The following is a 144,179-nucleotide window of genomic DNA, read 5'->3' on the forward strand; positions in this document are numbered from 1 at the left end:
AACGCAATGCGGTTTCCTCAATGGACTTTCTGCTTCAATTATACCTATAGGGAAACCGCCTGTGTTTCCGTAGGTATAATTGACATGCTGTGATTTCCAAAATCGTAATAGTTGGAAATCGCAGCATGTCTGCTGAGCATTTTTTATGGTTAAGAGGGGATGGGATTTGTTAGAATCCCATATCCACTTTGCTGTGACTGTAAAACGCCACGTGGGGCCCCACCTACGGAGGTGATAACGGCAGTGCTTCTGATACATGTGGTGTTCTAAAAATCACTGATCGCTGATTCATTTCTTAATGGTCAGCTCTGTGTATTTTCTGATACACAGAACTAAGGCTATGCCCACACAGGACTGATAAGCTGCAAATTTATCACAGTGGCAAAAACTGAATTTTGCCACAGGTTTCACCCTATACATTGGTAAGATTGAAAATTGTGTTAAAAACCTATATAATAAACTGACATGCTGTAGATCTAAAATCCAGAATTTTTTTTTCTGCATTATGCAACGTAAATCTGGAAAACTTTATCTACTTTGCTGATATTATAATATGATACAGATTCTCAGCAAGCAGTTATGTGGTGGAAACATGTGTGAACATAGCCTTAAATGATAAATTCTAGCTGCCGGCAGCCAATATTACAGATAGCTTAATGACCACTGGAATATTTCAATGGCGCTGCAGAGAACCAGAATTATATCACTTACACTATGGGGTAGATTTACTGATCCTGTATAAACTTAGACCAGTCAGATGTAACAAATATATCAAAGTGTCTCAAGCTGGATGATAAATTTGATGCACCCTTAGATACCACTGTCTACCTTTACACCACCTATTGGCTGACTTTGCACTAAAGGTTTGCAGACAACTGTGTCTTGTCACAGTATATTATCACATAATGAATGTAGTACAAAGCTTGTTTGTCAGTTTTTTGGCGCAAATGGTGACAGAATTCCGGTGCATGTAGCTTAGTAGATCTCCCTGAATCTATAAGAAATTAATCAGCACAGAATTGTGAACCTATTTAGATAAAGGTGGTGTTTATGGGGTGGACACCACCTTTAAGCCAGAAAAGAAACTGTATTATTACTCTTCTTGTATGTACCAGAAAACGAGGGGAGTTTGACAGAAGTCTTCTACTTAAAGAGGACCTTTCATGGGTTTGGGCACAAGCAGTTCTATATACTGCTGGAAAGCCGACGCACTATCAGCTTTCCCGATCTGTGCCCCGGGTAAAGCGCTATCGGTCCTGGTACCGTAGCTCTTTACAGTCAGAAGGGTGTTCTTGACAGTCAGTCAGGTACGTCCTTCTTCAAAGCAGCGCCTATCGCGCTGTACAGTGTGAGCGGGGAGGAACGCCCCCTCCCTCTGCTCACAGTGCTCGTCCGAAAACAAGTATGATCGGGAGGGGGCGTTCCTCCCCGCTCACACTGTACATCGCGATATGCACTGCTGTGGAGAAGGACGTTCCTGACAGACTGTCAGGAACGCCCTTCTGACTATAAAGAGCTACGGTACCGGGACCGATAGAGCTTTACCCGGGGCACAGATCGGGAAAGCTGACAGTGCGCTGAATTCAGCGCACTGTCAGCTTTCCAGCAGTATATAGAACTGCCTGTGCCCAAACGCATGAAAGGTCCTCTTTAAACTATAAAATACAGCAAATCTGAACCTTTATAAGTTGGGCCGAGTGTCAACTTTGCTTCCCATCCCTCCCACCTATATGATGCCCTCCACACTTTAAGGGTAAGTCTATGTAATGTTCTTGACATCTTAGAACAGTTCGTTGTACTGTGAAGTATGCAATCCTCATGCAGTACTCAAAAATATATATATAAAAATTCCAACATAATGTATAAACAAAGCGGCACTAGAGCACTTGGCGTCACATAAACATTTTGTATCTCTTTATCAACAATCATAATTCTTCACAGCTATGGCCGATCCGGTTACCCTCATCAGTAATGAAATGCTCGGAGCGTTCTTGATTTGAAGCTGGGTAACAGGTTCTTCATCTTCCAGGTCAGCTGACAGGCGCTAAGCATGATTGGCGCGGCACCAAGCGATCCCTATATACACAAAACCAACCCAGCCTGAATTCATTCCACAAGGCTGGAAGGAGCGATCTCTCGCACTGCCCATAGTTTATTGCCAGGCTGTCCACTAACGTATGAGACACTGCTGATCAGTGACCCATAACCATGACATCCATTGTGCTGCCAGTTTCACCGATCCAGGGCTGAGAGGGGAGAGGTCACCACAGTTCCTACCAGAAAGGACACCTGCAAATAAAAGGGACAGTGACAATGAGATGTCAAACACACTGCTAATATTGCAAAATCTTGGGTAATGCAGTATGTAACATGACATCATCGGACTGGACAGAAATCTGCAGCGGACATGTTGTCAGCGGAAACTCCCCAGTGCTGCAGTCTCTGGCTTGCAGCCTGTTTTTACATTTGTAATAAATTCTACAGGGTCCAAAATATTGTAGCAATTAATTCCACAGTATTTCTTGCTTGGTTTCCTTCACACCATCAAAAAGAGTTAAACGATAAAATTCTGGCTGCTTGTATCTGCCTGTAGGGAGAGTTCACAGTGTTCAAATCAAATGCAGCGTGCTCCCCCTAGTGGTGACTGCACCCAGAGCTGGGGATTCGGTGTTACAAAAAAAAGAGCTCTAACCCTTAAAATTTGGGACCTAAAAACTAATTACCATTGAAAGTTAAAAATGTCATTTTTTATGGTATACACACACGACTGAGACTTACCATCCAATATAACACTGACAAAGGTTCTCGTGCGATGTGGCTTGCTTTATTAATAGTTCTACTTGTGTGGCCACATCTAGAGTTTCTTCATGGGAAAAGTCTCGACCTAGCAAAGGAAAACATATGAATTGGATCCAGTATAAAAATACAGGGACATCGTCTCCACCAACATTTATTAAGAATAACATGTCCTGTAATAGTTGGGCATCAGCAAATAAATGATTCATGTGTATATTTCCCCATGGTGGGACTATTCAAGGATTATCTTATCTTATATACTCCCCCCTAGCAATGGGCTGTGCAGTGACATCAGAAATACCAAGGTTTGAGCTATAGAAACCTTAGGTCAAAGTGGGCAAAAGTGGTGCGAACGGCAAAACTTGAACTCATGATCTACAAATTGTGTGTGTGTGTGTGTGTGTGTGTGTCTTAGGGTGTGTTCACATAGATTTTTTTTTTTTTTTGCAGGCGGAATTTGATGTGAAGTCCACCTGCAAAAATGCCTCCCATTCATTTCATTGGGAGTCACTCGCAGTTTTTCCCCCCGATACCGATTTTTTTCAGCTAGCGGAAAAAAAATGTGACATGACCGATCTTCATGCGGATTCCACAGCTGAGTCAGCTGCGGCTTGAGACGCCTTCCAAATCAGGAGCGGGATGCCAATGCATCGGCATCCCGTCACAGCTAGCCGCGCGAAAAAGCCATGTGGTGGAAAAGGTTTCTGCCGTGTGAACATACCCATAAGCACTATAATGCAGCAGCTACTATGTCTAAGGGTAACATCAGACACCCTCAGCCCCACTCAATTCACCTGTTAGCTTATCTCGCACTCGGTTTATAATCTGAATGGCTTTCTTGTTCAGTGCTTCAGGCTGCACCAAACCATCACCAACTGCAAGGAAATGAGAACAAATTAACAACAAAATATACCTATTTAACCCCTTTTAGAACAACGACTGTGTTTCAGACCTGATGCTGCTCAGTAACCTTGCACATTTGGACTTTAATGGACACTTCTTTTTTTTTTTTTTTCTACTTGGACTATCAAAATACGTGTTGTGAAGTTTTGGTGATACTTAGAGAAGAGTCCTAACACTATAACACAATCGATAGTTCCTACATATTGCATTTATATCCATGCACACACAGATGTAGCAGAGTAAACTCAAACTTCTGCAATCGGTTAAAAATGCTGCAGTATGATGTCTTCTGTAATAAGGTAACCTAATACAATGGAAAAGAAAGTCATTGGAAAAACATTGACTTTTCCATTTTTTTTGTTGTGTTTTGTGATAAGATATGCAATTGCTTAAACTGCTGCAGAGTGATCTCTTATCAGAGAAGACATCAAAGACCAATGAAAAGTCAATGTTTTTCCAATGACTTTTTTTCCATTGTTTTAGGTTATCTTATTATGGAAGATATCACACTGTGGCTGTTTAACCAGTTACAGAAGTCTGAATAACAAAAATCGGCTACATCTGTATATTCTATCTATCTATCTATCTATCTATCTATCTATCTATCTATCTATCTATCATCTATCTACAGTATCTATCTATCTACAGTATCTATCTACAGTATCTATCTATCTACAGTATCTATCTATCTATCTCCTATCTATCTATCTAATCTATCTACAGTATCTATCTATCTATCTATCTATCTATCTATCTATCTATCTATCTATCTATCTATCTATCTATCTATCTACAGTATCTATCTATCTATCTATCTATCTATCTATCTATCTACAGTATCTATCTATCTAATCTATCTACAGTATCTATCTATCTTTATATCAAACAAGTCCGACATATAGTCCTAAACAGCTTAAACTACAGACATTATTACAAAGGTGCTTAGACTTTTCCATCTTTTCCTTATTGCTTTATTTCATCTAAAATGAAAGATGAAGCAATTTTCTATTGTTCTGGGTCTACAGCTCTTATGCAGACCTATGTATCTCCATAGTAACAGAACTCAAACACATAGTATGTGCACTGGTCCCGTCATGTATTACTTCCTTCCATCTGCTCCCTCTGTAGGTTATCAGGAAGGAAAGGAAGTGTGGGACTCTTGAACCAATACAAAGTGTCATTGAAATGCTTGAAATGTAATATGGAAATAATATAGTTTGGATGGAAATATTCTATATGTCCTCTTGCATCTGAGATAACCCCCCCTTCATTTGCATTGTGTGAACCAGCAGCATATCTGACAAGTGGCAGCACTGAACCTACTGTATGTGTGTATGGACTCCGGCACGGTACTCCCAGGCTTCTTATGAGTGGTCTCCCCAAGGTCTACAGTTTCCAGCATTTCTGGTAAAAAGACAAACATATCAGAATATTAAGGAGGAGACATCACCTCTACAACATACAATGTTACATGTGACAGACCAGAAAGGTTCAGCAACATGAAGGAAATAATTTACTTTCTCAATTTTGTCATTAGAGTGTATCCAGCAAGACGGACTGAGGGTTTGGACAATCGGAGCAGCTGAGGGAAAGCTGCAGATGGACATTGCACGCTTACATGTGCAGATATTCATGTAATATATGGTTGGGTTGAGTCTTCCAGGGCAAGAGATATCCATAGCAACGGCTCCCCAATCTGACTATAAGAGGGAAGACTTGAGTAGGGGACATACGACAAGACAATATAGATAGGGATTATCCTGATGGGACAGCCCCTTGAAGGAGATAGATTTACTGTTCTGTGGTGTTCTGCTTTAAAACTTTTGGGTTGCCAGGTTGCCACCCCCACCCAACTACTATCCCGTTTCACTATGCCAGACTTTATTCTGATAGCCAGGTTCACCATCTCAACCAATGCATTTAAAAATAAATGATTTCTGATTTAAAATCTACCATTTTGTATCTACAGCTCCTATGCAGACGTATATAAATAACCACGGTAACAGAATATAAATTCCTGTGTAGTCTCAATCAGCATTCAAATGACCATTAGAGAAGGAGAAAGATGGCGGATGGACTTCAGCATGAGATTAAAGAGTTTACATGTGTAAGAGCTGTAGGAACAAGAAGGTAGGATATTAAGGCTGTGGCTCCACGGAACGTAAACGCTGCGATTTGCCCGCGGTAAAAACGCCACTGGAAAAATTGTGGCGTTATACAGTCAGGGCAAAGTGGATGGGATTCTAGGGAATGTCTTGCCCACTTCGCGGTAAAAAAAAACCTGTGATTTCCAAAAGCGGCACAGTTTTGGAAATCGCAGCATGTCAATTATACCTACGGAAATGCTGGCGGTTTCTCCATAGGTATAACTGAAACAGAAAGTCCGAATTTTATGCATTTTTTCCAACAGCGCTTTTTTGCTGCGGGATGTCCCGTGGGGCCTTAGCCTAAAGAGATCTTTCAGGCTGAAAATATTGATGATCTTTCCTTAAGATAGGTCACTAATACCCTAATTGATGGGGTTTCTGTGTGCCAGACCCCCACTAAATGGATTACCTTTATCATAAGTCGTCAATATTTTAAGCTTGAAAACCTCTTTAAGTAACAAACTATTGACTTAAGTTGCTTTGTCTTTATTTTTGATGCATTGAAACAATAACAATTGGTTGTGAAGGTGGACGTACGTCCTAAGAAATGTAAAGAGCTGGTATGTTATGGAAAACTAATATCTGCTCCTAAAACTTGGTTCTGTGATATAATGCAGACATTATGCTGGATGACATTTACGGGCTTCTCTGACTTCTGCAATATGGAAACACAATCATTATATTTTTTTTTTATAGGTGCTGGATTAACATCATGTTCTGTTTCATGCCCTGTAAAGCCCGAGAGATGTGAAGCGTTGGCATCATGTTACGCTTATTGTTTTACAAGGATCGGATGATATACACATCATGGTACATGTGCTGCCATCTGCACTGAGGGGGTTTATGTTTTCCTGATTGTGAGTTCAGGGTACGACCTGTGAGCTCGCTCATATTGTATGGTGCCCACATTGTTGTTGAGAGAAAAATCTGGAGCCGGAACACAGAACATTGTAATTTAGCAGTGATTTCCCACAAGTATACTGGCGAGCTGTCAAACACCATTACATTGCTGACATCATCCGGTATGAACCCATGAGGTGAGGACACCGTATTAACGTGGACCACCTTATACATGCATATATATTACACCTTTACAAACTATTTTGGTAAGAATATGCAAATCTGTCTCCCAAGATGTAAACAGGGAGACAGTGCCTCTGTTATGCTGCCCTCTATAGCAAGCACCCTGAACGTAGCTGAGAAATTGATTTGGTTATAACCTCGCGTCATGCAGCAAAGGCTTCTGGGAAGTCAGGCATGTTGTTCAGGGTGCTTGCTATAGAGGGCAGCATATCAGAGGCACTGTCTCCCTGTTTACATCTTGGGAGACAGATTTGCATATTCTTCCCATGTTCCTTTGCAGTGGAGCAACTATGGCTGTATAAGTCTCCACACACCTGAGAAGGTGGTCCCTCCCTAAGGAAAGACGTTATCCCCACAATCTAAACTATTTTAGTATTTAGGACCGCAGAAATCTTTTAGTTTTCTCATTATATCTTGCTTCTGTAGCATAAATGAAATGGACCCATAGACCCCTATTCATCCGATGGCAGCTCAGAACAGCCTTTGGTTTGTCATCTGCTATATTTGGGGTTTCCACTTTTTTTTTTTTGCCAGTATGGATTGGTATAGAAGACTGCACCATACAGTGGCATCAAGTTAAAAAAAATGTATGGCATGCATTATACAGTTTTTGTTCTTTTTCATATAGTGGGGCTCTGTCTCCATCAGTTCCATAGTGAAGGAACGGAACAGCAGAATACCATTTACATTTGGGGAACTGGACTCCCCCAATTCTCATCATCAGTTGGATGCCCGTTCCAACCCCTCACTCATCAGATAGTTATTCCCTATCCTGTGAATAGGGGATAACTGTTAAAGTTGTTAAAACCCCTTCAATAGAGGAACAGTCTTCCATTTAAGATTCCCATCTCTTGGTCAGAGTGGACAACTGTTGCAAAAGCATCTCTTGCTCTGAATGACCTGTCCTATCTAACCTAAGGCTTTATAAGAATGCTTAAATTGCTGATAGTTTAGGTCACTGGACCAGCATCCAATCTGAATAAGACCTCATACAGATAACCCATTCACTTTACTGTAATACTAAAGTTTTCCTATGGTGGCGCTGCACGAACACTTACTACCAGGTTGTCACACACATATCAGCAGATTGTCTAGAATAGAGAACCCCTTTAGGGCTAGTTCACACGGGGCAAGTTGGCAGCGGATTTTGACACGGAATCCGCCTCAAAATCCGCTGCCCCCATTGACTTCAATGGGAGCGGCTCGCTTCTTTTTTCCGCTAGCTAGTAGCGGAAGAAAGAAGCGAGCTGCCCTATCTTGCCGCAGATTCCTTCCTTCCAACTGCAACCAGGTTGTATAATTTACATCAGTCCAAGCGAAGATCACTCTGCACAGAAAACTAATGATTAAGAAGTCTTCCTTCTTTCTTCTTCTGTTCCTTAGCTGCTATGGACTCCTAGTATATCTTCTCTTCTCAGCATATGTGTGTCTACTTCTGTAATATATTACTGTGTATTATCCTGTATCTGTATTACTTTGCTGCTGTAACATGCTGAAATTTCCCCACTGTGGGAGAATTAAAGGATTATCTTATCTTATCTCACGGCTGAATCTGCCACAATGTCCATGGCACTAGGCTCCGGCCCATTCATTTGGGCCTAATCCATCGCGGCTTTCCACGATGGGAAGCCAGTGCACTGTACCGGCATCCTGTCGCGGCAGTCACGATGGAATGTGTACACGCGGAACCCCGTGTGACCTAGCCCTTACAGTTCTCCCCAGTTTTCAGTCTGATGCTTGCTTTCATGAAATCACCCAGGTCCACCAGCACATTTCTTCTTGTGCCATGAAAACTGTGTGTTGCTGATCTTAATATATTTGTTGTTTCAAGAGAAAACAAGGCCCTGATAGAATGTAAAAGCAGAGCTGCACGCTCTTGATCTCCATCCTCTAGCATCCCACAGCATGCAGTCTCACTGATATACACAGAAATTCTGCAGCTGCATATCCCTCCTCATGTTTTACTATTTACTGCATTGCTGTACAATGAATTTGTCTGAAAGTTTACAAAGCGCCTGCAGGCGAGAAAAGGGAACCTCCAGGCTGCTGGAAGATAAGTTTACTTGTATCAACATGTACTAGGTATGCTTTAATGGTTGGTCATGCGTAAAGAGACTCCAAGGACTTTGTTGGTTTGTTTCAGATTAAACTCACCCACAGACTGTCCGGCCGAGTATGAGTCTGTCCGTGTACGCGAGCGTTTGGTGCCTTTTATATTGGCTGTGAAAAGATTATTATATAGACATGGTGAGAGGTTGGGTGATGATTTGCTTGTGGTTATCATGCAGATCAGCATGGATACATCTAAAGGAACTCATCGAGAAGAGTAATTATTTGGAATCCAAAAGGTGCAACAGGTTGTAGTGATCATTGTCAAAAGGTGAAGTAATAAAAGTGAAGGAAAAGTGTGGCTGGTGACGCAAATGTCTTCAAAAACTGTGGTGGCTTCCCCTTAAAGAAGGGTTTTCAGTTATGACAACTGTATTCGCTGTCATTCAATAGGAACCTCATTGTTTTTATTTCAGTGGAAAAAGCTGTCTAAATTATGACATAAAATTACTTATAGACAGGTATAGGACACACAGATATGAGACTAGATGGGTAGCTAGAGCTCTGTATACCCATCATATAACTAGCAAAGGTTTTATGTATGAGAAGCAGACAATGATGGTTCCTATAGGATGACTAAATCACAAGATATACTGACATTTCTTTATACACTAAATAGGATTTGCTGATACGGAAATATATCTTTCATTTTCTATTAATTTATTTGTAGTTAAAGGGGTTGTCCGGGATAAAAACTAATCTAAACATCCTCCCCCTGCCTACTTTCTAAATGACATAATTTATCAAAAATGCATATTTACCCATATCCCTTGGGTGGTCATGTGACCGCTCCAGGGACATTTGCTGGTTATCCGGTGACAATCCATTTCTGGAAAGTCAATACTACTTTCCCTCCATCCACTCCATCATACTTACCTCTCTTCCTTCGAGGCTTCTTCTTGTGGGATGTCTCCTCCCTGTTTTCTGACTGCCAATGCACGCTATAGACTCAGCACTGCTCTGTAGCCAATAATCCACACTCCCACGCCTGTGTCGTAGAGGTGGATCATTGGCTGCAGAGAACAGAGCAACACTGGGACAATAGCGGGTGTCAGCAGTCGGATAAGAAGGAGGGGCCGTCATGCAGTAGAAAGACTGGAAGGAAGAGAGGTAAGTATATAATGAGGTTGAGAGTTAGGCTGAGTAGGTGGGGAAGGGCCAGTAGTAGGTGGGATAGCTAGAGAGACAGAGAGGGGGTGTATGAGAGGAAGATACGAAGTGTGAGTGTGTGTGGGGGGGGAGTGGAAGTTACATAGTAGGAAGCTGAACCCTCTAAACAAATGCAGAAGTTACAAGGAGCTCCCAGAAATCACTCAAAACACTACTATAGGTATATGGGTTTACTTATTAAACCAATAATAGTACCAACAGACCTTTAAAAAAAAAATCCCCTGGAAAACCCCTTTAATACAAAAATGGATGATGGCTAGCCTATGCTGCAATATCTAGGTAAACAACACATAAGCCATTCCTACAGTGCCGCAATCGGAAGGAGCTATGGGATTCTTCTGTACCCCTCTCTGTGAGCTTCTTATTATAAACCATGTACCATCTATGGAAGTCCAGATGACTGATCCTAAGATATTCACGGGGTGTTGACCCTCATAAGAACAGAGAATTCTAGCATCTTCAATAAACTGCAATGAGTAATAAGACTAGTGCAATTACTCAGTTGCATAACAAAGTTATTGCTGTAAAGCTGTGGCTACAGGCAACAACATAGTTATAACTGAGAAGGTCAAGTGCCTGTGGTATAACAATGATCTGACTAAGCCTAATATTATGCGGTTACCCTTATGCTGTTCTAGACAACAGACACGCTAGCTACAGGCACTGGATGTCTCTGCAGCAGGTAAAAACTGGCCCTTTGGCCTTGTACAAAGCAGGGAGGTCATGAGTAGTATCAATGCTCTTATGATACCATAACAGGACTGTGGCCAAGCTATCACACAAAATCCCAGCCATACAGTGTGAATAGATTTTTTCTAGTCTATAACAGCACATCTAGGAAGAAAGAGCAATCAAAGAGACCAGATTTCCAGGGCATAAAATGACCTCATCAAGTGTATAGAAATGGTGAAGTGACTGCCCATGTGCTACTTACTATCCATTAATCTCCAATTGAGAAGAGGGTCATACACAAAAGCTTCCAGCACAGCCATGACGCTGTCCTTGTGTTCCCGTAACACCTCCATTACTGTGTGGCATGTAATTCGGTAATTCCCATCAAGGCCGGTTACCTGTGGACAGGAAACAGGGATGTAAAAATGCCACGAAGCTTGTATGTTATTATCTACACATACAGATATAACGAACGAACGAACGAACGAACGAACGATAGATATCCACATCATATTCTCTGTATAGTCACCTCCATAGCATTGGTCAACATTCTTGTTAACCGGAATGGGATCTTCTCTGGAAACTTTTCCCTGGTCATGGCCACCTTAACAAAAAAAAAAGCAAAAAAACAAAAAAAACATAATATGGTGACTAGATATGTATACACTCTTTTTCTTTCTAATATCTTTTGCGGAGAGCAGCTGCACGTGCAATAGGCAATACAACAAATCCATGTGCAATCGTCTTCATGGCTGACTAACACTGTGCGATTTAATGTGGTTGATCTGGCCAGGTCTCTTCCAGCATCTGCTTTACATCAGTCCTTCTGCTTTTTTTTTTTTTCTTGCCTATTTGACATTATTATCTGCCATTAGGAGACTTAATCAGATTTAAGCCAAGGACAGACAATCAAGGATCCCACTTCTTAGTGTCTGCAAAAACTATGATAATCTTATTATATAACCGTTTAGGGATTTGGGGGGTAACTATGTCCAAAAACATTTGAGAAATGATCTCACTTTCATAGATGTCTGTAGACAGAATATAAATATCTACAGCCTAGAAGATATGTTATGGTTTATGTCATGGTCACTGTTCGTGGTAGAACCACTTTAAGAAAGGGTTGTCCTGGTGACCCTTGAAATATCACTGAGCGCCCAGAGAAGTCAACAGGTTCCTTACAATATATTGATGCATTGGTCTCCCCCATATACTCGAATGTAAAGTGATTGACATTAACCATTACAATAAAATAAATCACAATAAAAATAATTACCTCAAAACAGTCTCCAAAATCAATATGAAGGATTTTCCCGCTGAGTCGATCCAGCATCAAGTTAGAGGGATGTCTGTGGGAAATTCACAGGCATCAAAAACATTCCCTCTTCTGTAACTTACTCTATATTATCATCTACATAACGTATACACACAACATGTACCTGTCACCCAGACCTAGGATGTATCCAACCATGGACATCACTGCCAGAGATCGAGTGTAATTGGTTCTTCTATCAAACCAGACCTCAAATAGAAAGGAACACAAAAATGTATATATCACATCACCTGCGAAAACCATATCTGATGTAAATGACCTCGGTATCTGGGAACATTTGTACATATGGTCACCCTACCTGCAGGGTGCTGGTCCTGCTAATACCAGTGACCAATGAAGCATCTTTATAATCCCTGTAGGCACTTGTAAATATGCACAGTCTTATTTGTGCTTGGTGCAGGCACAGTGGTAAATATGACAGTGCTTTTACAATGGTGCTGTCATTTGCACACAGCGTTGAGGAAAGACTCTGATTTGCACTCTCACTCTATTGGAAGCAGTTCTAGCTGACATGTATATCTAATAATTCATTGTAGTGGTTGGTCAATTCAGGATTCAGGTGCATGTACATTGCTCCAGTGAAGCTGATGACAGTACACCCCACTGTATGTGTGACAGTTTTAATATAGGCAGCTCTGGAACACTGGACCCCAGTTGCACAAGGACATTTTGGTGGTTTAGAGGTCCCAAGTAGCAGGTTTCCTTCAACACAAACATGTAGTTATCAGTGATGATAATAGGGCTAAAATGTTACTGTGGGTTCCCTACCTCTGAGCTTGGACTTTTCAGCCAGAGCAGTTTGGCCAGGTCATCTCCCGCAGTGTTATTCACAGCATGCTCAAACACTTCCACCTTCTGCATGAGGGTGAGGTGATCATAATCAGGAGCCATCTGCAACAAAGGAAGGGATCAGGTTAAAACGTTATAGTTCTTACATTTGATGATTTTTATTTTAAGCAAACACTTGTCTTGCTTACCCTCAGCATGATGCGATGCTCAATATTCAGGAGGATCTTCTTCTTTTCTCGATAGTCCCGTATTAGGGCATGTAGTGTGTCACAGTGAGGAACCCAGCCGATCAGCCCCGAGTTAGTGGACAGGGGGATAACTGCATATCTCTGGATACTACCGGGACAACAACAACAGAGTGACTTTCTTTTCTATACACTGTACACATCCTCAATAATAGAGCGGTTCATACCTGAGGTTTTTCCGCAGAGATGCTGGGTCATTGGCTAAAAGTGTGTTTACCAGTCCAAAAAGTTGCATTACCCTCTCATCCTGACGTAGATCTTCATGTCCTTTCAGTAAAAACATGAACTCATGCCCATTGCTCCCTGTAAGGACAAATCCAGATTTAATGTAAACCATAGTAGGAGACCAGGCTGGTTTCTGATAAAGGCGTGGCGATCTGGCAGTCTAACACCACATGGCTTAAAGAAGTCTGTCCGCTATAGTGCAACTTTCAGCACTGTCTAGTAAATGGAAAGTAACCATTTCTGCAGTCTGCTCTCCAGTGGTGGCTGGATATAAAACTGGGAAGTTCTTACAGATAGCAGTAGGGATCAAAACTGTGTTTCTTTGTCACATGTCTTAAAGAATTAAAATCTACATAAACCTTAAACTGATCTTAAAGTAAATTAGATCTTTTACACCATTCTGTTGAGAGCTGCATTCATAATCATCCTGGATGCTGTTTGGGATCCGTCAGCAGTGCTGACAGACACAGCCCGTGCAGCGAGGATGAGCGGTAGATTTACAGTGTACTGTGATGCATTGTGGTTACAGTAGTTTTATCAACATTAGAATAAGACCAGGATTATATAAACTGTATACAAAACTGTGTGAGATGTGCCTGTGACTTGCAGTTCCATTGATATTGCATGGCTATTTTATGATGCATCTGGTTGCCATCACATGCAGTTTATGTACTGTAGCACCCAGTAGACAGTGAAAAAAATTGCAGATGTAAATGAACTGCAGCCATATTTGAGTTAGACTGAACTCCATATTGGAAAAGTCCCCTGGGCTTTACAACCAAAAAGGCAGATTAGTATTTTGGTGCCTGCTGCATCACAGTCGGATCAAACTGCATATAGTTATGTGACCAGACTCACAATCACAACTTTGTACAACAAAAGTTGCTGTTTATTTTTGTCTTCCCCAATCCAACACAGATCATACACTGCAGAGCCAATGAAGCAGCAGAGGGCATCAGGGAGATGTAAAATCCTGCAAACCTGAACAAGCTTTGGACATGGATCCTAGTGATAACTTTAAATGGGTTGTCCAAGACTAAATATTGAAAGTTGGTCAACATTACAAAAAGTGAATTCATAAAATGATATACAAAACGTTAAAAGCCAAACAGGCAAAAATGACGCACCCATTAGTGTTAGCTTTCGAGGTCTCTGTTTGGAGGTGATGACCTGAAGAGATGGCGCAATTGACTGGATGCGTATTATTGGTTGATTGGGATCATATGTTCCTGGCACAGCCAATTCTAAGTCTCGACACATTAGTAGTTTGGGGGACACATACTGTAGCTCCAGGGAGGTGAGCTGAAACACAAGTCAAGAAGATGATATAAGTACTTTCAACAATAAGGAACTGGTGAAGAGAGGCTTTCCCTCCACTTACTTGAGGCAGCTGTTTGGAGATGCGCCTGAAGACATGGTAGTAGAGATCCCATGCTTGTGTTAGATCCTTCACATTTCCAGATTTCATGTACTTTCGACACCAGTCCTGGGCCTCCATTAGATCTCTACCATAAGCCTTTAGGGCAGAGAGGAATGATGACAAACACAAAGAACAAATAAAACAAAATATCAGACAAGTTAGAACACAATTAATCCGAAAGAAAGATTTTCCACTTGTCACGTATCAATCTTCCTCCTTGACATTAATCTCAGGTGAGGAGTTCAACGTGCCAGTAGTGAAGACGACGATTAGGGACACACCTGATTAAAAGAGGTCTCCTTTAATGTCTGGGGTCCCCGCTCCATCATGGCATGAAGGGGATCTAGCACAGCAAACATGCCTTTCACATTCCTTTCTCCAAAGTACAGACGTGATGCCTCCTCCAGACCTTCATGCCACATCTCATGCCACAGAATGGCAACTCTGATCAGTTCCTCGCTTACCTGTGCCAGAAAAGAAACCAGATGAGCTTAAATAAAAAAGTAATGTAGGTGGGCTCAGGGGTTTCCAGAACTGACAAACCTAGATGTAAATGCAGCACACCTTTACATAAGTTATGTGGTAAATTAGAGTTGAGCTGCATTCGCTTAAGTGGAAGTGAACTGCAATGCCAGACATTGCACAGGCAACTATGGTACGGTTTCTGAGAAACAGCAGCCATGGTTTTTTATAATACTTGACAGCCCAATTAAGGACTTCAAAGTGTAAATGTAACTTACCAAGCTTTTAATGTGAATGTACAGCAAATGCTCCTGGCCTTTAAACCCACAGCACTGTGAATGTACAGAGCACATTGCAGGAGATTCTCCACTAGTGACACTTATGGATAGGGCATACGTGTCTGGATCCCTGAGGTCTGACACTACTCAATCTCCCACAGACAAGGAGAACAAGGATTACCAATTACCCAGAATGAGTAGAATGGTGGTGCACAAGCTTGGTTACTGCTTCATTCCCATCTAAGAAACTGACAAATTGCTATTTCAGAAGTCCTATAGACGTCTATGAAGTGGTGGCTGAACATGAGCACCAACCTCTTCATTTATGTGGGTTAGTGCTGGATCAGGCACTTATTCCCGATCTTCTGGATAAGTATACTTAGTTGGAAAATCCCTTTAAAAGCTTTTGATCATTAGATCACCATGTGCTTCCAGGCATAACAAAACTGCTGGATCTTGGCAGAACCAATTATGGAAATTCTGGATTTTAAGAGATATGACATCTTCAACCCTACAGGATGTCACTGAACTTATTTAAGACAATACTATACAAACTCAAGAACAGTTACCCTTTAAATGAGCCCCAACTCCACAACCTTAGTAGAATGATCACTTCTAGGGGTTAACCTACCATCATGGCTTGTTGTACTAGCGTGTTGCTATGTTCACACATGTTCTTCAGGATCTTGTTTGCAGCATTGTGACGTGCAGTGGTTGTAGATTTAGAGGCAACAGTCAGGGGGTAAATGAGAGCCTGTGGGGTTGAAGCAACACACAATGTAAAAAGGAAAGAACAGTCATGGTACCCACACGTGCATCCCTTTAGGTCACATGTGCAACCCCTGTACTAAACAGCCATAGTTACAGGAAGGAATGATAATCTGCCCTTCTAATGAACATCTCTGGGGACAATTATCCCGCTGCACATGGATGAGAAGACCACCATTTCTGAGCTGTACAATCAAGAGAACAATTATGGAGAAAAACAAGTGCAAATGAGGTGAAACTAAGAAGGATGCCATACCTTAGATCTGACGCAGCTCTAATTACAAAAAGGTAATGGCGGAGAATAAGTTCTGGGTATGCAGGGGGTGGTGACATGTAATACAATACATGTGCATGCAATTACCACCTGTTTGTATATACAACATCTACGGTATGAACATTGTACATGCAAACTCTCCCTCTTCTGACCCCCTGCCCCACCTCCCTTAAAATCACATTACGTCACACCATACGTTTTATACTAAAGTTGACTGAATTCTTGTGGGGCCGGTCAACCATCTAATGTTTGTTAGTCCTTTGTCTGAAATTCGTTTGACCAGATGTTGGGAAAAGAAAGGATTGGACATGTTAAATTTTACCATGTCCAATTATTTGTTCTCAAGAGAGATAAGCTGCTGCTTAGTGTCTGGCAGTGGGTTACTTTAGCAAACTTGTGCATCTGTATAAGGGTAAATTCACACGGAGGAAAATGGCACTGAATTTGGTGTGGAATCCGCTTCAGATTCTGTACTGAATTCCACACCAAATTCAGTGCCATTTTCCTCCATGTGAATGCATCCTAAGGAGGTAGGGCGGAGTAAATCTGGAGGAACAGCTAAACCAGCGTTCGGCCAAACTTAGGCTTTGGCATCAAACAATATAAATGTTGTTGAAGCTAGGTGGATGGACCCTGCGCTAGACCCTACCTGAACTGTTAATATATGGCAGTTATATGGAGACTTTTCCTAAAAAGCCGGATCACTTAGTAAATGCATAATACCCTTTACCCTGCAATGCTCCAGAGTTACAATCTATATTTTATGAGCTGCACTCACCATTTTTTAGGCTGCTATTAAAAAAAAAGGGAAAACCCATTCATAATAGTAAATTTTGTAGTATAGTGAATGCAGCTCTAAGGTATAGTAGAGGATGTAACTCAGGATCAGTACAGGATAAGTAATGTAATGTATGTACAGTGACTACACCATCGGCATAGTGAAGGCTGTATAGTAGAGGATGTAACTCAGGATCAGTACAGGATACGTAATGTAACGTATGTACACAGCAACTCCACCATAGGCATTGTGAATGCAGCTCTAAGGTATAGTACAGAATGTAACTCAGGATCAGTACAGGATACGTAATGTAATGTATGTACACAGCGACTACACCATAGGCATAGTGAAGGCAGCTCTAAGGTATAGTACAGGATGTAACTCAGTATCAGTACAGGATAAGTAATACATGTATCCAGTGACTTCAGCAGAGTAGTGAGTGTAGCTGCGCTGGAGTATAATACAGGATGTAACACAGGACTCAACTTTTTAAATAGAATAAATTCTGTATGCAAACTATAAAATTGCAGGAGGTATAAAGTGAGACTTTATGTACTGAAAATAGCAAAATGTTTGGTGTATGAGCCTTATTCTAGAGCCTCATCATGCCTTTTAGCTGTACCTCAATGGTGCTTGTAACTTCTCCAAATCATAATTCAGATGACCGAAAATATTACAAGACCCTCGACTATATGCCAATATCAATATATGCTGAAATACTCATAGTCCATTTTATCAGCAGCGATCTCGAGAGGCTTCCAGAGAAGTCATAGTTCCATTGTCCATTGTTCCAGTAATGAGAGGCAGTGATACAAATTCCAGAGAAGCCTTATAAAATAACACAGCAGTTTCCTATCTGTCTCATTGTTCCTGAGCACTATGACGATTCTTATAACTACAAACATTTCATTCCAAAGCCATGTGCCGCTGCTGGAGGAAAATCTCCAATTTCATTGTTAAATTCCAAGGCTGATTTGTTGTCACCGGTCCCAGGCAAAGTAAACTCCTGTCTGATTCCCCCTGAAAATCCAGGTTAACCTGCCAGCAACCAGCAATTCATCCTGGAGAATAGTAAGTCAATGGGACCAGCATCTTACGCAAAAATAATCCCCTATTTAATTGGTATACACAGCATTAAGGCTATGTTTACACCTATGCACTAACATATTCCACATCACATCCACTAACTGAATTGGTGAATAGGAAATTTAGACAATGAGCGCTATCAGTATGACTGCTATAGGCTCTATGTACAGATGCAGCACTTGCACACCGCCTGTAAAGGCCACCTTATTACCTGTGGATGGTATCGTCCAATGTCGGTGAGCAGCTGGTGGATGAGACGTCCTACCAGAGGTCTTGGGGTATCTATTCTTGCAATAAGTTGTGGAATGACCTTTGAAGAGCAAACAAACAGAACACGTGTGAGAATTTTTGGGAATTTTTATATATCTGTAATGAACATCTGCTTTTATTGCCTTGTAGGAACCACACTGGTAGAAGTATAAGACTAAGATTCTTATACTTGCACGTTTTTCCAGCTTCCAACACATCAACTTCAAGAATTGATTGTTGGCTTGCTGCCTAATATACTCCATCCTATGAGACATGCCACTGTCATGATATAATCCACGTTCACATTCTCAGTTTTAACGGGTGTTTTTTCCCAGGTTTTAATATTATGGCTTATTGGTGCATGTCTAAATGCAAATGTATATATAGATATGTATAAAAGTAGTAACCACATTTACCAGCACCCATTAACCACTTCATACAGGAACCCACTTATTGCATAAGATCCAGCATGTAATGTATACAGTAGTTATGTACAGTCATGTGGCTAGGAATCATTAAAGTGTAATGTATTGCAGAGGAAGAAAACATGAAGTTATGAGTTGGGTCTCAGATTTCTTTATGGAAAACACATTCGGGTGCTGGAATGACATGGCTATGTGGTAATCGGTGAAATATTTCATTATCCACATAGCTTCTTAAAGGGAATTCAGGGAAAGAAGGAACAAGGCAGCTGGAGCAATGCTACGCTGGGAATACTGCCCGCTATATACAGCTCTTACCTGCAGCCACGTGTCTATCTGAATGGTTTTAATACCCTCGACGAGAGCTTCATTCACATCAGGCCAGTGACCATAATCAAACCAGAGAGTGAGGACCCTGCAGGTACAAAACAAGTATCTATGTGAGTCATGATATCACCTGTGTACTGTCACAACCCTGTCACTAAGCCCTGGCTACTGTCATTGAACCAATGAGGGGACGTGGACGGATTGGATTTCCAGTGGACTCTTAGTCTGGTCGTCTTCCCGGCGATTATGAACAACCATCCTGGATATTTGGATACAGAATCCCTAAATGTTTATCTCTCATCTCACACATTTCTATCTGATTCGTTTATAACATTGCACAAGTCAGATTTTATTTACTTTCCCGGCATGGAGCCTGCGTTTTGGCTAAGTCACCCACTTCCATTCTAGATCTGACTATAGGATTGTTCAGTTGGCCTCCAGTGCCTCTCATATCCTCTGTTTAATCCAGGAAATACTTGTGTCCTTATCATTCGCTCTCTCATCTCACAGGGAAAACAAGACATTGCCCAAGAGGAAATTGTTCAAGGAAAGAAGGCAACACTGGAGCCAAAGCTTAACTGGTTCAGCCGCTGAGCGTCTTACCTCAAGGTGTCCTGCAGGTTGTTTCCACGAGACAGAGAGATGGAGCGGAAAAATCCCTGCACGGCTGGCACAGTGTATTGTAATAAGTTGTGAGAGGTGTCCTGTGGGTTATCATAAAATAACGTAGCATATTATAAAAGGAATCGGTCACTTTCCTTTAATTCGGGGTATCTTAGATTCTGCTTCATATAGACATTTTTCACAGTAGCAAGATTATTATTTCAAAGTGTACCCATAGATTTCTATAATATACATCTATATTTCAAAACAAGGCTTTCTAAATAAATTAAATGGTCACTATTTTCTGGAGAGAGATCACACATATGGTGTAGTGCAGGGGTCAGCAACTTTCGACACTCTAGCTGCTGTGAAACTACAACTCCCAACATGCTCCATTCACTTCCATGGGAGTTCCAAGAACAGTAGATCAAGTATGCATGCTGGGAGTTGTAGTTTTTTCCACAGCTGTGCCGAAGGTTACCTACCCCTGGTGTAGTGTGTTGTGGCTCCCCAAACACCAGCACTGCAGTGTTTCTATCTAGCTGGACTTTTCACAGGCAGACTATCACTTCAGCAGGTTGCATCATACATAGAAGTATTTTGTACCTCCACTGGCTTCTTCTGCACAGGAGATAGCACAGGACTGTTATCACCACTCTCTCCGTCACTCTCACTTTCACTGTTCTCTGTGTTGACGCTGGCATTGCTTGGATGACGAACCTTCTTTTCTTCCCTTGGTTGATTTTGGTGCTTAAAATGTAGCACCGCCTCAAAATTCATGACAGCCCAAGCATGCCAGGCCTGAAAAGTAAATATCAATGTTAACATTCTGGTATAGGCATCAGTATTACTGGTGGTATAACCTGCACTGGCAGAATGCAGTTTTCTCACCTTGTACCAGTTGTGGTCATGCTCGGTGGCAGCATTGTAATACTCCAGCACGTTGGGGATTGTGCACTCATTAACGCCTTGCAGGTTCAGCTGCCACTCTCCAAGCTTCAGAAAACACCTGGAAAAATATGGTAGTAAATAAAACCGTAATAGATGGCTTACTGACCAGTCGGTGGGGGGGGGGGGGAACTGTCCTCTAAGCCCCCCAACAGTTGGAGTGAACAAAGGAGCCATGACCCCTTTGGCACTCTCTTTTGCTAGAGTAGCAGAGTTTTTCAGAGTCAAAATCTGAAAGGGTCAGTGTTTCGTTAGTACAGCAACCTCTGTTTTTAGTGAGCAGTAAGCTAAGGCTGATCATAGTGATTTACTACCCTCTATAAGCCACACTACATGTGGTCCACAAAGGTACGGTGCCACACATGGCCGCTGCAGGCTAATATTGTAGCATGGCTATGCCTTGCCGATTCTTTTTTTCAGAACTGACACTTTTAACCTAACAGATGAATAAAAACTAAGCATAATATACCTAACCTAGACTAGTAGCAATATTGTAGCTCAACATCATTACCAGAGTAACTCCATTTCAATCTAATGCACCTACAACAAAATTCCCCAGGAGTCAACACGCTCATTTATCAATAGTCAAAGCTAAAATAGTGTAGAAAAATCTGAATCTGGCAATTCTTCAATCTAGATGTTACTGCCAGACAATGAGGTAATCCAATCCATATTAGCCAATATTCCTATACAATTACATCATTCATATGCCAAAACAAATTACCCTACTTCCCCTCGATGTCAGAGTAACTTGTCGGTACTCCACGCGAATCATGGCTTAACACATAGGGTCACAAACCTTCTGTGTCTGTGTGTATGTATAAAATAAGACAATAGATATGTTTAATTCACTGGATGGCGTCTGGTGCGGCCTCAACCTGCGTAACTTGTATGTGCATCTTCAGAAGTAGCATATATGAACTGTGTACAAACTAGATTAACTTATTACGGTAACTGGTGGTGTTACCTCTACGTTGAAGGATTAGTTGGATTTTACCAGACTATTTTAGCTTTGATATTATTTTGCCACAAAGTCTCATGAATATTAGCTGGAAAAGTACGCTGCTGGTGCTATGATATATGCAAGCACATCATATTTTTATTGGTTTAACCTGCATTACTAATATACATTTACTATACTTGGGAAATCCAGGTTCTTAATAGGTATAACTGGGGCTTGTCAGTCCATATTACATATGAACTAGAAGCTTTCCTGATACTCATGTCAAACCTAAGGGTGAAACACAGTATGGTGAGAGTCCTAATGTCCTGCAGGGTGAGGCTGAATCTTTGTGTTGGTTGGCTTACACTTCACAGCCATGGAAGTTAAAGTTGTTTCACTTTGTTAGGAAATGCTAAATAACTTTATTTTCTAGTTGTTCCACACAACATACAGATGTACTGCCCTTCCACCTGTATACTGGGAAAATAGAACAATTCACAGCAGAAAGTACTGGGGCTATGTGACGTTTACCTGGCCATAAGTTTCTGCAGCTCCTGCTTGTGTGATGGGTCATCTGCAACATGCTGGGCCTGGAGCTGCACATTGCTCACGAACTTCTGCATATGTTGGAAAGCCTCAATCTGCGTTGCACGAGGGGCATGTTGGAAGAAGACAGAGGAAGAGAAATTCAAATGGACAAAGAAGAAAATAAAGGACAGAGAAGTAGCTAAGGACGGAAAAGGATACAATGAAGTTCTTGTATTTCATACAGCAGACGCTCACTTACCTTTGTATTTCAGTTCACAATTTTCAATATCACTGCTTGCTGTCAGTTTATGGAAACATTTTTGTATGGGAAGATTTACCCAAAAGAGGCCCGGAATATTCTGTAATAACTCTCGCTACCCAAAGCAATCGGACAAGTCTAGCGCTCCTGAACAACATCAAGAACACATGTGACATCACTTAAACTGTCGACTCAATAGGTTTGCACCAAGAAGTTGCTCTGCTCAATACTGTACACTACCATCTTGATGAGAACTTGAGTGATCTAGTGAAGGAACGGGGTCACTTGTTCAAGGCTCTATATACTGAGAGCACATTCTTGTTTCAGATTGCTTTGTCCTAGAGAGTTATTACAGAATATTCGGGATCTCTTTCAAGTGAATTTCCTGTACAAACTTAGCAGCTACTTCTTACTGCTAGGTTTCTCACTAATGTCACCTCTCCATTGTCTGGTCTGGTAACACACAGAGTTCGACGGACTCCATGTAGGACTTTTTCCTCCGCTGATTTTGAGGCGGACATTGCAAATGAGTTTCCAATGGAGATGTGAACCCAGCTTTATAGATGAGGCTTTCTTCATTTGTTTCCAGTGTGGACAATATTCTGTTAACTAAACAAATCCAAAGAACAAAACTCTGTCCTGTCCTGTTATAATGTATCAGAGATGCTACATATCAATCTGAAGTCAGAAGTGAATAGCACAGAGAAGTGTTCACTTACTGACAGCAAGCAGAGATGATGACATAAAGGATACATAAAGTCTATTTAGTCTATAAGCTGCATTCATATAAATCCCCTTTAAGATGAGCAGTTCATGATGGAGGCAACACGGTTCTGGCCGGTGAAATGTTGCCTCAATGACCGGGATGATTTCATTGGGCAGAGGAAAGGGCCATTTCTACACGGGTGGACTCCCTGCCTGTAATGGGGACTGATAGTTATATGGGGCAGTCATCGTACTGTATAACTGTTCTTCTCCATACAGTTTTCACATTGTCAGTAGTACATTCCCTGTGTAGAGGATAAGCTGCCCACATAAAAAAGAAGATGAATAACAATCAAGCAATGGCTCATTTGATAACTTATTGCTGGGTAGGTTAACGTGTGGCAATGATCAAGAACGAAGGTTCAGCTGACCATGGGCCCTAAAGTGCTAACAACAGAGGGACAAAGACCGTTTGGAACAATGTAGATGAAAGTACTTAAAACAGACATGATCCCTGAATAGGAACCCACTCAAAGCAAGACTAATAAGGCATGAAGAGGCTACAGTCACACCCGGGCCCTGGTGTCTAAAGGGCCCCAAGATAAATAGCAACGTTACAAAACTGAAGGACCTAGCATTGGGGAGGACCTAGCACAAAAGCTTAAAGCTATATTTGAGGAGATATTGACCTCTACAGACAAGTCAGGACCTCTACAGACAAGTCAGGACCTCGCAAAGTCCATAGGCAAGATCCCCCAGTATCTACACAATAAAAATATCATTCCAATTTTCTTGCTGCTTCCATCTCCTGTATCTGCTTTTCTCATTGCACGCGATGTCCTGGCTGCCTGATGGCCCAGCTCCCAGGCAGCTAAAGAAAACAGTCTTTTTTCGTGAACTTTTGAGTCACTTTCAGCCTGTGTGATCCGAGCTCTCCACCACATTACACAACACGGATATACGGTCAGTACCTTTCGCGTACTCTTCCACATGTACTTCATATAGGCGTAGGTGACTTGTGGGTGAGCAGTCGGTAAGGGCTGGTCACTTTCGAGTGCTGGGTCCACTCCAAGTAGCATTACCAATGTTTTGTGAGAGAGAGCCTGCAGATTAAAAAGAGACAGGAAACAGTAATGGACAGCACAAGGGTAGCCATTAGCCAGTAATCTTATTTTATTGAATGGGGGTTCTAGTGACCAGTTGTTTCAGAGACAGTGAGGTAGATGGGATCTTAGTAGCAGACTAAGTAATCAAAAGTGCTATAGGGAAGAAAAGTGACATACTACATGGTGATAAAGGGATCTAAAGGGAATTAGGGGACACACTCCTTTAAAGACATTATCCGAAGGATAATTGATATTGATGACGTATCCACAAGATAACACATCCAGTCTGCACACCGATCAGCTTATGCAGCCACCAGAAGTGTATATGGTATATGGCCAGAAGCAGCTCAAGTGAATGGGAGAGGGGCTTCATTTCCACAAGCTCTGTACCCTGTATACAGCTGCTGTTTCATGGAGTGTAGTAGTTGCACCTGGAAATGCAACACCGCTGCTATTCCCTTGAATAGGTGCAGAGTGGCTTCCAGCCGTTTACCTAGTATACAGCTTCTAGAATCCGAAAAAGCTGATTGGTACGGAGCCCTATGGGTAGGTCGTCAGTATCAATTACCTTTAGGTTCTGGACAAGCCCTTTAAGGGAAAACTCTCTTTATAGAATGGCAAGATGGGCAAAAGAACCAAATTACCAATGAAATAACGATTATGCAGCAGCTTTCCAGGATTGTACAGCTCTTATTCCTCCACAAAATGTATATATTCATTTGTACCATTAACCTTATTGGCGCATGTCCCAACAGTCTGGTGCTCTGAGCACAGATTAGTCAGAAAACACCCCATTGACAAAAACAATGGTAAAGGCCAGCGGTCAATTTATTCATAACCTTCCAGGAGGAATAACAGAAGGATTTGACCATGCATTCTTTTTAGAAACTATGCTCCAGAATTTTTATTCTATTGGGACTTGTGAGAGGTAACTTTGAATGGTAATTTATGATTATTGCCCCCTGCAGATCAATGCATGTAATGTTTAATTGGTCAGATGCAAGAGCTGTCTACCATTAATGACAAACCCAATGTTGATACTTTTGTGTTGGGGAGGGGGGTGGGGGTGGATGGTTTCCCATTGAAAACAATGTGATCAAATTAATAAAATGCTAAGAAAATATCCGATATCCAAATATTCCAGTCTTTATCTGAAGTATGTTTAATAATTCCCATTCCTCAGGATGCCGATTCAGTTTAATGCTCTTAGGAGGAACGTGAAAATGACACTTGATTATTTTGCAGACTACTAAGGTTATGTGGACTCAGTTCCTTGCTCTGCTGAATGACAGATGTAAAAGAGACAAATAAACTGAAAGAGAAGCATTGGGGACAAGCTCTCACCAGACGGCCGCTCTTGCTGCAGAGACTTGCATATTTCAGCCAAGTTCTCATGTCTTCATGAGGACTGACCACAAGGGACTGAACCATCAAAATCTTCTGCCAGTCCTCAACGATGCGTTGACAGCCCTGTGAGAGGAGAAGACACACACTATGATCACGTGTCTCAGCCGGCTCCGGTATTGATCTTCTACTTCTCATACTTTATAATCAATGCGACAATACAGTTAAGAAGAAATGCCATCATCTGATGTAACGGAAACTCTGCTGTGTCCCCAAGTTGTGCAGCCAAGTCAGAATAAATGAGAATATCCTTTTATATAAAAGGTGAGAATGACGTTAGTACTGTACTGCTGAGAGGACAAGCCTGCCAGGTTATTAGTAATCGATCACTGGAATAACGCATGTTCCAGAAGCCGGGACTTATTGGCATTGGTTATACCTCTGGCTGTACGCTACATTGCATTTACCAGATGTCAATATTTGCAGGACCCTTGGCCAGGGATGCGGGCTCTGGCCAGTAACCCCCGCCCTTAGCACAAGTCGTCTGCACATAGAGTATGTCTGCATGTGTCATGGGTGTGCCTGCATGCCAGTGTGTGCCTCTATCTGGCTGCAGAAGGTGAGAAATACCTGCTCCCCCCTCCACACCTAATAAAGATCTGTCCCGACGCTACGGGGTACATTAGAAATGCAAACGGGAAGAATGTCCCAAGAATGTTCTTGAGGGCGAGAGACTTGTAAACAGCGGTATAAATAGAAGTCTCTTTTCCTTTTCACACCCTGTACTTTCCGTGTCAAGTACAAAAAGTAAAGTAGAAAAAAAAAAAAAGAAAAATGCAGACCCTCCATTGTGACTCTACAAGACTCACCTGCAGCCGATCCCACCAAGTCTGACGAATAATCTCCCGTCGCTCAGGTACCAGTTTATACTGGATGACCTCTTCCAGCTCAGATAGCATCTGACAGGTGACCATGGCCTGAAAAGAACAAGTGATAAGTGATACGTATGAATAACGTACAACTATATATATATATATATATATATATATATATATACATATATCCCACAGAACTCAGGTGCTGCAAACAACAGCTATTGTAGGATACCATGTAATATCATATCTCCTTGGTAGTGGTCACTACAGATAGAATATGCAGCCAACCCCTTCCAACAAGCAAACATAATTGCTGAGGATTTCAGCAGACTGACTAGCGCTGGGCTGCAGACCTCCAGCGAAAAAAAGGCCTTGTAAAAATGGGATCACCACATTAATGGATAAAGCTGGAAAGTCGCTGCTACTTGGAGACCTTCAGAAGTAGCAGCAACTTTCCATATGAATGTAATGAATTGCATAATAAAGGAATAAATCTATGCATATACATCGCAGGAGCTGCCAAAACGTTTTAAAGGAACATTCATTGTAACACAAATGCAGCAGACAACTCACCCCATAGGCACGGCTATAACTCTCTCCAGCCATTGCAGTCAGTTCTGCATCAAGCATATCTCTGGCTTTATCAATACACTGTAAAACAAAGAAAAGCTCAATACAGTTCTTAGAAAAGGCAAAAACATTATTGCTTAGTTATTACTGGATAACTTCTGAACTACCTGCTGGGCAAGAGAGAAGAGATCCTGGTGAAGAGCCAACACGGCCCGATAAAAGGCTCCGTCATGGGTATCTCTGGGGATCAGGCAGGTGTACTCTTCCATACTGTCCCACTGCTCTGAAAGGAGAATACAGAGATGTAACAAGTCCACCCATTAGCAATGCAGCTGCCCTAGCTCAATAACTATATGAGGTTCTAAGGACATTTCTTCACTGGGATCACCACCAGTCCTGAGAATGAGGGGGCTTGATCAATGCGTGTGTCATTCTCAATCACAATACGGGATGATTATATATGGTTATACTAGTAGGTAAATGAGGTGTGGCACTGTACAGGGTCTGCCGACCATTCACCATGTATCATAAGTCTCAGCTGCAGACTTTATAAATGAGGAATCTGCATCATTTACGTGAAGAATCCTACTAATCTACCATAAACAGGCATCTGCGGCACCTTATGAGAGCAGTTCCTATACCGGCAACACCCCAGGGCCAACGTGAGAAGTACTAATGGATTTAGGAAATTACTGGCTTGCATGTAACATTATAAGCCTTCCCTGAGTGATGCATCTTCTTAGGAACGAAAGGCATTTCCATTTGTTTCCCATATGGTGCCCAATTACAATGTCACCAAATCAAAGAAGGTGGTGGATGATGGATGAGAATGGTGCAACACATGGCAGCTGATTGGTGCTGACGGATGGATATGAGGCAGATACAGTGATAAATATAACATTCTAGAATCACTATTTAGTGTAAGCCATTTAATCCTGTGGATGTAGAATAAATAAACTGCAATTCAGAAAGCGATGATATCACGGGAGGCAATGGGCACAGTGGTGGAGTCCGGCCATTAGGAGGCACTTGGAAAGCCGCAGCTGATGTTCGCACTGTATTCAGATGTCTGATTTGTGACACTGCATTGAATCAATAGCTCAGCTGCTTACATGTGATGAGTGGAGACATGACAGCATGCCTGCTTTACATTCACCAGACCTCTTACCTAATCCCCAAGCTGCCGCTGCTGCCATTCTGGCCATTTTGGCCTGGGCGTCCTCAGAGACATTGGTCCAATTCTCACAGCACTGTGTATGAAGTTGTCCCCTGGAAAACAAAGAAATAACAGGATTTAAAGAACTGAGTCCAGACTCCTCAACCAAATCTTGCCCCTAGTATTCTGGGCCATCCTTATTGTAAACTTCTGAATGACATAATAAAACCTTTGCCTTGAACTGGGTACTTGTTATTTCTTGAGGAGCATATGTGAAATATCAACTTCTCTCCATACCCGGCTGACCTAAGGTTATAGTAGACTACAACATTGCCGTGTATAGTGTAACTCAATGTAAGCAAAACTGTCACCAGCACACGCTCAGGATGAGGTAAGAAGTTTCTGTAAAATGCCCTCTGATAACCATAACGTCTGATGAACTTCTGACAACTATTACTATAGACAGGGATAGAGTGTATATACTTCATGAAATCCAGGCTCAAACACATTCAAGCACCTAAGGAAACACGACTTAAGTAAATATGTTTCTTCCTTCTGTATATTTATCGAGACAAATCCCTTCATACAAGGTGGAACGTGTCGGAATACAGACTTCAGCTGAGTATACTTGGACTTCTGTAGAAAATTCCCTTGAAAGTTAATGGTGCTTTATCACAAGCACTATGTGCACACTTGCCAGTTGTAGCAGTATCCAACTGGAGCCAAAAGCTGGCCATAGACATTAGATTTTAGCCTGCCATCTCTCATCTAAAAAGAACTGTGGATGGTCGGTCGTACGGCCAACTATTCCCAGCACACGAACAACCACAAACCGTCCAACAAGCGTCCGACTATTCCAGGCACTTGGAAACTGAACAGATGAAAGTCGTTCAATGCTAATGAAGTGCTGAGAAGAGGAAATGATGGCCATTTTGTGGGTATGTCAATAGTAAAAAAAAAACAAAAAAAACACATGCCCACAATTGCAAAAATAACTCATAGGTCTGTCAGCCTAAACCATACGCAAGAGATCATAGCTGAAAAACAGATTTTGGATCTGAAGACGATGGTTGGTTGTATGGGATGAACTGTTGTAAGTTTATATATAACCAACCATCAGCAGACAGTCCAAAATCTGCCACTTCAGTAGTCTAAAATCTCGTGTGAATGGCCAGCTAAGGGGGCGTTCACACTTGTGCCCGCTGTCCGCCCAGTGCCTTTCTGCCGAATTTCCATCCTCAGCCCCGAGAAACTGGAGAGGGGACAGCTGGCCGGCAGTCAGTTTTAAAACACATTCCTTTGAATGGGTTTTTAAAGGTGAATGCCAGTATCCGTCTGCGGCCTCTCTGCGGGTAAACTGGTTTTTATGGCCGGACACAAAGTTGGACATGCAGGACTGTGTCCGGCTGAAAAAAAACAGTTTCCCCGCGGAAAGGCTGCAGGCGGACACCGGCGGTCACCTTTAAAAACCCATTCAAATGAATTGGTTTTAAAACTGACCGTCGGCTAGCCGTCCCCTCTTCAGTTTCTTGGGATTGAGGAGAGAAAACCGGTGGAATGGCACAGGGCGCAAGTGTGAAGGTGTTCACTTTTAAAACTAGTGGTTGTCTGAACTCACAGGCCCTCTATAATAGTCAGTGACATTAGCAAGATTTACTGTCCCTTGATAGACACCCCCTATATAATGTTATTTCTTAGTCTGATTGCAGGAGAATATATATATAATTTTATTTTTTTTACCATATGCTCTACAAATACCAAATACTGACTAGACACAAGGCATAAAAAGCCATTTTCTATGGTATAGTCCTTCGGGACTAAGGCAGCGATACTCAAGAGGGCTGACTTGGAATCCAGCCAGGGGGCCACAACATTCTGGTTTGGAAGATGACCGAATGCCTTCATGCAACATTATCTTTGCCCTTAGGCCCCTTTTGTTCTTTTGGAAAAATGATTTGTCAGGGGCGTCCAGAGTATGAAAAGGGAAACAGTGCTCTAAGGAATGATTGAAATAAGACACTCCACACAGTTTTCCCTTTACACATATGGAACCTCAGAATCCAAAAACCCAACAAACCCCGGATGCCATAGAAACAGGTATAATAATAAATAAGCTGACCATATACGGTACGTTTAGGTTTGGAGATTTTGTGGATAGATAAAACAATTCCATGGACACCTGACCTATAGAATAGATGGTAACTGGCTTTCTTGTAGCCCTTTATACATCTAAGGCTCGGTTCACATCTGCATTCGGGTTTCCGTTTGGAGAGTCCACTTGGGGACCCCCCTAAAAAAAACCATTACATAAGGAAACTCAAGGACCCCATAGACTATAATGGGGTCTGTGTGGTTTCCGCACGAAAAATGCAGAGAGAAAAGTACTGCTTACAGGACTTTTCTCTCCACATATTTCATGCAGATAGGGGAGCAGAATGGCCCAAATGCAGATGTGAACCGGTCCTAAGACTAGAGATGTACAGGACTTTAAAAAAATGTACTCGGTCCACTTACAAATTTTCTAACATGAAATTATGTATTAATATAGAATATTTGGCGCATATAAGACAATGGAGGCAGAAATACAAAACACTTCATCCTGCATCGACTTACATAGTATGCAAGAAATACAGAAAAACTTCAAAAATAATCGATCTCCAAAAGGGGAGAGCATCAGAAGTATCGCCGTATATCTATTAGGAGTCTAAACTGCAACACCTGCCATGGATTTACAGCAGGAATATCATCATCTCTCACAGTAATTTTCCCGTCACAGGATCCTTTGTACCATAAGAGCTGCCATGTTAATCCTCCACATCCAGAAAGGGGAATAAAGAAGAAAAAAAAAGTAGCAAACTTTTCTCCGAGCATTCCTCATTCCCCCCGGGTCATGATGTTTTTCTTGGCTATGCTTAGATGTACTCTCCCGTTTAATTGACTTTCCCGTGCGTCGCCATGGCGATCCCATTAACAACGAATTTGCGTTAGATCCTGTGTCAACATTCGGACTGACTCTATCAGACAAGTATTTTCCTATACCCCATCACACTTACATTTCCTCTCCCTAGTCACGGTGAGAATGCCCTGGACTTGTTTAGGCTGGAGGAGAGGTAAAGTGATCTGTCTTTATGAAGGCAGGCTGGATCCTGTTATGTATGTGCCTCTATGTTATACCAATATTATATAAGATTACTACATGGCGGGACGGAGCTCTGTACAAGCCACATTCTGCTTGCACTCATTCATCGTATTCTTGCAAGGACGGCAGAGGATTGTTCTCTAAGAATTTCTGAAATGGGGTAAAGCAACGAGGCCTTAGCCATTCAGCAGACCTAAGAGAGGGTCACGTAACACTTCCCTGCAAAACCCCCTGACTCGAAAAACCCAAAGTAATGACCCTTTTTTCATTCTTTCAACGGCGCCCCCTAGATTAGCTTTCACATATACAGATGCATCTAATATACAAGGAGCCCTCTTTGGTGTCAAATTCCCCTGACTTTCCACTTTCCTTACATTACAATAAAAACCCCTCCAAAGTCTGCAAAATCCCACAAACTCTATCTGAAGCGTCTGCCGCTCTATACGAATATTGTTCATCTGCGACGGAGCGTTACATACCGTACTTTTCCACGTGTGTTACATATGGTAGGTATTCGTGGAAACTTTAAATTGAATTGAAAATGGGTTCTGACATTGAGGAGATGAGCTCGCGCCCTTATGTTGATGGGAAATACAGGACAAAAAAAATTGTTGTTGAATTTTCATACTTCTACATGAGCGGTTTCCTGATGAGAGAACTGACCGGGCGCCAGTGTCTGGGACTGTGGTATAGAAGCCTATAGAGGGAGTTATGTAAACTGTCTGCACTTTATACTCCACATTGCCCTGATTTATGCACGTGTCTTCCTCCTCTCCTGTGGTCCTCAGATGACTTATAAACACTTAGTGCAGAACATGTGGTTAACATTTCCTGCCCAGTATCAGACCAGCACCAGGGGCAGGCAGACGGGATTCTATACCAGGTAGAGATCGAAAAAATAATAGGCAGCTCTGATGGGGTGAAGTGACCCTTTGACATTGAATCCTAAGAAAGTTTGGTTTGGGGGGGACAAGTTCCTAAGATGTATAAGAGTACTCCATGGGGAACCCAAAACTACTCATATAACAGAGATCAAATGCCTGGTCCGGCAATGGGCCCTTTCAGAAAGTGAAGAATAAATTAAAAAATCTAAAAACATTTACTTCTCTAACCCCCTGCCAGTCTCTACTTCCTCTTCCTTCTCGACACTCAGCCAGTGATGCAGCACTGACCCACCTTAGTCGGTGACTGTCTGAGCAGCACTTTCTGTATTCAGTTATTTTTCATTCTCAACCTTTTGTCAAAATGGTTTCCACTTTTAACACATGTTGATCACCTTCTTCCACCTTATCTTTGTCAGTAGAAGTGGCAAGATTATAATAACTAAATAAAAGTATATAATATCCTGAATCTTTATGTAGGAGACATGGCATAGAGAAGAGTATATGTGTTGCAGAAATGGAGGAGACTTTGCATACAAGAGTTTGAGACGGTGTCAGGATTAAAGCGCACCTAAACTCTTTAATCTTGGACAACCCCTACTCAAACAAGGGGTTGTCCAGGAATAAAGTTCTTATGTCCTATCCCCGTGATGGCAAACCTATGGCGCGGGTGCCAGAGGTGGCACTCAGAGCCCTCTCTTTAGGCACCCATCTGTGGAACAGATTATACTGTATGGGGGCCACCATGGAGCAAATTGTACTGTATGGGAATCATTGTGCAGCAGATTATACTCTGTGGAGGCCACTGTGGATCAGATTGTACTGTGTGGGGGCCACTATGGACAGATTGTACTGTGTAGGGGCCACTGTGAAGCAGATTGGACTGTGTGGGGACCACTGTGAAGCAGATTGGACTGTGTGAGGGTCACATTGGTGCAGAAAGCTCTATAAAGCCCCATCCGTATGACCATATTTTGCAGGTCCGTAATTGTGTGCAATTATGGATCCACATATAATTAAGGTTAAATTTCCACGTTGGCACTTTGTGATAAATTAGTGGGTTTTAGGCTGCAGTTTGGGCACTCGGTCTCTAAATGGTTTAACATCACTGTCCTATCCTATTTATGGCAGCGTGAAATTCTGTGCTGAAATCCTCTTTCTGCCCTCATCTCTTTATTATCAATAGGATTCGGAACTGCTTCTAATGGAGTATGGGGGAATACAGATTTAATACGTAGAATCTTAAGCTGGAGAGGGGAAGGGTCACTTCAAACACTTACATCACAGGTATTATAAAATATTAAAACGTGCGTCCAGTGTCATAAGCAAGACGAGATCGAACACGAAATTCTAAGAACTCTTACATGTACTTTGCAAGACTTGCAATTGGCAAGAAATGGATGAGTAGAGCAAAACTATCCATGGTGCAATGGAAAAGGTTGGTAAACCAGGAATATTGATGCGGAGTCTGTTCTCGTCAGCAAATGAAATAAATTAAGCCTTTTTGGCAGCTTTGGGGTCCCTGGATGCCAGCTATGCCAGCTGAGGTTTAGACAATAGTTTTATTGAATTTCACACTTTGCAGAGAGATGGAATACAAAGATAATCAAAGCTGGGGGCACTTAGAATACCAAGAACAGTAAAGAGTCCTGAAAAACCCTTTGGGATAAGGCCCCACACATTGTGAAAACACAGCAGAAAGAACACTGTGTTTTACGGTATCAGCAAAGTGAAAATGAAGTTTTGTTTAAACTCATCCACACAATGCGGGGTATAAAAAGAAAAAAAAAAGCTGAGTTTTCAAAAAGTGACGGGAAGAAAAAAAACAAAACAAAACAAAAAAAAAGAAAAAGAGAAAAATGCAGCAAAAACTCTGTGGAAACCCCCCCAAGCAGGTTTCACAGGTGAGGACTTAGCCTTAAAAATAGTCTTCAGCACAAACATCTAATTTATCATGGCTTGTACACCTCAAGCCCAGTCTGAAATTCCACACATGCCCACCGCTTTAGCCAGGGAGGATATCATTAAAAATGAAAGGGGTGTTTACAAGGGGCAAAGAGGGATTTGAGGCTGAAAGACTGTATGAAGTGTTACTTTTTATAGAGATAATAATAAATAGAAAAATATATTTTGAAAAAATCCCAAAAACAAGACCACTTTTGGCATCATTAAGTATAAGTCCTCAGGTTGTAGTTATCTTGCCAAGTTCCTAAAGGGGTTGCTCAGTTTCAGCAAATATTAGCGCATAATCAAAATGTATACAATTTTCCAATATACCTTCTGTATGAATTTCTCATTGTTTTCTATATCTCTGCTTGTCGTGATTCATAGTTTACTTCCAGTGCCTAAAAATCAGTCCATGTGATGGACAACAAACTAATGTAAAATCGTGTCAGCTCACTTACGTGTCTCCAGTCAATAGTCCATATAGAATCCGCCTTGATTCAGCCGTGTTATAATCCTCCTCAGTGAAATACGCCTGCACGGAAACTAGCCTCCCAGCTTGAGGTGAAATACAAATGGACGAGTATGGCTATGAGTAAGGAGCCCATTTAGCGCTCCGAAACGCGTCAGCCAGACGCTGTCTTTTCCACTCGCCATCATGGATCATCCTTGAAATATCAGATATCAATTCATTCACTTTTTATCTTGGATATTTTTTCAAATAAAGGCTACGTTTTATCAGTGATTGCATGCTGGATTCATCGTTCGTCCATGTGATGGACAGTCCATGGTCATGTGATGGCTCTACAGGTCATGACATATGATAACAGTCAGAGTAACCTGATTTGTAATGCACCATTGTGTACATCACTCGACTGTGGACTGTCCATCACATGACCATGGACTGGTTTTTCTGTCCACTAGAAGTAAACAAAGAATGACAACAAGCAGAGATTTAGAAGACAGTAAGGAATTGATACAGAATGTACATTGGAAAATTGTATAGCTTTTCATTATACAGTGCCTACAAGTAGTATTCAACCCCCTGCAGATTTAGCAGGTTTACACATTCTGAATTAACTTGGAATTGTGACATTTGGACGGTAGATCAGCCTGGAAGTGTGAAATGCATCTGTTTGGATTAATTATCTCTTTTTCCAGCCTTTTCTGACTATTTAAGACCCTCCCCAAACTTGTGAACAGCACTCATACATGGTCAACATGGGAAAGACAAAGGAGCATTCCAAGGCCATCAGAGACAAGATCGTGGAGGGTCACAAGGCTGGCAAGGGGTACAAAACCCTTTCCAAGGAGTTGGGCCTACCTGTCTCCACTGTTGGGAGCATCATCCGGAAGTGGAAGGCTTATGGAACTACTGTTAGCCTTCCACGACCTGGACAGCCTTTGAAAGTTTCCTCCTGTGCCGAGGCCAGGCTTGTCCAAAGAGTCAAGGCTAACCCAAGGACAACAAGGAAGGAGCTCCGGGAAGATCTCATGGCAGTGGGGACATTGGTTTCAGTCAATACCATAAGTAAAGTACTCCACCGCAATGGTCTCCGTTCCAGACGAGCCCGTAAGGTACCTTTACTTTCAAAGCGTCATGTCAAGGCTCGTCTACAGTTTGCTCATGATTACTTGGAGGACTCTGAGACAGACTGGTTCAAGGTTCTCTGGTCTGATGAGACCAAGATCGAGATCTTTGGTGCCAACCACACACGTGACGTTTGGAGACTGGATGGCACTGCATATGACCCCAAGAATACCATCCCTACAGTCAAGCATGGTGGTGGCAGCATCATGCTGTGGGACTGTTTCTCAGCCAAGGGGCCTGGCCATCTGGTCCGCATCCATGGGAAGATGGATAGCATGGCCTACCTGGAGATTTTGGCCAAGAACCTCCGCTCCTCCATCAAGGATCTTAAGATGGGTCGTCATTCATCTTCCAACAAGACAACGACCCAAAGCACACAGCCAAGAAAACCAAGGCCTGGTTCAAGAGGGAAAAAATCAAGGTGTTGCAGTGGCCTAGTCAGTCTCCTGACCTTAACCCAATTGAAAACTTGTGGAAGGAGCTCAAGATTAAAGTCCACATGAGACACCCAAAGAACCTAGATAACATGGAGAAGATCTGCATGGAGGAGTGGGCCAAGATAACCTGTGCCGGCCTGATCAGGTCTTATAAAAGACGATTATTAGCTGTAATTGTAAACAAGGGTTACTCCACAAAATATTAAACCTAGGGGTTGAATAATAATTGACCCACACTTTTATGTTTAAAATTTATTAAAATTTAACTGAGCAACATAACTTTTTGGTTTGTAAGATTTATGCATCTGCTAATAAATCCTGCTCTTGTTTGAAGTTTGAAGGCTCTAACTTATTTGCATCTTATCAAACCTGCTAAATCTGCAGGGGGTTGAATACTACTTGTAGGCACTGTACATGCTATAACATTTACTTTCTGAAACTGGACAACCCCTTTAACAGTTCCCAAGTTATCATTCAGCTTTAGACTCTTATTACGCTAGGTTCACACTAGTGCCCAGAGTCCGTTCTCAGCTTTCCGTCTTCTGCATGCAGAAGACGGAAAGCTGTCAGACCGGGTCCGGCTGTGAGGACCGGTGAGCGTTTTATGCTCTCCGCCGCGAAACCGTTTTAAAAAAAAAAAAAAAAAAAAAAATCGGACAGAGAGCACTGCATGTCCAACTCTGTGTCCGATTTAAAAAAAAACAAACTGTTTCACGGCGGAGAGCATAAAATGCTCACCGGCGCTCACGGCTGGACATCTTTCAAACCCATTCAAATGAATGGGTTTGAAAGAGTCCTGCAGGTTTCCGTCTCCTGCTCAGTTTTGTGCAGGAAACGGAAACCTGCAGAACGGAGACCGGGCGCAGATGTGAATGAGTCCTTAGTTATGTTATAAAATGAAGGACTACGGCTCACTGGGCCCACCAGAAGGAATAATTATAGGGTCCAGAGTCAACCTACACTATAGCACTGTACAGGTTGCCATCAGCCATTGGTTTAGAATCTAATCTCCAAATCTCTTACGTTAGGCTCACACCTGTGTTCAGGTTTCTGGTTTTGGGGTCTCCAAGGGGACCCATAGAACAGAAAAAAAGTGGTTACCTATGGTCCCATAGACTATAATGAGTTCCCCCGGGTTTCTGCCCGAATAATTCAGAGAGAAGAGTCCTGTCCACATTTTTCAAGTAGATATGGGGAAAGAATCCCTGAATGGAATTCAGGCACAAGGTGTGAACCTAGCCTTACACACATTTGGGTCTTTTAATCTATCAGTATGTGCTCGAGTTAGAGCAGGTTCCCATGGGGCCTATAGTGACAGTCATATTAGCTGGTCACATTGCTTATAATGGTTACAGAACTATTCTGTGTGTTTTTTCATTGCTCAATAACCACTGGTTTGATTTAGAATTTAGTTTATAACATCTGTAGAATCAGAATAGTCTTTATTCATGCCATAGATCATCCGAGCTATAGATCTGGTTCAGTCTATGGTCAAGTGAAATCCAAATCACAACGTTCAACGTTCTCAATGAACATCACTAGACGCATAAATTCTAGTGGACACAAAAACGTGGCACTGTCTTCAATGTTACGATGGACCGGCTAAAAATATACTCCCCAAACACATCCCAGTGCCAGCACCTCCTTTTATTTTAATTGAGGGCACATTTAAAAATTCCACTAATATACATTGGTGAGATTTTCCTACTTTACAGCCTGGCTCTGCGTTCTTCCAGTCTGGGCTTGGACGCTTCTCTTTGGTCCATAAGTTGGCAGTCCAACACGAGTCCTGGCACATCGGAAGCACGCTCTGCTCTAAGGCAGCCAAGGCGGTACTGACCATCAAAATGGATTCCAGGAAAGTAACCGATTATAGTCTTACATAAACAGAATAAATTCAGAGTTGTCCCCAAACACTATACACTGAGAAATAGTCAAGTTTCATTCACAAAATAGTGTAAGTAATACGAGCACAATTCAAGAACTTATCTGATGGAACTATTTTGTGTTTTTTTGTGGATTTCTGCAAAGTTTAACTGAATGTTTTGTTAGTTTCTTTATATAAATCAGATGTTTCTTTCTAATGGTAGTCTAATGAAGACAATAACTGTCTGTATTAGGGTACATGGAAATTATAGATAGTCCCTTGCTTGAGAATGAAGAGCCAGTCCGTAGGAGTGGCTCCATCCAGCCTTGCATAACATGAACGTCCCTACTAGAGATGAGCGAACACTGTTCGGATGAGCCGATCCGAACAGCACGCTCCCATAGAAATGAATGGAAGCACCTGGCACGCAGACTTTGCCGGCGGCCGGCCGGCGTCACAGGTGCTTCCATTCATTTCTATGGGAGCGTGCTGTTCGGATCGGCTCATCCGAACAGTGTTCGCTCATCTCTAGTCCCTATATTTCCCCTGCACCAATTATGACAAGGCAAACACCTGGATTCCCCAACAAAATCATTATCAGGGGGTACCAAAAGTGGAACCCAGGGCAAGTCACCCATGTGGCCATAAATTCAACCAAGCTTTCTTCTTTAATCTATGCCTACAGCAAGTTTCTATTTATCCAGATTGAGGAGGACATGACATGGAGAATAAGGCAGACAACTATGCAGACACTCAGAATTACCAAAGGTAAAAAGAAAATCGGCCTTTTGTTGAGGGATGCAACTCAATTTTTCACACATCCATGTGGACATGACCCCAAGGGTAAGGGGAGTAGGATGGCTTCTTTAAATGGACTATCCATAGTACAAGCATCCACTATCAGACTGATGGGAGTGCTGAAAGGCAGACTAACACCAATCTGATACTGATACCCTATACAAGGATGAACCATCAATATCCTGAAAAATCCCTTCAAAGGATATTCCTAATGTAGACAGTTATCCACCATCCCAGCAGTCAGATCCCCAACAATAAAAACAACTGGTGCCTAAATGTTCCTGGTGCCCGTATGTTATAGCGTATAGTCACACTTGTTGGTTAGCACAATCTTTTAACGTTATATTTTGTACCATTGAAAGTGACGTTTCAGATGTGATTTTGTTGGTTTGGACCCTATTACATGTACAGTATATAAACAATGCATTACACCAATACATCATATTTTTTCAGAGCCGTTGGTGATTTGCTGGTAAGTGAGTTGTGGTCAATTACTGAAGCTCAGACTGGTTCTCTGTAATAAGTGATGCAACCCAGGATTCAGTGCTAGGTCCACTGCTATAAGTGGTGTACCCCAGGGCTCAGTACTGGGTCCTCTGTTATAGGCGGTGTACCCCAGGATTCAGTGCTAGGTCCACTGTTATAAGTGGTAAACCCCAGGGCTCAGTGCTGAGTCCTCTGATATAAGTAGTGTACCCCAGGATTCAGTGCTAGGTCCACTGTTATAAGTGGTGTACCCCAGGGCTCAGTGCTGAGTCCTCTGATATAAGTAGTGTACCCCAGGATTCAGTGCTAGGTCCACTGTTATAAGTGGTGTACCCCAGGGCTCAGTGCTGGTTCCTCTGATATAAGTGGTGTACCCCCGGATTCAGTGCTAGGTCCGCTTTTATATAACTTATTTATTAATGATATAGAAGATGAGATTAATAGCGCTGTCTCTATTTTTATACCAATCTATGTAGTACCGTGCAGTCTATGGAGGATGTACACAGGCTATAAGCAGACTTGGACAGAGAGTGTTTGGGCATCCACATGGCAAATGAGGCTCAGTATGGATAATGTAAAGTTCTGCACCTGGGTAAAAATTATCTGCATACAACATATATCCTAGGGGAGATATCTTTTTAGAGAAAAATAGCATTGATTCTTATGTAAATGTAGAGAATACTTATTTCCTTCAGTCATGTCCATTCCAAGCCATTGGTTGAACTTGAGAACTGTTTGGCAGCGTCATTTACAGTGTAATGAATAGGAAGTGATAATACCTTATATAATAGTCCACTAACACAGTGAAAGCTATTTTAGCCTGAGTGTGAACTGATCCTTATCGCAATTTTCTCGCCTGTAGTTATTTTTCCGCTGTGTAAAGGCAAAGGTTAGATGTTAAACACTGAATAAATCCAGATGTGAGCACCAGCAGAATGGCTCCTCTGTCACAATTTAAAGCAAATGTTTGCTCCTCGTGTTCATCTTTTGCACTTCATATAATGACCCATGGGAATAGAAGTCGAACCCTGCAACAGGCATGAGAATGGGTACCTAGAGTATCATATGTCCACGTTTGCAGTTTCTGTTCACAGTTGGGTATGTAGGTTACCTGTAGAGGCCACACACAAGCACTAAGCTCGTCCTGCCTGAAATGTCACCCATATTTACACTACTGTCAGAACTTCACCCCTTGTTACTATTGTCTGGGGGTGGGGGCTAGTGGTCACAACGTGGTCGTTCTATGCCCTGTACAGGTCACACTGCATTCCATTGGAATAGATGTTCAGATACCCAAATATTCTGTACAAAATTATATAGAAGTTCTCTCTCCTCCAGGATATTTATAAGGTTTTTTTTTAAATCATTTTCTATTGAATACTAAGAGTCATGAAAACTAAATTCTACAATAGACTCAAGATTTTCACCATTTCATTACAGAAGAGACTTCACACACACTGTAACTAACTCTGCACCTGTATTACGACAGAGTTTAAGCTTAAGCTGTACAATGAGTATTTTCTGCATTGATGCTACCACAGCAATGGATCAGCATTCTTGGTATTTCTGCTTATCTGACCTATGAGGAATAAGGGGCTGCAACTCATCCAACCTGGCAATGATGCTTTTGGTTGATTGGAGATGGAGCCCCTGCCGAATCTGGCATGCGCCTGTTGCACTTGCAATTTGTTATAAAGATGGTATTTTTAGTGGAAATTGTGCATTTGTTTGAGTCTATAAAAAAGGAAAGGATAGTTTGCCCCACAATGCGCTATGGCTAGTTTAATATTGATTCTCCTGACAGATGGAGGAGCTTACGGCTATTATAAGAATAATGTAAAGGCTCTTGTGTATGTTTTAGAAATATCAGTCTTATTTTATGTGTCAATTATGGTTGGCCTGCCATCTTCTATTCTAACATGGTTCCCTAACACAGCCTACTTTTGCCAGCTGACCTGCTAGAGAAAGAGGGGCGAAACCTCCTCACAATTCACTTGCTCTGCTCTGAATCCTATTGAAGAAAGCGATAGATCAGAGCAAGCCGTATCCTCAGGACCTCATAAGCTGCAGCGCCATTCTCTGTACTTTTAATAGTGCGAATACTGCGCAAGTGTCACATTCAAGTCTATGGATACCCCTGTAGTACTCATAACTACTGCATGGTCACAGGAAACGGCTGATTTGCAGGGGTCCCAACATTGGGACCTCTGGTGATCTAAAAAGGATGCCCTACCTTAGGGGAGGTTCACACTACCGTCACAGGATAAGAGCAACGGACATTAACAGACAGATGCAGGACTTTTTCATCCTATGACAGATGACCGCCACGGACTAGAATGACGGTAGTGCACACAGATCCTTATGGATGGGTCATCAATTGTTAAAGAACAGAATAATCTCAGGCTGAATAAAACCCATGGTATCTAAAAATCTCCTAGAAATCCCCTTTATTTTGGGTTGTTTATTTAATAATGAGTATAGAAGTCCTCAATCACACCAAAGAAAAGGAAAAAAAAAATCAGATTGTTTTTTTGAGAGGACAGACTTATTTGCCCATTCTTCACGTATACTCAGGGGAAGACATTGTGCATTAAATTACATTTAAGATCCCCAATCCTTTACAAGCTGGAAGAGAATGACTCATCTTCAGTAGAAGTTTCCATACATCAATGGATTAGTGACTCTGATGGACGGGTGAGTTCATCTGTCTTGTGTCTAGATGATCATACAATGCTATGGGTGTGTTTAACACCCCCACTAATGTCCACAAACTGTACATACGTGCCACTGTATAAAACAAATCAGTGAATGTGCAAATATTAACCTGCTGTTCAGTCATCACATGGAAAAATACACTTTGTAAATTTCTATTCTGTGCTGTTTTCAGTTCCCTGAGTCGACCAGCAGTGTAAAGAATGGAGGGTTTTTATTCTGGTTGTTATAGCTACTGTATATCCAGCCTCATACACAAATGTGGAAAATAGTTTCAAGTCCTGGACTCATCTAAGAAAAATCTCGCAAAGAGGCTGATTTTGACAGAGGATTTCGCTTCAAAATCAGCCCCTTTACAATAGTGGTCTATGTAGACTGCTAGCTTTTTTTTTCTGCTAGCAGAAAAAAAGAAGCGACATGACCTTTTTTTCAGGCATTTTCCGCCTGAAGAAAGCAATAGAAGTGAATGGGAGGTGAAAAACGCCTAGCTTTTTTGCAAAAGATAGCGACCGAAACAGCAAGGCTTTTTTTTCTCGGCCCATTCACTTTACGGGAGGGGAAAACAGCCTGGCTTCTTTTGAAGCTGTTTTTACAAAAAAATAGCTCCAAAAAAACCTCCTAAAAGCGTGGCAAGGTCCAAAAAAGCTTCCTAAATTAGGAAGCTTTTTTTTTTCAGGACCAAAATAAGCCAATACCAAGCTGGTGGTTTAGTGACAGGTTACCTTTAACTATGGACGTCAATGTATAGTAAGCATGCAGTAAGCGCTCCCCCTATCGCTGGCTACAGAATTTAGAAGTATTTGGAACTTTAAAAAAAAAAAAGTTGCATTTATGATCAAACATTCACTCTGCATATCTATCAGATAGTTATGACTTGTTCTTCGCTTCTTCCAAGTACATGCGAACAATTGCATTTTAAGACATTTCACTGAAATCTGTTTCAAAAGGCCCCCAGAAAAACTTCATCATGTTTATGAGCAGAGATTTACGGTCTCCAAAGAAGAGAGGTCTTTTAGAGCAAGTGTTTTTATGCCCCCCTCCCCACATACTTAGAATGTCTCAGACTACATCCGTCATTTGCTGTTTATTTATGACAATTAAAAATCAGCGGGTGAGGATAGAGCAAATATCAGCCGCCTCTGGGCCAGGCATTTAATGATCTTTCCATGAAAGAGTTGGGAGCCGGAGAAGAAAATTCCCTCAGTCATTAGGTGTAACGTCTGAGCCATCATGTGAGCGGCATGACAGGTGACATGTGTATTACACGCACGTGAAGGACAGAAATGCACACCTGGATTGCTATAGGTGATATGCTATAAAGATTTTCCACATATTTTACATGTATAATACCTCTGTGACAGCAAAAAAAATATGAGAAAGAATTACTCTGACTGCTGCTGGGTTCTGTTACAACTACAGTACATGGAGTTGGTATTTTGCAGCACTCTTAGAAACTGCAATGTATCACAAACTACTACAATCCAGCTCTATTCTTCTGTGACCCCCTTGTCAGCGTGTCCTTTATTGAGGACACCAAATGTCAGTGTGTCCATACTCAGGGGCTCCCAAAATCACTATGTTCTTCCTCAGGGATCCCAAGTGTAATTCTTGAGGTACTCCGAAAGGGTCTTGTCAGGGATGCCTGAGAAATTTATTAAAGAAAATGTGCCAGAATACGGGCAAAATACGCACCAAAAACCTGGCAAACATGCCGTACACAACATTTATCAACGGATAAGGCAGATTTTGCACCTCGTCTGACAAGAGGTGTGGCTTAGCCAAGAAATGGGGCATGGCTTGGTGGGAAATGGTTAAGGGCTTCTTGTAATACATGTGGCATAATTAATTTATATTTATACTTTCATCAGGAGACCAAGATTTCAGCGTGTCCCTTATCAAGCAGTTTCCTTCACCGGGGAGTCAGTGTCATTGTCAGGCATTTCTGTGACCCAGAGTATCAGTATGCCCCTTCATTAGGGTACCCAAAGCGTCCTTTATATGAAACCCCAAATATCAGTGTGCCCTTGTTCAAAACCCCAAGTCTATTTGTTTGGTCACTATACACATACCAGTGTAGTCTGATCTTGAGTTTAGTTAATTTTTAAGAAATCAAAATGATCTATGATGCAGAAGTCTGAAAATTGTCTAAAAAACTGACTTTGTTGCCCATAGTGCAGTTTTTCATCCAAGAGTAGAAAAAAATAAATGCAATTTGTGCTGTGATATTTTTTTCATTGCATAAATCCCCCATATAAACTCCAGGCTTGAGATGTTGCCACTTACACAGGTGATGCACGGCATGCTGACTATTATTCTTGCCTCTCATTCACCTCAGTAACATGACGGAACAGCACACACACATTGCATACCTGTTACATAAGATATAATGCGAGCCCTGTGGTATTCATCCTGCCGAGAGAGAATGCTTTTCGGTGCCACCTAGTGGTCACAATGTGCACCAAACCACGCTATAAGACACCGTCCTGAAAAGATTCTCAAGTTCTAAGAGCCGATGTATGGCAAACAAAACAGGAAATAAGATAATAGCCCTGCACTCTGGTTAATAGTGATGGATCCAAGTCTATGAGACTCGCTTGGCTGAAATGAAAAGTATCAAAATATACAAAGCAAAGACATCTTAACTTACCATTCCCCAAGAGCTTCCAAACACCGCATGCGCCCCAAAACCAGCTCTGAGTCCTCCTTGTTCACTTCAATCTTTTTGTCGTAGGCAGCCAGAGCATCCTCCCATTCATGGAGCTTCTCATACCAGGTGGCCTGAATCTCCTACAAGGGATAGGAAGGATGGAAGGACTGCTGAGTAATAAATCTTACCATATATTGGAAAGCCTTCACCTCTTTCGAGCTCCCTGATTAAACCTAGGATAGGTCATCATCAGATTGGTGGGGTCAAACACTTGGCCATTGGAACTAGCACAGTGCACAAAGCCATTAGCAATGTATAGTGTCTGTACCTGGTTACTATCGCTCAGTTCCCAGTCCAATGAATACAGTAAACTGTCCGCTTCCACATTCTGTGCACTCTCTGGCTTGCAATAGTAGCTGACCACTTGGTGTCCTCGGTGTTGGACCCCACTGACCTGATTTTTATAGGTCATCACAATCTACACTCCAAAACCGCTTTAGGTTGAGGCCCCACGTTGCAGAAACACAGCTTTTTTTGTTGCGGATTTTGCCAAAGTCAGGTGTAGATTGAGCAGTAGATAGAAGTATAAGGGCTCGTTCACACGGGGCAAGAGGGGGTGGATTTGGACGCTGAATCCGCCCCCTCCCAATATAGGGCTATGTAGATCACTAGCGTTCTTTTTTCCACTAGGGTTTTTTTCTGCTAGCGGAAAAAGAAGCGACATGGCCTTTCTTCAGTTGGATTCCGCCTCAGGAAATCAATACAAGTCTATGGGAGGCAGAAAAACTGCTAGTATTTTTGTCGCTTTTTTTTTTTTTTTTGGGGGGGGGGGGGGGCAAAAACGCCTCAAAAACCCCCAGCGATATTTTTCAAGGTCCATTCACTGTGCTGGAGGAAAAAACATGAAACAAAAAAAAAAATGCTCCAAAAACCAGCTCATGTAAAAAAAAAAAAAAAAAGCTCCAAAAAAAGCTCCAAAAAAAAGCTTCCCAATTCCTGAAGTGGATTTATTTCCTGACTAAATTCCTCGACCACCCTAACACGTGTGAACTAGCCCTTGGCACTTCCTATATATTTCCTATTGCTTTTATAGCCATTGTTTGCTTTGGAGATAAAACAAACGCAGAAAAATCTGCAACAAAAAAAGCTGCATTTCCACAACGTCCAAAAAGGGAGCGAATAACCAATTTATTTTATTTAGCAAAATCAGACAGTGAAATACAAACACTTTTAAAATCTAATTTTATCTTCTGACTGTAGATTTATTCTCTTTTCTATACACAACTATAGAGGCTGTCATCTTGCTCATGATTTTCCTCTTCTTCATTAACAGCGTTTAGCGATATGCTTTACAGCAGTGTCATGGAGGCAAACAGCAATAAATGAACTGGAGTTGACTCAATGAAGTCTATGGGACAGCAGGGAGACACATCATTCATTGTCGGTATTGGATGCAGTGGGTGTTATGTATTATCTATAGATGTGATCTTCTATTGTAATCCTGTCTGTGATATAAATGAGGAGACTGTTACAAAGAAAACCCTACAGAATTGGTGTCAGTCTTTTATTAGGATTAGGGGCTAGGGTGAAAATTGCAAGAGGTTTCTTTTTTTTGAATATAGTCAAATGGAAAAAATAAAATAAAATTTAAATAAATAGTATTTTTTTCTCGCCTATTTTGTCCCATTGGCTTTTCTATATATGTAGCTGATCATTTCTATGATTTTAAATGCTTTAAAAAAAAAAAAAAAAAAAAAAAAAAAATCAACAATCAAATTGGGAAAAAAAGTCTCTGCCAAGTGTAGACTCATTGTAAACTTCACAGACACAGGAGAACATGGCAGTGACCACATACTGTATGCAAGATGCTTGCAATGAAAACAAAAGCCTTACTCCATGTGGTTTAGGTTTGTGGGATTCTTGACTTCAGGACCTTCCTAGAAAGCTGTGGTTAAACCACTAAGTGTCCAACCGCGGCTTTTATCCAGCCCCTTTCTTCCAGGACTCTAGATGGGCTGAGGTCACTGCTCCCTACCCCAGGGTCTAATAGAATGACCCGGCACCTCGGGGAATAAGCTGAGAAAGCCAGCCTTCATTTTGGCTTTGAGAATGATTTGTGGAGATCCAGGGCAGTGCTGTACGAGATGCCCAGCACAATGACGTTATTCTCCCAGAGCGGAGAGAGCGAGTGATGTAACCAAGAGAGATGTAACTTACAGTAACTACAGGAAGCAATTACGGCTGCTAGGAGAACAGTCGGCCTTTGTGTAGAGGCCATAGACAGGGGCTCGCCTCCAGAATAGACACTTCTCTCATCGACATCCCATAATGTTGGCATAACGGGGCAATGGGCTGATCACATACACAAGGAACTTCTATAGGATCCACTGCAACCTCCCCATTTATTAAGCCTAGAAATATTCTATTCACTTCTTTGAGTCATGTGTCTAACAGATGGTACATTTCCAAAAAGTGGCAGAGGCCACTACTGACCCCGTGAGATTTCACACTGACTGTTCAGCAGGGTTATGACTCCCCACACTCATCTCCTCTGCACTTCTTTACTAGATTTCCTTCTGCTCATGAACAAGGATGCTCTGGATGAACAAAACTGCAGTTCCCTGCCTAGAATGGGGTAGTGTTCAAGTGTAAAGAATAGTGAGATGAGCAATGAAAACATATTAACCTGCAGCGTGAAACCGTTTACATGTCCCCTAGCTTTGCTTATTGTGCCAGTCTTCACTGCAACTCTAGCATTTCGTAAAGTAAGAGAAAAAGCACCACTGTCTTATATGTGCAAGCACTCTGGTACCTGGAAATATGGTGGAAACTGAAATATGGCAATAACCACTATTGGAGGTTATTACCATGCTCATAGGGGTTGTCACAATGACCTGATGGCTGTGGAGTTGGAGTCCAGACTGATTTTGGGTGGAGTTAGAAAGAATGAATCTAAAATAAATGTCTATTTTTAATTGTATTAATTAATTGGATGTATAGTTTGTTATATAATATCTCTCAGGCTTTTTAGTGCCTTAGAGGAGCTTTACTGCTTCAGACCATGGCTGAAAGACTTGGAGTCTGAGTCTGGGCCAATTTTGGGTGGAATTGTAAAAAAATGAATCCAAATAAAATTATCTTTTAATTGCAGTATACAATTATTAATATTGTATAATTAATTAGATAAATAGTTTGTAACATATTACGTTCATTCTTTTTATTGCATTAAAGGGATCCTATCACTCAAACAAAATTTTTTCTAGGTACTATGTCGGAATAGCCTTAAGAAAGGCTATTCTTCTCCTACCTTTAGATGTCTTCTCTGCGCCGCCGTTCTGTAGAAATACCGGTTTTCGCCGGGATCCAAATGAGTTCTCTTGCAGCTTTGGGGGTGTCACCAATGCTGCGGGAGAACTCTCTCCAGCGCCGCCTCCATCTTCTTCAGCAGCATCCTCTTCAGCCTCTTCTTCAGGCAGTGGCTTCCAACTTCTAGGCCTCGGGCCTTGGGCAGAGCAGACTGCGCATGCCCACAGGCCACAAGAAAATGGCCGCTTACAATACTGTGCAAGTGGCCATTTTCTTGTGGCCTGTGGGCATGCGCAGTCTGCTCTGCCCAAGGCCCGAAGCCTAGAGGTTACAAGCCACCCCCGGAAGAAGAGGCTGAAGAGGATGCTGCTGAAGAAGATGGAGGTGGCGCTGGAGAGAGTTCTCTCACAGAATTGGGGCCGCCCCCAGTGCTGTTTGAGTACTGGGGCCCGCCCCCAGTGCTGCAAGAGAGCTAATTTGCATACTGACAAGAACCGAGATTGTAGGCGAACAGCTGCACGGAGAAAACAACAAAAGATAGGAGACAAATAGCCTTTCTTAAGGCTATTCTGACGTAGTACCTAAAACAAATTGTGTCTGAGTGATAGGATCCCTTTAAAGGATCTTTACTGCATCTATCTGACCATGACAGTCAGTCATTTATGAAGGAGTCGGAGTCAAGGCAGAAGATGAAGTCTAGTTTACAAATGGAGGTGTCGGAGTCAGGGGTTTGACCTATTAGCTCCATCTGGTCCAATTCATCTATACTGATATGCAGTCACATTTTTACCCATATTTTCTCTTTCATAGTCATTCAGCTGAATTGGTATCAGTCTTCGTGGTAGTTACTGTTACTAGCTCACATATAGGATGTATGTTATTCCTGTGGAAAGAATCTCAAGTCCAATTATACAACTACCTTGAACTTAGGATGCACTTACCAATTCCCCATAATGCTTCATGGCAAACTCCAAGACCCCAGAGGCTGCCTCCGGCTGCTGGAGCTTATTGTTAATGCTATGGGAGACAGAAAAGAAGAAGAATATGAGATTCTGACCTGGATGCTGCAGATAATACAGATAGTAAAGTAACCGGTCCTCAAAGTGGAGGTCAGCCAGGCACTTATGTAATTGCTAATAACGGAGAACAATCCGAACAATGTCAAAGATATTATTTGATGAAGGAACCGAAAACAGGGATCATGAAGGGATTACAGCCTCAAGTCCGAGTGAATATTAAAGTGGCAACAAATACAATGGAAATAAGAGGAGTGAAAACTAGTTTGGTCACTGCAAATACTGGGTATGTGCAATGCTGTTCATGTACTGTTTATCCATGGTGGGGGTCTCACCTCCAGGGGAGGGGGCTCTGTAATCAGTTTTTGTCAAGAAACCCTTATAACAAGTAGAAATTATCCAAATCTGAGAACCCATTTTACTAGTGCAGAAAGAGTAACTTAGGGTATACTTGGACCCCACATATCACAAACAAATGGCACAACAAGATCTAAAAATGTATTTTCGTATTCATGCACAGTATTTTATTTTATTTTCAACATATCGGATAGCTCTATAACCCACCCTGGCCATACTAGCGTGACAAAGGTACAAGTACAAGACAAAGCTTAGCAATACTTTAACTAGCCCAGAACTGGATAGACTCTGAATGTCAATGTTTCCATTCACTGACACCAAGCAAAGATCTTGAAAACCACAAGAACTTTTCATTACACAATCATTTACAGATACGCACAGCACCTGCACATACTACACCAATTTTTCCAAGATTTCTGGAATTAATAAAAAAAAAAATCATCATTATTGATATAATACAAATTCCTGATGGTTGTATTGTTGTATGTGTTGCGCTCCATCAAGGAAAGCCGTCAAATTGCTCAGGTTTTCACTCAGCTTTCCTAGAGTCTTAAACAGCAAAGTTGCCACGATTTGTGGGGATGTGTTTCTTTTTCTCACATACTAGGATAACTAGCAGAACTGCCACCTAGAGAAAGTTAGGCGACAACACAACAGAAGGCTGCAATGTCCGCTTATATCAGTGAGCACCAAGCTTTCCCAGGAGCCATTATAGCTATGAAGAACATTTTAATAACCTGAAAGAGGAGAATAACTTATTTTAAAAAAAAAAAAAGTCAAATTAAGAATGTTTTAGCTTAAATGTCCCTAGAAGGAGCCAGTGTTCACTTGGCCCACGACTCCCATCAGGAGCTGCACGGATCTCCAGGCCATACGGAGCCTCCTCCAGCTCTTATTCTTGAGTACTCTGCAGTTCAGGAGCTCGACACTTGAGTGAAGGAGCCCAGGGTTATATTTATTTTCAGTGTAAAAGGAGAGATTTCCTGCTCTGGAGAGGCGGCCTGACAGCTAGTCTCACATCTGCCAGCCAGACGTGTGCCCTGCACGGTGTGCGGTGGCCAGGGAGCAGCGTCTGGCCTGCTTCTTGTCATCTCCGCCATATTCTAGGACCACAATAGGAGGCTTGTGTGATAACAGCTGACCCAGGCTTATGAGGCAGGGGGCCAAGACCTCAACATGAAAGTGAGAAATCTGCACGGAAAGTGTGGTGGCGGCAACTTTTAATCTCGCCCACATGGAGACAATAACCGCCGCAGTGAGAGTCCATGACAGTTTTATAAGAGGCTTCGAGGGCTCCCGGTGAGAACGGAGCAGCATGCTGGGATTATGGAGGCGCGAGAAGAATGAAAGACAACTTAGGGTTCATTCATACTTGCGTATAAAAATATGGATACAATATAGAGAGCACAATGCCGTTTTTTCAGTGTTTATCATCCAAATTTTTTAATTTTTTGCTAAAAGATTAACTTTTTTTTCTGCAATATAGAAATGTGGATGGTAAAGTGGGGGGTAAATAAGCAAAAGTGAATGAAGAAAAGTTTTTTAATGAAAGCAAATGACTTTGCATTAAAAATAGTAACATCGCAGATTTTTTGTGGTAATACTGTGTAGTCAGAAAATGGCCCTTATGGCCTCTTAAATATGTCAAACAAGACAGATATTTATTTTATGGTTAAATAATTGACTTTTACGACATGTCAATCACATGTCAGGTAACTTGCTGGTGAGAATGTGGTGGTAGAGGAGACACAACCCCCACTGATTTTGAATGGATCCTGGTCCTTGTTTTCAATGGCAGAAACGACTGTTGTAATTCTTCACCGTTGTCAGTCCTACAACGACCCACACACGTTTAGGACATCATATTTGGTCTTCCCTAAAATTTCCTAATTTTTTCTCATATAATGAATACACTGCACTGTACATAGACAACCATCACTTCTGACAGTCTCTACATTCAGCACGTCTATAATCTCTCATTTATTACAGCAGGATATTGGAAAACTTTAGGGAATCCCATGCAAACGCAGGAAGAAAATGACATGCAGAAGTTGACCCCGTACCCCAGTGCTGTCCATTCTCATGAATTCTGTCATGTTTATGGTTCTCTGGGTTGGGGCAGCATAGGAAGGGATAAATTTAGAGCTTACTCCACCTGTACAACGAGCAACGGGGTTCTGTTGTCATGATATTCTTCTGCCAAGACTGTTCTATATTAATGTGCTCCAGTATCACACACCAAAGCAGATGTTGAACTCCTTCGTACAGAGATTAAAGGACCATGTCTTATTAGTCCATTACCCGCAGATAATAAACATGTCACAGACCTTCTGCAGGACATGTGCTGCTCCCACCGCAGATAGGATTCCACTCCTGCCATGAACTCATCTCCCATGTTACTTGGTATGAGTTTCAGTGTCCATGTAAATAACATTTAAAGGGTCTATCATAGACCCTTTTTAGACCCAATTAGGAACCCCTCCTCTTAGCAAAATATAAGCGAATATCTATAACAGGTAGTGTCAATGTAGAATAAATAGGACAAGTCTAATAAATAACTGCATAGAAGACATGGTCTATTGTATAGACTCTATACAAACCTGAGTCCTGATCTTAGAACTAGTGGTCTCATCCATATACATAGGTCACTGTAGACATAACTCACATCTATAGGCGAGTATATCAACACACACGTGCCTGAGGAGCCGAGCATGACATTAAATTCTCTTTCAAGTATGCCTGTCACTTCAGAAACCTCTCATAGCGACAGGTCAGAAGGAGCAGAACTACCCAGCCGAGTGCTGTGCCCCGTGCCCCATCCGCTTTAATTGGCTCTGCAGGGTTAGCGCTGCCAGAAGTTCTGACATGTCACAAGTTTTCTGAAACCCCAGATACACTTCACTGGAACCCAATACATTCTACATTGTATGGTGACTGACAATCCACAAACCTAAGAAATGTTTTAAAGTAACGAAACCCTCCAGGACGAAGGATATGTTATAACTGGTCCCCTCTACCTGTCCTGCTTCATCCCACACATGGCTGTACTGCTAGCGCATGCGTTGCACTGTATCCTGGTGGCCACAGACTACTATGGGACTGCACAGCACCTGTGAGTGAGTATCTGTGGGTATCAAGGTTATTTTTTCCATTTCATACAGAATCTGTAACAGCAAGAAATGCCCCCTCTGCCCAAGTTCCAGAGAGTCATAGAACGAAGAGCAGGGAGAAGCTCTGCCCCCCTCCGCCTCTACCAGTGATAAAGGAAAGTTATACCTGACACTGCAGAGCCACCAAAAGAGGATTAATTGGGTGTAGGTGAGAAAAGCTGCAATGAGGCGTCACTACTATTGGACGAGGACCCCTCCCCTATATGGGGTGGGAGCGAAGACACCAAACCATGGAGCAGGGGTAGAGAACCTTGGCTCTCCAGCTGCTGTGAAACTACAACTCCCATCATGCTCCATTCACTTCCATGGGAGTTCCAAGAACAGCAGAGCAAGTATGCATGCTGGGAGTTGTAGTTCTGCACCAGCTGGAGAGCCAAGGTTCCCTACCCCTGCCATAGAGCATGCAGGGGAAAGCAGGAACTGATGCAGCCAAGGAGATAAGTGAAACATCTTGGTAGTGGCAGAAGAGAAAAAATACATCTGGTTCTTGATTCAGGGAGACTTTATAAGCAAGGTCATCTCTTCATTGGTTGTCTTTAATTGCTAATTAACTCTGTATATTCGTCTAGTAAGTGGGGGCCGAAACATGACCAATGATGAGGAGGAAAGTGGGAAATATGGAGCCTGACACAAGGACCATACAGAAGAATATTACACTATAACACAGACACTTGTGGGGTAGGGAAAAGGGAGGAAATATTCAGCCACCAGCAGCAATAACAAAAATTAGATCAAACAATGACCATTCCACTTAACTTTCCTTGTAATGCTGGGTATCGCACGGAACTGACTCCTTCGGCTTGGAGCTGTAAATATGCAGATCGTTCGGAAAATAGAACCAGCGTAACCCCGTTAGGAAAGATAAAACTCTTCTTTATTTATTCAATCCATGAAAAAATCTGAAACATGCATGAAAAAGATAGAAACTGCGCGTGTATCAGATTTTTTCATGGATTGAATAAATAAAGAAGAGTTTTATCTTTCCTAACGGGGTTACGCTGGTTCTATTTTCCGAACGATCTGCCTATAACACAGACCGCTAGGTACTCCATGTACCATGGTATGGGTGACTTTTTTCCCTTTAGGTCCCCCACCCCAGATCACACCGTCTTCTGCCTATTTATGTATCACAAGACACCAAGTGCTAGAACGGAGGCAATATACAAAGAATTTGTACCATTCCCAACAATACAAAGCACTTCAAGCCTTTGTTGTTGCCTTTAATGAAGTGATGATCCCTTGACATTCGGAAGTGGCAGGAGAATCAGGCGCAGGCCTTGAAATGCCAAGACGTTAAAAACCAAAGTCCCTTACTATAAAACAGAGCAGCACAAATAAGAGCATAATGTGACCGTCAAATAAGGAGCTAGATATAGAAAATGTGAGAACTGCTTAAAGGGAGAGATCGCAAATATCTGTCAAAATGCAAATAAGCTCTTTGGAACAATGAGAGGGTTGTCACTGTTCTTGAGCAACAGCAACGCACTCATTGTTCCAAATAACGAATATGCATATTGACAAAAACGTTAATATCTCAGCAGATGCACCGGCTCACAGGGGGGAGATGGGGTCACCACAATCAAAATGTATCAGCTAGGCCTCGCCTACATCCACACAAATGTTGGATGAAATTTTTCGTAGCTGTTGTACACCTGAGGGCCACCTGTTTCCACAGGCTGTACCTCGTCCTGAAGATCCAATGACACTGTATGATGAGAAGTAGACCATATACTGCTTACCTGAGAGCCGAGGTCTCTTCAAATAACTGGTCAGTGGAAGTACCAAGAGATGGAACCCCACAATCTGATCTAGGCCAATAATATTAAACCTGTAAGGTGGTTTATCCACCTAAACTGGCTGCCATCATGTGCAGAATGAAGTCATTTCCTTTCCATTGGTGCCCGTCTGTAATCTTTCTGCTGTAACAAAGTGAAGTTATAAATGTCCGAAAGCATAAAAAGTCATCCGTAAACTATCCTAAGTAGTTCCGAGGCGTAGATTCGGTTCAGTCACGATGTCCCCTTACTAGTCACTAGAGATGAGCGAGTACTATTCGAAACTCCCGTTTCGAATAGCACTCACCCATAGGAATGAATGGACACAGCTGACACGCAGGGGGTTAAGCGGCCGGCCGCCAGCAAAGTCTGCGTGCCAGCCTCTTCCATTCATTCCTATGGGTGCGTGCTATTCGAAACGGCCGTTTCGAATAGTACTCGCTCATCTCTACTAGTCACTCCTCCTGGGTCACATCTCCTATATAGCCCCCTCGCCCCCTAACATCACATGGAACATGTTGATCACACCCAGCAGGCGTGACTAGCAAGAAGGCAGAGTGAGTAGGCTGAAGCTGATCCCCGGCCCTTTGACTCCTTAAAGGGGCTCTATCACTAGGAAAAGTCATTTTTAACTAATCACACCTTTGCATTGCCTTTAGAAAATCTATTTCACACCTACCTATAGTATGTAGATTGCCTCAGTGGTTTCTGAATAAGTCCGTTTTTATTCATATGCTAATTAGACTGGTGCACGATAGATCGTGCACACCTCTCCTATTGTTTCCTATCTGAGGCTGCTGCTGATGATGATGACTCAGCTTCCTGTTTGCTTCACACACCTGGCGCCCTTAGTGGCTGCCTCGATAGAGGGCTCCAAGCTGGGAGCAACCTTATCTTTCCTTTCTCACTCTTTTTCTCTGTATCTTCAAAAATCCTGTAACCAAGAAAACTAGCACTATGAATTAGCAACTATAAATCGAATGGAAGACCCTGTGGAGTTTTTTGTTCCTTTTGTTTCTATTGTAAAGCATGGACTCAAGACCTGGTTTCAGCTGGTTTCCTGTGTCTACACATGTGCCTATTACCATCCCCCCCAGGACACCATGCGGCATGGAGGAAAACCTACATGGAAGTGTGGACTTCTTCGTTCAAGGAGATGAGTTTTGGCGTCTATTGCTGATGTGTGAGGATGCCTACAGCTGACTGGTATTTCTTTCTATTACTGTGGACACGTGGGACTCTGTTACAGCCTGGGAACCATCACCCACCTAACCCAGGAGTTATGGAAGCTTGGCAAGAGAACAGCACCATGTATACCTGGATGGCTTCAGACTTCTTTGGGGAAGTAGAACACAGTGGTAAGGAGGAAGGAGGAGGAGGGCTTGTGATGAAGGACATTTGGGGCATTTTTTTGTGGTTAATGGACAATAGTGCTGATGCAAGATACCGAACTATCAGCTGTGAGCATGAGATCTCACCACCTACCAAAGGAACTACCACATGTTATCATGATAGCTGCCTATGTCCCCACCTCTGCAAAAATGTTTTTTTTTGCCTGTTATATCTACATGCTGTGACCCCCCCCTCCTCGTGTCCTCCAACCACATTCGGCTGTATTATTAACATCACTCCACACAGAGAACTAAATGATCCTGCAGTGTGTCTGTGTTTCTTTCGTTTTAGTTGCTATGATTCCTAGGATTTCTCTATCTGCCATGAGCTTCTATGTGTTTCTCTCTTGTTATATACTACTGTACCGTCTATGAAACTGTATCAATGAAATTTCCCCATTGTGGGACTATTAAAGGAATATCTTATCTTATCTTATAGAAGATAATAGAAGAGACGAGGCTGCTGGGAACTTCCTGAGCTGGCTGAAAGCTCATTAGCATATCAATAAAAACAGACTTATTCAGACACCACTGAGGGCTCGTTCACATCTGCGCCGGCACTCCGTACTGCAGGTTTCCGTTTCCTGCATAAAACAGAGCAGGATACGGAAACCTGCAGGATTCATTCTCACCCATTCATTTGAATGGGTGAGAAAGCTGTCCGGCCGTGAGCGTTTTATGCTCTCCGCCGCGAAACCGGGTTTTATAATCCGGACACAGAGTCGGACATGCAGTATTCTGTGTCCAGATTTAAAAAAAAAACGGTTTTGCGGCGGAGAGCATAAAACGCTCAACGCCGCTCACGGCCGGACCCGGTCTGTGGTTTCCGTCTTCTGGCATGCAGAAGACGGAAACCACAGAACCGAGACCCTGAACGCAGGTGTGAATCTAGTGTCAGGCAATCTACATACTAAAGGTAAGTGTGAAATAGCATTTCTAAAGCCTATACAAAGATGTGATTAGTTAAAAATGACTTTTCCCAGTGATAGAGCCCCTTTAAAGTAATTTATACATTTTAGGCTTTCAAAAACATATAAACTTTACTGATAGAGAAAGGGTCAGTTCACACAGAGCTTTTTGCAGGCTGATTTTGAAGTGGAATCCGCCTCAAAATCTGTCTGCAAAAAAGGCTCCCATTCATTTCAATGGGAGCCGCTCTCTTTTTTTTCAACCACCGATTTTTTCAACTAGTGGGAAAAAGAAGCGACATGCCCTAGGTTGCGCGAGACTCACTCCCGATTAGGCCCATTCATTCAGGCCTAATCAGGAGCGGGATGCTGGTGCACTGCATCAGCATCCCGTTGTGGCTAGCTGAGCGGAAAAGGTTTCCGCCGTGTGAACATACCCAAAGATTACTGAGGAACAGCAACGTTAAAATAAGAGCTTCATCCTGCACATGATGGGATCAGTTAATAGTGGAAAAATCACCTGCCAGGTTCCCTTATAATTTACCTGGAATCTATTATTGACAGATATTATTGGATCATGGACTTTCTGATATTCTTGACTATCGGAGAAAAATATATAAAATTTGCACAATAGTCTCTGAAGAAATCAGCCCAAAATAAAAGGAATTTTAATATCTAAAGCTAAATCATGTTAATTTTTTTGGATTTTCAGATGCGAGATTGACGGACTACAGAGGAGGTGTATAATATTGCATGCCTGGGCAGAAAACGCCAGACATTCTCCGCAGAACTGGAAGCATTTACTCATAATTACGTCCCCCTATTATTTCCGGCATGGACTTATTATTTTAACATGTTTTCTCTTAACATGGTGGCTTTATCACAACACTAATATAAGGTTCCCAAGATTTCTCTAGCGGCAAGACAGATTTACTATTAGAGATGAGCGAGTACTATTTGAAACTCCTGTTTCGAATGGCACGCTCCCATAGGAATGAATGGACGCAGCCGGCACGCAGGGGGTTAAGCGGCCGGCCGCCGGCAAAGTCTGCGTGCTGGCCGCTTCCATTCATTCCTATGGGTGCGTGCTATCCGAAACGGCCGTTTTGAATAGTATTCGCTCATCTCTATTTACTATACATTACTGCAGAAATTTGTATTAATTATAGCGCATGTATCTTTTTATTACAAATTTGGAACGTCTTGATACTGTGCATTTCAGATTAGGTGTAGATAAAAACTTGTAGATAAAAACTTGGCCCTTTGTATTTTTCAAGATCTCCGCTTGTCTACGAATGTATAGTGCTGATATGTCTCATAGCTGAGGATTTGTTTCACTTGTATCTAACCTAGACAGTGCTGGGCTCCAAGCTGTTAGGACAAGTGAGAGATTTGTGCTGATGATGTATCTGGTTTATAGAGCATTGTTTAGACCTGATACAATTGACAACCCCTCAGCTATGAGACACATTAGTATCATTACTATGAAACATGTTAGTATCATTTCTAGCTTGACTGCAAGCAGAGATCTTGAAAAATACAAAAGGGAGAACTTAGGCCAAATTTTTATCTACGGTACGTCTTAATCGGAAGTGCACAGGATCAAGATGTACCAAATTTATTTTAAAAATTTACAGGTTTTTTTAGTCTTTTTTTGTAAACCGCGACATTCTAATTCACCAACAAGCAAAATACGTAAAAATTAGGAATTGAAGTCTGCAGTACAATAAAGGGTGCAGAACTTTTATGACTCTGACTATTTGGGGAATGTAATCCCTCTTCCTCTTGGGACACGTGCTATAATTTACCGGCACTATTTTTGCATTTGGCGGACAAAAGAAAAAGGAAGCGTCTGCCACCTTCACTTCCAGAGCCACCGACCGGAGCTCCAATGTATTTATTATTGCTCCCTGTCTCCGTTCGCCTCTCCAGCGTTTTCTTCGTGCTTGCATTCTTAGGAGATGAGGGGACTGTTTTTCGGCGGGCTCTGGGGACCAGTGTTCTGCTGGGCGGGGTGTCCGTCCAGTTCTAGGATGATGCCAAATGGTGTGAACTTTACAATGAAAAACCTCCCTAGAAATGTCATTCTGCAAAGCCTATGCTTTAGTAGCTAAAGGTTTGCAGATGTTGAGACGTGCTGAGTAAAGTTTGCTCGCCACCTTATGTGAAGTGGTAGAATTTTTTTTACACAATGGTGCTAAAAAAAAAAAAAAAAAAGCAGGTCTACTCCTAGACCCCAAGGTCTCTGCAAACATCAAAGTTTTCCATACCAGCACAAGGCTGACAGCGGCATGAGGACACCCAATATAGCTGGCTGATTCTTTCAAAGTTCTACACAATTCTTTTTTTTTGTGCTCTCCGCCCAGAAAGGGTTAATGTTGACTATATCAGGGGGGAAAACTACACTACTGGGAAAACAGACACATGGCTCAGCCAAGCCCCACCCCCTTGCTTTTTGGGATGACTGGAGGAATGGAACGTGCAGACTGGCACCTGGTGCGGAGGAGGAGATGAACTGGGGTGGGAGGGCAAGTGGGGAAGGCTCAACAAGATAGGATTATTTAAGATGCTGCAAAAGGTTCCTACAGCAGATCAGTGAAAGCAAGAAAGAAAAGAAGCCACTTTCTACAACACACTAAAGACTCAAGTACAGAGGCTCCTCTACCTTAGAAGACGTCTTGATCCTGCACAAGTACCTGCACTCATCCCTCATCATGAACTTCCCATACTTTGCCTGTGTCGGCATCTTCCTGCTTTCTCTAGCAGTCCTTCCTTCCTGGTCTCAAAAACCTCCCAAGAAAAAGCCAGCTGGTGGGAATGTTCTCCTGAAGATGCCTAACTGCTGCGAAGAGGTCAAAGACTTAAAGGTCCAAATTGCCAACCTAAGCAGCCTTTTGGAGGAGCTGACTAAGAAGCAAGAGACGGACTGGGTGAATGTGGTCATGCAGGTGATGAAACTAGAGAGCAGTCAAAAGCAAGTGGAAAATCGGGTGACTGATGCAGAGGAGAAGTACTCGGAGATGAACAACCGGGTAGAAATCCTACAATCTCGAGAGCAAGCAGCCCAAACGCAGACCCAGACCACAGCAGGTAAGAGGTGCCAGCTAGTCCCCCATTATATCTAAAGATCCCTTAAAGAGGTAGTTGCTTAGCAATGTGCGGTAACAGACACACAAACAGAAGACCCGTAGACGCATTCCCACTAAATGATGTTCCAGCAGAGACTTGCTCTAAGATTTTTTCCAGGCCTCGCCAGTAATACTGCAGGCACAGAAGAGGCACTGAAACCCCCTCCGCCCACCAACACCATAGCTCAGATTAGTGTCAGAAATCTGTAAAACAAATCTCAGACTCATTCCCTTGGGGAAGGGGGGATCAAAGACAATTTGACTTCTATTCACTGCAGATGGTGGGTGGACCTGGAGCATGGAACATGGAAGACTTAAGACATTTCATTTCTGTACATGCTGGAGGAGGAGGCTTACAATTACCCTCAGTATCAGACATGTCGCAGGTGTCTAGGGGCAGATTTTGACAGGCAGGAGTAACATAAATCTCCTAGGTAAGACTGGATAGCTGGAGGCGGGCTACAGGTGGTCCTCGCAGCACATGCCTTTGACTTTAAGTACTATATATATACTTTACTACCGCTTCTAAGGAAATGCCTGGAAAGCATGAATGATTTACAACTTGCCCAAATTCTAGACAGGGTGGGACAAGAAATTTGAAAATTCTTGTGACCGTGGCTTTGTCTTCTACTTCATAGATGCCATTTATGACTGCTCAACCCTCTACGAGAAAAACTACAAGATTTCAGGGGTCTACAAGATGCCTGCCAATAGTTTCTTGGGGAGTCCAGAGATGGAGGTAAGAAATCTTCCGCTATTTATGTGGCAGTTCTGTACAAGCCTTTCTTCTTGCTAACAAAGCCTTTTTATTGCCACTAGGTATACTGTGACATGGAGACCCAGGGAGGTGGATGGACTCTGATCCAAAGGCGTAAAGTGGGACTGGTCTCATTTAACAGAGACTGGAAGCAATACCGGGAAGGCTTTGGCAACATCCGTGGAGACTTCTGGTTAGGAAATGAGAATATCTACAGACTGACTCGTAGGCCAACCGTCCTAAGAGTGGAGTTAGAGGTGAGTATTAACGCCATAAACACCTTTCTATATTGGATATAACTGAAGCAAACCCTCAGCTGTGAGCAAGAATAGGTCTTTAAGTTTGTATGCAATTGTAACTGCACCAAATTTAGTTTTCTTGTGGTTCTGTACACAAGTTAAATTAGGTAATTGATAAGAAATTGACAAGTTACTGAGCCTTTTATGTAGATTATACTAATATAAGAAGTGTAAAATAATGTATATAGGTGGGCGTATACTTTACATCCCAACTTTATCTCAAATCCTGTATGAGAATATTTTGTCTTGTGTGCCAGTGATGCACTACGATCATGATCTGCCTCATTACTTACCAAAAGCATAAAGTTACTTTTTTTTTTTATTATTAATTTTTATTGTATCCTTAACACTAGGATTGGGACGGTCATGTCAGATATGCCGAGTACGCCCAGTTCTCCGTCGACAATGAGCAGAACAGTTACCGCCTCTTTCTGGGAAACTACAGTGGAAACGCCGGAAGAGACTCTTTGCGCTACCACAACAACACTGCCTTCAGCACTAAGGACAAGGATAATGACAAGTGCCTGGACGACTGTGCCGGGCTTCGCAAAGGTAAATTTGACCTAATACCACTAATATTCACATGTGCATTTCATATTAATGTTAAGGACTTTACCATTTACACTATGCTATATATATTCACAGGTGGCTACTGGTACAACTGCTGCACAGACTCCAACCTCAATGGCATTTTCTATCGCAATGGTGACCACAGGCAGCACTCAGATGGTATCAGCTGGTATGGCTGGCATGGGTCCACCTACTCTCTGAAGAGGGTGGAAATGAAGATACGTTCACAGGACTTCCAGCCATGAAGCAGGCAATTCAACTTGCTGGGAAGCCATAGAAAACACCTCAAGTAGCGCCATCACCTGGTGCATTTACTTCATACCTTTTCTTGTACAGTCTGTCTGCTCTGTGTATAAAAGCAACTAGTTCCATATGGGAAGGCAGTGACATGCTGAATAATGGGAGCAGCAGCTAGGAAGCCTACGACTGGCGGCTCACTGAGCTGATAATGTAATGATCATAATAATATTGTATTTCCACCACATTCAGAGACGCAGGGTACACTGGGGTCTAGTGGTGACAAGACATGACACTATCCTCTTACAAGAGGAACCCGAGAAAGAGCCAAACACAGCTCAGAGATGTATTTATATAGGGAACCGAACACCAGGACAACCACTAGGGGACCAGACAATTTATCCGATCCCCAGTACCGCAGACACTACAAAATAAATCATGGAAAGTTTTTGTGTATAGCTCATTCCCCGCGATGTGATTGTTGTAAGTTACTGTAATGTCTATTTTTATTTGCTTCATAAACTGGAAAAAATAATTATACAATTGGCCAAATGGTCAAAAATAAAGGATTTTTTGTAAAAAAAAAAAAAAAAAATTCCTCTGCTTCCCATTATTTAGTTTTGTGCAATGCGTGGATCCCAGTGTGTGAAGACATTTGCTGTGACTTATTCATAGAAACAATCAGTTACAGGATACATGGCCCACCACTCACTAGTGCCCTGCACCCATCCATGCTCCTATCAGACATATGAACATATGTAGAGCTGAGAAGAAACTCATCGATGAATAAGGTGAACTATGTCATCACCTTGCACAGGTCCTTAAAATCTCTTCCAGCAGCAATATCATATTCATCTTTAACCTTTAGAACAAATACACTATGACAACTGCTAAAAAGTGTATATGGAGGTCATAGAGGGGTCTTCCCACTCAGGGGTCTCACTTTTTGTGTCAGAGTAAAGAGGCGGATCTATCAGTCCCCGCCTCATCTATATTTATTACATAGACAGTCATTTATTACAAGTTCTTCTATATCACCCTACACTGCAACAACTGCAGGGGAAACTTATGGCTGGCCACAACTTAATACTAATTATATATAATAAATAGAATACCAATATATTACATAATAAATAAGACATATCTGAAAGCCGATAATAAATGATCCTTCACTTCTCGTACACCAAAATATCACAAATGTGTCACAGCTACATCAGCATAAATCAGTCTGTAAGCTGCGGAGTGTGACAGCTGTGATCTGGACTTAGGAAAGTGTGGAATTTGTGAAGACACTATTATTGTGCTTCAAAAACAGAAGTGACAGGGGTGAGAGGTCAAATGTCAAAGAGAAGACCACACATAAGGAGAAACATAGGCATTACGATTTCCCTACCTGATGAGGGACTCCAGGATTGCTGGTGTCGGTCCTTTCTGGAATTCAAGCTCTTTGTAATGTAGAGCTTTGGCGTAAGCTCGGCATTTGGATGCCCTTTCTCCGAGAAGGACCACTCCATTGTCGTCTCGTAAAGGCAGAGGGCCCTAGGGGAACAAGGCAAGAGTAGAGACCGTATTAATAACATTATAGAGGCTAGGACCTTGTAGCAACATCATGAGGGTTCTATGCAAGAAACACATGCTTCCCTTACAGAAGACCTTGGCTATATGTGACAGACAGTATTACATCAATGCCATATTTCAGACACCTAGCACAGTGATGGCGAACCATTTAGAGACCGAGTGCCCAAACCGCAACCCAAAACCCACTAATTTATCACAAAGAGAAAACACACCAAATTAACCTTAATAATGTGCGGATCCACAATTGCAGACAATTACGGACCTGCAAAATACGGTCACGTGAATGGGGCTTTATAGAGCTTTCTGCTCCACTGTGACCCCCACACTGTAAAAACTGTTTCAGGGAGCCTTCACACGGAGTATACACGCCGCTCATTCTGAACATAAAACACGTTCAGAATGAGCACATAAAAACCAGCTCCCATTGACTTGAATGGGTGCCGGCATACGAGCGCTCCCCATTGAAATCAATGGGAGGCTTTTTTCCCTATTGCTTTCAATGTGATACGCGCGGATCACATTGAAACCAATAGGGGAAAAAAGCCTCCCATTGATTTCAATGGGGAGGGCTCATATGCCGGCACCCATTCAATTCAATGGGAGCTGGTTTTTATACGCTCATTCTGAACGTCTTTTACGTTCAAAATGAGCGGAGTGTATACTTCGTGTGAAGGCTCCCTCACCGTGACCCCCACACTGCTCCACAGTAACCCCCACACAGTACAATCAGCTCCACAGTGGCCTCCACACAGTATACACTGCTGCACAGTGGCCCCCCCACATCATAATCTGTTCCACAGATGGGTGCCCAAAGAGAGGGCTCTGAGTGCCACCACTCGCACCTGTGCCATAGGTTCGCCATCACAGTCCTGTATGGATTCTTATTGCTTATGTACACTCCAGTTATTGCATACCTTATCGCTGTGCTCCATAAACTCTGCCAAATTCAGGAGGGTCTGTGTGACCTCAGCAATGTCCTGTGATGTTAGGGCCATTTCAATACTGCGGATCAGTTCATCCTGTTGATCTTCATTCAGCTCTGACCAGCAGGAAAGGAAGGCTGCATTAAATAGATCTCTGCATGCAAAAAGAAGAAACAGTCACATATAACTTGTATAACTATGTAATTCCATCAAATGAATGCAATGGTAGAGGACGCACCTGGCCAGTGGGTTATATGCTTGCGCCAAAGACCAACATGAACGTAGAGCCGGGGAAGAGGAGTCTTTAAGTAGCTCCACACTTAGACGTCTCAACCATTCCAACCAATCGTCTTTGGACACTCTACGAGCAGCTCCCCAGGCCTGACCAAGAGAGAAAACCAAGTTTAAAAGAACACATCCCGTTGGATATGAAATGTTCAAGACACACCAGTTTCCTTCATTACCTTCTGTAGATTGGTGGTGCTGACATGTAGCTTCTTCATAGGCCCAGTATCCAACGGACCACTGGAAAAGCCTTCTCCTAAGTTTCCTTTTATTGTCCGATGCTGATAAATCAGTGGATCCTCTTCCTCATCAGCAAGAGTATACCCCTAATGTAAAAAAATAAAAGAATAAAAAATTATGGCCACTGACACTATGTTCACATTTGCGCCTGGTATCCGTTGCTGTCTATATATAGATTAATAATTTAAAAAAAAAAAAAAAAAAAACCTAAATGGCTACACAGCATATAACATAATTTGTCTTTCTTGACGGATCATTTAATGGGTGTCTGTCAAAAAACTGTCCGTTTGTAGCAGACCTAGTTATTTTGGGGGGGTTTTCCTACAACTAAATCTGAGCATGTGCTAAGAAGAATGAATAGGGAAAAATGGACTGCAAAACGAACACAAATAGATTACTATCCGTCAGTAGTCTGTCTGTGTCCGCCTTTCATAGACCTCAATATGAAAAAACAAAAACACACAGATCTGTTGCTGTCTGTCACATATAATTTTTTGGATGCAGCAAAAAGCATTGTAAGTTCAATTTTTGTCTCAGTCCAAAAGAGCAGATACATGGCGGAAATGCTCCAAAATCACACCAGATGTTTTTTACGTTCTAATCAGTTTTTATGATGTTTTGATGGATCAGAAAAACTGAGTAGGTGCGGAGACACCAACGCTGATGTAAACCCAGTCTGACAACCAACAATCAACAGAAACTCTCCTTCTATAAACCCTCTCCTGCTCTACTTCACATATACATGGTGCTGGAGTCTGGGACTGAATGCAAAGTGTTGCACGTATCCAGTGCTGTGATATAGGTGCAAATTGAAATAGAAAAAAAAAAAAAAACCAAAACCCCCCAGCTTTATTCTTAAAATGTTATCCAGGGTGTGAACAAACTAATATTGCGTCAGTGATGGTCCAACTGTCCCCCTGTTGATCAGCTGTGTGAAAGGGTCTAGAGATGAGCGAACAGTGTTCTATCGAACACATGTTCGATCGGATATCAGGGTGTTCGCCATGTTCGAATCGAATCGAACACCACGTGGTAAAGTGCGCCAAAATTCGATTCCCCTCCCACCTTCCCTGGCGCCTTTTTTGCACCAATAACAGCGCAGGGGAGGTGGGACAGGAACTACGACACCGGGGGCATTGAAAAAAATTGGAAAAAGTCATTGGCTGCCGAAATCAGGTGACCTCCATTTTAGACGAATAGTGGATTTCAAATCCGGGTCATATGAGAATGTGAACTTTGTGACTATGAGACAGGGATAGCTGTACAGGCAGGGATAGCTAGGGATAACCTTTATTTAGGGGGGAATGTTATTAAAAATAACTTTTTGGGGCTCTATCGGGTGTGTAATTGTGATTTTTGTGAGATAAACTTTTTCCCATAGGGATGCATTGGCCAGCGCTGATTGGCCGAATTCCGTACTCTGGCCAATCAGTGCTGGCCAATGCATTCTATTAGCTTGATGAAGCAGAGTGTGCACAAGGGTTCAAGCGCACCCTCGGCTCTGATGTAGCAGAGCCGAGGCTGCACAAGGGTTCAAGCGCACCCTCGGCTCTGATGTAGGAGAGCCGAGGGTGCACTTGAACCCTTGTGCACCCTCAGCTCTGCTACATCAGAGCCGAGGGTGCGCTTGAACCCTTGTGCACACTCTGCTTCATCAAGCTAATAGAATGCATTGGCCAGCGCTGATTGGCCAATGTATTCTATTAGCCTGATGAAGTAGAGCTGAATGTGTGTGCTAAGCACACACATTCAGCTCTACTTCATCGGGCTAATAGAATGCATTGGCCAGCGCTGATTGGCCAGAGTACGGAACTCGACCAATCAGCGCTGGCTCTGCTGGAGGAGGCGGAGTCTAAGATCGCTCCACACCAGTCTCCATTCAGGTCCAACCTTAGACTCCGCCTCCTCCGGCAGAGCCAGCGCTGATTGGCCGAAGGCTGGCCAATGCATTCCTATGCGAATGCAGACTTAGCAGTGCTGAGTCAGTTTTGCTCAACTACACATCTGATGCACACTCGGCACTGCTACATCAGATGTAGCAATCTGATGTAGCAGAGCCGAGGGTGCACTAGAACCCCTGTGCAAACTCAGTTCACGCTAATAGAATGCATTGGCCAGCGCTGATTGGCCAATGCATTCTATTAGCCCGATGAAGTAGAGCTGAATGTGTGTGCTAAGCACACACATTCAGCACTGCTTCATCACGCCAATACAATGCATTAGCCAGTGCTGATTGGCCAGAGTACGGAATTCGGCCAATCAGCGCTGGCTCTGCTGGAGGAGGCGGAGTCTAATGTCGGACCTGAATGGAGACTGGTGTGGAGCGATCTTAGACTCCGCCTCCTCCAGCAGAGCCAGCGCTGATTGGTCGAGTTCCGTACTCTGGCCAATCAGCGCTGGCCAATGCATTCTATTAGCCCGATGAAGTAGAGCTGAATGTGTGTGCTTAGCACACACATTCAGCTCTACTTCATCAGGCTAATAGAATACATTGGCCAATCAGCGCTGGCCAATGCATTCTATTAGCTTGATGAAGCAGAGTGTGCACAAGGGTTCAAGCGCACCCTCGGCTCTGATGTAGCAGAGCTGAGGGTGCACAAGGGTTCAAGTGCACCCTCGGCTCTCCTACATCAGAGCCGAGGGTGCACTTGAACCCTTGTGCAGCCTCAGCTCTGCTACATCAGAGCCGAGGGTGCGCTTGAACCCTTGTGCACACTCTGCTTCATCAAGCTAATAGAATGCATTGGCCAGCGCTGATTGGCCAGAGTACGGAATTCGGCCAATCAGCGCTGGCTCTGCTGGAGGAGGCGGAGTCTAAGATCGCTCCACACCAGTCTCCATTCAGGTCCGACCTTAGACTCCGCCTCCTCCAGCAGAGCCAGCGCTGATTGGCCGAATTCCGTACTCTGGCCAATCAGCACTGGCTAATGCATTGTATTGGCGTGATGAAGCAGTGCTGAATGTGTGTGCTTAGCACACACATTCAGCTCTACTTCATCGGGCTAATAGAATGCATTGGCCAATCAGCGCTGGCCAATGCATTCTATTAGCGTGAACTGAGTTTGCACAGGGGTTCTAGTGCACCCTCGGCTCTGCTACATCAGATTGCTACATCTGATGTAGCAGTGCCGAGTGTGCATCAGATGTGTAGTTGAGCAAAACTGACTCAGCACTGCTAAGTCTGCATTCGCATAGGAATGCATTGGCCAGCCTTCGGCCAATCAGCGCTGGCTCTGCCGGAGGAGGCGGAGTCTAAGGTCGGACCTGAATGGAGACTGGTGTGGAGCGATCTTAGACTCCGCCTCCTCCAGCAGAGCCAGCGCTGATTGGCCGAATTCCGTACTCTGGCCAATCAGCACTGGCTAATGCATTGTATTGGCGTGATGAAGCAGTGCTGAATGTGTGTGCTTAGCACACACATTCAGCTCTACTTCATCGGGCTAATAGAATGCATTGGCCAGCGCTGATTGGCCGAATTCCGTACTCTGGCCAATCAGCACTGGCTAATGCATTGTATTGGCGTGATGAAGCAGTGCTGAATGAGTGTGCTTAGCACACACATTCAGCTCTACTTCATCGGGCTAATAGAATGCATTGGCCAATCAGCGCTGGCCAATGCATTCTATTAGCGTGAACTGAGTTTGCACAGGGGTTCTAGTGCACCCTCGGCTCTGCTACATCAGATTGCTACATCTGATGTAGCAGTGCCGAGTGTGCATCAGATGTGTAGTTGAGCAAAACTGACTCAGCACTGCTAAGTCTGCATTCGCATAGGAATGCATTGGCCAGCCTTCGGCCAACCAGCGCTGGCTCTGCCGGAGGAGGCGGAGTCTAAGGTCGGACCTGAATGGAGACTGGTGTGGAGCTATCTTAGACTCCGCCTCCTCCAGCAGAGCCAGCGCTGATTGGTCGAGTTCCGTACTCTGGCCAATCAGCACTGGCCAATGCATTTCTATGGGGAAAAGTTAGCTTGCGAAAATCGCAAACTGACAGGGATTTCCATGAAATAAAGTGACTTTTATGCCCCCAGACATGCTTCCCCTGCTGTCCCAGTGTCATTCCAGGGTGTTGGTATCATTTCCTGGGGTGTCATAGTGGACTTGGTGACCCTCCAGACACGAATTTGGGTTTCCCCCTTAACGAGTTTATGTTCCCCATAGACTATAATGGGGTTCGAAACCCATTCGAACACTCGAACAGTGAGCGGCTGTTCGAATCGAATTTCGAACCTCGAACATTTTAGTGTTCGCTCATCTCTAAAAGGGTCCTTTTCTTTTTTTAAGTCACCAAGCACAGCTCTGTACAAAAGGCTGAGCTCAGCCATATTTTTTTTTTATTTTACACAGACTTTTGCCTTTAATGGGTGAATTGGGTCAATGAAACCGGATGCGCACACGCAGTCCTTTTTTCCAAATCACAGACAGCAAACAGCTGAGCAACTCAACTATGCATTTAACTATGTCAAGTTAACGGGATTGAGCTGGAATATCAGGAATAAGAAGAAGGAAATGCTGATCGGAACGGGTGCTGAGAGCTGCACCCCACTGATTTAACATTGATGACCAGTCCCAAAGAAAGGCCATCAATTTTAAAGATCCAGGTAAGTCCTTTAATGTCTACGTGGTCAAACATTTACCCTATCTGAATTTCATTATGTTGTGGAGAGTACACAAATATTCTATTTCTTGAAGCCCACAAATAAATTTTTATTCTATTTTTTTTAAAGGATTCTTCACCGTGTCTCTCTTACTCCTCCTAAAAATGTATGAATAGCATTACAAGTGAGTACACACCTATAATATCTGATAGCCAGCAACGACTAAACAGTGTCAGACTATGAGCAATACATTATTTTGTGGCAATAAATGGATATCCAGCACTCCGTAACTTCTTTATATAAAAGGTATAAGTTTATTTCGGAGACATGCTCCCTTTAAAAGCCGAGTATATACAAAGCATATGGTGGTGCAGATAGGATGGTAACGAAGAAACCGACGTGTTTCGAGGTTATTCACCTCTTAGTCATGGTTTACAAACAAACAGACATGTGTATGTATATATACTGTTTAAAAACAAATGCCGGAAACCCTCCCGTCTGCACCAAGACGAAACATCCATATGGATACCTATTCGGAGTGATGTTCTGCCACGCATGCGCAATAAACATAATGCGCATGCGCGGGACTTGTAAATGGTCCGATATCCTTGTGCCGCGGCTTCTCTATGAGTTTTGTTCCCTGCATCGGTCCTGTGTGTAAGCAGGACTATTATACCATGCATGTATTGTATAGCAGTTTATTGATCATTGCCTACTATGAAAGCAGGGTCATATTTACTTATATTTATTTTTATTTTTATATATAACACCCTTTATATCTGTGGCTCAGTCTTAACTTTAACTTCAATTTTATTTTAGTATCCGGTGTCCATTATTCACTGCATATTTATCATTGGAAATACCTATATTTCTTTAGAGTATACATCCATTCAAATTAAGAACTAATAGTATTTACACAGTTTTGGATAAATTCATCATTCTGTGTATACATATTCTTATATCCACATACTCTTCTAAATTTTCATCATATTTTTGGAGAAAGTTTGAAGAGGTAATAGAATTAAATTAACTAGACAAAAACCTAAAAATACTCTAACAAAACATGTTTATTAGATCATGAATAGAAACAAGGACTAATAGTTATAAAATAAATATTTTTAATATAAAGAATAGTCACAATAAATGGGGATCCAACATAAAAATATTTTTGACCTTTTTATAATATTTAACATCCACTTTTTATTTTTATGACACACTAATGTCATGAAAACCCCACATATACATAAATACAGGTAATCCCTTATTTATTTATTCATTCTTCTTTTTTGATACATCTTAGCTCACTATTTATAAAACTATACAACTATAATGGATTATCAATATGCTATTTTTCAACTTATTGTGAACCTAAAAGTTCATTGGGTATTAATCTGTTATTTTATTATTTTCTCATTTCTTATTCATGATCAACATTTCACTATGTTTTCACATGTCAGGGTGTTTAATTGTGCTTCAATTATCACATTGTATCCCCTCCGTGGTGTTTCTATTCCTCTATGACTTAATGGGATTGAGTCTTATGTTTTCATATGCCAGGCTATTTATTTGTGTATCAATTAGCACATCGGATCTCCTCGTGGTGTCTCTATTCTTCTACGGCTTAATGGGATTGAGTCTTATCTATCCTTAATTCAGTTCATAGATAAACAATCATTGTCTCTTGTGATGTCTTTCATGAGCTTCCATGTCAGGTGAAGTCTAATGAAATTAATGAACGGATGTTTCGTCTTGGTGCAGACGGGAGGGTTTCCGGCATTTGTTTTTAAACAGTATATATACATACACATGTCTGTTTGTTTGTAAACCATGACTAAGAGGTGAATAACCTCGAAACGCGTCGGTTTCTTCGTTACCATCCTATCTGCACCACCATATGCTTTGTATATACTCGGCTTTTAAAGGGAGCATGTCTCCGAAATAAACTTATACCTTTTATATAAAGAAGTTACGGAGTGCTGGATATCCATTTATTGCCATTCTCTCCTTACCTACCGGAAGGTTCTCCGTGCATCTCCAGGATACTTCTTTGGGTCTCATTCCGTCGGATAAAAGTAAGACAATAAGCTATCTATTATTTCATGCATTAATGCGAAGCTGTGACTCTACTCTGCATAGTAAGACATTATTTTGTGGTTGATGATTATTTTTCTTACAGAATACCTGTTTATTCTCATGCCATTACCTTTACGATCCTGCAGGTCAGGACCTCATAGCGCTGGTGTAAAATCCTGTGCTTTAGCAGTACTTTGTTCACCATTGGTATAAAAATTTGGTACTGAAAAGAGATTCAAAAACTTACATTAAATTAATTTACAAGCAGTAGAATAAAAGACTCTGCAGATAATCGTGAATTTATCTGTAAGATATCACTGCATGCACCTTCTTCCCCAGCTGAAAGACCAATGAGGAAAGTGTGTCCATGGCAGTCTGTCTTAGCTCAGGGCAGACATCTAATGTACGGACTATAGGGTGGATGATCCGTGAGGCATAGTCTGTGAAATCCAGTGATTCGGTCAAGCGATCCACAGTTTCTAGTGCTGCCCTGAAGAGAGAGAAAAAAAAAGGATCTGGTTTATACATTCAGCGAAAAAATGAAGATGAAATACGGCAACATAGTGTTAATGCAGCGGTTACAAAGTATGACATAATGAAAGGAATTTGGACATGGCTGAAAAGCAAATGCCAACCTACAGTCTCCTCATACAGCAGCTGACCCCCAAATTGGACTAACCATGCAAGAAGCATTAAGTGCACCCCTCCCTCCCTCCCAAAGCTATATAGCTCTTTCTATAACAATCCATGACCATAATGAGGATCAAGCCTTTAGACCGTTACATATTTGTGTCTGTGGAAAGAGACATCACATGCACATTTCTCCAGACTGAAAGCTAAACCATCTGTGCCTGGCCAGAAGTGCTACCAATAAACATAAAGCTCTGCAAGGATTCTCTGGGGGTTCGTCTTTTATTAGTGGACACACAGAAAATATTACTTTACAATTAGACTACAATTTTACAGCCCGTGGAGGGCATGTATAGGGTAACAGATCAGATGCTGCTGCTTGTTAGGTAACATTCTCCTAGATTTCTCCATCTTGGAGATATTGTTCGCTTACACAGATATTTCCTTAAAGCGTACCTCCAGTTATAAACACATTTGCATAAAAGAATAGTACAGGTGAGCTCTGCAACATATCTTATTAGAAAAATATGTTTTCAGGCATATTAGTTTATGGAGAAGGGAGAGGGGATACAAATAATTGCAGTTTCTTCACTCTGCCATTCTCAAAGCTTTTAACACTGCTTGGTTTTGCAGATGAGAGGCTAGAAGTGCAGAGAATGAGGTACTACATCAATTAACCGGCAGGAGAATCCTACTCCACCCCTCCCTGCTCCATAGAGATCTGTGCGTGACGTGAATACAGAGACGTAAAAATTCAAGATAAGGAACCGGAGAACAACTTAATATGATGAAGGAAAGAGATCTTCTCAATGAGGATAGATTACAAAGTTTATTATATTCACCTGTACTATTCATTTATGAAAAAGTTGTTTCTAACTGGAAATACGTTTTACGCTAGGTTCACACCTGCGTTCTTCTTTCCGTTCTGTGCTTTCCGTCTTCTGCATGCCAGAAGACGGAAAGCACAGACCGGGTCCGGCCGTGAGCGTTTTATGCTCTCCGCCGCGAAACCGGATTTTTTTATCCGGACACAGAGTGCTGCATGTCCGACTCTGTGTCCGGATTATAAAACCCGGTTTCGCGGCGGAGAGCATAAAACGCTCACCGCCGCTCACGGCCGGACATCTCTCTCACCCATTCAAATGAATGGGTGAGAGAGACTCCTGCAGGTTTCCGTCTCCTGCCTCTGTTTTAGGCAAGAAACGGAAACCTGCATAACGGAGTTCACAACGCTGATGTGAACGAGCCCTGATATGACAATTCCCTGGCACAATTCTATAAATGGACAGCGGTAGCAATATTAGATGAGGATACTAACGCCTTGTCTGATACAACTTCACTTTAAAGAGGACCTTTCACCATTTTTCCCACAGGCAGTTCTATATACTGCCGGAAAGCTGACAGTGCGCTGAGTTCAGCACACTGTCGGCTTTCCCGATCTGTGCCCGGTATGAAGAGCTTACGGCCCGGTACCGTAGCTCTTCTATGGTCAGAAGGGCGTTTCTGACTGTTAGCCAGAGATGTCCTTCTGCCTCGCGGCGCCAATCGCGCTGTGCTGTGAGAGCCGGGAGGAACGCCCCCTCCGTCCCTGATAACACTCGTCTATGGACGAACACTGCGAGCAGAGGGAGGGGGCGTTCCTCCTGGCTCTCACAGCACAGCGCGATTGGCGCAGCGAGGCAGAAGGACATCTCTGGCTAACAGTCAGAAACGCCCTTCTGACCATAGAAGAGCTACGTTACCGGGCCGTAAGCTCTTCACACCGGGCACACATCGGGAAAGCCGACAGTGTGCTGAACTCAGCGCACTGTCAGCTTTCCGGCAGTATATAGAACTGCCTGTGTGAAAAATGGTGAAAGGTCCTCTTTAATTAAGTGGTCTATAATATGGGCATGGCTCCGCCTAGTGTTCAGGAGGGAGACTGCACTTGTTATAACCGTACTTAAACAGGTAGCACCATCAAATACATTTGAACGTTGTGGTTTCAAGCACTGAGAGTCCCAGTAACCAGAAGCACGGAGGACAAGATGCACCCCTCTATGCTCCATGTGAATAAAGCACTGGTACACTTGTCCAGTATTCCATTCACATTCATGGAACTGCCAGAGATAATCTTCCCCACAGCTCCAGAGAAATGAAAGGAGTGCTTGTCACATAAGTTCATCAGCACTTTATTCACATAGGTAACATAGGAATTCTATCAGTCCTTCGTCTCCTGATCACTGCAAATAGCTATAAGTATATAGTATATAAGTAAGGTGGCATAACCAGCCAGCCAGTTAACCCCTCCCACAGAAAACTTACTTCCGGGCTGGTAAAGGAGAATCCGGGGCGTCAAACAGCTTTACAATAGGTGGTAAGAGGAGATGAAGGTAATCGTCTAGGTTAGCTCCAAACATCTGTATTGCATTCAGGAGCTGGAAAAAAAAAAGAAAAAAAATACACAATAACGATAAAAAAAAAACCATAAAAAGAACTAGGAATATTACAGGGATTCCGAAAATGACGTATTTAAAAGGGAATATGTCACCCGAAAATAAAACTTCATTTAAAAAAAATAGGTTAAACAGATTTTTTTTTTACAAATTTTTGGAGAGTTTTTTTTCAATGTTATCTATATTTAAAATAAGCTGAATAATATTCTGACTTCTTGTTTTCTATAGATTTCTTTTCAGCAGCCCCCTCATATGAGTCCAGTTATATATGAGCGGCATACGTCATCCTATAGGATACAGTGAAGTATCATGTATCTGTAGAGAAGACACAAATCACCAGTCACAATAAATGATGGTCAGTGTTTATGGAGTTCCCTCTAGATCAGATCTAGAAAACTCTCCCATAGAAGTCAGTAAAGTCTGCACCAGACCATTCCGTCTATAGCCCATCGTCCAACAGCAAGAAACAGGACTTTTGTAGGCTTAGTGGCAAGAGTTAGAATTGCCATATTTTTTTAAAAAACATTTAGGGTAACTTCATACCGTTATTTTGCAGGCAGCTTTTTGAGACGGACCCCACCTCAAAATACGGCTGCCAACTATCACATTCATTTCAATGGGAGTCAGAAGCAGATTTAATCCTCTAGTTGAATTTTCAGACTGAGGGGGAAAAAAACAAGTGTCATGACTTTTCTTCAGGCGGATTCCACTTCGCAAATGCCATTGAAATCCCACTGAAAATAAGAAGCAGGAGGGAAAAAAACCCCCAAAAACTAGCTTTTTTTTTGCAGCAGCAGCAGTTTTTTTTTTTTTACAAAAACTACTAGCCATTTTTCCTGTCTCCCATTCATTTTAATGGGGTTTGTAGAAAGGTCATGACACTTTCTTTTCCTCTAACTGAACAATCAGCTAGAGGAAAAAAATCTGGCTGACCCCCCACTGAAGTGAATGGGAGAGCTGGGAGTCGATTCTTGAGGAAGATTTTGAGGCAGATTCTGCCTCTAAAACCCACCTGCAAAAAATGTGAATGTACCCTTACATAAATTGGAAGATTAAAAGAATCAAAAATTCTTAAATTTTTTTTAATGTAAAACCTGATTTCTAAACAATAGGCCATTTACTGATGACATTTTCCCTTTAAAGTGTACATGAGATTTCATCACAAGTTGAGAGAACTGCAGGGTCTTGCTTGGCAAACTGTTCTATGGCTGTCTAAGCCTTTGTTTGGGGAGTTGTATTCCTTTTTCAGCCCTACTAGCCCCATTCTGACTACTACACATTTAGCATTTCTTTAGGAGGCAGATGTCCTATACATATCTACCAGTAGTTTACTGCTTCACTCTTCTCGCCCTTCATATCTCATGATACTTTGCAGCTACCTCTAGGCAATGAAATCCCTCCTTATACCTAGAATACTGCAGACTGTCTCCTGTTATATACAGCATTCATACGATATGCCCTGTAAGAAGTAACTGTATAATAGGAGAAAACAAGTAGCTAACAAACACCCCAAAAAACCAAATATAGAAGGGCCAGGTACATTGGACTCCAAATATATGTTAGAATATAACTAATAACACAGAAAAATAATCAGATGTCAAAAAAAAAAAAAAAAAAAACTGCTTGCTGTCAATGATACCATCAACCACAACACACAAGCAGCTAGTCAGGCGCTGTACACTCACTTCTGCAGACCTGCTGAGACTGCAGACTCCTCTCTTAGCAGTGTACAGGCAGGGATCACAGAGCAACAGCTCTGTCTATAAACATGCAGAGACTGAAGAAAAAAACTACCCCTTCCCCCTTCACTACCTGTATTGAGTCTTGAGCCTCCTGGCCTTTAAGGACGGACTTTCCCTAGTAACAGGGAGTGAACAGCAAATTAGCAAAGAGGGATGGGCATGGTAGGAACTTTAAAGAGGGGTTTTTTAGGCAGAAAAACATCAACATTTTTAAGGTGATATTCCCATCTCCGGGACATTTAAACCTACCCCTTCCCCCTTCACTACCTGTATTGAGTCTTGAGCCTCCTGGCCTTTAGTGGCGGACTTTCCCTAGTAACAGGGAGTGAACAGCAAATTAGCAAAGAGGGATACACCTAGCAGCAGGAACTTTAAAGAGGTTTTTTTTTAGGCAGAAAAACAACAACATTTTAAAGGTGATATTCCCATCTCCAGGATATCATTTCCTAAGTTTCACACCACCTATTATCTTGGTCTAGTTGTCGGACAGATGATTCAGTCCCTTTTCCCGCCCAGCTATATTGTCTTCTCTTTCTCTGAAAAGTGCTCTGAGCTAAAGAGTCATGGTAAAGAATAGTAGAGTGTCTCTGATATCTCTATATGTAAATCCAGAGATGTGCATTTAACAAAGCTTGAGCTAACTGACATGTTTTACCCAATATATTGCTTTATCTATTTTGGTCTGTTTGTAACATACTGCTAAGGGCTCGTTCACATCTGCGCCCGGTCTCCGTTCATACAGGTTTCCGTTTCCTGCACAAAACAGAGCAGGAGACGGAAATCTGCAGGACTCTTTCAAACCCATTCATTTGAATGGGTTTGAAAGATGTCCAGCCGTGAACGCCGGTGAACGTTTTATGCTCTCTGGAGCTAAACCGTTTTTTTTTTAAACCGGACACAGAGTCAGACATGTAGTACGGTTTCGCGGTGGAGAGCATAAAACACTCACCGGCGCTCATGGCCAGACCGGCCGGACCCGGTCTGACAAGTTTCCGTCTTCTGCATGCAAACGGAGTCCGGGCGCTAGTGTGAACCCAGCGTTATTAAGTCTCCTCACGGATTATAGCTTGTTGCCTAGCTTTCAGACCAACTCTATTATCTAGCTCTAGTGGTCGGGTAAATGATTCAGTCCCTGTTCCCAGCCAACTATATTCTCTTCTCTTTCTCACTCTCTTTGCAAAGTGTTCTGAGCTGCGGGCCCTAGTAAGGGACAAAAAGTGACTTGCTCAGCAGTACCTCTTATCTCTTTACGTAAAAACAGAGATAACTGTGCAATTGATAGTGATCAGTGTTCATCTTGGAACATGCTACTAGCCTGAGCTGAAAACCAGTGGAGTGGAGATGACAAGGGGGAAGGGGGCAAATCCGGAGATGGGAAAACACCTTTAGATAAAGTACATTACATTTTGATCCAGAATTACATGCTCTATGATATGAGACTATGTTGTCTGAAAAGTTAGTAACCATTTCAAGAAGTTGTCCAACTTGGAAAACCACTTCATGTGGGATGGGTCTCTGAACCGTTGGCTTCTTTGAGAAAAACATTGCAATTTTAAGAGAAATTTGAAAACATATCTTACCTTAATAGTCACAGAGCGTGCAGCACTAGTGTCATGCATAAAAACACGCAGCATGTGAGGGATGAGTTGCGGTAGATAAAGCTTGAACTCTCCTCCTAGTGCTAGTACAATCTGTTCAACGAGCAAAATGATGGTGCTCTGAATGGGATTATTCATGGTCCAGTAATCCTGGAAGAAACAAACAAGTGATATTACAGTTACCAGCTACAAAGTCAAACATATACAATTTACACTGACAGCAATGACTAACTTTAAAGACAAAGACAACAAAGGACTTGTGCCATCTTAACAAATTATCCCATATTTACAGGATAGGAAATAACTCGCAAATCAGTGAGAGTCCAGCTGCTCAGGTGACCACGAATCAGAGGAATGGGAGATTTTTGTCCCACATTCTAAAAGGAGCGGTTCTTATGATTAGAGGGTCTGGTAGCCGCCAGAATTTTCACTTTAACTGAAGATTACCCAAATAGAAATTCCTTAATAGGATTAAATGAATGAAGTTAGCAAGTCAACACTTGGCCCCAGGAGAGGTAATAACTTGCTGAACACCTGGATCTGTATGCCGAAACCCCCACCGATCACAAGAACAGGGGTCCCTTGTAACTCTATTAAAAGCTGTTACATTAACTGTCTATGCTGGAGTGTGTGCTGTCTATCTATCTATCTTAAAAATATTAATGAGCAGAAGTGCACCTTCATGTTCTGCCTTTCTATTCATATACGTACCATATCTTGTGATCCATTGGGACCCCAGCATCTGGAACCCCCACCAACTGCCAAGTTATCACGTATCCTGCATTAAAGGGATCCTATCATTAAAACTCATTTTTTTTCTGCCTAACACGTAGGAATAGCCTTAAGAAAGGCTATTATTCTCCTACCTTTAGATGTCTTCTCTGCGCCACCGTTCGGTATATAAACCGTTTTTTGTCGGTATGTAAATGAGTTCTCTAGCAGCACTGGGGGTGTGCCCCAGCGCTCAAACAGCACTGGGGGGTGTTCCCAATGCTGCGAGAGAACTCTCCAGCGCCGCCTCCATCTTCTTCAGGAACGGGTCTTCATTGCATCTTCTTCTGGTGGTGGCTTCAAACTTCTAGGCCTCGGGCAGCCGATTGCACATGCCCACACAAAAATGGCCGCTTACAATACTGTGTAAGCAGCCATTTTCTTGTGGCCAGCTGGCATGTGCAGTCAGCTATGCCCTAGGCCTGAGGCCTAGAAATTTGAAGCCTTCGCTGGAAGACGACCCAAAGAAGACCCATTCCTGAAGATGATGGAAGCTGCGCTGGAGAGTTCTCTCGCAATATTGGGGATGCTCCCAGTGCTGTTTGAGCGCTGGGGACCGCCACCAGTGCTGTGAGAAAACTCATTTGCATACCGACGAAAGCTGAATTATAAACCAAACGATGGTGCGGAGAAGACATTTAAAGGTAGGAGAAGAATAGCCTTTCTTAAGGCTATTCCTACGTGTTAGGCAGAAAAAAATGAGTTTTAATGATAGGATCCCTTTAAAGATTTTCTCTAACCAGCTTTGTGGTGACATCTGTTGTCTTGATCGTTTGCTAAAGGATATGACCACGAATACAGGAACTTTCTATAGTCTGGGACTTGTCAGGAACCCAGTCATTATTTTCTTATTGTAGCTGGGATATCAGGCAGGGAGACTACATGTATCAGAAGATATCCCGGCCACAATAACGGAATCATAGCTAATTTTCTGACCTTAGAAAGGTCCTGCATTCATGGTCGTATCCACTGGCAAACAATCAAGACAACAGCTTGTGACCACAAGATATTTAGAGAAAATCTTTAACATTCTGAAAAATATTTAATTACTTATATTTGCAAAAATGTTTAACTTCTAATTATTTACATATATAAAAACAGTTGCGTTTATTGGAATACCCCTTTAACTTGTTATAAAGCAATGGCATAGTGTTATGCCATACCACATACAGCTCATGGGTAACAGAGGCAATTCTCTTCACACAACCACTTTCATTTTTCATTTCCTTCTCACCATCTTCATCCCATAAGGATGGTGATTATAAACTTCAGATATTTTATAATGACTGAGGATTTTCTCCCAATGACTTACAAGGCAATGAACAAGTTCTATCAAGAAAATTCAACTAGCACCACAGATAATTCCTCAGAGAATGTAAAGCCATTACCTAAGCGGAAGGTATTGTTTTTACCCATCACTTTTTTTCTAAAAATAGTGTAACTTCAATAAATGACATCATTCAAGTCAAGACAGATTGTCATCTCTGTGATGGAGCTGAAGGAAGAAGGGGAATACTTACTTTTATCAAGGCAAAGATGTCATCCATGTAAGGGCGAATGTGGCTCCGCACAAAGGAAACTAACATTCCCAACTGCTGGAACATAAACTGCAGAGAATATGTGAAAGTGGAATTAATGTGCAAATCTAGTGTTCGCATTACATCATGTGTCTGAGAGCTCTTAGAGGATACACATACACTGCAATTATTAAAGGGATTCTACCACTAAATAGCTATTTTTTCTGCTTTAGACGTCGGAATAGTCTTTAGACAGGCTATTCGTCTCTGACCTTTAGACGTGGTCTCCACTGCGCCGTTCCTTAGAAATCCCGGTTTTTACCGGTACGCTAATGAGTTCTCTCGCAGAAATGGGGGTGGGTCCCAGTGCTCAAACGGCGATGTGGGCGTCCCCATTGCTGCCCAAGAACTCATTGGACTCCAAATACATGTTAGAATATAATTAATAACACAGAAAAATAATCAGATGTCATAAAAAAACTGCTTGCTGTCGATGATACCATCAACCACAACACACAAGCAGCTAGTCAGGCGCTGTACACTCACTTCTGTAGAGCTGCTGAGGCTTAGACAAGCTGCAGACTCCTCTCTTAGCAGTGTACAGGCAGGGAACACAGAGCAGCAGCTCTGTCTATAAACATGCAGAGACTGAAGAGAAACCTACCGCTCTCCACTTCACTACATGTATTGGGTCTTGAGCCTCCTGGCCTTTAAGGACGGAATTTCCCTAGTAACAGGGAGTGAACAGCAAATTAGCAAAGAGGGATACACCTCATGGTAGGAACTTTAAAGAGGGTTTTTTTAGGCAGAAAAACATCAACATTTTTAAGGTGATATTCCCATCTCCGGGACATTTAAACCTACCCCTTCCCCCTTCACTACATGTATTGAGTCTTGAGCCTCCTGGCCTTTAGTGACGGACTTTCCCTAGTAACAGGGAGTGAGCAGCAAATTAGCAAGGAGTGATAAACCTAGCAGCAGGAACTTTAAAGAGGTTTTTTTTTAGGCAGAAAAACAACATTTTAAAAGGTGATATTCCCCATCTCCAGGATATCATTTCCTAAGTTTCACACCACCTATTATCTTGGTCTAGTTGTCGGACAGATGATTCAGTCCCTTTTCCCGCCCAGCTATATTGTCTTCTCTTTCTCTGAAAAGTGCTCTGAGCTAAAGAGTCATGGTAAAGAATAGTAGAGTGTCTCTGATATCTCTATATGTAAATCCAGAGATGTGCATTTAACAAAGCTTGAGCTAACTGACATGTTTTACCCAATATATTGCTTTATCTATTTTGGTCTGTTTGTAACATACTGCTAAGGGCTCGTTCACATCTGCGCCCGGTCTCCGTTCATACAGGTTTCCGTTTCCTGCACAAAACGGAGCAGGAGACGGAAAGCTGCAGGACTCTTTCAAACCCATTCATTTGAATGGGTTTGAAAGATGTCCGGCCGTGAGCGCCGGTGAGTGTTTTATGCTCTCTGCCGCGAAACCGTTTTTTTTTTTTAAACCGGACAGAGTCAGACATGCAGTATGGTTTCGCGGCGGAGAGCATAAAACGCTCACCGGCGCTCACGGCCGTGCCCGGCCCCAGTGCTCAAACGGCGATGGGGACGTCCCCATTGCTGCCCGAGAACTCTCTCCAGCGACGCCTTCTTTTTCAACCTCCCCTTTTTGCATCCTCCCCTTCTCTCGTCGTCTTCGACGCCTGCGCAGTCAGCTTTGCCAGCGAGACACTAGTAGAGCCGACTGTGCATGCCGGCCATATTTTCGAGGCCGCAATTGCGCGCACACGCAGTACGCTTCTCGAAGTCTTCGCCGAACAGAGCATAATGCACATGCTCAGTAAGGTCTGTACAGCCATCCGAAGCCTGAATGACTTCACTCGAATGTCAGAGGGCTGTACAGACCTTACAGAGCATGCGCAGTACGCTCTGTTTGGCGAAGACTTCGAGGAGCGTACTGCGCGTGCGCACAATCACGGCCTGGAAAATATGGCCACCGGCCGGCATGCGCAGTCGGCTCTACTAGTGTCTCACTGGCAAAGCCGTCTGCGCAGGCGTCGGAGATGACGCAGAAGGAAGACGAGGAGAGAAAGGGAGGATGCAGCTGAAGAAGGAGGCATCTCTGGAGAGTTCTCGGGTAGCAGTGGGAACTCCCCCATTGCCGTTTGAGCGCTGGGGCCCGCCGCCCATTGCTGCAAGAGAACTCATTAGCGTACCGGTAAAAACCGGGATTTCTAAGGAACGGCGCCGCGGAGACCACGTCTAAAGATAAGAGACGAATAGCCTTTCTAAAGCAGAAAAAAATAGCTATTTAGTGGTAGAATCCCTTTAAACATCAGAAAGACGTCAATCACATAAAACAGGTATCAAACCTGCAGCTCAAGAACACCAAATGTATTACACAGACATACATATTAAGGGTGGTGTCAAACAGGGTTCAAGTTGCAGTCCAGCTGCATTCAGTGCCAATGCTTTCACTCACTGCCTTTCATTATTACTGGTCGCAGAGTTTCACCACTCACAGTCTGCCAACGTTTCTTTCATTTGCTGTAATACTGTGAATGCGGAACCTGGACTGCTGAGGGCTGGAACCATATCGTCTTTAGTGACGAATCCAGGTTCTATTTGGCATCTGACGACGCTCAGGTTTGAGTATGGAGGACTCGTGTTCAGTAGTTCACTCCTGCCTTTGCTGTGGAACAGCACACAGATATAACTGCTGGAGTGATGATCTGAGGAGCCATCACATGACAGTCGGTCACCCCTTGTAGCGTTGTGAGTTCGGGAATATGTGACATCCTGCTGCTACATGGGTTGCCTTTCATGGCATGGCTTCCAGCTCCCCATATGCAGCACAGGAATGCCTCCGCCAGATTATAACACTTCTTTGGCCTGCCCAATCACCAGAATTATTGCCATTCGAGCATTTATGGGACCAATTGGGATGCCAGCATCAGCAACCTATCAGTGTACAGGATCTATAGGCCCAGCTGCAATATCTGTGGCCACGGGATACCCAACAGAACCTGTATGTCTCCATGCCCAACCATATCTCATCATGTATCTAGGCTAGAAATGACCTAACAGGGTACTAGAGTTTTCAATTGAACGCTTTTACCCAACAAAGGTATCTCCACTCTAATATTGTAATCACTTACATGTACCATTCACATATAGAATGTTTTATTCAATTCCATAGTACATTATTTCTTTTATTATTTTAACTAATTAAAGAAAAATGTGGATTATCAGTCCACGGAGAGGGAGAAAAACGGCTATCAGAAAATACACATGCTCCAGCTGCTACATTTAGTGACTATCATAGCTCTCAGTAAGACACATTACAAAATGTGTTATATTCATCTGTTCTTTTCATAAAAGTATTCAGGAGATTTGGACCTCAGTAGAAGATATAGTAAGATCTGACTTTTAGGCCTCAAGCAGATATGAAAAACAGAAATGTGAGATTTTATTCTTAGCATCTGTCACACATCCATTTTTAGAATGATGAAAGTCAATGGGTATACGCATATAAACAGGCTGAAGCCCCATGTTGCAGAAACGCAGCTTTTTTTTTGGTTGCAGATTTTGCTGCGTTTTGTTTTCCCAAGGCCAGGAGTGGATTGAGCCGAAGGGAGAAGTAGTGATACATACAATATATACTTTCTAAAACTTTTGTAGCCATTTTTGGCTTTGGCCTGGTGGACCCAATACTAATCTGAGACCCTCAAATAATATTAAAGAGGATGGAGATTCTGGATCATCACCAGCAAATAAATGGATTAAGACTGGTGAACAAAGCTCCGGTCTTAAAGGGATCCTATCATAGAAACCCCTTTTTTTTTATGAGTAACACGTCGGAATAGCCATTGTCTTCTCTGCGCCACCGTTCTCCTACATTCCTGGATCTTGTCGGTATGCAAATGAGTTCTCTCGCAGCACTGGGGGCGGGCCCCAGCGCTCAAACAGCACTGGGGGCAGCCCCAATGCTGCGAAAGAACTCTCTCCAGCGCCGCCTCCATCTTCGTCCTCTTCTTCTGACGCAGGTTTCCGACTTCTAGGCCTCAGGCAGAGCAGACTGCGCATGCCCACAGGCCACGAGAAAATGGCAGATTGCACAGTATTGGAAGCGATCATTTTCTCGTGGCCTGTGGGCATGTGCAGTCTGCTCTGCTCAAGGCCTAGAAGTCGGAAACCTGCACTGGAAGAAGACGACACTGCTGACGAAGATGGAGGCGGCGTTGAAGAGAGTCTTCTCGCCGCATTGGGGCCACCCCCAGTGCCGTTTGAGCACTGGGGCCCGCCCCCAGTGCTGCAAGAGAACTCATTTGCATACCGACAAGAATCGGGATTGTAGGCGAACGGCGGCACAAAGAAGACAACGAAAGGTAGGAGACAAATAGCCTTTCTTAAAGAGTTTGTCCCATAACAAGGATCCTATCTATACTGCTAGTTTATGTGGATTTAAGACTTTTACTAAATACATTGCTTTATCAAAACTGCTTTGTTTGTTTGGATTTATTCACTTCATTGTTGACACTGCGTTTCTATGACCACGGGGCTCATCTGCTGAGTCCCCAAGTGATATAGCTGTCTACTCATAGGGAGGGAGGAGGGGCTAAGTGCATGGGAGCGAGTCTGTATTTCTTAGCTGTTCCTGTCTCTGCACCACACATGTAGCTCCCTGCTCTCAGATAGAGGAGGGGAGAGGTGAGTGCTGGAGCTGCTTCCATTTCTGAACTCTATCTTCTGCTCTCCCAGTCATCAGCTCTCCTAATTGAATTTTGTTGATAAGGCAGTCTGTTACCTCTGTATGCGTTGCATGTGAAACCCCGCCCACCAATTGACGCTGAAAACCATAAAGTAAAATGTCTTTACAGCAGCAAAGGGTGGTGAGCAAGGGAAATGGGAATACCCCTTTAAGGCTATTCCGACGTGTTACTCATAAAAAAAGGGGTTCTATGATAGGATCCCTTTAATAAATCAGCCTCATTGTGTTTAGGGGTGGACTATCACTTTAAATTTCTCCCATGAAGAAAGATCTGCAGTGTGACATACCTGAGGCGACATCAGCCCTGTCCTCTGCTATGCCAAAATCCAATGAGAAGAGCAAGAGAAGAAAGGAAATCTCATTAGGTTGATGCACGTGAAAACAAAATGGCAACATTCTGCATCAAGATATGTTGTGCATGGACATTTTATACAGCACACTTCAGAACCTGGATATATTTTATATCTGAAATAATAAACGTGCTCTGCAATTAGATATAACTAATGAAGTTGCCCCACAAAACAAAACAAAAAAACACAGTTGATGCCCCACCCTCTGGGACATCAACTGTTTCCAGAAAACATTGTTCCTGATCTTCTTTCTTGGTCAGAGAAAGATGAAAATGTTGTCCCTGCAAAAAGGGAGTATCAGAAACAGAGAGACTGGCTTAGAAGCCACTCATTCTCAGCACTCTATGGGTCCCAAAGGCTTCACACCCACTTAACTCACTTTAATGATCAACTCAGTTAATGAAAACAAAAGTAGTTGTCCTCATTTAACTAGGCCTACCAGATCTTCCTCATCCAACCAGATCTACTGCTGGTTTCCTAACCAGATCCTACTTCCTAAGTTCTTATAAGCTGCATATGTATTTTGTTCTGTTAAACACTGGAGTTTCTTCTTGACTTACTTGAGGAGAAGGTTGGTGAGACTGTAAAAGAACAAAAAAGAAAAAAGAAAAGAAAAAGGCTTTTAGACAACGCTCACCTAAATGTTTTAACAAGAAACTGCACTGTTACAACATTACAAAAGACATAATGAAGCACGACAAGCTGTCAGCAAGTCATTGCTCAACTCACGTAAATCACACACAAATGTCCCCTAACCTGAGAAATGTCTGCAATTGTAAACTGCAGAGTTCTCCTATAACCCCTTCCTGCATATGGATGTACCATTATGACCCAAGTGCAATGTTTTTACCGCAAAAAGAAATAATAAATTCTTAAAGGGATCCTATCATTCAATCACTTTTTTTTCTAACAAGTCGGAATAGCCTTAAGAAAGGCTATTCGTCTCGTACCTTTCGTTGTCTTCTCCACGCCACCGTTCGCCTAAAATCCCGTTTTTTCTCAGTATGTAAATGAGTTCTTTCACAGCACTGGGGGTGGGCCCCAACGCTCAGACAGCACTGGGGGTGGCCCCAATGCTGCGAGAAAACTCTCTCCAGCACCGCCTCCTTTTCTTCTGCAGTGAGGTCTTCACCATGTCTTCTTCCAGTGGAAGCTTATAACTTCTAGGCCTCGGGCAAGCTGACTGCGCATGCATAGTATTGTAAGAGGCCATTTTCTCGTGGCCGGCGAGCATGCGCAGTCGGCTTGCCCTAGGCTTAGAAGTTATAAGCCTCCACTGGAAGAACACACGGTGAAGACCTCACTGGAGAAGAAGAGGAGGAGGTGCTGGAGAGAGTTCTCTCGCAGCATTGGGGCCGCCAAGAGTGCTGCGAAAGAACTCATTTACATCCCGAGAAAAATCAGGATTTTAGGTGAACGACGGCGCGAAGAAGACAGCAAAAGGTAGGAGAAGAATAGTCTTCCTTAAGGCTATTCCAACTTGTTAGTTAGAAAAAAAAGTGATTGAACTATAGGATCTCTTTAAGGGCACAGGAGCTGCTTCTGTGCCATCAGCAGCCGCAAGCTGTAATATAAAGTCAAAGATAGGGATACAAAGGTTAAGATCACAGTGATTGGACCCGGCCACTTAACCACTTAGGCGCCATCAAATGTGACAGAGGGAAAGGGCTCTCTGTCAGTTCAATGGCGTCCAAGGACATGGATTTCCACAGTAGTTGAGTGTCAGAGTGACAAAGGCAACAATGCTATGTAACCCCCCCCCCCCAAAAAAAAATAATAAAAATAAATAAATAATAATAATGTAACAAGTACCGACCCCCCACCCCCCAAGAATAACTTAAAATGTATTGAAATATTTGAAAGAAAAGAAATCTGAATGTGAATGAATATAACTCTCGCATTGTGTAAAACAATGCAGACAACTAAGGTGGAATTGTGGTTTGTTTTTTTAATACAAAACAGGTTTTTACCAAAAACGGTGAAGCATAAAAGGTCATAATCATGCACAGAAAAAAGCTAATGTTACTTATAATACAGGTCTATGGCACATAAAAATGCAATAATAGAAATGCCACCCAACCCCCATTAGGAAAAATTAAAAAAAAAGAATCAATATTAGTTAAACAATAAATTATATGTATCCCAAAAGGTGCCAATAAAAATAAAAACTTGTTCCACAAGTCTATTCCTCTGAATAGAGGGAAAAAAAAAGAAAAAAAGAAATGTTAGGGCTCTTGGAATGCATCCCAACCTTAAGGCCCTAAAAAGGCTGGACCTTAATGGATTAAGGCGAATACATTTCTACTGCCCTAATCCAAAAAATATAGATTTATCAAGTCAGTGGCCATGATACAGTAGTCTGAGCCCTGAACTCTCAAAACCACAGAATCTTGCAGTTTTAAGAAACTACTTTGCCCTTAGCAGGTATTTGTGTAAGAGACAACTGCAGAATCCATAATGTAACATGGAAGAAGACTGAACCCGTACCTCTCTTATGTTGTTGTCACACAGGCGGATAACGCTCAGGAAGGTCGGCATCACCTGAGGTAGAAACTGCACGCACTTTAGTCCTAGAGACTTGAAGATGAAGGTTATTGCTTGCACTACCATAGTGTGATGGTTGGATAGAGACTGGTCCCTCAGGATCCGCATCAATGTGACTACAGACACGGCTGGATAGAACTCATCCAGGGGCAGGTTCCCCATATTAACCAGCATTTCACTGGTGCTGTAATCGGCTGTAGACAAGCAGGAACAGAAAGAAACATGAATAAAAAGTCTCCAAATAGACCAAAGTCAATCCAAACTGGTGAGCAAATTAAAAATACATTATAAAATAAAAAAAAATACTACCGCCATCTGAGTTGGTTTCTAATTGGTGAGCTCAGCAAACCTGCAGCCTTGTCAGACACCATCAGATAATAAGTTATTTTTACTGTATTATCTTTCAAATGATAACTAAAATGACATGACAATTACCAGAGTCCTGATTGGCCTTGGATTCAGATAAGCTCAGGGCTGAAGCATCTCTGGACTGGTCGATCATTCCTATATTTACTTTGTGTTTGTAAGGGTCCAAAGCACCTAGGAGACCCAGCACACGGATTGCCTACAATGAAGAATCCAGAAGAAATAAGCTTTCAGGTAAACATAACGATTTATTTCTTTACTATGGTATGGCTATGTTCACCCAGCACCTGAGACCTAATTTTGGTTTATACGCCTACAATCTTTAACATAGCACGCTTTAGACAACATTTGCTACTGTGTGCCTATACAATGGCTGATATTGTAAAATCTTTGATGGCAGGCTCAAACACAATGTGTACACAGCCGACAATTTACATTCACAGCATGGTAGCTCACCTCCCTGCGGATTCCCTGATTTTGCTCAGTTTTCAGGAAATTAAGTAGCACTTCCAGCAAAGAGGGATACTTCCTGTACGGCTCCACCACATATCCAGTGCTAGCCACCAGCTGTCCCAGGGTCCATAGGGCAACCTATGATGGGGGGGGGGTAAGGAGAATTCAGAGTACTGACTAGGAGAATTTCATTCATTCCAGTTCTTGTCACTGACAATGCATCACAAACCTGTCTTTTAGCCAGCAAGGAGGAGTCCTGTAGCATGTCCATAATGATCGGGAACAGTTCATCCATCCACTTCCTCATCTCTAACCCGCTGACCTAGTTATAGGAAATTTGGTAAATAAAGTTAGTTACTTTAATGTTAGATTATAACATTAAATGTTCTAGTAAAACACATAGGGCCCAGATTTGTGCCTGTTTTTTTTGTGCATTTTACTTCGTTTACACTATGAATGTCTCTTTGTAAAAGTGAAGTGGTCACGTGGCTGTGGCTTAGTACCAGAATTTAGGCAATTTTTTTTTTTGTCAAAAAATTACAATGTGAAAGAAAGTTTCATTCCACTCCATGGCATATAAAACGCGGCATCATTTTAGGCAGTGCAAGTCAATGGCAGTGACCTACGGTGTAAAAGATTTATCAACTAAAGCACACGTGGTCATAAGTTTGTTGTAATATAGGTCCTACTTTTGACAAAAGGTGGATCATAAAGTTTTATGTCTCTGGGAAGTCACTAGGTTCTTTGTAGGTCGTTAAGATCTAGTTTGGTTGGCAAATTGAGATACGAGATGTGTGAGAGTCAGACACAGTCAAGAACCTCAAAGATCTGCTGTTCGGGAACAGCGTGTCTCCCAGTAAAGATAACATGGAGGGAGCTGCGCTGCTCACTCACAATACAATTTGTAGCGGCAGGTTTTGTTATTGAAGTACCTTTAAATTAAGTCTATGGAGAAGCATCGCAGTACCAAAACCCGCAGCTACAACTCATATAATAAGTGAGCAGTGCAGATCCCAACATGCAAACATCACTAGGAACAGCACTGTTCTTATTCTAAGCACAGGCCATAAATATAAGAAACTGGATCATCCCTTTAATGGAAATTATTATTTATCCTTACCTGGGCTAGCTCACCAATCGTTGCCAGGACATTTGTCACAACTCCTGGATTGGGATCTGGATCACGCAACTTTAAGATAAGCGCCTGGGAAAAAGAAATAAAGAACTTCACAGCAACTGACTTAGTAGTATTGCAATCTACAATACTGCTAGCCTAGACTCACTTCAGGGTCACAGGTTTACCTTTCCTCCATACCTGACAAATTAAAGTTTCATATCACAAATGCAGGATATAATAATATCATAGATCTCTACCTTAAGGATGGGCTCCATGTATGGTCGGATCAGACGTGGAGCATTGGATACAAGGTGTCCTAACATGCGAGCACTTTGCTCCTTGTTCCTTCCAACACCGCTGTGCTCTAGCTCTGTCAAAATCTGAAGATAAGAGCAAAAATATAAGAAAAAGAAGTTACAAGATTATAAATAAAACAAAGACAATGGCACCCATATAGACTCATTATACAAACATGGTGTCCAAGGGTAGGGACCAGAAAACAAGACGGGCTGTCAAACCAAGCTGAAAGGATCACATTCAGATGATGAGCCAACCAACCCATATACAATACTTGAGCTATTCTACAGCATTATCAAGTACTATTTACCTGGATGAGCATCTTACGAAGGAAAGGCATGACAAAGGCAGGATTCATACTGCTGAGACGCCCAATAGTGCAGATGGCCAGTTCTCGTATCTCAAAAACCTCATCATTTAGAGCTACAAACAGAGCTTGAAGATTCTCAGCTTGAGCCAAGTGAGTATCAAAGCGTTCATCCAAGGATGCCAGGACACAGTAGCGGATGTCGGGATCTGCAGGTTAAAGCAAAGAGTGAATGCTGTCCTTGTTATCATTACAAGTATTTTGGTGAAAAGATCCATTTAGTTATACCTGGGTCTGTAATTCCAACCACTAGTAGTTTGCTCAAAACATCGGCCACCACCTGGACTGCAGTCTGACTGACATGGCCATGTCCACTAAGAAGCTGGATTGAAGGTGTGAGAAGACGGGAGCAGGTACGTGCGGCCTCCATCCGAATCTCCTTGTGCTCGCTATTCAGAAAGTGATCAGCACAGTGGCGCACAAACTGAGTCAATGAATGACCTGCATAATAAGATATTAATACGGTGAAACAAAATCAGAAAAGGAACTATGTCATAAATCTGGATAATGGCATATGAAACTCTGAGAACACAGGAAATCATTGCCTACATCCAGGCTCAATGCCTGAAGAGCTGACGTAGTAAAGTGGCTTTCTTAAACATACAGCCCCCCCCCCCCCAAAGTTTTGGGGTTTTTTTTAAATGACTTTTTGCTGATCTGTTCAAACATGTCGTAAAATAAGGAAAAAAAAACAACAACAGAGACATAAAAAGAAACATTACTTACAAAAACAAACCACTTACCTTCAAATTCAAAGGTGCCTAAAGTGCGGAGCGCTAAAGTAATGCTGCCCACATCACTGGATTCAGGGATATTAGTGAGGCTAGGTGAGGACAGCTGCTGTGCAAGGCCTTTGGGCATCCCAGGATGACGCAGAGGCTTGTGCATAAGAACTAGTGACAGCATCTTTAAGAGTCCATCCTGAATATCTTTCTTCAGCTGTGGGATGTGCCGACTCAGGTCATAAAGGACAGCTGTTAAGGCAGGGCTGAGGACACAACACAATAAAAAAAAATATATACACAAAAATAAATTAAAAAAATACATATTATATATTATATATACACACCAAAGTATATATTAAACCTTACCTCAGCCCAACAGACAGCATTGGTTCCAGTAGTTCTTTAATTTCCTGTTGGATGGAAGGACCCATCGCTCGAGCCAGCATACTTATACAAGTAAACACTGTGGCATCCACTTGCATAGATTTCTGCCTCCTTAATGCAAAAAACATGCACAATAGACTGTGAGTATTACATTCTAAAAAACATTAAATCTTAAAATCCGTCACTAAAACAGATAGCCTGGGTTAAGGTGAATTAACACTTTGGCTTTCTGATCAGGGCCCCCATGATCAGATATTAGATTTTTCCTGATATACTAATGAGCTGTTAGGTATAACAAGAGAGACACAGTTGCTCTCATCACACTATGTTTTCAAGCACAAAGTCCCTCTTTCCCTCCCTGCTACAACTGAAATGGATACTGCCTGGCCCTGTCAATCACAGAAAGGGGATTGTTCTTTGGTAAGAAGAGACGTCCTCCTCGCACCAAGCAGCTCATGAACTTATCAGGTAAAAGTTAGTATCTCAGCAATGGCAGCACCGTTGGGAAAGAAATTTTTTTTTTTTTTACTTGAGTCCTGGCTTTCTGACTGTGCTTATATGTTAGTATTGACTGTTCTGATGACAGACTCCTTTTGAAGCAAACTCAATCTTATAACTTATCTTATTACAAATACTCTCACTGGATAACATAAATCAATAGAACATGTGAAACTCTGTAACATGTTGTACATGTTCCCCGGCGCGTTTTTCACAAAGATTCTGCAGAATTTTCTTCTACGGACTTTCTGATTCTATTACACCTATATGGAAAACATCAGAGATTCCATAGGTAGAACTGACATTCTGTGATTTACAAGAACGCAAGTGCAACATTTCTGCTGTGGAATTTTTTTCTGCAATCTGTGGATGAGATTAGCGGGAATCCCATTCACTTTGTAGGTACTGTGAACAAAAACGTGGTTTTTATTCACAACCTAAGGGCCCCAGCCTTAAGGAGATTTTAAGATAGAATACATGGAGAGAGAGTAATTTTCTTCTTGTTAAGACATATAATTTCACAATAATATATTACAGGGTTTCTATTGATTTATGCCAAGGTTGAGTGCACACTTAAAGACTCACTTGATAAATAATGGGGATACACCAACACACTTACTTGTGAGCAAAATCCTTAGGAGGGAGAGCAGCTTTGACATGTTCAAGGATTTTAGGCAGGTAAACCCGTATCTCGGTCCTAACAGCTACAGAGATGAGACCAAGAGCTTGGAAGGCCACGGTGCGCTCCTTTTCTTTGCGTACACAGGTCATTAAGTGGCTCATGGTGTCTGGGAGGTATTGATCTGCTATGATAAAGAACACCAATATCCTGGTATTTAATAAGACGTTACATCAATAGAATAAAACCATATCAGGCAAACAATGTATTTCTGATGGTCCTGTTCCAGTGACAGTGTTCTAACAATATATACTTTTCTTTGGAAGTAAAACCCATTTAAGTCACTAAAAGTCCCAGCGAAGCTCTCTAAATGCAAGCCTTACCTGTGAATGCAGAAGGTCTAAAAGCTGCTAGACGTGGGAGAACATTTAAAATAGTCATCTGTATCAAAGGATTCTTACTACTTCTGCACTTTAGGACCCAGCGACAAATCTATGTGGAAAGAAGGAAATGCATAACATGAAATACACACAATAAGCAGCATATACTACAAGGATAGGGGAACAGAGAGATTAATAGAAAATTTACCTGTTCAAACTTTTCTTCTATTAATTCCCGACATGCACGACTTTCAACCAACGTAGATCTTTCTGGCATTGGGGCAGCGCCATATCCTAAAATACCATGCTGTCCTGTGTAGCCTAACAGGCTCAGCAAAGCATTTGTAGGCTGAGGTTGCACTGACTGGAAACTGGCAAATGGGGTGATATGGCGAGGCTTTAATCCGAAGGTCATAAGGTCCTTGCAGTGTTTGTCATGGACAAGCTGCTGCTGAGTAATCTCCTCCATCTCCTCTCTCAGCCGCTACAAGTTAAAAAAAATAAAAAATACTGAGTCTATTTTTAGAATTAAGGTGAGGTGAGTTATCAACAAGTGTTCAGTTTCTCTAAGGGCCCCTGCACATGATCCAGTCCTGTCCATGGGCAATAGTCTGTGTGAGGGCCCGGACTGAATCATATGTGCAGAGGAGCCACTGCATCATAGTCAGACCATTTCCTATGGACAGGACTTGGACACGTGCAAGGGCCCTAGCACTGAGAATCATCTGTTACTGCCATGAAAAGTTACGTACAGTTACCTCTTAAAGGGTAATTCTCATCCTACAATGTGTTTGCTTATCAGTGGGGTCTCCAACCTCTGGAATTACCCAAGTATACTGAGAATGAGGGTCAGCTCTAAATCACCACTGAAGCCCCTGCACGGTTTTTCTCTACGCATCGACAACCTAAGCAACTGTGCATGGAACTACAGCAGTCTTATTAAAAGCATTTTTGGGGACTTATGATGATTTATTCTCATGATAGGTCATCAATTGAAAATTAACACCCTGGACCCCATCAGGTCAGCTGTTTGAAGTGTTAATGGTGCTTCCACTTCATAGGTAACATAATATTGCAAGGCCTATTCGCAGCTCAGTCCCATTCAAGTAAATAGGCTGAGCATAGCTGTTAAATAAATGTACAGCTCTATGCTAAAGTGCTAAGGAGGCAGCAGCACTCTTCAAAGATGATCAGCGAGGAACTACCTGCAGTTCCTTATACAGTCATGTGGCTCAAGGAATAGCTGCAGTGACATTTTACAGTAGATAGGAGCATCAGCATCAGTGGGAAGTTTAAAAGGTCATAAAGTGAAGGTCTATCCTTGAATTATACCATCAGTCTTTGAGATAAGCATTCCCCTACAACATTACTTGGCAATCAAAACCCTAATATAGGTTGTCACATTACCTCTCCTTCCATGCTGCTGATTCTTACTAACTCATTAATAATCAAGAGAGCTCCATGGAGTCGATCGTCTCGGTTCATTCCTTTATCCTTAGATAATATCTCATCAAATCCTCTCTCAGCTTCTTCGTACGTTTGCTGTATAAAAGATTTTTTAAAAATTAAAATACTACATTAAAGGGATTTTCTGGGATTTCGATATTGATAATCTATCCTTAACCGACAGCCCCTTTAAAGTTAAACATTTGGGCATACCCTAAAGTCAACGTCCTATGTCTAATATGAAGAGTTTAAACTCCTACCCTGTACCACAGAGGTTTCTGTAGCTCCTTGGGCTCCCGCTGTGTGGTCAGGATCAAGCAGGCCCTCAAAGCTGCCACGGCTCCTTCCCTAATTGCCTGTTTTGAGTCCCACACTCCATTAAAGATGTTGTCAAAGAAAGGTTGGACCTGCTGAAAGAAGAAGGTAGGGGCACTGACAGCCAGCTCCCGCAGCACCAGAACCTGCAGGTAAAAGGAAACAAGATGTCAATATAAAAGGCTAAAAAGTAGATGACTTCTTATCTAATGTCTTGAGGACTGTCTACAGATTAATAATGAAAACTGAACTCACCCCCGCATGTCTACGACCTTCATTGCGATCAGGACCCAGCCATTCCAAGGCACGTTTCACCTCAAACTCCACATACTCAGCAGTAAAAGTGTCCCCCGCCATAGCAAGGCGCCCCATTGCTTTGGAAGCCATCTCCATGACTGCAGGATCACTGGAGGGCAGGAGGTTACGTAGGTAATTGGCAAATCTGCTGATTCGGGTGGCATTTCCGCCCTCCACTCCTAACAGGCTCACTGTGAGGAACACAAAAACATCCTAAATAAAGCACTGACTCACTCTGGCTAATGACAGACTAAGCTAGCTTGGACCTTTCTCTATAAAAATAAGGCAGACAAGACAGAGGGGCTTTTCTCATTTATCACCTACCCACAGGACCGTTGACACTGATCACAAGAACAAGACTCAGAAGAATGGGGGAACGTTTATCAAGTGAATGGAGGAGTAGTGAGCATGTGTGTCCATCATCCTATTTAAAGGGGTTGGCCACTTTCAGACCAATATTGAGACAAATGTTATGGTTTGTAAAATAAAAAGTTGTACAATTTTCCACTATACTTTCTATATCGATTCCTCACAGTTTTCTAGATCTCTGCTTGCTGTCATTCATTCTGCTTACCTCTAGTGGATAAAACTCTGATCATGGTCATGTGATTTATGGTCCATGGTCATGTGATTTACGGTCCATGGTCATGTGATGAGTACACAGGTGCTGCTCGTTATAGTCACAGCACAGTAATCAGACATCTGCCTGGTAATCAGCTGTGCACCTGTGTACTCATCACGTGACCATGGACCGGAAATCACATGACCGTGGTCAGACTATGATCCACTGAAAGTAACAGAATGCATAACAACAAGCAGAGATCTAGAAAACGGTGAGGAATTGATGCAGGAAGTATATTGGAAAATTGTATAAACTTTAATTGTACCAACAATAACATTTCTTTTTTAATATTGGTCTGAAAGTGGCCAACTCCTTTAATTCTATGGCGACAGCAAAAGACAACACTCAGTTTCATGGAAGTGAATTTGGCAGAGCCTTATCCCTCCTACCTTTATCATACACACTGTGGATAGGTGATAGAACTATAATTTACTTATAATATTTCCATATCTTATGATTTAAATATGTGCAAGTCTTCTCACTAAAGTAAGGGGAGGGGATGGAGAGAAGAGCAGGACAGAGGTTGTTACTGACCTATAGCCAGAATCCCTCCTTTCCTCTCGCTCACATCGGAGCTGGAAACAAACTCAAAGATGAAATGATTCAGCTCATCGAAGAACTGTGTTGCGTCCTCCTGGCTCACCTAAAAAATAACAACAGGGAGGTTAATGCAGAACATGGCACAAGCAGATAATAAAAAGAAACTGACAGCATAAAACTTTGCAAACTTCAGCTCTCCAGTAGCTTGTTGTGGTTGTAATTTTGCAACAGCTGGAGTGACAGGTTGCAGGGGAAGCCTTAACATCAGCTTCAACATTGTAGGAGCCCATAGTCACCAACATCAGTAGTGGAAAAACCATGTTGTATGTTTTAAATGGTGGGTGAAAACCAGAGAGGAAACATACAGCAGATGGCTGTGGACCACTTCTGAACCCGGTTACCACTATTGCAGTAGAACAGCGCTAACCAGTGAGGCATCATGTATCCTTTGCACACATGTGTACAATGTCAGCACAGACCTACAATACTGTGAAAAGCAAGAATGAAAAGTGTTAAGTTTAATTTTTGTCAATTAACAAAATTAAGTAAATGAAAAAGAGAAATCTAAATCACATAAGTATTTGGTGTGACCATCCTTTGGAGGTGATGATATGACCCCCATAGAGCCCTGATCCCAACATCATCCAGTCTGTCTGGGATTACATGAAAAGACAGAAGGATTGGAGCAAGCCTACATCTCTAGAAGATCTGGGCTTAGTTCTCCAAGATGTCTACAACAACCTCCCTGCCAGGTTCCTTTACAAACTGTGTGCGAGTGTACCCAGGAGAATTGACGCTGTTTTGAAGGAAAAGGGTGGTTACCCCAAATATTGATAGGATTTACACTTTTTTCACTCACTTCATTTTATTGACAAAAAAAATAACATAAAAAAAATTCTTACTTTGTAGCATTTTATCCCACACCTGTCTAAAACTTTTGCACAATGCTGCAGGCCCATGTTTTCTAAGTTTGTGCCAGTTTTTGGAGTAAATAATGAACAAAAGAAAAGTAATGTAGATGAGAGCAAGCTACAAAACTGCAAAGAAATAGGGCGCTTTCACAACAAATTGAGGAGAGATGAGAACAGTGGGAAAGCTCACCAAGGAGAAGCGTTAATCAAATGTAATGGAGAACCTGAAAAACATAAATCTACATACTGTACTGTACTGATTTTTCTGACTCTTAGCTCCAAATGTGCTTAATTTATTAAGTAGCATGTTCCTATTAACAAACTTAGGATAAATCACTCAAAGTATTCAAGATACATCAGTCTTAGGCTGGGGCCCCACATTGCCGAAATGCAGCTTTTTTTTGGTGAAGATTTTGCTGTGGTTTATTGAGCCAAAGCTAAGAATGGCTACAAAGGGAATGGGAGAAATATAGGACGTTCTTATACTTCTACTGAATCCACTCCTGTCTTTAGCTCAAACAAACGCAGAAAAATCTGCAACAAAAAATGCTGCCTAAGTAAATGTATGTAACCATTACTCTTAATAAAATGGAAAAAACACATGTACATAGCGTTGTGTGGACATTAAAGAGGTTGTCCAGGGAGTTAAAATTACTTTAATTAATGCGGCAATTTCTGGATGCTAGCCCCGGAGACAGAACCAGGCCAGAACCCTCAGATCCATCAGCAAGAATTTGCCAGATCACGTAAGATAATTTTAACTTCCTATATAACCCCTTTAAGGACAGAAACACTGTGACCATCAAGGGGTTAAGATTCTTCTTGGGTGAGCAGGAACACTTGGACGGTTTAGTAAATTGCCTGTCCAAGAATTCCATATTCACACCCTAGCTTCGTCTACTGGATACAGTATAAAAGAGGCTGAAGGGGGTGGGGTGTTGAGCCTTGGTTAGAATGTTTTCCTCATTACTATACTACATCTGTATTATTTCCACACCGCAGCCTTAGAGTATTACGCTCCTTTCGGTCGCTCACCTCCCGCAGCTCAGTGGTGACATAGTGCTGCAGATCCTTGGCTGCCTTTGTTCGAGTTTCTTCATTTCTGCTCCTCAAGCCATTCGCAAATTGTTGCAGCATAGTCATTGTTCCCGACATCTTTGCTATGCTTATATATCAAGAGGAACAGCGGTACATTCTAGACGCGACCTCATGGGTCTCTGTGGGAGAAAAAGAGACGCAACTGTCAGCATGTGTCACACAATAACTTATCAGAGACTGCTTTTTTACCCCTTGTACTCTCCCAGATGTATATACAGCCTGCAGCATGTAGCTCCTGCTCTAAGTTTCCATTTACTAACATTAATTTATGAACCCACATGTCAGTGTCACAGTATTGTACATGCGTAAATACAGCATCCAAACCTTCTAGAAGTGACCCCACTAAAACTAATGACAGTAGATATGGGAGATGACAGTATATTATTTGTCAGAATAAAGAAAGGATATTGTTCCAGGTCGCAGTATATTATCACGTGTCAGTACAAGGACATGGCAGTATATTGTCACGTGTGTCAGCATAAGGAGAGGGTTTTATTAGAGATGACGGTATATTGTCACATGTGTCAGTATAAGGACAAGATATCACAGGTGTCAGTATACGGTAGGGCTGGGCAACTGATTAAAAAAAAAACTAAAATCGAGAGTCAGCTCGCTCAATCAATATACACTCGCTCACATCAATTATTTCAATTCTTTTGTATCAATGCCATCCTGTCTCACCAAGTCATTGGCTAATGGATGTCAGTCAATGTAGGATATCTAACCAGGATTGCAGATATGTAAATAGCTGAAACCATATTCACTGGTATGGCGTGGCATATTAATAGAGCACGTAGTAGCCAAAAAGAGGGAGTGTCCCAAAAGAATCAGTCAATGATGGTAATTGAGTTAAAATGGTCAATTAATAATGATTTTAATTTGGGTCATAATCGGTCATCCCTTGTATACGTATATATATATTGCAGATGTCAGATACAACTGACGGAGAACACGGCACAAGTGTGACCCTAGCCTGTCTCCACGGATCACATTACAGTGATAGACAACGTACAGATGTAGCAGAGTTCACACAAACTGCTGCTGCTTGATCTCTTAATGTTTTTCCCATGACTATTCATTGACATTTGGTGTCATCTGTAATAAGATCTCATGGTGCAAAAGCTTAGACAGGTGAAGAAAGTTCCAGTTAAGTCTGCGACAACTGTACCTTTGTTATGGAAGTCACTTTTGTAGATTTAGAGAACTTTGAAGTCTTAGGCGCACTTGCGCAGGAACTTGAGTATGTGACGTCAAAGTAGGATGGAAGATGTCATAACAAGGAGTCTTAGTAGACCTCAAGAATATGTAAGAGGTTAAAGATATCTATCAATTCTGGGTGCCCCTCTATTGTTTTGCATAGCAGTGGGAGGATAATCTCACACTGCACAGTATACAGTATATCGCACGTTACCTGATCTGTAGGGTTTATACAGTGTATTTACAGCCTCTTCTCACAGAGGTGAATGGAATGAGATTATTACATCCCAGGACCACTAGGAATCAGACAGGGCGCGATGTAAACAGTGAAGAGGTTGTGGCGCTTGTCTCTTCTATCAGATCACCACTGATTCTTAGTAATCCTGAAGACAGGTCATCAATAAAAGTCAACTGGAAAGTCCCTTTAATTTGGACATTCTGATTTATTTTCCTGCTATTGTGTTCACTATTTGGGATAAATAATATGGCGGCTCTTCCACACACAGAGGGGATAAGTTATAAAAAAAAAATAAAAAAAATTCCACCATTAAAAGAGTTGTCCAGAAATTGGAGGTGTAAAATTAAAATAAATACACTCTCACCTGTGTGTGCTCCGAGGTCTGGTGTCCATTGAGGCCATGCCTGAAGCCCTGTGCCCCATGTGACTGCTGAGACCAATCAGTGGCCGCTAGGAAGGAACCTGAGCTGTATATGAGTGATGTCACCGGTTCCTCCCCAACAACACCTAAGGGCACTGACCGGTCTCACTGGTCATGTAAGGTGCAGGACTTCCAGCCCTGAGACCCCAGCACACGCCTTTCTTTTTTACCCATCCCCCGGCCGCACCAAAGGTTGGAAAACTTTAGTAGGCTGCATTTTTAAGAACTATGTACTGATAGAGAAGGATAAGACATATCCATTGTGATCCAGCAACCTCTGAGCATTATTATACCTACATATCAGGTATTTGCCTTCCTGCAAACATACTTGGCTAAAAATACTGCTCGAAAATAATAAGGATAAAATAAATATGTAGGTGTAACCTGTGCCTAACCCCTTCTGACCTCCCAACCACAGGATCTGAGCAGCCTGAGACAATGTATCACTGAAACAGTGGAGTCCGTACGTGGAGCTATACAGGCACATGCCTAGACATCGGCCATATCCCCCGAAGGAAATCACACAGAACACTTGTAGTGTATACTTGTGTGTTGTGGATAGATAACACTTGGGTAGATAAGTGTGTCTTTTCAATCAATGTCTTACATTCTCTTGATTAGAAATACAGAGGATATAGTTATAAACCAGTGTATGGACATAGGTTATCAGGCCTACCGTGTACAGATGGGCGGATTATCAGGTCTATCGGTGTAAGGACAGGGCATATTATCAGGCGTATCAGCTTCCGGATACGCGGATTATCAGGCCTATCAGCTTACGTACGGATGCGTTTATTATCAGGCGTATCAACGGATGGCGGATATATTATAAGGAACATTTGTTCATACATTCTACTATATGGTGTATCATTATACAGACTGTATGTTGTCACAAATATTACTTTATGGACAGTATATGATCACATATGTCAGTATATGTTCACATGTATCACCTTACAGACAGTATATTGTCACATGTATCATTTTATGGCCAGTATATGATCACATGTATCACCTTACAGACAGTATATGATCACAAGTATCACTTTATGGCCAGTATATGATCACATGTATCCGTATATGATCACATGTACCACCTTACAGACAGTATATGATCACAAGTATCACTTTATGGCCAGTATATGATCACATGTATCCGTATATGATCACATGTACCACCTTACAGACAGTATATGATCACATGTATCACTTTATGGACAGTATAATTGCACACGTGCTCATATGAGAGTATATAAGGGATATAAACAACCAGTCAGTCAGTCAGTCAATCATGGCCCCCGCCCCCATCTCCGCGTACACAGCCGCCATTACACAAGTGAATGACCGGAAGCTGTGAGGAGATATAACAGCTGAGGAGCCGGATACAGAGAGCGCAGGGAGATTCCTACCGTGATCAGCGCACCCGCCGGTTCCTCTCGGTCACCTCACAGCCATTCTGCAGAGCAGCAGGGCCAAGCACCATCCCTCGCCCTCTGGCGTGTCCTTCCGGTCACGGCTACTAGTCCGACAAGGAACATTCCCCAGCAGCAGAAAGGTTCCGGGGAAGATGGGTTCCTAGGGTTGTATACATTACGTGTCCTCTTGGAGGATTCCTGGCAGCCTATGACCAGGAATAGTGCAGAAGGGAAATAGAAGCTGAGGCAGCAAGACGGGGGTTACACTGACTCCTTATCAAATCCAAATAAACAATGTACTGCTGCACTTTGTACAGGCGTTTCAGAAGAGGACTGGAGAAAGGTTGTGTGTACAGGGCAGGCTTGTGCCGCAGGGTTCACTTTGCCAAAACTGTAGCTCAACCGCACAATGTGAATACACCCAAAAAGTATTTTGGAATTTTAGTGGCAAATGCAAAGCTTTGTTAGGCTAAGGCCCAAGGCCCTCTGTATCAGGCCACAGTCAAAAAGCTCTGCAGAAAGTCTGCACATTTCTCTTCTGAGGACTTTCTGTCTAACTATATGGAAAATGCCAGCGTTTACGTAGATATATTTGACATGCTGCAATTTACAAAAACGCAAAGTTTTTTTTAAATCACAGCATTTCCACAGCAGATATTTTTTCTGTAATGTGTGGATGGCATTAACCAGAATCCCATCCCCTTTGTGGGAACCGTAATATATGGTGTTTTTTTGCAAAACGCTCAGTATCAACAATATGGGGCCCAGCCTTAGGCTAAGGCATCATGCACACGTGTGCCGCCTGTGCACCAGCCGTGCTTGTGCAGTCCCATTCATTGGCGCCAGCAAGCATGGCCTCAAAATGTAAAGGAAAAGGACCTGTCCTGAGTTTTGCAGCACCGGCTGTCGGCCCACACACGGAACCATAGACATCACAGTGGTGGTTCTTGAAAATGCTGCCCTCTTACTTCTGGGACTATGCCATCTCTCTATTTAGCATGTGGACATTGACAACTACACATCAGAAAAAATTGTATCACAGCAACGGACAATGTAACAGACAATGGCCTGTTACCATCCATGATATGCATTAGACCTCAACGTTAATCTCTCTCTCCTATCCTATCCAATTTACATTCATGGGAAAATCTCTTTAAGTTTATGGGCCCGTGGAATGCACAGGTGTGCCAACTTTAATGTGATAATCTTAGGTGATTTATGGCAATGGAACTTTGACCTTATAGAAGGTCTTGAGCCAGAGATATCCTTCACTTGTAAAGTGCATAGAGCACTTGAATTGGTATTGTCTTCTTGAGAAAGCCCTTTAAAAACAACAATGGTTTTCATAAAGCTTTTTAGAATTCTCTGCACCAGAGGCATAGCTCATGGGTCCAGATACAAAAGCCCATTTTGGGAACCCCTGCAAAACGTTTCAAAAATATCAGCCAAGTCCCATCTCTACATTTTAGCAGCATTTACATTTTTTTTCCTGCTCTATGCGCACTCAGATCATTGTAGAGATGTGTCCACAACATGTCAGTGCACATAAGCTTCCCTTCATTCTCATCCACTGTCGGTGCCCCATATATTTTCATTATGCCACAGCCTCCCCCAAATAATGACTCCATGACTATATGATGCTGACCAGCTGCTGTGTTTTGCCATTAAAGGGCTAATTTTCTCCATTCTGATAGAAGGCTGTCTCTATAAATCTTTTCACTCCAGCCGAACCATAAGGCAAGGGTCATAAAGTAATCAATCCCAGGCTGCCAGTCATCAAAAGAAAATCAGAAAGGAAATTGACAAATGTATCCAGCCCTAGAATGTTGTACCCCATTTCTCTGCACCCTGCCATTTTCGCACCAGTCCACCTTAGGGTAAGTTCACACTGAGTTTATTTGGACCGGATTTTGATGCAGGAGGCCACCTCAGAATCCAGACCAAAAAACACATCCCGCGGCTAGCTGTGACTGGATTCCGGTGCAGTTCACCGGCATCCAGTCACGGCATTCCGCTCTGGGTTAGGTCCAAATGAATGGGCCTAGTTGGGAGTGTCGTGCCGCAGACGCCGTGGCTGATTCAGGCCGCGGCATCTGCCTCGCAGCAGAACACTCCAGAATAGGCCCATTCATTTGGCCTATGCTGGACCGGAGTGCCGCGACTGTCGGAAGTAGCAGCAGGCGGATTTTGGCCATATTCTGACGCAGCTTCCCAAGTCAGAATCAGGACCAAAATCAACCATCCGCGCCATATGTGAATGGGGCCTAAGAGGTATATCCAGAAAAGGTTCGAAGGGGAGAGCCTGAAGTACCTCTAGGACGAGGTTAAGATCCCATAGTTCCAAGGGTGGACGGTAGGGTGGGACACAATCTGCCACTCCCTGTAGGAAGGTTTTCACTGGAGGTCGGAACGCAAGTGTCTTCTGAAAAAAGGATAGAAAGAACAGAGACCTGTCCTCTAAGGGAAGAAAGACCCAGACCTTGATCCAGGCCAAACTGGAGGAAATCCAGCATCCTAGGAAGGGAAAAGGAAAGCTTCAACAGCCATGCTGTTAAACATAGCTGAGGTAACGTGGGGTCGAACAGAGGACCTTGAGACAGAAGGTCGAATTGCAGAGGCCAAGCAGCGTCTGCCAGCAGAAACATAAGATCAGCGTACCAGGCCCAACCTGAAGCTACCAAGATGGCTGGAACCCCCTCGGTCTTCAGTTTCTTGAGAATGCGAGGCAGAAAAGGAGGTAATAGGTACAGAAGGAGAAAGCCCGGCCAGGGAATGAGGAGAGCGTTGGCAGTGATGACTTGAGGATCCAGAGACGTGGCCATGTAACGGGGGAAGCTTGTGGTTCAGGAGGGAGGTGAAGAGGTCAACATAGGCATGTCCTAGTGGAAGAAAAGAGAGCCATCCTTCTTGGAAACGGTGAACAGGTTTGAACATCAGCCCCGGAAATGCTCTAAAGCAGGAACGGGGATTAGAACTCCCTGCCGCTGGAGAGTGCAAATGGCCTGGAATAAAGCGGCCGCTCGAATGGGGGAAGAAAGCAAATTGGACAGAAAAAAAATCTTCCGTTTGGGTGGGAGGAGAACTCTAAGGAATAGCCGGTCTACACCACTTCCGGACATGACATCAAAGGGACATGAGGTAAGTAGAGGAACATATAGTCAATTCCCTCTGTATAGGTCACAAACACATCATGTATTCCTATACCAAAATAGGTAGACAAAAAACAGAAAACGGGTCTGCGTGCACCAGGTTCCAGGATACACCTCACTGGTATGTGATTTCCACTTTAGCTAGGAGTGTCTTTTTTATACGTTATTTCTTAGACTCGAGTCTTGTACTTACCTTGTTGTATAGGTGACTCCTATCTACACTTGTATTACAGATAGAGGGTCTTGTAGCGCTAGCCACCTGACTGACATTGTCATTGATATTGTACTTATTCATACTATAGGGGTCTTACCTATTATGCTGTCTATTTAACCATTGTTACTACAACCCCTGTATATTTGGGTGGCACCTTCTGGTCTGTCACTTATTTGGCCTCTTTACTACAGATATCATGTAATCTCAATTGTTGGCTATTTATGCTACATTTTTGATGTTTCTATGTACTGATGTACTATACAGGCAATTACATTTGATACGTGGTTAAACTTACCTGATTATATCTGGATTTCTCCATTACTCTGGACCCCAGTGTTTTTGTCTGCAGATATCAATCCTTCTATTATATATTTTTAATGTTTTCTAATTAAAGATTTGCAATTTTATATGATTTTAAGTATTCCTTCCGCTTTTTGACCACTTCCGGACAGAGGAGTCGTAGACGCTGGCAAGCCAAATCTCCCGGAAGGAGAGCAGTCGTACCCCTACCCGAGAGGCTCCGAGTGGGGAAAGGCCTTCATGCAGAGGTGGACCTGCAGAACTTGGTGCAGGACTGCTAAGTGGCTCTGGGCTTAAAAGAGGACTTCTTGGACCAAGAGTCCCGAGAAGACTGTCCTCCAGAGTGAGAGGTGGAGCCACGAAAGGAGTGAAAACACCGACAGCGGCTGGAAGAGGATACTTGGTGCTCTGGGGAAGAAGAGAACTTTCAAGACCCTTGCCAAAAAGACGGCCACTACCGCCTTCTTGGAGGCGGACTTTGCATTCCACAAAGGTAGCCAGACCGAACAGCGAATAGCCACTGTCTTGGTGGCCGCCTTGGCGATCGGCGAGCTGCTTCCAAGGAAGCATCGCATAAATACTTGGAAACGTTCAAAATTTGTGAGACAAGCACCTGGTTGTCCTGGATTGCAGCTTCATCTGACAGATTTGTTTGGAGCTGTTTGGCCCAGGAAACGCAGGCCTTGCTAACCAAAGAGGCAGCGAAGGAAGGCCACAGGGAGAAGTCATCCGCTACAAAAACAGCCTTGGCAAGTGAATCCACTGTTTTGTCCACAGGATCACAAAGAGTGGCGGATTCCACTAAAGGCAAAATAGTAGCCTGGGAGAGCCTAGGTATCATGGGATCCACCGTGGGAGGCTCTGACCACTTGGAAACACACTTGTCTCAGAAGGGAAAAAGAATGTCTGACTTCCTAGTAGAAGATCATGAACGGTTCCTTCAAGTTGTGGTCAATGCGCAATGATTGTGGAATACCAGAGGAGGGCGGCGACTATGACAGAAAGAGATGTCTTCTTGAGAAACAGATTCAGGATCCTCCGATATCTTTAGAGTATCTCTGACTGCACGTATGAGTTCCTGCATAGCAGCAAATATAGATGTGCCTGGCTGATACTCCGTGTCGGAGTCAGAGGTGTCCCCAGGAGAAGTAGACCGATAAGGGGGAGACAGGGATCCACCTGTCGAAGTGGAGCCGCGAGTTGAGGCCCTATCTGGGGCTTGCCCAGGTGAAGGGGAGGACTGTGGTCTGTAGGAAGACTTCCTGGTCCTTTTGCGGAGACGGCTCCTGGAGCTGGAACGGGAACTATGAGGATGCACACTCGCTGACAGAGTAGTGATCTGGGATGGCAGTCATTCCAAAGTTTCCATTACAGACTGGTTAAGGTCGCCTATGGACTGGGAGAGAGAGACCACCTAATCCAGAGATGGATGAACCAGAGAGGGACGAGAAGGTTCCTGAACTGGCTGAGGTGGAAGGCAGAGAGAGCATATGGGCTCAGGCTGTCCGCATGGCAATTTCCTATTACACCAGGCACACACATAAAACATGACAGAACCAGAGGCTGCCAAGGGGCATGTTGGATCTTCATGGAAGGACATGGTGGAGGGGATCCCTGAGAAAATAGGGGTAACCCAGGCGCTTAGCCTATCAGGCCCCTGGATGTGGTCTCTGACTAACTGATGCTGGGCAAAAACTGCACAGAGGAATGTCTGGAGCTGAGGAGGTCCATAGGAGCCTCAGCCAACTAAGAGAAAAGAATCTCTGACTGAAAAACCTGTCCTAGCACAAATGTGAGGAGGATGAGGCCTCTCCCGTCAGTATTGGCGCATAGAAGGAAATTAGAGCCAGCTGGGAGGTTGTCAGAGCAACCAACTGATCAAAAAGCCCCAGGCGTGACTGGAGGCTAGAATAGCCAGAAAAAATGGCGGCCTTAATTGTGGCCTAGGTGCCTGCGAGACCACGGGACTAGGGTAGGTACCCGGCCACAGCAATACTCCGCTGATCCGCCAGAGCGAAATGGAGCTCCGGGAGGCCGGCCGGTAGATGAAGAGGGTACCGGGGTCGGGAGACATAAACTACCATGCCCACCTTTATAAAATTTACTTTGCGTCCGGTTAAAAAAAAAACCGTTTCGCCACGGAGAGCACAAAACGCTCACAGGCGCTCACGGCCGGACACTTAACGGGTTTGAAAAATGCCTGCAGGTTTCCGTCTCCTGTCCAGTTTCGGGTAGGAAACGGAAACCTGCAAAACGGAGAGCGGGACGCAGATGTGAACGATCCCATACCGGACAATGAAGGAATGGATGAGATGATGCATCAACTTCTTTGCAACCTGTAGCACTCCTGCACATGTGAAATTACAACTCCTAGCTTGCTATGTAACATGCTGGGAGTTGTAGTTCTCCCAGAATTGACTGGCCATAGTTTACACATCCCGGTCCTACAGGAGGCCATGGTGTGTCCTTATTGTGTGACTGGACGTTAAATAGTGCGGCGCGGAGGAATACAGAACATAGGGAATGTTGAGACTCGTTCAGCGCGCAGGGATACCAATGGAGTCGGAAAAACGGAACGGACTGTGTTTAGTGTTACACACGAAAATGGCTGCGCGCATTAGAGCTTGTCCGAGTTGGCTTTGCTGGCAGGGAGGGCTGTACGTGGAGCAGTAGAGGAGGGGGCTGCCCAGATTTTCAGGTACCTTCTATGACTGCTGTATGTTGCCGGTATCGGAGGGTCTGTATTGATATATTAGGTAACTACAAGTCCCAGCAAGCCTTGCCTATTCTAGAATATTTGGAGCAGTTTGCAGTGCAGTCCCATTTTGCATGTCAGGGGCTGATCTGCCATCAGTCCTAGTAAGTCCAGATTGTCTCTTCAGGACATGTTATGCTGGGAGCTGTAGTTCTCTCAGGATCTATAAATCGTAATAGTAGCTTGTGTCTCCCAAATGTGTAAAGTTGTATTACTACAGGCTTGTAGGACACGCTGGGACTTGTAGTGGCCAATATGGGGATCCTGTGCCTTTCAACTACATATTCTGGTACTTGTGGTTCCTCAATGTTGTCATTGCAGTTCAGTTATTTGACAAGGGGCAATTTGATGTATCAAGATGTCTGATTATTTTAGGAAAGTGTGCATGTTTACACGTAAAATATTTCTCACTGCTGAGGATTTGTTATAATTGTATCCAGTCTCTGTACTCCTGACCGATCTATTTAACCTGCACTGATGCATTGTAGCAAATGATCAGGAAAGGAGAGAGCTTTGTGCTGCTGATCTGTTTAGGCTAGATTCACACCTGTGCTTGGGTACCTGAAAAACAGAAACCCAATCTGCTTACAAAGCGGAAACTCTTGCACCCCATAAGCGGCGTTCACACTACCGCCACTGCCCACCCTGGGGTTTCCGTCGTAAACCCCGGGGAAACTGGGTAGGGGACGGCTTACCGGCGGTCAGCTTTAAAACCCATTCATTTGAATGCCGGCGAGCTGTCCCCCATCCAGTTTCCCCGGGGTTTACGACGGAAATCCCGGGGCAATAGTGTGAACCCAGCCATAGAGTATATTGGGGAAAGAGGGATGGTGAACGGAATCCCCAAACAGAAATGGACCACAGATATGAACCCAGACTGGATATAATTGTAGCATACTCTCAGACTACGTTCACATATGTGTTGGGATCTCCGTTTATAGACTTTGCCGCGGTTTATGTCCAAAGTCGCCATACAGAAAGGTCCTGTAAGTCCCGGTTTTTTTCAACCTGCAGTTTTAGTTTATAAGATCAGACATCCAACAGATCCCATTATTGTTAGTGGGGTCTGTTGGGCTTCTTACATGACTGCTGTTGTAGTCGTTCACCTGCACATGCCACGGACCAGAACAACTCATAGGCTGTAGCTAGTGTGAACCTGACATGAGCAGTCTTACCTCTGTACAAAGATTTTGGCAACTAGCAGAATTTTAGAAAATAGTGAAGAATTGAGCGCTTTTATTTCATAATTTATTTTTTTAGTGGTATCCCAATATATCATTTGGAGGCCTAAAGGACAATCCGTTTAACTGTTGAAGTCTGTTCACACATGTTGAGTAGCTGTGATCTAGCTTGTTACGTCAGTTCCTCTATAAATTCTAATGAATTTGTCAGGCGGCTGAAGGTCATTCCCGCTCTGCTAAGCTAACCCCTACCCACAAGTTTTATAGAACAAATAAAAATGTAAAATTTTGCAGCACAGGGGAATGAAGAATTTGCCTTTGTTTTCTATTTTGTGCTGTCGGCGCTGGTGAAGTCCTGTAGGAAAGATCATAGGTACACTAAGTAATCTGTGTGAGAGAGACAGGTTTTAGCCCCTGTAAGTATTTAACATTTCTGGTCACTTACAGCAAGTAGAGATTTAAGAAATGATTTGTGTCATGCTCTTGTCTCATTCTTTCTCAGTTTCATCTGGAGCACGTTGTATAATTTACCTGGGACCATGAAGTCTGACAATGGAATTAGTAATGTTAGCATCAGTGCCGAAATCATCAATGGAGTCGGCTCCAGTGACCACCAAGAAGATCCTTCCACCTGCACAGATGGCCCAAGCCAACCGCTGATAGACCGATCTGTGCCAAAAACTGTTGGCTGGAAGCAGAAATGTGCCACCTATGTCCTGGCGTTGCGTCCCTGGAGCTTCAGCGCTTCTCTCATCCCTGTGGCGTTGGGCAGTGCCCTTGCCTACCGCTCAGAGGGCACTCTGGATCTTGTAGTGTTCTTCATGTGTGCTGTGGCTGTCCTGGCTGTGCATGGGGCTGGCAACTTGGTGAACACCTACTATGACTTCTCTAAAGGCATTGACCACAAGAAAAGTGATGACAGGACTCTGGTGGATCGAATCTTGGAGCCGCAGGACGTGGTCCGGTTCGGGGTTCTCCTCTACACTCTGGGATGTGTATGTGCTGGCTGCTTGCATTTCCTGTCTAAGCTGAGGCTGGAGCACATGGCTCTGATATATTTTGGAGGGTTGTCCAGTTCATTCCTCTATACAGGAGGTAGGTTCTGTATATCGAGTTCCACATGGATGTAATAAATTCCATAAAATATCTTTTTAATGCTCATAGCTCTGTATTTCTGTCACAGAGCTTCAAATGTAAAGAGTTAAAGTGTAACTCCCCTTTTTCCTGCTATTGTGATGGAGTAGTTTGGTGACCATTTTTGTAATCTACTTTATCACCCTTTCTAAATTCCTTTTTACTATAAAACCGGCTGTAACTTTCCCCGTAGCACCCCTATAACTGAGCTGTTACTTGGGAAAGTCATGCACAGATATGCTGTAATATGCAGAGTTGATGCATTTACCAAAGGGGGTAAATGCATCCACTCAGATGTCCCTTCAGATGGGTGTATTTTCAGTTTTATACCACCACAAATCAAATCAAACAGGCTTTATTGGCATGTCCGAATAGATATTTGGCATTGCCAAAGCTAGTATAGTGGGGTGGGGTGGTTGATTTGGGGTATAACAGTCCATGGAGTCTCATCTTCCTCTTAGTTGGTGAACGCTATATGGGGAGGTGGGGTGGGTGGTTTGGGGTATAACAGTCCGTGGAGTCTCATCTTCCTCTTGTTTGGTGACAGCTGGACATGTATTGGGCAGCGATCTCCACAGTGGCCTCTTCTTCTCCCAGTAGGATGTAGAGTTTCCTCTTCTCGTCTGCAGATATGAAGTCTGGGATGTGGGCAGAGAGTCTTTGGAAGTAGACGGCCCTCACAGCTGAGTATTTGGTGTAGTGTAGCAGGAATTGGATCTCATCTTCTAGGGCCCCCTGGTCACAGTGCTGGCACAGTCTGTTCTCCCGTGGCTTGTACGTCTGCCTGTGTCGCCCCGTCTCCAATTCCAGGTTGTGGGCACTCAGTCTGTACCGGCTCAGGGTGTGTCTGTGTTTGGGGTGGCGTATTCTCTCCAGGTAGGTGGCCATGGTGTAGTCTCTTTGCAATGACTGGTACACGGTGAGTTTCTTGGAGTTATTTATTGCACTTCTCCATTCCTCGATGTACCGCTCTTTGTCTCTCTCAATGACTCCTTTTATTTGAGCCTTGTTCAGGGCATGTTGGGGGTTTTGGCTTGGCAGATGGCTGATGCTTGGTACAATATGGATCAGGTATCATAAGAAAGCTGAGATCCATACAAACATGGGGAGAACATATGTTAGCATATGGTGGAGATGTTTTTCCTGGCAGGATTTGAACCCAGGACTCCAGCGCTGCAAGGCTACAGTCCTAACCACTGAACCACCGTGTTCCCCAAAGATACAGCTTTTTGACGTGTCCGTCCCTCCTTTGGTGAATGCTTCAGCTCTAAGTACTGCATTGAGCACCATACATGTGTACTGGAAGTCTCCCTGGCAATGCTTCGTTAGATCATTGCTAAAGGGAACTATTAAAAGGAAGTTTGATAGATTATTAAAGTGTATTACAAAAATATTCACTAAACATCCCCCTACACAATAGTGGAAAAAAAAAATCAATGAAATGGGAGTTGCGCTGAGAAATGTTTAGCTTCCTGCATTCACCACTAGGTGGTGCTTACTGAAGACCGATTTATACAGCTCTCAATGAACTCTGTAAGAAATCTGTATTCAGGAAGATCCCCTAGTGGTGCCTGCAGAGAAACTGGAAAGTTGTAGATTTAGGGTGCATTCAGACTACGTAACGCCGGGCGTGTATGAGAGCCGTACACGCCGGCATTACGGCAGACTGCCGAACACTTCCCATTCACTTCAATGGGAGCGCTCGTAACAGCGGCGTTTACGAGCGCTCCCATTGAAGTGAATGGGAAGTGTTCGGCAGTCTGCCGTAATGCCGGCGTGTACGGCTCTCATACACGCCCGGCGTTACGTAGTCTGAATGCACCCTTAGACGGGGTTTGGAACCTTAGCAACCCATCTTCCAAAACCCACAAATTGAAAACAAATGCAGCTAACTCATTTTATTGCAGGTTTTGTTTTCCTGGTGCTCCCCTGTGTGGCTCGCCCAGCTCCTGTGCGTACATGATCTTTATTCCTGGCATGTCTGTAAGCAGTTAACACTAAGAAGACAGGAAAAAAATACCACCATATTTTATTGACTAAAGTATGGTGCTGTGTATGATCAGCTGCCACCACAGTCTTGTCCATATCATGTCACGTAGAAAAGCAGACATAGGATGAAAATGGGCAGAAGGACATGATCTCTTTACCCCTCCCCTTCTGCTGTGTCTTGGCCATAATCTGCTTAGTAAATTCTCTGCAATATGATGAGGAGACTGCATGGTACTAGCTGTATACACTGAATGGTCACTATATTAGAGACGCCCATCTAGTACCACAAATATCATTGCTCCACCCCCACCTACCTGACACTCTCATAAGTATGTTATAACAGTAATCTGGATTCATCTGGTCAGTCAGTGCTTTTCCATTGTCCTTGTTCTACATTTTCACTTCTTTCCCATTAGTCTTACCTCTCTGCTTTCCTCAGGCAGCAATGGCAAGTACTGGTCTTATACTGCGCTCACCCACTTGTGCTAAGGAATGGCGGGTTGTGTGTTTGGAGGCGTTGGTTAGAGCACTAGCGATGTATTTAGATGCAATTTGCTTGTGTGTCAGAACAATTCTTGACATACCCTTTTAACCCTATTAACCCTTAAGTACTATCATGGTGTCTATCATACACCACTACCATAGACATATCATTATGATAGAAACCTTGATAGTACTTAAGGGTTAAAGGAGTTGTCTGAAGAGTTAAAATTGCCTTAATTCATCAGGCAGATTCTTGATGACAGGCCTGGGGGTTCCGGCCTGGTTCTGACTCCTGGATCACTTGATCAGAACCAGCAACTGAGCCTGGGTCTCTCTGTCCCCTACCTCCTTCCCCAATCTCACATCTGTGCCATGGGGCTGGCTGCTTATAGTAAAGCCAGCCCTCATTATACACATAATTACTGGTGAGATGTGGAGAGACCTGGGGGTCAGAACCAGTCAACAATTTGTTGCATGAATTAAAGGGGTTGTCTGGCATTAAAGTGAATTCCTACACTAATCTAAACAACCTCCCCCTGCCTACTTTCTAAATTACATAATTTATCAAAAATGTATATTTACCCATATCCCTGGGGTGGTCATGTGACCGCCCCAAGGACATTTTACTAGTTATACGGTAACAATCAGTTTCCCCATAAATGTAACGTCACTACTACTCCCCCCATCCACCCCATTATATACTTACCTCTCTTCCTTCCAGACTTCTTCTTGTGGGAAGGCTCCTCCCTCTTTTCTGACTGCTGACGCACGCAATAGACCCGGTGCTGCTCTGTGATCAGCAGCCAATAATCCACCTTTACTGCGCAGAGGTGGATCGCCGGCAGTCAGAAAAGAGGGAGGAGCATCCAGCAGGAGGAAGAAAGGTAAGCATAATGGGGTCAGGGGGGGTTGAGTTAGTTGGGAAGGGTTAGTAATGGTTGGGATAGCTAGATTGGCAGGGAGGGGGGGTGTATGGGAGGGAGAGAGAAATGGGGGGAGTGAGGTGAGTGGGGTTAGTGTGGAAATTCCATAGCAGGACGGTTTACCATATAAACAAATACAGAAGATGCCAGAAGCTCCCAGAAATCACTCAAAACACTGCTAAAGGTATTTGGGCACATTTATTAACCCATTAATGGCACTAACAGAGAATATATAATTATTTATTTTTTTCCCTGGAAAACCCCTTTAAGGTCATTTTAACTCGCCAAACAACCCCGTTAACAAGTTTCTTTTATTCCCAGGATTCCCGATAATGGGATCCTTTTCCTTGATCACACCATTCTCTGTATAATTTTGTTGCAGTTTGTGACACACTGGCCTTCCTAGCTAGCACCGACGTCCATTCCTTCTTCATAGTCACTAAAATGACTACTTTTATTTTATTCTAATGTGAATTCCCACTAAAACTGCAGCACTTTGGAGTCAAGGTCTAAAGTCTTATTGACACGACAATGAAAAGTAGTCATTACGCTGGCATTGTTAAAACTGATTCATTTCATTGGGGCTATTCACACATCAGTTTTCTTGTTTGACAGCCCGTTTTAACAGAGTATCAGAATATTGGATGTGTCAGATTCTATAGATCCACTCTAAGTATTTTCATAAAATCTTCTCCATACACAATGGTGGATACTGTGGTCATCCTGTGTCTGCTGATTCTGACGTCTCTTGTGTTTCCTGCAGGTATTGGATTTAAATACGTGGCTCTGGGAGACTTGGTGATCCTCATCACATTCGGGCCATTGGCAGTCATGTTTGCTCATGCGGTGCAGGTTGGTTACCTATCCATCACTCCTTTGCTGTATGCTGTACCACTTGCACTAAGCACAGAAGCCATCCTACACAGCAACAACACCCGGGATATGGAGTCAGACCGTCAGGCTGGCATAGTGACCTTGGCCATTCTTATTGGACCTATGCTGTCCTACATGCTGTACAACCTGCTAGTCTTTCTTCCGTATGTCATCTTCTGTATTCTGGCCACACGTTACACCATCAGCATGGCATTGCCACTCCTTACCATCCCTTTGGCATTTTCTCTGGAGAGACAATTCAGAAGCCAGACTTTCACCAGGCTCCCTCAAAGAACCGCCAAGCTTAACCTATTTGTTGGACTCTTTTATGTGTTTGGAATCATCCTAGCACCCCCAGGGTCCCTTCCAAAACTCTAGCGAAGATCTGACATTTGTGAACAGAATAAAACTACAGCAGAAAGTCAGCATATAAGGCTGCACTGTCTGTCTGTGCCAGTAAGTGGATATCCACGTGTTTCATGTCTAAGGAGCAGGGACCCTTTGGGGATGAGTCACTAGTTTACTGCTGCACTATAATCCCTCATACTGACTTTACTTTATGGGTTTTTTAAGACCCAAGTCAGACATCCTCACTGTGACTCTAAGGCTTCCTGTACATAAAGGTTTTTTGTCCTTAGGCTTTTAAAAATGTTTCATGTTGACATTTTTTTACCCTTTTCAGACGTCTGTAGGAAAACTACAGAAAAAATGCCACAGTCAGCGCACACTGGCTGGGAAGCAAAACCCGCTACTGCAAAAAAATGCAATATTTTCAAAGCATTTCATGACACCGCATTTTGAAGGGGGAAAAACTGTGAAAAATGCCGCTACAAATGACATAAAAAACGAGAAACTGTAACTCCAACTACCCTTCTACTGATGTTCGGTTCACAATAGAGTCACCTCAAAGGTGGAATACTAAAACAACGGTAACACACAGAGTCCACTGGACCCCATTAACGATAATGAGGTCCGCTAGGTGTCTGGTGTTATGGAACTGAAACCAGCGGAGGAAAAAGGCCTTTGTGCAGGTGTTTTTCCTCTGCCGATTTCTCAGGTGGACACTGCAACGAAGTCTCCAATGGAGACGGACGCAGCTGCTGCATTACAGTTATCCCCATGTTACTTATTTCTGTACGACTGTATGTTAGAGCTGCTACACCAGGCACATAGACAACTCAGTCATTGAAAGATGGTTGTCACTTTAAGGGGGGTTCCACCCCCAAATGGAGATTTCAGACTGATGATCTATTCACAGGAATAGGCCATTAGTATGAAAAATCCATCTGGGCCCTGAAAACCCCTTTAACAATGTCTTTGTCTGCTGACTGTCACATAGATGTAATCTACACATGAAATGTGTTCACTGTGTAGATACTTTGATGATTACATCCTATATTATACTCCAGAGCTGCACTCACTGTTCTGCTGGTGGCGTTAGTATGTACTAACATTACTTTACATGGCTTGTACTGGTCCTGAGTTACATCCTATATTTTATCCCAGAGCTGTTTCAGTGAATGTGCTGCAGTTCATTGCATTCTCCACCAGCAGAATAGTGAGTGCAGCTCTGGAGTTAATACAGAGTGTACATCAAGACCTATACAAGGTATGGTATGTGCACAGTGACCAAGTTTTCATAAAGATTAATTTATTGTATATTTAATATATATGCCACATGTATAGACTCTACGCCAACCAGGAACTGGCTTAGATTTCAGGTATAAAAGAAATATTAAACTGATTTCTTCTGCTAAATCTTTTATTTGTTGCCAGGAATGCTTGGTTACAGTCAATATGGTTGCCATTACTGGACCCAAAGGGGCTGGCACTCAGCTTTCCCAGGCTCAACACACCTGATAAATTAACCCCGTTCTGACGTGATGCATTCTTTCCTCATTGTGCATAACTACTTCCATATTCCCCATTAAAAGTCTGTAGGAAAGGTTTTTTTTGACAGTCTCATTTACTGTAATGGTGGCCATCTTGATTGTCACTCAGCTCTCCCAAAATCTGATATATGTAAGCATTAATAGTTTGGGGTTTTTTATATCATTTTGGGCAATTGATAGAAGGGTGGGGAAAATCCAGACATGGGAAGAATAAACCCAGAAGAACAACCACTCAGGTATGATCTATCAAAACAGATTTTAGTGAACAAGGAGCAGTACAAAAAGAGTTGAGTAATAGGGTGTTGCAACCCAAATAAATGTACAACACATAAGGTGTGCCGAGAATAAAAGGAATTTAGTATATTTAGGGGGAGAAACAATACCCCAGTATAATAACATATCATCAAGGTACACCAAAACAGTGTGGATATAAACAGTCCTGGATCACATACTAAAATATCATTAAGGGAGCCTGCTCATTCTGAACGTAAAACTCATTCAGAGTGAGCGGCGTAAAAACCAGTTCCCATTGACTTGAGTGGGTGCCAGCATACGCACGCTCTCCATTGAAATCAATGGGAGGCTTTTTACCTATTGCTTTCAATGTGATACGCAATAGGTAAAAAAAAGCCTCCCATTGATTTCAATGGGGAGCGCGCATATGCCGGCACCCATTCAAGTCAATGGGATCTGTTTTTTACGCCGCTCACTCTGAACGAGTTTACGTTCAGAATGAGCGGAGTGTAAACTCTGTGTGAAAGCTCCCTAAAGCATGCCTTTAGAGGAGGGGGAGTTGTCACACACACCCGACATACGTTTCACCTCTTAGCACAGGCTTCATCAGGGGTGTTTTGTAGACCTCTTTTATTGTCTTACTCCCCCTTTTTTGTATTGTTAAATATTTTTTTATGGCATTATACTTTAAGAACTTGTTCAGATGTGGTTGTTCTTATGGGTTTATATTATTTTGGGCAAAAATGGCTTTGTCTTATTCTGTTGAATGTTTAGTCTCCTTATATCAGACGTGTCACTGCCCTGCCTGTGTTTATTTGCACTATGACAGTATCTTACAGCACTTGGCAGGGATTTAAAGAAACCTTTTCACCTCTACATATAGACACTTTCTGTATCAAAGTTGTGACTTCTAAAATACATGACATTACTTATTTTATATCTCGTCTGTATTATAATCCAGAGCTGTACTCCCCATTCTGTTGGTGGAGTCGCTGTGTAACGACCTTACATATCCTGTATTATACTCCAGAGCTGAACTTACACTGCTGCCGATTGTCACTGCAAACAATTGGAAAGCTTTTTCTAAGACTTACCACTAAGTGCTTAGCTGGGCTCCTGAAAAGGAAGCAAACAGAGCGGAAACCACGCAGACCCCATTACAGTCTATGGAGATGCGCGGGTGTGAACTGGGCCTGAGCCTTGCAGCATAGCTAGTAGAGTTCTGGAGTATAATACAGCCTATAGGATCGTGCAGGATAAGTAACATCATTTATGTATATAGGGAATGCAGCTCTGCAGTATATTACAGACTGTAGCTCTGGATCAGTATGGGATAAGTAATGTACAGTATATACAGTGACTCAATGTTATGTAGATGAATTCTATTTGTATAATAGACAGGTATTGTAGTTATTAGCAGAGCAGGCTGGATTACAAGGGCCTTGTACATGTGATCAGCATACAGCCGTCTGTGAGGACGGGCCTTGTCTGCGTTCTCTCTGACTACCACACTGTGAGACTGTTCAGGGTACAAGGAGGCCAATGTCTTCACAGACCCTTAACCATGAGACAAGAAGCCCCTTTGTCAGCAAAGAAAACTGTTTAAGACCAGTTTAATTTCTGGTAAAGTCCTGGATTATTCTCCATGACTGATGTGTACGCAATTATTGAGACATTTCTATGTATGTCATTGATATTTTTTTTAAAGTAATTGCAGTATCTCATGGGGTTCTTGTGGAAACGAGGGTCTGTCTGTGAATCCAGAAATGTATCTGGAGATCCTAGAAGATTAGTAACTCGCTGATATACAGTTGGCATTTATCACTATATAATGAGGTAACATTATTATGTCATGTGAAGTCACAATTAAAGGGCTGTTTTATAGGCTATCATGTATGGACAGTGGGGTTCTGACTCCATGGACCTCCACTGTTGCCCAAGCATTGTTAAAGGGATTCTACCACTAAATATGTAATTTTTGTGCTTTAGACATCGGAATAACCTTGCTGTTGTAGGATGAGCTCTCCCAGCTCATCCCAGAGGCAGAGGCAGCAGCCGGCTTTCCTGTGCACACGGAGCACAGAGCACAGCTGCTGCGTCAGTGAAGTGGAGCTTGCAAAGCTCTGCTAAGCCCCGCCCCCCGAAGCCTCGCTGAGCCCCGCCCCCCTAAGCCTAGCTAAGCCCCGCTCACCACTTCCAGGACGAACAGCAGCACCAGCGCTGATAGGAAGAAGGGAAAGGTAAGTATGATAACTTCTCCCCTCCCCTACACTACCTACAACCGGCAGTTGTGCTGACGCTCCACTAAGGAAGTGCCGGCATGACTGCCGGTTGTAATAAGGCACCCCCCGAAAATAAGACAGGTCCTATATTTAGAGTGACAGTTTAATATAAGACACTGTCTTATTTTCGGGGAAACACGGTAGTGTCTCACTGGCAGAGCCGACCCAGACGGAAGACGACAACAGAAGGGGAGGATGCAGCTGTTTCAGCACTGGTGCCCGCCCCATTGCTGCGAGAGAACTCATTTGCATACTGGTAAAAACCGGTATTTCTAAGGAACGGCGGCGCGGAGACCACGTCTAAAGGTAAGAGACGAATAGCCTTTCTAAAGGCTATTCTGACGTCTAAAGCACAAAAAATACATATTTAGTGGTAGAATCCCTTTAATCTAGGCACCGCTGCTACCTCTGGTGCTAAAACACTTCACCATATAAGTGAATGTAGTATTTGGCACATCTGCACATACAGTACAATGGATGAGCTGTGCCCCTGAAAAGTGGAGAGGGGCCTGGATGATGGCCTATACCTTTAAGGATAATCTTTCTATCCCTTTAATAGTTTATATACCTGTAATGCTTTTCTATACTCTTGGGCAATCTCTGTAAGGCTGGAGCCACACAATAGACGTTTTGTCATGTTACAGCTCCGTGCGTTCCCACAGACACAAACTGTGTGACACGTTGGACACAAAATTTGCTCAACTAGCAGCTTTTGTGTGAGCTGAAAGGTCCAAAGATGTCATTTCCTTAGCGTACAGTCACATCTGAAAGTGATGCATCTTATTGAAAGAAACCGTGCTGGGAAATGAGCCCTTAAAATAACCTAAGCAGATGTAGCAGTGCCCATTATGCATTTCCAGACCAGAGATGGGGTCTCCGAGTTCAGCTCTTGAGTATGATCTTGTCCTGTCATGGTTGTGTAAGAAGATCACATCGGTGAAGTCTGTGATCCCAAACTCTGCGATTTCCAGAATGAAAGGGATCATGGCACTGCTGAAAGATGTCTAAATATAAGTTTATATCCAGTTATAAATTTCATGTCATCTGGTCATGCAATGACTACATTGCCTAACATTACAGTCAAAGCTGCGCTTAGAATTCTGCAGGTTAACATGGAAATAATCCTAGCTGTATACAATGTGTTATAAGCCATACATCCCCATGTGATATTCTGAAAGCAAACAGAAAATCTGTAGAATTTAAATGCAGCTTTGGATGCAACTGGAGTATAGAATACTGTATATGATGTACCGTATATGAAGTATGTGATGCTTAATGGGATCCTATCATTCAAACTCAATTTTTTTTCTCGTTGACATGTTTTTATAGCCTTAAGAAAGGCTATTCTTCTCCTACCTTTCCTGGTCTTCTCCGTGCTGCCGTTCGCTTGAAATCCCGGTTTTTGTCGGTATGCAAATGAGTTCTCTCGCAGCACTTTTGGCGTCCCCAATGCTGCGAGAGAACTTTCTCCAGCGCCACCTCCATCTTCTTCAGCAATGTCCTCTTCACACGTCGTCTTCCGGCACAGGCTTCAGACTTCGAGGTCTAGGGCAAAGCCGACTGTGCATGCTGGCCGGCCACCAAAAAAACACACAGTATTGTAAGCGGCCATTTTCTTGTGGCCGTTGGTAGGAGAAGAATAGCCTTGAGAAAGGGACAAAAAATAGCATTTTAATGATTGAATCCCTTTAATTGAGTCATTTATGATAAGTACAGTATTGTCACATGACGTGTAGTTTGTCCTGTTAGTGATTTGCAGCAGGTGACAGGTTCGCTCTAATATTTAAGGGTTATTTAAAGCTACAATACACAAAGAAATTGCACTATGTATAGATGTTTCTGTTTTACCATCACCCGATAATAGTGGACAGTAGGCACAATATTCATACACACTTTAATATTCAATGCAAGAAACACCATGTGAGGCTCCGTTTAATTTGCATTTTTTTCCGGAACATTTGGTGATCACAAGTGTTTGTTACGATTCAATATGTCGCTTTCAGCTTTGTAGATCTGATTATCATAATAAACTATTTGTACATTCTGCGCATTGCCTGTGCTGCTGTGTGCACGCGGGGGTAAACGGCAGCAAGTCCAACAAAGTCTAAACAGACTAACGGGCCTGTACCCAAATAACAACTTGCCATGACATAGTGAGAAGCGGCCTGCGCCAGCTCTGCTATCCTTTATTGAGGGGTCTGATCTGTTTCCGGTTATCAGCCAGGAAGGGAAGAAGCTGTGACTGTAGTATCCTTCAATAGGATGATCACTACACTGTATGCCATATCCTGAGAGCCTCCAAAAACCTATGAATATACACGTGTCAATATGGCGAGACTGCCTGCGGTCCTGCACACATGGCTGTTAATAAGATGAAGCAGCAGATCCAAAAATAAAGCGTTGTACTGTACCCTTATTGAGGTAACAGCTGTCCCTATTCACCAGCAGACAGCAGTGTTGCCATACTTTAAGCTGGTATTGCACATTATTCCAGCAGATGGCAATATGGAAATGGACAAACCTTAGAAAATATTCCAAGCGCTATAACCTAGTTAATACTTTATTAAACTGCAATGTTTTCTGCAGCTCTGTACGGTTGTGAAGTATCGTAAAGCGGGTAAGGTGCCGATCAATACCGCCAGTCCCTGCTCATGAGAGTCTGCCATACACTTTCTCTGCAGAAGCTATTTTATTATGCAGAAAACACTAGATCACAGTTAACGCCTTAAATACTGAAGGGAGTAAATTCTAGAGGAGGAAAAAAAGCGGTGTCGCTGTAAGGGGAAGGAAAACTTGTACAGGATGTACAAACATATGATTACTGTACTGCCTTCTAGGTGAAATACTATAATACTGCCCCCCCCCCCCCCCATATTCAAGAATATGCAGTGAAAATACCGTACTACAATTCTGGTCCGTACATACAAGATTCACTATTATAAGTGTTCCGTGTGTACAGGAATATATAGTTAGTCAATTGGCTTCGCCCACACCTTAGCCAGATTCCTGAAATGTAATCCTAGTCTACATTCCCTCTCTTAGGTCGGCTACATTTAAAAAAAACAAAAGCCACTATTCATCCCTATGTAAAACCAATCCTGAACAAGTCCCTTGCTGCTGGTGGAGAGGGGGCAGAGTCATGGACAGGATTTACTATGGTGGTTTCTGTTCAGGCAATATATCGGTGGAACAGAACTTTGGAGGTATTGGCCATAACTGCACTAATACCAGAGCCTATTTCTAGGAACCCCCTTTAACGCTGAGACCCCACGTTGCGGAAAAGCTTTTTTTGTTTTAGATTTTTCTGCATTTGTTTAAGCCAAAGCCAACAGTAGCTACAAAAGGAATGGGAAATATATAGGAAGTTCTTATACTTCTGCCTTCTGCTCAATACACTCCTGGCTTTGGTTTAAAAAACAGTAGCAAAGTCTGCAACAAAAAAAGCTGCGTTTCTGTAAAGTGCAGCCATAAGCTTAGGGTAAGTTCACACAGTTTTTTGCAGGCTGCTTTTGAGACGGAATCTGCCTCAACAACATCTCCCAATCATTTCTATGGGAGCCAGCAGCAGATGTTATCCTTTAGCTGTTTTTTACTCCTGATGACCCATCTTCAAACAGATTCCTCTATGCAAACCAATAGAAAGGAATGGGAGGCAGAAAAAAGCAACACTTTTTTATGCAGTTTATGACATGTTTTATAAAATCCAATAGTGTTTTGTTTTTTTAAGTGGATATTCCAGGCCCATCCCCCAAAACAATGTGTTGGAGGAAAAAAAACAAACAAAAAAACGCTTCCAAATTCCTGAAGTACCGTATATACTCGAGTATAAGCCGACTTTTTCAGCACATTTTTCATGCTGAAAAAACTCTCCTCGGCTTATACACGAGTCAGTGTCCACGGAGCACAGAAAACTGGAGGGACCTGGAAGGGGGAGGTCCTTTAGTGCTGGTGCTCTGTGATTGGCTTGTCATGAGGTCACTTGACTGTGATGTCATCAAAGGTCCTGTAGCCACTGGTATGTAACATCTGCAGATAAGGTTGAGTCTAAATCCTAGTAGCTCCGCCCACACCAGAGTTCGATCACATGGTCATGACATCATCAGAGGTCCTTTAGCCTACTAGGATTTAGCATCTACCCTGCAGATGAGTGGGCAGGATTCATTGTGTCTTATGGAAGATGTCTGTTGTATGGCGGAGAGGACGCTCCAGTAACGTGACACACAGGGACTTTCCTTTAGTTACTCTGCCTAGTAATGTCAGGAATTTGGGGTTATTCATTTAGTTTCAGTAACTCCATGTGCCTCACATTAATAACAGTTAACTCCATCATGTCCCTCATTAACCCCTGTGTGCCCCATATAAGGGTTACTAATATGTGAGACACCTGAGGGTACTAATGAAGGACCTTAATTATGAAGATACCTAATTATTACCTCCATATGTCCCACATATCAGTAACTCTTATGTGAGGCACACAGGGGGTTAATGTGAGGGACATGATGGGGTTAACTGCTATTACTATGATCCCCATGGAGTTACTAAGCTGCAATGCACATGACCAGACTTTTTATCTGCAATGGTGGATTTCCCCCCCTCGGCTTATAATCGAGTCAATAAGTTTTCCCAGTTTTTTGTGGTAAAATTAGGGGTCTCGGCTTATATTCGAGTATATGCGATAGTTTTTTTTTTTTTTCAGCCTACAAAAACTGTGAACAAATCCTAAGGCTTGATTCTCACAAGGTGTTTTATTTGGCACTTCATAAACAATTGAAAAAATTCTTACCGTATGTTTCTTAATTAAAAAGAATACAAAGCAACAGGTGCACACACAATGACAATACATAATTCCTATTGACTCTAATGTGAACAACATGATAGATTCTTTCTTCTGTCAAGTTTGTTTACTTTTGCAATGGAAGAAAAACCCTGCATGCATGACTTTTTTTTCCATTAGAAAAGGTAAAAACATGATGGGAAGAATGCAGGCGTACATCCAAAGGCGGTAACTCCATCTGCATCTGGCATTTAATGTCCATTGCGTGAGATGACGGCAACGGACATCAAATAACGGTAGTGTGAACCTAACCTAATTTTGACATTGTGTGCAGCTACACAAGCAAAATGCCTGCTGAGTACCCAGCTTCATTGAAAATCAGAACCATGGACTTCCACAAGTCTGGGACATCCTTAGGAACATTTTCCAGATGCCTAAAGGGCTCACATTCATCATTTATATCCTGTAACATGCAAGTTTATACACCAAGGGACCACACAACCATTGCGCTATACAGGAAGGGGCTGCGTTCTGTCTATTAGGGATGAACATACTTTGGTGCAAAAAATGCAAATGAATGAATTCAAGAACAACAGCAAACCATCTTGTGAAGATGCTGGAAGAAACAGGTACACAAGTATCTATAGCAACAGTAAAACATGACAGATACTGATATGATCTGAAAGGCTACTTGGCACAGAAGAAGGCAATGCTCCAAAACCACCATAAAAAGCCAGGTTACAGTTTGCAGATGCATAAGGGGTCACATATTTAACTTTACAGAGGAGGTCAGAGGATACTAAAATGAAATTGTGTGGCATAAGGACCTTTGCTATGTATGGAGTTAAAAGGGAAAGCTTGCAAGTCAAAGAACACCATCCAATCTCTGACGTGTGCGAGGCGTAACTAGGAATGAGGGGGCCCTGTGGCGAACTTTTGACATGGGGCCCCCTCGACCAGCGCCTAAGACCCCGACCAACCAACACCTGTGCGCACTATTATGCCCCACAGTGGCCCCTGCACACAGTATTATGCCCCATAGCCGATAATGTCCTATTAAAAAGTAAAAAAACAAAGCAGTAGCAGCTGTCTCCGGGCCCCCTAGTGTCCTGGTCCCTGTGGCAGCCGCTACCGCTTCTACCCCGGTAGTTACGCCCCTGCTTGTAGAGGTTCTATGCTGCAGGAGAAACTGGTCTACTTCATAAAATAGAAGGCATTATGAGGAAGTCAAATTATGTGAAGTTATTGAAGATATCAAGACTTCAGCCAGGAAGTTAAAGCTTGGAAGCAAATGGGTTTTCCAAATGGTGATTAGTCCCAAAGTTATAGCAAAATGGCCAAAGTGAAGGTAATGTAGTGACCATCATAAAGTATTGAACCCATTCCCATTGAAAACCTTTTAGCATGACTGGATAAAAACATGTGCAAGCAAACTGGTCTACAAACCTGACTCAGTTACTCCAATTCTGCCAGGAGGAATGGGCCAATATTCTGGCAACTCGTTGTGAGAAAGTAATGGATCCCCAAGATGTTTGACCCAAAATTAGACAATTCAAAAGGGTTGCTCGGGATACCTAGAAATTCCTACACAAGTCTAGACATTTTCCTCCTTTCAAAATAACATAATTTATCAAAAATGGATAGTTACCCATATCCCTTGGGTGGTCATGTGATTTTGCCATTTTATGTCATTTTCTGAGTATTCGGTGACAGTCCTTTTTTCTATTTCTGGAAATGGATCGTCACTACTACTCCCCCACCCCCATCCACCCCATTATACTTATCATCCAGGCTTCTTCTCATGAGATGGCTCTGCCGACTGTAATGATTCTGTCCGTGTGCGCCCTTCTCCGATGTGCGCGCCATCGCTGATAATTCACCTCTACTGAGAGAGTGAGATCAGGGAGATATAGCATGGGAGCTGCAGTTTGTTCACAGATTCACTGCATGTGAGTAACAGTGATACAAGGAGTCTTAAGTAAAATAAATCTAAGAAAAGCCTGCTCAAGGGAATAGGACTTAGCACTGCTGTGACTGTATTTGGAGATACCTTTTGGAAGCTGGATAACCTCTTTAAAGGTACGTTCACACAGAGGAATTTGCAGCGGATTCCGCTCCTGAATCAGAGGCAGAATCCACCTAGATTTTACTTCCCTCAAGGAGAGGCGGCAGAGATCACATCAGGAAGCTGCTTGATGTTGCAGCCAATGCTGCAGCTGATTCAGCCATGGATTCCACAGCTTGAGACTCATTACTGATTAGTCTCATTCATCTGGGTCTAATCCGCAGTGGAAAGCCATGACTGGATCCGCATCCCATCGCTGGTGAACCATGGCTAGAAAACGACGGCAGAAAATGAAGAGGAATTTCATGTGAACCCTAAGGCTGCATTCACACAGAGTAACGCCAGGCGTCATTTGTGTGTAATTTGTGTGTCTTTTACGGCCGTCATAAAACGTTTACATAGAGTTCTATAGGAAAAGACGGCCGTCATTGTAATGACGGCCGTAAATGACGGCTGTAAATGACGGCCGTCTTTTCCTATAGAACTCTATGTAAACGTTTTATGACGGCCGTAAAAGACACACAAATTACACACAAATGACGCCTGGTGTTACTCTGTGTGAATGCAGCCTAAAACTGCTCCATGTACAAACACAGCATTGTACTGGTGTACCAGAGCATTCTCCGGTGCGTACAGGCTCTAACACAGGGGTGCTCACACTTTGTCAGCATGTGAGCTACTTCTTTACATGACTAAGCCCTAAGATCGACTGCCCACTTCTTGTGGGTGGGGCCGGGGCAGGCCTGTAGGCGAGGCGGGACATGTGGGCGTGGCCAGGCGGATCGTGAGAGGTGGCCACCCAGGCATCCCCGCTGTCTGCTTCTTCACAGCGTAGGCTGAGAGTTATCTCTGTACACTGGCAGCCTGGGGCTGCGGCAGCCCCGCCTGCCAGTGTCAGTAGATGACTCTCAGCCTGCGCTGTGAAGAAGCAGCACCCCGGCCCCCTCCATCCCTAAGAGCGGCCTGCAAGTGCTTGTTCACAGCGCAGGCTGAGAGTCAGCTACGGACACTGGCAGACGGGGCTGCCGCAGACCCAGCCTGCCAGTGTCCAGAGATAACTCTCAGCCTGCGCTGTGAAGAAGCAGACAGCGGGGATGTCTGGCTGCATCCCGCAATCGACCCATACGTCCATTGCGATCGACCGGTAGATCGCGATCGACGTATTGGGCACCCCTGCTCTAACACAATAACAGTAAGTTCACACAGTGTTTTTTGGTCAGGATTTTGAGGCTGTATCCGCCTTAAAATCCTGACCAAAAATTAGGCCCATTCATTGGGGCCTATTCTGGAGTGGAGTGTGCAACTGAATGCCGGTGCACTGCACCGGCATCCAGTCGCAGCTAGCCGTATTTTGGGATGGAACTTGAGGCGGCCTCCGCCTTAGGTTCCGGTCCAAAAAACCCCATGTGAACTTACCCTAATGATCCCTCAGGATACTTTCAAATTTGAATAGCCAATTTCCTAGGGTTTGTTGGAGTGAGGGCCCCCTAGAATCATTTTATCTGGTGGGCCCAAGGAACCTCGGTAGGTCACAGTACAGAAATATAACTAGTATAATACTGCAACCAAAGTATACAAGGTTAGAACTGCGGCTGTTACAACAGTAAATGCTGGTATTTCCCCCTACTTATCAGATGCATCTCTGTGTTACGAGAGCTATATACGGTATGATGAGGTCTCGGTATAAACATCCACAGTTTTCCGGTTATAATTACCGCAGCGTCCACAGGGGAGCAGATGAAATGATGGCAGGGTTCAGAGCTGGTCGCTGTCTGTAGCGGTGAGATAAGCGAGTGCTGAGAGACGGGCTGGTGAACATTGCTCACTGTGCTGACCCATAATACCACAATTATACAAGTCTCAGCTGGATACACCAGTTATACCATCCTATAAATGATCGGGTCACACTGACTACGGATATAGAGCACATCTACAGGTATATTCATCATCACTAGGCTGGTTTTAGAACATTTCCAACAATATTGAAAAGTTTGATTTAGCAGCGCATGTGATAAGGACGTGGAAAACAGAACCCATTGAAATCAACAGGAGGCTTTATTTAGTGAATTCTGCGTCAGAATCAACGCACGGAAACTCCATGTGAATGCCCCCTAAGGGCTCGTTCACACAGAGTAAACGCGTGTGTATTTTGGCAAAATACACGTGTAATCATTAGACTCCCATTGACTTCAATGACATTTTTTTACACGTGTAAAAAAAAACACGTCAAAATACACGTGTAAAATGTCATTGAAGTCAATGGAAGTCTTATTTTTACACGTGTATTTTTTACACCTGTATTTTGCCAAAATACACCCGTGTTTACTCCGTGTGAACAGGCCCTTATACTGAAACCGATGGACACCCGACAGGCTCAGTTATAGTCTATGGAGTCCGCGGGTAACTTTTTTTTTTTTTTTAGCAGACGAGATCTCCGTCTTTTGGGTCCCCATGCAAACCCAAACGGCGAAGAGCCTAACGTTAGTATAAACCTAGTATAATAGTGAAAGCAGCTCAGCCCCAGTGCAACTTTAGATTAGACCGTCTTAAAGAGGACCTTTCATGACCTCGGGCACATGCGATTTTATATTCCGCTAGAAAGCCAACAGTGCACTGAATTTAATGCACTGTCGGCTTTCCTGTTATTTGCCTCGTATCTTTTCACTGTCAGAAGAGCGTTCCTGACAGTCTAACTAGGAACGACGCTCCTGACAGTACTGTGTGTAGCGCTATACGGTGAGGAATGCCCCCCAGGACTCGTCTATGGACAGGTACTGTCAGGAGGGGAAGGGGCGTTCCTCACCTCTCAATGTCATCACTGGCCGGTAAGGAATGTCCCCTCACAGTATAGCGCTACACACAGTACTGTCAGGAGGGGCGTTCTCAGTTACACTGTCTACACCACTTATTTGTTTGCGTACATTTGGCACATGGAGTTGTAACCTAGGCCACACCCCTTTCTCATTAAGCCATGCCTCTTTTTGGTCGACTAGCGAGTTAGGGGTGCAAATTACGCCAAACTACTGGTGTATTTTGCTTAGTAAATTTCCCACAATGTGCTGTTCTGACAGATGGCAGTGATTTATCAACTCAGAGTGGATCGGATTTTATAACATGTTATCCACATGCTGCAACAAAAACCTGTGGTGTAAATAGACCTGCATGCAAGCAGCATGATAGCAGCAGAGAAACCCGCTTCAAAAACCACCCCATGGCGGTTCACAAAAACATCATCACAAAACACCATTGGGTGTTTTTGTAATAGCTTTCAGACAAACCCTCTGCTGAATTCCATTATGGAAATTTAGCAATAAAAGCAATACAGTCTTCCTGTTTATATACACAGTACTGTGCAAAAGAAATTGAGGCCGGCATGAAAAACAAGCTGCAGAACAGAAGGGTTAATAGTTTATTTTTGCCAAAAAAACAAAAGCCAGTGAATGAACAAAAGAGAAATCTAAATCACATTAATATTTGGTGTGACCACCCTTTGGAGGAGGAATCCTGAAAGTGGCGATATGACCCCAGGGCCGGTTTAACCCATTGATTTCAATGTGATCCGTGCGTATCACAATGAAAGCAATAGGTAAAAAAGCCTCCCATTGATTTCAATGGGTAGCGCGCATATGCTGGCACCCATAGAAATCAATGGGATCTGTTTTAACGCCGCTCATTCTGAATGAGTTTACATTCAGAATGAGCGGAGCGTAAACTCCGTGTGAAGGCTCCCTCAAGGCGGAAGGTCACATATGGACACCGGTGGTTAGCTTTAAAAACCCATTCAAATGAATGGGTTTTAAAGCTGACCGCTGGCAAGCCGTCCCCTGTCCAGTTTCCCTTGAGTTTAGAATGGAAACTCCATGGCGGACAGTGGTGATAGTGTGAACGCCCCCTTAGTTGTCAAGACATTTGCATAGTACTGTAGCCTTATAGATGCAAGCAGTATAGCCTGTGACCTCTGCAGAATCCTGGGAACCTTCCCCGTACACGTGTCTTCCTTTATAAACTATGGCGACTGGTTTGATCCCACACATATGCTGATGTCTGTCACTACAAGACTTGTCTGTTCCAGTATTTACCATTAGATTCGCTGCTACATTGAACTGGGAGAAAATTAATTAATTAGTTTTAATGACTTTTTACTTAACTTTTCTGATGACTCAATTCAATTAAGAGGCTCGTGCTACATCTATGTGATTCAGTCAGATGGGAGACGGAAAAAAACCCTAGAACTCATTTTATAAGTCTCCTTAATAAATGAGCTCCTTGACAAGATTTCATCAAAATTCCACATTGGCAAGTCGTTTCTATATTGCAAAATCACCGCGTGCTGGGCACAGTTTTGCAATAATTGCAGAAAAATAAGCCTTTCCTTAAAGTTGTAAAGATTTTTGGTTGCTGTCCTCAAGTATCCTGTATTGTTTACAGAAGTGGATCGAAAGCTGTTCTTGTCTGAACTGAGCTGAGCTGTTGTCACCCTGGATTAAAAACTTTGAGGCTAACCCCTCATTCACATCTGCGTTTGTATTCCGTTCGGGGGGAGGTCGCATGAGGACCCCCCCCCGAACGGAATCCGAAACGCAAAAGCGGTGTGCAGTAAAAGCACACGGATCCCCATAGACTATAATGGGGTCCGTGTGTTTACCGCCAGATTTCCACACAGAACATGCGGACAGGAAAGTAGTTCACAATCTACTTTCCTGCCCGCATGATTTATGCGGGCAGCGTGCGGCAAGCACATGGACTCCATTATAGTCTATGAGGTCCGTGTGCTTTAACTGCACAGCGCTTGTAATTGTGTTTGGTATTCCATTCGGGGAGTCCCGATGCAGACTTCGCGAACAGATTACCAGATATGAATGAGGAGTAAGGCCCCACAGGACGTTCCACTGCAATAAAGCACGGCACGAAAAAGCTCGGCGGCAACGCATCTCGGTTCTTCCCACAATACTTTAGACAGAAAGTTCATAGAGTTTTCCTTTTCAAACTTTCTGTTACAAGTATACCTATAGGGAAACTGCTGGCATTTCTGTAGGTATAATTGACATGCTGTGCCAGTTTTGGAAATCGCGGCGTGGGCATCCACTTTGCCCTGACTGTAAAACACAGCACATTTTCCTGCAGCATTTCCGCCACGTGCAAATCGCGGCATTTCTGTCCCATGGGACACAGGCATGAAATGGTGTCTGGTGGAATCCAGCATAGCATTTTAAACTTGCAGATAGATAAGTTAGGGTCACCTGAATCAAAATGCATGTTCCCCTTTGACATGGTGTATCTGTGGTTGCGATATTTCTGTTTTTGTTAATATGAAAATGAACTTTTTGGAACAATGAGGGTGTTACTATTGCTCCAAAGAGGTAAGCAGCAACACTCTTGTTGGTCCAAAAATCTCATTTGCATATTGACAAAAATGGCAATATCTCAGCAATGGATTTACAAAAGGAAATCTAAGTTTGATGCAGATGACCCTAATCTATCTATCTGCAGGGCTATGCTAATATGCTGGGTTCTGTTGACAGACTCCCTTTAATCTATCTATATTGCATACAAATGTAACAAACATTTAGCTGTGAGATGTTGGGGAAGGAGCCTCTAAAAAATATTTCCAAAGTGCCTTGAATTTACTTGCTTAAAAATTTCCAACATGGGCAGAAGCCTCCTGACAGAGCTCCAGAGAATTCATGTAAATCACATTTGGGTACTAAAACCATTAGGCAAAGGACCTACGTTGCAGAAACTCGCCTATTTTTGTTGCAGATTTTGTTGCGGTTTTTTGAGCCAAAGCCAAGAATGGCTACAAAAGGAATGGGAAATATATAGGAAGTTCTTGTACTTCTACCTTCTACTCAATTCACTCCTCACTTTGGCTCAAAACAACATAACAAAATCTGTAACAAAAAAAGCTGTCCCGTGGGGCCTTAGACTTAGGAGGTCTTTTGACACTGTCTTTGCCTGGGTATAAAAAAAATCAACAACAAAATCCATATCCTCACCAGTACTTCATTTAAAGGGATCCTATCATTTACACACAATTTTTTCTAAGTACCACGTCGGAATAGCCTTAAGAAAGACTATTCTTCTCCTACCTTTCTTTGTCTTCTCCATGCCGCCGTTCCCATGTAATCCCGTTTTGTCTCGGTATGCAATTTAGCTCTCTCGCAGCACTGGGGGCATCCCCAATGCTGCGAGAGAACTCTCTCCAGTGCCTCCTCCATCTTCATCACCAACGTCGTCTTCACTGTCTTTTTCCAGCTGGGTCAAAATTAAACGCATGCGCAAGTCAGCTCCATAGAACTACAGAATCATACTGTGCATGCTCGAGTAAGCAACGGCCACCAAAAAAATGGCCGCCTGCATGTGAAGTCGACTCTGCCCAAGCCCCGCTGGCAGAGCCAACTTGCACATGCATTAATGTTGACCCAGCCGGAAGAAGACAGTGAAGACAATGTTGGTGATGAAGATGGAGGCGGCGCTGGAGAGAGTTCTCTCGCAGCATGGGGAACGCCTCCAGTGCTGTTTGAGGGGCGGGCCCCAGTGCTGCGAGAGCGCTAATTTGCATACCGAGAAAAACTGGGATTGCAGGCGAATGGCGGCGCGGAGAAGACAACGAAAGGTAGGAGAAGAATAGCCTTTCTTAAAGCTATTCCGACGTGGTACCTAGAAAAAATTGTGTGTAAATGTAGGATCCCTTTAAGTTGGAGTAGTACAACTACTATGCATGTGCTGATCCTGGGTGCATGCGCAATAAACTTGAGATTTACTAATCTGTTTACATTGATCAACTGCTCAAGTATAAGGAAAACCAGAGAAACTCATTGGACTTATCTCTAGGTAAATGTCAGAGATGCAATGGATAAGCATACAATAGGAATAGTTTGGGACACAAAGCCAAAAAGTATATGACAGGTTGCCTTTAACACAGCCTCTCAACCTTGTTACGACCCCCTTCCTTCCTCTGACCACCAGGTTGCAGTCATCTAAAATAAATCCCCAATTTCTAGGCTCTCTCAGGGGTGACATAATGCTATGAATGGATGGAGGTGGTGGCATTTTGACTATTTACTGTGATGCTAATTTATGTACAAGTTGCCAGTTCAGGAGCGCAGCGAGCACGCGAGCAGCTCATTAATAATTTTTTGACAGGCGCTTATGCCTGAAACCTACTAATTATATTCTCCTGTATTCTCTACGGATGAAACATGGCAAAAGTTTTCAGAAAAACAAAAACAAAAAAAAATTTCCCACCGGGAAGTTTACGTCAGAATGCAAAATTTTTCACCAGCCGTAAGCCATTCAGCGGTAATTTATTGTGAAATGAATCTGCAGAGTAGGATTACTGCTCTTATTTATTGAAGACTCTTGTTTTGGGGGGGGGGGGGGAGAAGAAAAAGGAGGCAGCAGTGGGAGAATAGAGAAAAAATGGAGTCATTTAGAAGGACTGGAGAGCTGATGGTAATGAGCTGTCGGGAAACAATGTTTCCAGAGATTACGGCAATAATGGCGGGCAGGACTATCAATTTCATATACCCGTGTCAGCAACTGTGGTCTGTGATATATGTGCGTTGTGCTGGGCATGTCGGGCTAAAACAGCAGAATGGATGTTTTTATGGTAATCGGTAGACAACGCTGACAGCGTCACTTACAATATGTTTGATTTTTAATAGTTATTTAAATAGTTCTTGACTGATAGAACGTGAGCGGCGGGGGCTAATCCTAGGACAATGTTGGAACGGATCAGATACAAGGCAGTACCATAGTTTATGAGTGATCGTAAATTTGAAATATACCAGCAACTAAAATAAGACCCCTTTTCAGGAGATGAAGGACGCCATCCCACTTTTAACCCCTGAGAGTACATACTCATGTAATATTGCGGCACCTGAGGAGGCCTCATCCATCTACTAGTTTCATATACTTTTTAATCGAAGATGGAACATCCAACAATAAACTACTCCTCTCAATAAAACCCATAGCAGCCCCATGATTTTATTCTAGAGTACATGCACTACGCTAGAGATATCTACAACTTCACTGGCATATACCCTATTAGGGTTGAGAAGTGAAACAATAGCATTTAGGGACTTGGTCATAACCTGATGACTTCCATAAACGAGTTGTCTGTTTAAAGTGAGAATGTCCCCCACATTAATGGAGTAGACAGGACATCAGTTAATCTCAGTGGGCTCTCTACTGGTGATTGTTGGCATGTGGGGAGTATTGGCATGGTGGTGTATTTACCACACAGTAGTCATGAGCTTTTACTTTCTTCACCTTAAAGGGGTTGTCCAGGATAACCTTGTATTTTAATATGTCTTTCCCCATACCACCCCCATCCAACTTTGCAGAATACTTGCATTTTCTATCATACTGCATTCTTCTGTTCTGGCAATCGGACATGTGACTGCTCCTGGGTCACGTTTAGCAGTTTTGTTGACGTTGCAGGGACTATCTGTAAATAGATTACCAGCCACGCAACATCAGCAGAGAGGGTACAGCCTGCTTCATTGTTTCCAGCCCATCCACCCAATTTTACTTACCTGTCTAACTCCCGATACAGACATGGAACATCACTGCTGGTTACAGCCGGGCCTGGACCTCCTCTTCTTCAGTATAGTGGGAGGCTGGAATGGAAAACAGGGAGGGGGAGTGAGTGAGAAAGGGAGGGGGAGCGAGTGAGAAAGAATGGGGAAATGAGTGAAAAAGGGAGGGGGAGTGAGTGAGAAAGGGAGAAGAGTGAGTGAGAAAAGGAGGGAATTGAGTTAGAAAGACAGGGGGAGCAAGTTAGAAAGAGAGGGTGAGCGAGTTAGAAGGGGAGGGGGGCGAGTCAGCTTTGAGTGTAGACCAAGGAATCATGGGAGTTGTAGTAAAGGCAGACAACAGGAAGATGCAGATGTAAACAAATGCAGAGGATGCCCGGAGCTCCCAGAGAATCCAGAAATTGTTTAACCCCTTAGCGACCCTTGACATAACTGTACGTCATGGGTCGCATGGGGATGTATGGAGCGAGCTCACACGCTGAGCTCGCTCCATACACGGCAGATGCCGGCTGTATCATACAGCCAGGACCTGCCAATAACAGCAGCGGTCGGTGCCCGAGCCGATGGCTGCTGTTAACCCTTTACACACTGCGGTCAAATGTGACCGCAGTGTGTAAACGGCGCCGGCGGCATGGGCGCCGCCATGTTTTGCCGATGGCCGCCCTCCTGAACGTCACATGAGGGCGGTGATCGGTTGCTATGACAGCCGGAAGCCTATTGAAGGCTTCCAGGCTTGTCTCTGCACTAGATCTATTAGACGATGCCAGAGGCATCGTCTAATAGAAGTGCTGGGATTTTGCTAGTAGTATTGCACTGTAGTATTGCAGTGAATAGTATGAGCGATCAGACCCCCTAGGTTTCAAGGTACCTAAGGGGTCTGATCATAAATGTATAACAAGAAAAAAAAAAGTTTTTAAAAGTATTAAAAAAATAAAAAAAAATATAAAAGTTCAAATCACCCCCCTTTCCCTAGATTAGCTATAAAAGTAATTAAAGAACATTAAACATAAACATATTAGGTATCCCCGTGCTCCAAAATGCCCGAACTATTAGAATATTAAAACATTTATCCCGTACTGCAAACGGCGTAGCGGCAAAAAAAATAAAAACAGCCAAAAAGCATTTTTTTCAACACTTTGCCTCCTATAAAAAATTGAATAAAAAGTGATCAAACCATCAGATCTTTCCCCAAATGGTATCAATAGAAACGTCATCTTGTCCCGCATAAAAAGACACCACAACCAGCTCCATACATGGAAATATGAAAAAGTTACAGGTGTTAGAACATGATGACACAATTTTTTTTTTCTATTTTGCAAAGTTTATCATTTTTTTAAAAGTATCAAAACATTTCAAATACTATATAAATCTGGTATCACCGCGTTCGTACTGACACGTAGAACACAGGTAACATGTCATTTGTACCAAACAGTGAACGCTGTAAAAATTAAACCCATAAGAAAATGGCGCAAATGCATTTTTCTCCAATTGCACCTCATTCTGAATTTTTTTCCAGCTTCCCAGTACATTGCACAGCATATTGAATGGTGCCATTACAAAGTACAATTTGTCCCGCAAATAATAAGCCATCATGTGACTCTGTGAACTGAAAAATGAAAAAGTTATGGCTCTTGAAATGTGAGGAGGGAAAAACGAAAATGCGAAACCAAAAAATGGCCTGGTCCTTAAGGGGTTAAAACACTGCTAAAGGTATTTGGCTGCACTTATTAACCTATTAATTGCATTAACAGACCTTTTTTTGAAAATTCAATTTCTGCATGGAAAATCCCTTTAATTCCATTTCTGCTTCTTTTCTCCTTTCCATACTGGTCGGCCCCTTACTCTCTTTCTCATCTTTTCTCTCCTTCATCTATCTCTCCTCTCTTTTTTCTCTTATCCTTGTAACACCTTATTATCTTACAATACATTGCAGTTCTGTCTCTGTCCATGCGTCTGTCTTCTCTCTCACTTTTCAGTTTATATGTCATTTATTCGGTTATCTTTACCAACAGGTGTTTTTGTCTCTAACATTTTTTTGTTACATTTTCCCCAGGGGCGTTCACACTACTGTCTGTGTCCGACAGGTAGTGTCCGCTCCTAGTGTCGAAGTGCAAAAGAACGCACCCGATCGCCATTTAAATAAATGACAGGTGTCACAGACACAGCTAGTGTCCGCTCCAAATATCCGTGCCAGATTTTGAACGGACACTAGGAGCGGACACTACCTGTCGGACACATATAGTAGTGTGAACGCCCCCTTTCTCTTCTCTCTCTGTATTTGTCACTCGCTTTATCTCTCTTCTCTTTCTTACCTCTTCTCTAACCCTCTCTACGTATCTCCCTCACTCTTTCTGTGTCTCCCTCCCTCATTTCCTTTATGTGTCTCTCTAGTCATCCCTCTGTCTGTCTCTCTAGTCTTCTCTCTCTTCCCCTTCCTCTCTCTTACTGTCTATCTCTTCTGTTGGCGCTCTGCTTGTCTATATGGAGCTGTTACAAATAAGTTGTCAGCGATCGATGTGATCTCGGTATAGATCTGGTTGAGCTGGAGAGATTTACTGTCTATTTGGCTCTGTAATGGGGCAGTGGCAAGTGTTATGGCTGCAGTGATGTAGAGTCGGGCAGACAAGCCACCTCTCTGTCTCTCCTGACAGGCCGGTAATTATGAGCCTTTCAGCCTTTGAGTCAAGGTAAAGCCTTGTCCTATTTCTGTCCCAGACTCAATTTCTTCAAGCTGAAAAATACAAGTGTTCTGTTTTAGAGGGTTACCGTCGGATGCTGTGCACAAACAGTCCATGAACCTACAGTCTGAGCTGTATAAAACAATGGCACTGCTGTTACAGTGAATCAACAAGACATTTTATATTATGTATTATACAGTACTCTAGTCACATCCACAGCTGCACACTGAAATGCACCACAGTACTACCTGCTGCTGAGGCAAAAAGATCCATGTGTTCTCCCGCATCTGCAGATTGTGTGTACACAAGCATACCTTTTTCTGGTTCTGTATTATAAGAAGGTCATGGCCTTGAGGTCTGGTTCACATCTGCATTCAGTATTCTGATCGGGAAGTCTGCTTGGGGAAACCCCGAATGGAATACCGAACGCATTGACAAACGGTGAGCAATAAAAGCACATGGACCCCAAGACTATAATGGGGTCTGTGTGTTTTCTGTGCGGTGTTCCCACGGAACATGCAGAGAGAAAAGTACTTCATGAACTACTTTCCTCCCCATATGACTCGAGTGGACACCGCACGGAAAACACACGGACCCCATTATAGTATATAGGTTCTGTGTGCTTTCATTGCTCACCGCTTATCAATGTGTTCGGTATTCCGTTCGGGGTTGTGCCCAAGCAGACTCCTCGAACGGAATACCGAACGCAGATGTGAACCAGGCTTCACACCTCAAGAACCCAAAGAGGGCAGCAGTAAGATATGAGGTCCCAGAACATGAAGACCAGCAGAAATGTTAATGATATGTTCTCAATGTTGCCCTCTACTTGTGGCATGCTCTATGTGTCCAAAGAAGAGCAATGAGATTGGGGCCCTGCATGCAATATGGAAAGCTCAAAAATTTGAATGCAGAGTTTTACATGTCAGTGTTGCCCCCTGCTGGTTCTGTATGGCTATTTGGGTTCTGTACTATAAACAAACCAAACCGGTATACTCTCCACACTTAGAGCATCATGCCCTGTATACCTACATAACTATCAAGGAGCAATAGATTTGAGGCATTTACATCCGGAAAGCTTGAAATCAACAAATAGGGACCCCAATGCTTCACTTGTAGGGTGGAAAGAAGTATCACAGCACTCACTAGTGTCTATCCTGAGCCGCTTTGTGTCAATACATGCTTTGTGAAGGCCCTAGTACAAGTCACCCCATATTACAGTGCTATGCAATAAACACGTGCTACAGATTAGTGAACATTGGGGACCATATCACTATTTACTGTACAGACCTAGAGGTTTCACCTATATGAGATACCAGAGAAGACTGGTAATAAAAAGACTTGCCAGTCTAGTATTTTCTTCTTACCATTGGACCCTAGTGGTTTAGCGTGTGTTTGTCTTGTGCATGTGTTTTATATAACAAACCAGCAAGTGGCAACCGTGAGACGTGAGGTCCAGCACTCCGAAAAATATTAGAATAATGAATGCAGACTGGAGGATATAACATCGAAGTTATAAAAAATGATATGTAGATTTAATCTGCAAAATGATGTTCACCAGGAGCGCTACGTATAACATTAACCTATCAGCCACTTATGGCAAACCAGGAGAGTATGTTATTGCCATATAAATATTCTATGGCCCCTCATCATCATCATTATCAGCAGGGTAGGAGCTGCGTACAGTTATAATCCTACAGACCCAGCAGGGAGCTATGTGCATATCCTCAGCTGTGCTTTTCGATCCGGCTTCCTCTTGGCCTTGTCAAATCATCTCAATTTGATTTTCCTTTTCTACAGGAATCTGGGGCTGCATCTGTAATTATACTGCAAGATTCTGGGATTAATGTGTAAAGCTGCCTCTCCGGCTTGTTAGGGCGCTGCATTCACCTTTAGATCTGTACGTCTGCCTGATGTTCGCCTATAATCCTCCAATGTCTTCATTAACCTTCCTTCCTTGGCTCCTCTGCTTATCTGTTTAAGCTTTACGGGATGTATCAGACGGCTTTGTTGTTACTTCAGTTCACTCATTACAATTGAATCCCATAAAGAAAAAGTTCTTTTCCCCTATTGACGGATGCACTTTAAGCCGCTGTTTAGTCATGCGATACTTCTCTGGAGTCCCACAGCAATCTATTACTAGCGTGACAAATAAAGACAGAGAGGATCTCCGCCGGCTCTATGAACTTGCCTCATGGGAACGCTACATCAAAAACGCTCTTCAGCACTTGCCATAACCTGACTGCTGCGAGGTCACACATACGTTTTAGTGAAAAATACAGAATGGAAATTCTCACAGTCGACAGGACTCCATTGTAATTAATAGGACTGTTCACTTTATGGCTTATACTTAAAGGAAAACAACGGACTCCAGCGGTTTCTTCACAACAGGTACCACTGCTGGAGCTTTGCTTTAGCTGAAGGTCACTCACACCGCCAGCAGTTATGTCCTATGAATATGGCTGTCAGTCTACATGCAACAAGAGCAGTATTCCTCCTGCAAAACTTCTATTTCCAGCTTGCCCTGACTGCTAGGGCACATTGGGAGATTTGAAACTGTTAGAGATCCACAGGAAGGAGAACGCTAGGGACATGAAGATGCTGAATACATATGATCAAGGAGATCTGCTATAGTCAGAAGATGCATACCTTAATGGGATCCTATCTTTGGATACCCTTTTTTTTCCCGATAACACGTCAGAATAGCCTTAAGAAAGGCTATTCGTCTCCTATCTTTAGATGTCTTCTCTGTGCCGCTTACTCAGCTTACAGTGTAAGCGGCCATTTTCTTGTGGCCCAGGCATGTGCATTTGGCTCTGCCCGAGGCCTAGAAAATTGAAAATCCACGATGGAAGAAGACACACAGAGAGGCAGGTTCTTGAATAACATGGAGGCGTCGCTGGAGACTTCTCTCGCAGCATTGGGGACGCCCCCAGTGCTGTTTGAGCGCTGGGGCCCGCCCCCAGTGCTGCGATAGAACTCATTTGCATACCGAAGGAAACACGTTTTTCTACCGAAAGGCGGCATGGAGAAGGCATCTAAAGGTAGGAGAAGAATAGCCTTACTTAAGGCTATTCTGACGTGTTATTGAGAGAAAAAGGGTATCCAATGATAGGATTCCTTTAACAGTAGCCATGCAACAACTCTACCAGATTCAGACTTCTATATCTTAATGGTTATGGACAAGAAAAACACCATTACCATCGATCATTAACACATAGGATATAATTTCACAAGAGACAATCTGCTTTTCCCTGCGATTTAGTGAAGAAAAGTAGGACAGTAATGGAGATTTCTGAAAACTGGCCAAACTGGAAATACTGAAATCTTGTCTAAACAGGGCAAAGACTTCCTTGAGCCAGAGTCACACAGGTTCGTATTGATAAATGTCAACATGGAAACGCTAGGACCACAGATTTCACCGGGCAATGTATTATAGATTTCAATATGTGTTTTTTAAAAAATAAATTAAAATATTGTCAATGTATTCGTTTTAAAGCAAGATTGAAATGTCTGCTTTTGTACGTCCTACTAATAATGGATGCCATGCCATCAATCAGATTTTAAGGTAATCTATGAGAGATTGTGGAAGGTTCTCTTTTAATGAAAGACTTCTTACTTACAGTACATTGAAAATCAGATAATATATTGGAAAAAAAAGCATGTTAATAATTATCAGTAATTAAATTTTTTATTTTTATTTTTTTTAAAAAATGGGTTTTAAAAACTTTAATCGTAAAAATTAATCCCAAAAGTTAATTGATCACCTCTACATGTGCACCCTGCCTTAATCCATCTTGTTGAGTCATTATGGAGACCACTAATGTTCTTTTTTCCGCTATCGGCATGTTGCCACTAGCGGAAAAAAGGCTCCCATCCTGTTATCTTCGTTCCTGGTCTGTTGCCAGTGTCTGTGTTAAGCTCTCCTTCTGTTCCACACTGGTGACTACTTGCCTTGGCCAGGATGATGCCAACATAGCCACTTCACAGCAACCAGCACTGCACTTCTACTGAGCTACCACCCAGACACTAACCCCTTCAGGACACCCAAAGCCACCTACCATTGATGAGGGACATAGTCACTATGCTTTTCACTGAAGTCCACTTTACTAGCAATGACATGGGCCCCCCCCCCCCGACCGAGGCTAAAGACCTCGGCCAAATGACCCCTACCGCGGCCCCCCCCCCGTGCACATTTCTGCCCAAACTATAATACCCCATATTGGCCTTTGCACACAGTATTATGTCCCCATACTGGCCCCAGTACACAGTATTATGTCCCATCATGAACAATTATTATACTTTGGGGTCTTTTCAGACCCCAGAGTGTAATAATCGGAGACCCAGAGGGATACAAACATAACAAACTACAGTTACTTACCTATCTCCTGACTCCCCTGCATTCTCCGTTGCTGTCGGACATCTTCCGGGATGTCATGTGACCGGGGCCCTGCTTCGCGGGTCATATGACGTCACGCAAGTAGGCTGAAGCCTGCCCAGAGCCTTGAGAGGTAAGTAACACAGTTTTTTATGTTATCTTACCTCTCCCGGGCCTCTGATCAATATACTCGGGGATCCCCCAGTATAATAGTGCTTGTGGGGCCTGTGCCGTCACTTACCGATCCCGGCCCCTGCCAGGATCGGTAAGTATATAGGGCCTGTTACCGGATGAAGTAACTCCAGCCGGTAACGGCCTATTAAAAAAACAAAAAAAAAAACCCAGCAGTAGCGCCTGATGCCGGGCCCCTAATGTCCCGGGCCCTGTGGCAGCTGCTACCACTGCTACCACGGTAGTTACGCCCCTGATTACAGGTGACAGGCTGAAAGTTGTGGTTAGGCCCAATGTGTAAAATTTTGCTGTTGTAGGTGATGCACTGACAGTCCAAATGTCCTAAGTTGTCCAGTTTGCAGAACCACATGACATTCTTAGGGCAAGAAGGGGGCTTTCCCTCATAAGCCGTTTAATCAAGTTGGTTATGCTACAAGCTACCCTAAACTCCAACAAACAATCTTCCTTCCAAACGGTCCTCCAAATTGGTCCATTCACTGAGATTGCAGGAATTGGCCCTTAAGTATGGAGTCATTCCTGTCTTGTCACTGCTGTTACATCTGGCTGTAAACTGGTTGAGGCCCACAACCTCGGTATCATCCTGTGGCTATGTTCATTCCTGCTTGTGGGGATTAATGATGAAAACCTGCTGATCCTTTAGACTCTACACTGCAGTCTAACCAGTGCATGAGCAGCTGCAACCACATGGACCCGCTCTCTTGACGGTATGTTGAAATCTGATTGCTGTACCCACATAATACCACCATACATTGCCCAAATATTAGTAAACACATCACTTCAAGAGCCCACATAACAACACAATTTAGTGAAAAAATATATAAAGCCTACACACTGCAAGAGGCCATATAACATTGCCATATTGTACTATAGACCCCCCCCCCCCCCCGCCAATATGCCCCACTTGAATGGGTTTGGAAAGGTGACCCCATGTGTGCGTCTTCTGCCTGTCCGCGGGGAAACCGTTTTTTTAACCGGACACAAAGTTAGACATGCAGGACTTTGTGTCCGGTTAAGAAAAACAGTTTCCCCACGGACAGGCAGAAGACGCACACGGGCGGTCACCCATTCAAATGAATGAGTTTGAAAAGTGACCGCCGAGTTTCTGTCTCCTGTACAGTTTCGCAGGGCAGAAGATGGAAACCGGCCGGATTGGCTAAACCGGAGACCGAGTGCAGATGTGAACCCGCCCTAAACTACATGCCATCCTCAATTGCAGGATAGAAGGTGAAGTTTTTTCAATGCTGAAGAGCCACAGCTATAACTCTTATTTATGGAGCGAAAGGGTAAAGATCGGAAGTTTACGTAACTTGTCTCCTGTCTGTCACTTTACAAGACACGTTCAAGCCTCTGTCACATGCTTAGAGCTTCTTAGTTGTCGAAGACCTCTGTCAGCGGAGGAACCTGTTGGCCAGAAACCATGCAGAACATTTTGCTTGTGCTTGCTCATGTGTGGATGTGCAGCACATCACAATGAATAGATTGTGCATTCATGGCCAGGCGCTGTCATTGTTTTTCCCTCGGTTTCAAGCTACAGACACAGTTATGCTAAGAATATCTCCACACAAAAACAACCCCATAAATATTCTTCTTTGTCATCCACTGTTTTATCTGTTAATAGATTATCTAATATCATATTTCATATCATACATGGGATCATATTCCCAATTCTGAAAATTATAACCCTATTATTGGTCATCATTTCCCAGATGCTTTTCAAATCTCACAATGGATTCTATGAAGCAGATCTCTAATATCCATCTTATAGCGGGTCAGTAGGAGGTAGGTCTTCAAATACTGATTTACTGGAGGGCATGAGCTTATATAAAGAGCCAATATCAATAGGCAAAGTTGCTGTGCAAAGCATGGAGTGATGGAGGGAGCAGAATAGCCTCTAGGACCTCTTTTGTAGAGATGCCCTACTAGCTCGTAAAATTTCTTTCCAGGCCCATTCTTACGCTAGCCATGTGGTAGGCACCAAAGACTTCTGGACCAGATTGATATCATGGATCAAAAATAGACCGAGGAGGAGAAGAAGGGCGTGTATTTACTGCGGATTCTTCCTCTGATGCCTCACTCCTAGAAATGTGCCGTTGAAAATGCGACATAGTTCCAGAATCCCAGGCACATGATGACATGAATGTCAAATTTAAGGTGGCATTGTGGCACTAATTCTGTTTTTCAATGCTTTAGAGCTTAAAGATAGATAGTTGAACCATATCCACATTATCACAATAAAACTACTTTCCTGTTCTTGAACTAACTCGCCCCCTAATTTTATGAAGAAGTGCTAAAGATACGCCAGATTCTCAAGAACGGATGTTTTTGTCTGTTTATGAGTCTCCTGATATGAACTCTACTTCGTGTCCAACAGCGGTCCCCAAACTGTTTTGTACCC

General features: G+C 42.9%; 3 protein-coding genes across 10 annotated transcripts; 2 read left to right on the forward strand and 1 right to left on the reverse strand.

Annotated features, from left to right (window-relative positions):
* Positions 1 to 1,538: 1,538 nt before the first annotated feature.
* On the reverse strand, positions 1,539 to 101,850 carry MTOR (mechanistic target of rapamycin kinase). 8 transcript variants are annotated; one of them, XM_075279957.1, is made up of 62 exons: positions 101,746 to 101,850; positions 98,418 to 98,599; positions 96,466 to 96,574; positions 95,268 to 95,500; positions 94,958 to 95,158; positions 94,659 to 94,793; positions 93,460 to 93,735; positions 93,255 to 93,363; positions 92,872 to 93,058; positions 91,737 to 91,865; positions 91,389 to 91,633; positions 90,874 to 91,086; positions 90,589 to 90,794; positions 90,239 to 90,361; positions 89,985 to 90,068; positions 89,094 to 89,186; positions 88,868 to 89,002; positions 88,481 to 88,610; positions 87,989 to 88,239; positions 86,062 to 86,082; positions 85,439 to 85,462; positions 80,382 to 80,468; positions 78,073 to 78,240; positions 76,760 to 76,804; positions 76,563 to 76,607; positions 74,620 to 74,732; positions 72,013 to 72,175; positions 71,816 to 71,908; positions 64,955 to 65,101; positions 64,729 to 64,871; positions 64,482 to 64,644; positions 63,383 to 63,528; positions 49,323 to 49,398; positions 45,076 to 45,215; positions 28,586 to 28,686; positions 27,585 to 27,700; positions 27,421 to 27,498; positions 26,842 to 26,949; positions 25,973 to 26,098; positions 24,493 to 24,625; positions 22,562 to 22,688; positions 21,031 to 21,148; positions 20,746 to 20,940; positions 20,140 to 20,240; positions 19,528 to 19,624; positions 18,750 to 18,848; positions 16,264 to 16,386; positions 15,174 to 15,356; positions 14,854 to 14,988; positions 14,600 to 14,774; positions 13,415 to 13,550; positions 13,191 to 13,338; positions 12,982 to 13,104; positions 12,320 to 12,402; positions 12,157 to 12,229; positions 11,410 to 11,484; positions 11,143 to 11,278; positions 9,084 to 9,149; positions 5,023 to 5,103; positions 3,591 to 3,671; positions 2,779 to 2,884; positions 1,539 to 2,289 (listed from the first exon to the last, which is right to left on the reverse strand). In XM_075279957.1, exons 2-62 carry the CDS (start codon positions 98,535 to 98,537, stop codon positions 2,274 to 2,276), a joined length of 7,692 nt encoding a protein of 2,563 aa, XP_075136058.1. In that variant the 5' UTR covers positions 98,538 to 98,599; positions 101,746 to 101,850; the 3' UTR covers positions 1,539 to 2,273. The 8 variants fall into 8 exon arrangements, with proteins under 8 accessions (XP_075136058.1, XP_075136059.1, XP_075136057.1 ...); XM_075279958.1 differs by having other exon boundaries at positions 22,562 to 22,671; positions 24,494 to 24,625; positions 85,439 to 85,465; XM_075279956.1 differs by having other exon boundaries at positions 85,439 to 85,465.
* Positions 59,575 to 62,568, forward strand: ANGPTL7 (angiopoietin like 7). The gene is made up of 5 exons (XM_075279954.1): positions 59,575 to 60,088; positions 60,765 to 60,865; positions 60,946 to 61,140; positions 61,536 to 61,734; positions 61,828 to 62,568. The coding sequence occupies exons 1-5, from the start codon at positions 59,713 to 59,715 to the stop codon at positions 61,995 to 61,997; spliced, it is 1,041 nt and encodes a 346-aa protein (XP_075136055.1). The 5' UTR covers positions 59,575 to 59,712; the 3' UTR covers positions 61,998 to 62,568.
* A 6,148-nt stretch (positions 101,851 to 107,998) lies between the features above and the next one.
* Positions 107,999 to 116,412, forward strand: UBIAD1 (UbiA prenyltransferase domain containing 1). The gene is made up of 3 exons (XM_075278535.1): positions 107,999 to 108,112; positions 109,853 to 110,445; positions 114,643 to 116,412. Exons 2-3 carry the CDS (start codon positions 109,890 to 109,892, stop codon positions 115,128 to 115,130), a joined length of 1,044 nt encoding a protein of 347 aa, XP_075134636.1. The 5' UTR covers positions 107,999 to 108,112; positions 109,853 to 109,889; the 3' UTR covers positions 115,131 to 116,412.
* Positions 116,413 to 144,179: the final 27,767 nt, after the last annotated feature.

Source organism: Leptodactylus fuscus, chromosome 6 (genome assembly GCF_031893055.1).
Source record: "Leptodactylus fuscus isolate aLepFus1 chromosome 6, aLepFus1.hap2, whole genome shotgun sequence".
In the NCBI taxonomy this organism is placed as follows: Eukaryota; Metazoa; Chordata; class Amphibia; order Anura; family Leptodactylidae; genus Leptodactylus; species Leptodactylus fuscus.

Excerpts from the sequence above, each read along its gene's own strand:
- ANGPTL7 (XM_075279954.1), top strand. The coding sequence starts at position 59,713 with ATGAACTTCCCATACTTTGCCTGTGTCGGCATCTTCCTGCTTTCTCTA. Across the intron at positions 60,089-60,764 it reads GCAGACCCAGACCACAGCAG|ATGCCATTTATGACTGCTCA; the intron begins GTAAGAGGTGCC and ends TCTACTTCATAG. Across the intron at positions 61,141-61,535 it reads TCCTAAGAGTGGAGTTAGAG|GATTGGGACGGTCATGTCAG; the intron begins GTGAGTATTAAC and ends CCTTAACACTAG.
- MTOR (XM_075279956.1), bottom strand. The coding sequence starts at position 98,537 with ATGTCGGGAACAATGACTATGCTGCAACAATTTGCGAATGGCTTGAGG. Across the intron at positions 63,529-64,481 it reads TTATGGAGCACAGCGATAAG|GGCCCTCTGCCTTTACGAGA; the intron begins GTATGCAATAAC and ends TTGTTCCCCTAG. Across the intron at positions 14,775-14,853 it reads TCTCCAAACAGCTGCCTCAA|CTCACCTCCCTGGAGCTACA; the intron begins GTAAGTGGAGGG and ends CTTGTGTTTCAG.
- UBIAD1 (XM_075278535.1), top strand. The coding sequence starts at position 109,890 with ATGAAGTCTGACAATGGAATTAGTAATGTTAGCATCAGTGCCGAAATC. Across the intron at positions 110,446-114,642 it reads TTCATTCCTCTATACAGGAG|GTATTGGATTTAAATACGTG; the intron begins GTAGGTTCTGTA and ends TGTTTCCTGCAG.